General features: G+C 43.6%; 1 protein-coding gene across 1 annotated transcript; it reads left to right on the forward strand.

Annotated features, from left to right (window-relative positions):
* The first annotated feature begins 8,220 nt into the window (after positions 1–8,220).
* TMEM150B (transmembrane protein 150B) lies at positions 8,221–104,073 on the forward strand. Its single transcript, XM_073602802.1, has 7 exons — positions 8,221–8,351; positions 62,581–62,655; positions 64,098–64,157; positions 68,527–68,594; positions 80,347–80,474; positions 81,175–81,352; positions 100,684–104,073. The coding sequence occupies exons 2-7, from the start codon at positions 62,591–62,593 to the stop codon at positions 100,875–100,877; spliced, it is 693 nt and encodes a 230-aa protein (XP_073458903.1). The 5' UTR covers positions 8,221–8,351; positions 62,581–62,590; the 3' UTR covers positions 100,878–104,073.
* Positions 104,074–144,179: the final 40,106 nt, after the last annotated feature.

The raw sequence follows: 144,179 nt of genomic DNA on the forward strand, positions 1-144,179 counted from the left end.
TGAGGGGATAGCAAATTTACACTGTTTTATATGCTGTACACTCACTACTTTACATTGTAGCAAAGTGTTATTTCTTCAGTGTTGTCACATGAAAAGATATAATAAAATATTTACTAAAATGTGAGGGGTATACTCACTTTTGTGAGATACTGTATATATACAGTGGGGACGGAAAGTATCAGACCCCCTTAAATTTTTCACTCTTTGTTATATTGCAGCCATTTGCTGAAATCGTTTAAGTTAAATTTTTTTCCTCATTAATGTACACACAGCACCCCATATTGACAGAAAAACACAGAACTGTTGACATTTTTGCAGATTTATTAAAAAAAATATCACATGGTCCTAAGTATTCAGACCCTTTGCTCAGTATTTAGTAGAAGCACCCTTTTGATCTAATACAGCCATGAGTCATTTTGGGAAAGATGTACCAAGTTTTTCACACCTGGATTTGGGGAACCTCTGCCATTCCTCCTTGCAGAAGAAAAAATAGATAAATAACTGCGCATCAAAAGTAAATAATGTAAACCATCTATGCTGCAGAGTCCTATATGTGACACAAACACACAGAAATCAAGTGAAAAAAGAATTGACTCGCGCTCAAAAAAAACTAACATGTGTATGACTGAAGAGGAGTACTCAGCCTATATATATAAATAAATATAAATCTATGATAAATGTGACAAACTGAATACTAGGTTGGGAAATTGATCCCACTTCCCCTTAAAGGAATATATTCAATAACAAATCAAATTCATACATAAAACCGTGAAGGATTGCAGTATATAAAAAGAAATAATAACTTATCTAAGAGAAAAATTTAAAAAAGGGGAAAGTCCATATACAAAAAACACCCTACAAGTGCTGTGATAATGCAAAAAAAAAAAAAAAAAAAAAAAAAAAAAAGGTCCAATATAAATGAAATCCCAGATGTGTGGGTCCACCACCATAAATGAAGTGCCTGGCTGCTTACCAGAACCCCATGACCCCCCGTTACAGAGGGTCTAAATGGGCATTGTAGTCCTGCTGCTTCGGACAGCTCGGGAACCAGAATGGTGACCAGAGTGGGCTGAGTGGTGTCATCACGTCACCTTCCTCCATCGTTGCACTCCAGCAGGACGGGCGGCCTGTGAACATCCGGCCGGTGTCACAGACTACCTCTCATCAGAGGATTATTGCTTTTTACATGTGAGTGTTTACTATGTTTTTTTTAATAAATACCAATTGATTTCACACTATGGGAGCCTTCTTCTGTTTCCCCTATATGATGTCCACACTCCATTGAGGGCTGAGTTTTTGCCTTTCCCTGTGGATCCATCCGCAATACAGCCTTTACAGCATTACAGTTTCAGACGTTCCAATCTGGTCATTCTGGTTCCCGAGCTGTCCGAAGCAGCAGGACTACAATGCCCATTTAGACCCTCTGTAACGGGGGGGTCATGGGGTTCCGGTAAGCGGCCAGGCAGTTTATGGTGGTGGACCCACACATCTGGGATTTCATTTATATTGGACCTTTTTTTTTTTTTTTGCCCTTTTTTTGCCCTTTTTTTGCCCTTTTTTTGCATTATCACAGTACTTGTAGGGTGTTTTTTGTATATGGACTTTCCCCTTTTTTACATTTTTCTCTTAGATAAGTTATTATTTCTTTTTATATACTGCAATCCTTCACGGTTTTATGTATGAATTTGATTTGTTATTGAATATATTCCTTTAAGGGGAAGTGGGATCAATTTCCCAACCTAGTATTCAGTTTGTCACATTTATCATAGATTTATATTTATTTATATATATAGGCTGAGTACTCCTCTTCAGTCATACACATGTTAGTTTTTTTTGAGCGCGAGTCAATTCTTTTTTCACTACATTCCTCCTTGCAGATCCTCTCCAGTTCTGTCAGGTTGGATGGTAAACGTTGGTGGACAGCCATTTTTAGGTCTCTCCAGAGATGCTCAGTTGGGTCAAGTCAGGGCTCTGGCTGGGCCATTCAAGAACACTCACGGAGTTGTTGTGAGGCCACTACTTAGTAATTTTAGCAGTGTGCTTAGGGTCATTGTCTTGTTGGAAGGTAAACCTTCAGCCGAGTCTGAGGTCCTGAGCACTCTGGAGAAGGTTTTCATCCAGGATATCCCTGTACTTGGCCGCATTCATCTTTCCCTTGATTGCAACCAATCGTCCTGTCCCTGCAGCTGAAAAACACCCCCACAGCATGATGCTGCCACCCCCATGCTTCACTGTTGGGACTGTATTGGACAGGTGATGAGCAGTGCCTGTTTTTTTCCACACATACCGCTTAGAATTAAGGCCAAAAAGTTCTATCTTGGTCTCATCAGACCAGAGAATCTTATTTCTCACCATCTTGGAGTCCTTCAGGTGTTTTTTAGCAAACTCCATGCAGGCTTTCATGTGTCTTGCACTGAGGAGAGGCTTCCGTCGGGCCACTCTGCCATAAAGCCCCGACAGGTGGAGGGCTGCAGTGATGGTTGACTTTCTACAACTTTCTCCCATCTCCTGACTGCATCTCAGGAGCTCAGCCACAGTGATCTTTGGATTCTTCTTTACCTCTCTCACCAAGGCTCTTCTCCCCCGATAGCTCAGTTTGGCTGGACGGCCAGCTCTAGGAAGGGTTCTGGTCGTCCCAAACATCTTCCATTTAAGGATTATGGAGGCCACTGTGCTCTTAGGAACCTTAAGTGCAGCAGAAATTTTTTGTAACCTTGGCCAGATCTGTGCCTTGCCACAATTCTGTCTCTGAGCTCTTCAAGCAGTTCCTTTGACCTCATGATTCTCATTTGCTCTGACATTCACTGTGGGCTGTAAGGTCTTATATAGACAGGTGTGTGGCTTTCCTAATCAAGTCCAATCAGTATAATCAAACACAGCTGGACTCAAATGAAGGTGTAGAACCATCTCAAGTATGATCAGAATAAATGGACAGCACCTGAGTTAAATATATGAGTGTCACAGCAAAGAATCTGAATACTTAGGACCATGTGATATTTCAGTTTTTCTTTTTCAATAAATCTGCAAAAATGTCAATAATTCTGTGTTTTTCTGTCAATATGGGGTGCTGGGTGTACATTAATGAGGAAAAAAAATGAAGATAAATGATTTTAGCAAATGGCTGCAATATAACAAAGAGTGAAAAATTTAAGGGGGTCTGAATACTTTCCGTCCCCACTGTGTGTATATATATATATATATAGACACAGCGGGTACAATAGGAAAATCTATGGTAAGAACTAAAGATCAAAGATTATAGAAGAGGCTCACGAAACCTTCAAGAATGGGCCAAAATTACACCTGAGCAATACATGCGACTAGTTTCTCCATACAGGAGGCAACTTGAAGCTATCATTACCAACAAAGGATTTTGTACGAAGTAGTAAATAAATTTCAGTTAGCATGTTCAATGTTTTTTCCCTGTGTCATTCCATTTTATTGCATATAACTTAACTTAATTTCTGGACTTATTTGTTTTGGTTTCTTTGTATGTATGGATTACATGGGTCGTTACCAATGTGTGGTGAAAATTTCATGTCAATAGCACCTTTAGAAATATATTTACTTAGAAAAATGGTGACATGTTTAATGCTTATTTTACCCGCTGTGTATAAATAAATATATATATATATATATATATATATATATATATACATATATATATATCAAAATACTGGAAATTAAGTGAAGGGAAATCTCATCAACAGGGGCATAACAGTATAGCCCTGACTAAGGATTTACTTTGTACAAGGAATATTTTTTTTTTTTGGAACATATCTCATATCTTAATCATTAGATCACTTAAAGTGGTTCTAAAGGCAGAAGGTTTTTTACCTTAATACATTCTATGCATTAAGATAAAAAACCTTCTCTGTGCAGCAGCTCCCCTCAGCCCTCCTAAAACATACCTGAGACCCATCTCAATCCAGTGATATGCAATTGGCAAAACCACTGCACAGAGCAGGTAAATATGACATGTTTGTTGTTTGGGAAAAAAAAAATATAGCCTTCAATAATACCCCTTTAAGGTTAAATTTAAGGTAAATGAAAAAAAAAATCGATTCAACTCTGGATTTCTTACCAAAGTACCTAAATCAGCCACATGTACCTATCTGTACAGCAACACTAAGGGGTCTATTTTAAAAAAAAATTGCTTTGCAAATTTAACAAATAATACCTGTATGGTTTGTAATATGTGTGTGACAGACCTAACCAGGACAAGGGCTTTTGGAGAGGACTAGGAGCAAGCCTCTTACCCACTGACTATGGGCCCAGGCTTTTAAAGGAACACTACTCTTTGGGAGGTGTATGCCTGGGAGACCCTTGGAGTAATGTTACTTTGGATTCAAGTCCATGTCCCCCCAAGACACACAGACTCTGGGCAGCTAGGCCCTATTCTCTGCAGCCCAGAATGGACATCACTTGCCCTAGTATATAACAGCAACCTGGAAGGCTCCAATCCAGAGCTCCATCTGAATCTGCTGCCTGAGCTCCAGGTATTGATCCGCAGACACAGTCCTGGGGTATACTGAAAGGGCGATCCGCAGCATCCCCTCGTAACTCTAATGCCAGTTCCATTCATCAGCTCAAGCCACCTGTCTTTCACCTATTGTTAATTGTGTTAATTAAGACCTATTGTTTTTGTCTGTCTACTAGCAAACTATTGTTGGATGTGTTTATACATGTAATAATGTGTATTGTACAGTACTGTATATTCAGTATTGTAGGGGCCGAATAGTCTGGTCATCTAGGCTGGTTTAAGTGACTATTTAATTAGCTCATGTTTACTATATCACTATAAGTTATTAGTTGCTAGAGGGGAAGTAGCATAGTTTATGTTGGCTGTTGTTTAGCTATGGTAGTTATAGTCCTGTTTACAGTTTGTACTGTTAGGGTAATATGATCAGGAGGTGAATATCCTTCTGTGGGGTATAAAGTACGTGTCTGAGTTTCAATAAACAGTTATTCCTTTTGATTTTATCTCACCTCTTGTTTGTGTACGATATTTGGGGTAAAAAGGATTGGTGTTAGCTCTCGGTCTGCTCGGAACGGTTTGGGGGGCAGGAAGCACCTAATCAGGGTGCCAAGCGGTTCCATTACATTAGATGGCAGCGATGGGATAGTGCTTCCTTGCTGTGAATATGTCCAAACTACCAAAATCAGAATAGCAGATTTTGGTCGCCCCAGCGAAGCTATGGACCTGGCATTAGAGTTTGAAGGAATGCTGCGGATCGCCCTTTCAGTATACCCCAGGACTGTGTCTGCGGATCAATACCTGGAGCTCAGGCAGCGGATTCGGGTGGAGCTCTGGATTGGAGCCTTCCTCGTTGCTGGTATATACTAGGGCAAGTGATGTCCATTCTGGGCTGCAGAGAATAGGGCCTAGCTGCCCAGAGTCTGTATGTCTTGGGGAAACATGGACTTGAAAACAAAGTAAAATTACTCCAATTGTCCCCCAGGCATACACCTCCCAAAGAATAGTGTTCCCTTAAAAGCCAGGGCTCATAGTCAATGAGTAAGAGGCTTGCTCCTAGTCCTCTCTAAAAAAGCCCCTGTCCTGGTTATGTCTGTCACAATGTGTGTAATTGTTTCTTTGTTGCCTTTTGCTGAGCAGGTCTAACATTCCTAATGTTCAACCCTAAGAGAAAAACAGACTTAAGAACATTCAGCCATGAGAGTTATGATCACGTACCTGGTAGCAGAGCCTGATAGGATGAGGAAGGCCTCTCTTACGCCTCTGACTTGGGGACCCTGATAGTGTAGACAAGAGGCGCAGGAGTGCAGAGTGGCACAAGTGCCTATAAGTCTTGCTAGCAGCAGGGCAGGAGAAGTCGTCAGATGGCTCCAACAAGCAGGTGAGCAGGCGGGCAGACTGAAGCAGGCTGGTACTGGTGAAAGCAGGCAGGTGAGGCATGCACTGGTAGCAGACTGAAGAATAGCAGGCACAGCGGGATGTGTCCGGAAGCAGAGTCAGGCAAGCCGGGTCATACACTGGCAGCACAGATCAGGTACAGAAGAGCAGGCAATATCCTGGTCTGGGTACAAGCCAGGTCAGAAGCCAATAGAAGCCAATGGAGCAAACAGAAGTGGAGGTCAAAGACAAGTGGGGGTCGGTGCAGATGGAGTTCAGAGATTGGTCAGACAAGTCGGGTCAGTAACTGGAATCAGGATACAGGATAACAGGAACACAGGATATACAGGACACACAGGAGGCTGAAAGACAAAGCAGGACTGAACCTGAGCACTAGCTGAGTTTAAATAGCCTGGTTGGCACCAACATCTGTCACAGGTGCACGTGTGTGCCGTTGCACATGAGAATGCGCGATAGCTCATGTGCACGTGCATATGTATTAGCCAATGCCAAATTTTTGCGACCATGAGATGGAATCTGTTTTAGACTGTGCACAGAATGCCTTTCCTTACAGTTATTATTCACCAATAGAGAAAATAGCCTAACTCTATAGTCTAAGAACATTCAACCAGCTGGGAAATAGTATGAGGGTGATCTCAGGCACTATATACAATCCATGGAGAATCCTGTGTGAATGGCTGGACAAATGGGTGTTTGATCAGGCGAACCTACAGCTACAATTATTGCTCTCGCTCTGACATTTGCGACGATACAGCAAAAGTGTGGTGTGATCACCTTTACATATGCATACGGGACTTACGTATGTGTTTGCATTTGTGCATAAGAATGAGGAGACAGGGGCGCTGTAATTTTTTTATTATTGTTATTTATTTTCTCTAAAACTTTTTACAGTCTTTTTACTGTTATTTTTTTTTTTTTTTATTAACTTTCTTGCTATCACAAGGGATGAACAACATCACTTGTGACAGCATGGGCGGTGACAGATCCTTTTTACGGATGTTTTCTCTGGCCTCCAATGCAGCCAATCAGACACAGATTGCTTTGATCGGCTGCTTTCCTGGCCACTAACGGCCAGGTAAACAAAGAGCCGGTTTCTGGGGTCACAGAGAGGAACATATGGGAGAGCCCAGGAAAGGCGGCGGTGGTGGTGGGGTGTTCAGCCACTCAATCACTTCTACTTTACAGGGAGTTGCTGGTGGCAAATTTTGATACTGGAATGATTCCTGTAGCTGCAGGTATCATCCCGTTATAACCACTTCAACCCAAGGACGTTCTATTGTTGGGAAATGTTTAAAATGGTATTAGACCATTAGACTGAATTAAAAAAATAAAAATAAACATGTTATACTTACCTGCTCTGTGCAATTGTTTTACACAGAGTAGCCCTGCTCCTCTTCTTGGGTCCCCCTCTGGCACTCCTAGCTCCTCCTCTTCAGCCAGTGCCCCCAAAGAAAGCCCCTTTTTATGGGGGCACTCGTATGAGCTTGCTGCTGAGCTGCCCTGTCTGCATCTATTGACACAGACAGGGTGGCTCAGCCCCACCCCGTGCTCCCTCGCCACAGAGTTTGATTGACAATAGCTCCTGCTGCTATCAATCTGCCCAGTGAAGAGGCATAGGAACAGATGGCACAGATGTTTTTTTACCTAATACATACAATGCATTAGGGTAAAAAAAAAAAAAAAACTTCTGGCTTTACAACCACTTTAAAGTAACAGAAAGCAGCATGGTGACCTCATCGGGGTAATTTTGCTCCTTCATTGTCCAGTTACAGGCTAGGGCATGTTCTGTATTGCATTGCTCATCTGAATGTAGTCTGAAAAGACGTCAGAGTCAGATGACCTGGCTGTGAGTCTGGCAGGAGTACCTGTATCACAAGATTGGATAAAAAGAACTTACAAATCTCTTGGCAGCTAAAACTGTTAAAACACATGCAGTTCAACTATGTTTAGGCTGCTGCTTACTGTATTTTATTCTCAATATAAAATTCCTATGAAAACATTCAGTTTCTACCTTTGACATCAAGCTGCCCTAAATTTCTTTGGTGGGAAATCCTTCCATGCATCAATTCTTAAGACATAATAATAATAGCCTGTGGCCTAACTGCTGCTCAACAATTCTGATTAAATACTGCTTACTTCATAAAAATCTATAGTGCCATTAAATAATGAGGTGTTCATAACCTGGAATATTGGACTTCCTTTACTTGTACTGATTATAGAAGTGGTTGACGTTGAACATAGTCATGACCCTGTGTCACCTGTAATGACAACCTGCAGCAAGTTTGTAACTCTTGTGGACTTTTCACCTCCGTTTATGTCATCTGGTGGGTGTGACCCGACATTATAAGTCCTACAGCAACGGGAACACTCATTTAGACTCATTGTAATGAAGGTCAGTCATTGTGTGGATGACAGAAGAGACGCAAGGAACAAAAGGTGCGCTGTAGCTTCTCCAGGTATATAAACAGGAAAACAGAAGGTAAGCCAGATCAGCAAACTGAAGCAGAAATTATGTGATGTCTTTTCTCATGAAATGTCCTTATTCTTTCAGCGAAAGCACATCATTGTATACTACACTTGAAAAGGAGAATTTTAGGCAAAGCACAAAGTTTATTATAAATTAGCCCAAGAGAAGAGGAACTTACCTGAGCATGCATATTGTATTGGGATGCACCTTTTGACATGAAAAGCTCCAGCCGTCTAATAGATTCCAATGTGCCTGCATTCTGATTACAGGACAACAGACTATTTGTGGCTTTAGGACAGTGGTCTCCAAACTGCAAGCCTTTGCTTGTGTTTATCTGGCCCTTGGGACACTATTCCTCCCACTGACATCAAGGATGGGGCATTATTCCTCCCACTGACATCAAGGATGGGGCATTATTCCTCCCACTGACATCAAGGATGGGGCATTATTCCTCCCACTGACATCAAGGATGGGGCATTATTCCTCAAACTTACACCAGTGATGGGGCACTATTCCTCCCAGTGATGGAGCGCTATTCTTCCCACTAACACCACTGATGGAGCACTATTCTTCCCACTAACACCACTGATGGAGTGCTATTCTTCCCACTAACACCACTGATGGAGTGCTATTCTTCCCACTAACACCACTGATGGAGCGCTATTCTTCCCACTAACATCACTGATGGAGCGCTATTCTTCCCACTAATACCACTGATGGAGCGCTATTCTTCCCACTAACACCACTGATGGAGCGCTATTCTTCCCACTAACACCACTGATGGAGCGCTATTCTTCCCACTAACACCACTGATGGAGCGCTATTCTTCCCACTAACACCACTGATGGAGCGCTATTCTTCACACTAACACAACTGATGGAGCGCTATTCTTTCCACTAACACCACCGATGGAGCGCTATTCTTCCCACTAACACCACTGATGGAGCGCTATTCTTCCCACTAACACAACTGATGGAGCGCTATTCTTCCCACTAACACCACTGATGGAGCGCTATTCTTCCCACTAACACCACTGACGGAGCGCTCTTCTTCCCACTAACACCACTGACGGAGCGCTATTCTTCCCACTAACATCACTGATGGAGCGCTATTCTTCCCACTAACACCACTGATGGAGCGCTATTCTTCCCACTAACACCACTGATGGAGCGCTATTCTTCCCACTAACACCACTGATGGAGCGCTATTCTTCACACTAACACAACTGATGGAGCGCTATTCTTTCCACTAACACCACTGATGGAGCGCTATTCTTCCCACTAACACCACTGATGGAGCGCTATTCTTCCCACTAACACCACTGATGGAGCGCTATTCTTCCCACTAACACAACTGATGGAGCGCTATTCTTCCCACTAACACCACTGATGGAGCGCTATTTTTCCCACTAACACCACTGACGGAGCGCTCTTCTTCCCACTAACACCACTGACGGAGCGCTATTCTTCCCACTAACACCACTGACGGAGCGCTATTCTTCCCACTAACACCGCTGACGGAGCGCTATTCTTCCCACTAACACCGCTGACGGAGCGCTATTCTTCCCACTAACACCGCTGACGGAGCGCTATTCTTCCCACTAACACCACTGACGGAGCGCTATTCTTTCCACTAACACCACTGATGGAGCACTATTCTTCCCACTAACACCACTGATGGAGCGCTATTCTTCCCACTAACACCACTGATGGAGCGCTATTCTTCCCACTAACACCACTGATGGAGCGCTATTCTTCCCACTAACACCACTGATTGAGCGCTATTCTTCCCACTAACACCACTGATGGAGCGCTATTCTTCCCACTAACACCACTGATGGAGTGCTATTCTTCCCACTAACACAACTGATGGATCGCTATTCTTTCCACTAACACGACTGATTTAGCGCTATTCTTCCCACTAATACCACTGATTGAGCACTATTCATCCCGCTGACTCCAATGACGAGGGGCAATTCCCCCCCACTGATACCAACGATCATGCACTATTCTTCCCATGACACCAAAGACGGGGCTCTATTCTTCCCATGACACCAAAGACGGGGCTCTATTCCTTCTACTGACACCATTTTCTAATCCCACTGGTCACAGCCCAACCTTCCTAAAGTCTGAGGGGCAATAAACTGGCCCTGCATTATGAAAGTTTGGGGACCCCTGCTTTAGGACAATGCTAGCTGTTGCTGCTTTTCGAGCCATACGCAGGTACACCCACTTTCCATAATGTCACTCAGAACAGCTGCGGGATGCTGAGTTTCAAACTCAGTACAGGCACTTCTTGAGATCACATTTAGAAAATAAATAACACACGCGGTCATATGACGATGTTATGTAAGCTTTCAGGTGGCATGAAAGGAAATGTAGTACGAGAAATATGTGGATTGCTGCTGCTGCACTGACCTGTCCTTTTGGAAGTGCTAGCTTTTAGGGCTCATTGACAGACCACAGCCTGTCATTGATTGTACACGTGGCTGTATGCAAACACCTATACTCCTGGGCACAGAAATGTATGCTTCTAGGTGTATGGCACCCCCGAGGCTGTGTGAATGACCAAGAAGAGACATGCAGATCAGGAAATCTGACTTTACTGGTGGTATGCTTGTTCCAGATTGGTGATCAGAAAGTACTAAAGCCACGGGCTGCCAGGCAGCTAGAATTTTTAGTATTTCTCTCAGCCTACAGTTTTGCGTACAAGTTTTTTTTTGCGGTTGAAAGCTCAATTTGATTTAATTGTAACACTTTTACTGAAAGCCAGATGTCATATTTTACACATGTTCTATTTTTATAGCTCTTGATAAATGTTGCTAAACTTTCTTCACTGGGATTTAAGTGGAACTCTACACAGAAGTTTTCTTTCAGTTGTTGAAAGGGAAAGATAGTGAAGAGGAATCTCCTATGAAAAGATAATAGCAAAAAAAAGGGGATTTTTAAAGCACCAAAAAAAATCTGACATTCTTAAAACAAAAACATCTATTATGGTCTGTTTATTCACTTAAAGTAGAAGTTATGGGAAAGTTATAGGGAAGTAAGTAAGGAAAGTTATAACCCCTGTCAGATTTTTTTTTTTGCCGTCTGTGTCCCATTTAGGGTTGCCACCTGTTCGGGACTCACCAGGACAGTCCGGGTTTGACTCATGTGTCCAGGTTTCAGTCTGTCTGAATTCTGTACACAATATTCAGACAAGAATGTGGCTTAGAACAGGGCCTGACAGGAGGGTGAGGGGGAACTATGTGCACAGCATTACTATTCTCTTTGAAGTGCCAAAAGTGTCCCAGGTCTGTTACAATCCTATAGTGTATGCTAAAAAATAAATAAAATTGCTGCATGCCGCTAAAGTGTTTGGGTGGCAACCCTAGTCTCGATTGCAAAGATTTCCCTTCCTGTCCCATAGCCAAACAGGAAGTGAGAGGAAATCTCTACAAATTAAGGGAATTCTATGGGGACCCTCAGGTCACCAAAACTAGTATCCCCATTGGAAGATTTCCCCTCTATTACTTTTCTGGGGACGACCCAAAATTTGGGATTTTCTTTTAGTTTCACTTTCAATGATAATGCTAAACAGAACAAATAGAGAAGATGAATCTCCCTAATGGGAACACAGACAGTAATAAAACCTGACGGGTGTTTTAATCCCTCTCCACTCTATGCAAAACTAAAAAAAAGTTTTGCCTTTAGTTATATTTTAAGCTGTGGAAGATTTTACCCCCTTCATGACCAGGCTATTTTTTTCTATTCGGCACTGTGCTACTTTAACTGGTAATTGCACGGTCATGCAACGCTGTAACCAAACAACATTTCTATCATTTATTTTTCACACAAATAGAGCTTTTTTTGGGTGGTTTTTGATCGCCAGTGGTTTTTCTTTTTTTTTTGCGATATAAACAAAAAAAGGCAGACAATTTTGATCAGCGGCGATCAGCGACTTATAACAGGACTGCAATACTGCGGCGGGAAATCTAACTGACGCTGGGGGGACGACTGACTGTCTGCCACTGACATCACCAGTGAGAGTAATATAGAGATCAATGATAATACTTTAGACTGTCACTGTACTAATGACACTGGCTGGAAGGGGTAACATCTAGTGCGATAAAGGGGTTAAAAGTGTGATTAACAATGTGTAATGTGTGTAAAGTGTGCTGCTTTAACTAACTGATCTCTAAGTTTCACAGAGAAACACAGAGATTGTTCCCTGTGTAAAGAGCTCTGTGTTGAATGTCAACACAGAGCTCTGGGCTGTGACTGTGCACAGCCAATCAGAATGTCTTGGCCATGAATGAATCATTGGCTGAGACTTGACGGCAGGCTCCCCTTGTGTACAATCACAGCAGGAGCTGGGCAGGAGACGCGCATGCCAGTGCCCTAAACTTGGAAGAATTGCCTACAGTCGCTACAGTACATTGCGGGCGGGTGGGCAGCAAGTGGTTGCAAGAAACACTGTGCATATGAAAACATAGTAAGAACCTGGTCCATAAACTGATAGACGAACCACTATGAGATACATAAGCATAATCATGCATAATCAGTCAAGTTCCTCCACCCCAAACTCGCTCACCCATGTCTTTATGGACCTTGCTTTGTGCACTGGTCCAAATCATTTGGTGAAGGGGGATTATGGTGTGGGGTTGTTTTTCAGGGGTTGGGCTTGGCCCCTTAGTTCCAGTGAAGGGAACTCTTGATTGGATAGATTGATAGCAGCGCAGCCATTGGCTCCCGCTGCTGTCAAATAAATCCAATGACCCAGCCGCCGGGGGGCAGGGCCGAGTCCTGCATTTGGCGTCTATGGACACCGAATGCTGGACTCGGGAGCACGCCTCCAAGGTAACCCCCGTAAGAGTGCTATTCCCAGGAGGTTATCTGATGTGGGGAGGAGCCGAGAGAGCCGCAGAGGGACCCCACAAGAGCAGGTTCGGGGACACTCTGTGCAAAACAAGCTGCACAGTGGAGGTAAGCATGATATGTTTGTTATTTTTTTAAAAAAAAACATGAACCTTTAGTGTCACTTTAAGGGGTCAGCATACCAAGACATTTTGCACAATTTCATGCTCCCAATTTTGTGGGAACAGTTTGGGATGGAGGAACTTGAAGGGCCTGCACAGAGTCCTGACCTCAACCCGACTGAACACCTTTGGGATGAATTTTAGCAGAGACTGCGAGCCAGGCCTTGTCCATATCAGTGCCTGACCTCACAAATGCACTTCTGGAAGAATGGTCCAACATTCCCATAGACACACTCCTAAACCTTGTGGACCACCTTCCCAGAAGAGCTGAAGCTGTTATAGCTGTAAAGGGTGGGCCAACTCAATATTAAACCCTACAGACTAAGACTGGGATGCCATTAAAGTTCATGTGCGTGTAAAGGCAGGTGTCCCAATACTTTTGGCAATATAGTGCATGTGACATTGCCATACAGAGTGCATGTAGCTACTGAATATAATCAACCTTAATCTGTTCGCATGGCTTGAAAACAGAAAGAATCCTTACCGTCAAGTTTTTAATTGTTGGAGGAAAAATACAATTGTTGTTTACATGTTGATAAAAAAGTTGTCAAGTTATAGGTAAAGGCAAATTCTAATAGCGCCCCTTACACATTTTTTTCACCAATAAATAGGATTGATCTTCCTCACCCAGATTATTAAAGAAAAAATAATTATTGGTGTAAACCGTAATGCCAATTGGTGTACAATAATAATATTGATGTGCTTGCTCAATTACCATGACTCCTTACAGAAGTATGTTACTATGTACTTCATCTGTAAAATGTTTAAGGAGTATTAATGTACACAATATACTATTAAAGTGATTGATAACCCCAAAACAAACATTGCCATACATAAATTGTCAGATAACTAAAGATCCAGAGATGAAGCATTTCAGATCTTAACATGATGATCATTTCCATTTGTGATTAGAATTGCCTAATGCCGTGTACACACGGGCGGACTTTTCGGCGTCAAAGGTCCGACGGTCTTTCCGGCGGACTTTCGACGGACTCTTGACGGACTTCTGACGGACTTTCGAATGAACGGACTTGCCTACACACGATCACACCAAAGTCCGACGGATTCGTACATGATGACGTACGACCGGACTAAAATAAGGAAGTTGATAGCCAGTAGCCAATAGCTGCCCTAGCGTCGGTTTTCGTCCGTCAGTCCGTTACTGCCCCCCCCCCCACCACCACCACCACCACTATTGTGAACAAGCGGTTACAATGAGTCCTTTCTCCATCTAAGTTGTATATAATTCTTCAGTTGTGATGTACCAATCATGCAAAACATAAATATGTAAACGTAAATGCTCCATTCACACCTATTTATTTGTATGCCCTTCTCCTTCAGGAGTTGTGATCTAGTTTTGTGTGCTATATGTTTGATCAGGAAACTTGTTAGGCATTGAGAGCTCCAGCCATATTACCTGCTTGGGCTTGCATACCACAAGACATCATAAGGGATTGATTTTAGTTATAGTGGTTCCCTTTATTACAGAGGAGACGCAAGGAGGATGTATTAGAATGATTGTCAACTTATGTTATGTTCAGTATTACCACTTGACCTTTGGAAGATTTACCCCCCTTCATGACCAGACCAATTTTTGGGATACGGCACTGTGTTACTTTAACTGACAATTGCACGGTCATGCAACGCTGTACCCAAATAAAACTTTTCCCCCCACAAATAGAGCTTTCTTTTGGGGATATTTGATCACCTCTGAATTATTTTTTTGCACTATAAACAAAAAAAAGACCGATATTTTTGAAAAAAAAAAAACAATCATTTTTACTTTCTGCTATAAAACATATCCTCTAAAAAAATCTAATTTCTTCATCAGTTTAGGCCAATATGTATTCTGCTACATATTTTTGGTAAAAAAAAATCCCAATAAGTGTATATTGATTGGTTTGCGCAAAAGTTATAGAGTCTACAAACTATGGGATATATAATGGAATTTTTTTCATATTAGTAATGGCAACAATCAGCGGCTTATAGCGGGACTGCGATATTACAGCAGGCAGTCGGACACTAGCTGACACTTTTGAACTAGTGACACTAATACAGTGATCAGTGCTAAACATATGCACTGTCACTGTACTTATGACACTGGCTGGGAAGGGGTTAAACATCTAGGGCAATCAAAGGGTCAACTGTGTGCCCAGCCTGTGTTTTGTTTGTACTGTGTGTGGTGCTTTTATTATAGGAAGTGAAGGATTTTCTTCCCCTGATTTGCAGAGAAAGATAATCCATCACGTCCCCCCTGTCAGAATGGAGCTCTGCCTTGTTTACATACAGTGCCTTGAAAAAGTATTCATACCCCTTGAAATGTTCCACATTTTTTCATGTTACAACCAAAAACGTAAATATATTTTATTGGAGTTTTATGTGTTAGACCAACACAAAGTGGCACATAATTCGGAAGTGGAAGGAAAATGGCTTTCAACATTTTTTACAAATAAATTTGTATTCAGCCCCCTTTACTCTGTTACCCCTAACTAAAATCTAGTGGAACCAATTGCCTTCAGAAGTCACCTAATTAGTAAATAGAGTCCACCTGTGTGGAATTTAATCTCAATATAAATACAGCTGTTCTGTGAAACCCTCAGAGGTTTCTACGAGAACCTTAGTGAACAAACAGCATCATGAAGGCCAAGGAACACACCAGACAGGTCAGGGATAAAGTTGTGGAGAAGTTTAAAGCAGGGTTATGTTATAAATGAATATACCAAGCTTTGAACAATTCACAGAGCACTGTTCAATCCATCATCCCAAAATGAAAAGAGTATGGCGCAACTGCAAACCTACCACGACATGGCCGTCCACCTAAATTGACAGGCGGGGCAAGGAGAGCATTCATCAGAGAAGCAGCCAAGAGGCCCATGGTAACTCTGGAGGAGCTGCAGAGATCAACAGCTCAGGTGGGAGAATCTGTCCACAGGACAACTATTAGTTGTGCACTCCACAAATCTGGCCTTTATGGAAGAGTGGCAAGAAGAAAGCCATTGTTGAAAGAAAGTTATAAGTCCCATTTGCAGTTTGTGAGAAGCCATGTGGAGGACACAGCAAATATGTGGAAGAAGGTGCTCTGGTCAGATGAGACCAAAATTGAACTTTTTGGCATAAAAGCAAAATGCTATGTGTGGTGGAAATATACCACTCCACATCACCCTGAACACACCATCCCCATTGTGAAACATGGTGGTGGCAGCATCATGTTGTGTGGATGCTTTCTTTAGCAGGGACAGGGAAGCTGGTCAGAGTTGATGGGAAGATGGATGGATCCAAATACAGGGCAATCTTAGAGGAAAACCTGTTAGAGTCTGCAAAAAACTTGAGACTGGGGCGGAGGTTCAATTTCCAGCAGGATAATGACCCTAAACATACAGCCAGGGCTACAATGGAATGGTTTAGGTCAAAGCATATTCATGTGTTAGAATGGCCCAGTCAAAATCCAGACCTAAATCCAATTGAGAATCTGTGGCAAGACTTAAAAATTGATGTATACAGACGCTCTCCATCCAATCTGACAGAGGTTGAGCTATTTTGCAAAGAAGAAGAATGGGCAGAAATGTCACTCTCTAGATGTGCAAAGCTGGTAGAGACATCCCCAAAAAGACTTGCAGCTGTAATTGCAGTGAAAGGCGGTTCTACAAAGTATTGACTCCGGGGGGCTGAATACAAATGCACACCACACTTTTCACATATTTGTAAAAAAAAATTGAAAACCATTTATCATTTTCCTTCCACTTCACAATTATGTGCCACTTTGTGTTGTTCCATCACATAAAATCCCAATAAAATACATTTACGTTTTTGGTTGTAACATGACAAAATGTGGAAAATTTCAAGGGGTATGAAGATAGATAGATAGATAGATAGATAGATAGATAGATAGATAGATAGATAGATAGATAGATAGATAGATAGATAGATAGATACGATAGATACAATAGATACAATCTATTGTCACTGTAAAACAAATCACAATGAAATTACAAAAAAATTTGTAAAAAAAAAAAAAAAAAAAAAGTATGTGTCAAAAACTTTAAAGTGTTTGTAAACCCTAACATACTCAGTGAAGTGACTGGCCTCGGGTGATACACAGAGATTAAACAAATCATCCTACATAAGTTGTGCCTGCTGTGCTGAATTTATAAGCTTGTCAGAGTGTTCAGAGAAAAGGGGGCGGAGATCTGAAGTTACACTCTGCAGAGCTCAGTGAGGAGAGCTCTGAGAGCTGATTGGTGGAAAGAGACACACCCCCTCCACACAACACACAGGAACAGAGCTGAGGCTGTCAATCAGCTGAAGGTCCCTCCCCTGTCACCTTTTTTTCTCTTGGTGTCAGGAAAACTTGTCAGAAGTACGGTAATTCATGCTGATTGCATAGGAATGAAGCAGCAGACAGAAATGACACTTTGTGCTCTCAGTTGAGATAAGCACATGCTATAGAGGGATATGCTTTGTTCATACTTCATGTCTAAGGTTTAAAACCCCTTCAAAAAGTCAAGTTTGGCCCACCCTATTTTGTTTGCCAATTCACTGGTAATTTCGGCCACACAAGGCAATAGAGGATCAGTAGGAAGGCAGCCAAAGGTATCATATGCATATAGTCTTAATTGCTCAGGTTTATCACATAATATTTTAAAGCAGATTCAGTACATTAAGAGAAACTCTGACAGGTATTAATGGTTAATTGTATTGTGTTGAGGAAATGTTTCTATCAACTCTGTTGATAGGAATTCATTTTTGTTCCTGTTCTGACACTCGACATCTGGACAGGAAGTAAAAGGAAAGCTTCCTCATGGGGATACACTCCTAAACCTTCAGTCTATTATGCCCCGTACACACGGTCGGACTTTGTTCAGACATTCCGACAACAAAATCCATGGATTTTTTCCGAAGGATGTTGGCTCAAACTTGTCTTGCATACACACGGTCACACAAAGTTGTCGGAAAATCCGATCATTCTGAACGCGGTGACGTAAAACACGTACGTCGGGACTATAAACGGGGCAGTGGCCAATAGCTTTCATCTCTTTATTTATTCTGAGCATGCGTGGCACTTTGTCCATCGGATTTGTGTACACACGATCGGAATTTCCGACAACGGATTTTGTTGTCGGAAAATTTTATATCCTGCTCTCAAACTTTGTGTGTCGGAAAATCCGATGGAAAATGTGTGATGGAGCCTACACACGGTCGGAATTTCCGACAACAAGGTCCTATCACACATTTTCCGTCGGAAAATCCGACCGTGAGTACGGGGCATTAGAGTTTTTTATGCTGTATCCCCATAGGAAGGATTTCTGTTAATTACCTGTTCTGTCTGATAACCATCAAAAAAACAGTTTGGGGGCTTTTTTCTTCTTTCCTTTTCTGTCTGAGCAAGAATAAATCACTCAAAAAAGGCAGACAACAAAAAAAGATGATGGCGGTTTTAAAACTTCCTCATCCTATTCAAAGTTTAAAAAAAAAAAACACTTTTCTTTGGATTTCGTTAAGGCTTTGATTAAATAAAGGCAGGGAAGACACATGACACTGGACATTATTGCATGGAGTGCTGCACTAGAATGGAGGTGCTCCATTCTGTCCTTGTCTATGCTCGCTACAGTGCATTAGTAAATTTGATTTATCTTCATATGTAGTTTAAAGTGAATATCTGGTGTACACTATCACTCTGAAAATTAGGCACTCTTTACAGAGATCAGGGTTGGAAGTTTTATGTTGAAGTATAAAAAAAAATATATATTCTGTTCAGTTTTATAAGAGGATTATCTTTATTGAACAGTACAGGACACAGGAATAGACCATAATATGCTGTTCCGTACAGGTGATTGGTCACTGGCAAAAGCTTTTCACATAATCCTGCCCGTTCCTTGAGGATCCATTTTTTGCTAGTGTCCTCAGGTATTGTATGTCTTTACCCTTTGGATAAGTTTTTTTCTATAATTTTTTGACCAGATTTACCTACCTCATTTGACTAACAATTTTATCAAGGTCTGACTGCTTACTGCCTTAATGGTTCATTCTCCGTTTCTGGATCTGTGACCCCCCAAGCACATCTTGGTAACTGTCCCAGTCACGGGGCAGGCTTATGTTTTGCTTCAGCACTGGATCTTGTGTTTGCCTTGGCAAATGGTGCAACAAGTGTCATTAACTGCAGGGTGCCATACAGGTCCAGGACCGTATTCCATACCCATGGTACCTAGAGCCCAAAGACTGCTCTGAGGGTTTGTCCACCTGAAGGAGAAAAAACACCACTGTGATGAGCATTTTCATGTTATTGTTACAATGGGTGTTAGTTTTCTTTTTCTACACAGAAAAGGATTTCAGGGCTTACCAACTCCTGCATCGAAACTCCTGTCCTTATAGAAGGTTTATATATCCCATTACACAAGATGCACTGGTATGATCTTTTTTGATAGACAGGCTTCCACAAGGTGCCCCCTGACATGGGCATTCTTCTACTATAGTAAGGCTTGAAATATTTGTTCATTTGCATGCAAATTTCTAATGCCAGAGGTTTTCTTCCCTTCCGTAGAGAGCACTTTGAGGTAAATTTCATTCCCATCTGCTTAACATTGTAAACTTTGCCCATTCCTTGAGGATCCATTTTTTTGCTAGTGTCCTCAGGTGTTGTATGTCTTCTGCCTTTGGATAGGTTTTTTTCTTACTATTTTTTGACCAGATTTAACTACTTTTTTTGAGTAAGAATTCTATCAAGATCTGACTGCTTACCGCCTTCATGGTTAATTCACAGTTTCTGGATCGGTGACCCTCAAGCACATTTTGGTAACTGTCCCTGTACTATCCCAGTCACAGGGCTGGCTTATAATGTTTTGCTTCGGGCACTGGATCTTGTGTTTGGCGCTCACCTTCGTACATGGTGCAACAAGTGCCGTTCACCTCAGGGTGCCATACAGGTCCAGGACTGTAGTCCATGCCTATAGAACCTAGACCCCAAAGACTGCTCTGAGGGTGTGTCCACTGTGATGGGGACTGAACTGAACAGCTTAAGTAACCAGCAGGACTGACCAAGGGCATTTTCACATTATCGATGGGTGTTAGTTTCCTTTTTCTATTCAGGAACCGATTTCAGAGCTTACCAACTCCTGCATCGAAACACCTGTCCTTGAAGGTTTATACACCCCATTACACAAGATGCAATGGTATGATCTGTTTTGGTAGACAGGCTTCCACAAGGTGCTCCCTGACAAGGCTATTTGTTTAAACTATAGTAAGACTTGGAAGACTTATTCATTTGCATAAACATTTCTAATGCCAGAGATTTTCTCCCCTTCCACAGAGGGCATTTTGAGGTAAATTTCATTCCCATCTGCTTATCATTGTAAACCTTCTCTTACTAATGTGGATGATTACTTTCATTCACTATGTCTATGGGATGCTAGGTTATCAGGATTGTTTCTCAACCCCTGGGGTAACAATGGGATAACTTCACAGTTTGTGGCTATATGCCTCCAGATATCTGAATTCTGTCATCCAAAAAAATTTAGATTTTTTTCCTACGATATTATGGTCTAGGTACTGACATCACTTCAGGCACTCTTTTCAGCACAAAAAAACCTTGTCTTTTTCTGATCCATCAAAAAACTTTTTAGAGACCTTTTTTCATGCATATTGACCTTTATAAAACACCTTTTCCCCTATATGGATTCTCCTGACCACACCACAGGGGTAGTTCATTTCTCTTGGGTGACTAATTCCTAATCCCTACCACTCTAGGGGTTTATTATCATACCCTGAACCCCGACTACCTTGTTTCGCCATTATTATGGCCTCCTTGGCTTAACCGTCAGGCCTTGTCCTGTGCCCCAACACATCTACTGTATTCCCATTCCTTTCACAGGTGCAGTTTATCAATTGCCAGTTTCCGAAATAAGGCACTCGGTCTGCCCTACCCTGCCAAAGTCTAGACATCAGTATGGGGTACACTGTTGCCAAATTGTATTAAAAACGGTCTTAATCACCTTGTTCTCAGAATTCTAGGCTGGTTCCCCTTTTTCTGCACCTATGGTCCATAGCCTCTCAATAGACTGATCAGTGTCTGCAGCTCATTGGCTGCAGCTACTGATCGAAAAACATTTTCCAACATGGCCCTTCAACAGAAGTTGATCAAACGATTGACTTCTGTCAACCAGGCATGGCCACACACTAATCAAAATTTGGCTGGCCCCTGTTGGACTGGACACATTTTAATTACTGTATAGCCAGCTTAAGTGTGAACTAAAGCCTCGTACACACGATCAGATTTTCGGACGACTGTTCGCCCATTTTTTGTTGCATGCTAGTCTCATGTCGAAAGTGACTAGGGGTTGCGAGGTTACTCAACATACGAAAACAGACGACAGAATACAATGTAATATGTTGAATAGTTTTGTATGTATTCTTTCATTTCTGAGCATGCGTAGTCTTGCTCTTACAATTCTTTTCAGACGAAAACCCTATTGATTAAAGGAAAATCGGACACTGTGTTCACATCCGCCAAAAATTTTATAGGCTGCACATCCAGCTTTTGTCATACGAATAATCGGAATCGGCTGTCAAAGGCACCAAAATCCAAAAATCGGTCGTTCAACAAAATTTTACTTCCAATTTTCGTATCGTGTGTGCGGGCCTTTAGCCTAAGGAAACATTTTTAATAGCAGCAAAAGCTTTACCTGTAATTGTGGGAGGAGCCCAATATAAAATTGCCAATCTTCTTCTTTCACCTATTACATCTAGATAGCTATTACAAAAGCTTTTCTTTTGGTATTAGTTTCCTCACCTTCAGGCTGTGTGTATAAATTTAGTTTGTCTCCTTTTTTAATTTTTTCTTTTAGTTGCCAACAGTCCCGATTTTCCCGGGACAATCCCAATTTTTGGACCCTCGTCCTGATCGGAGGCCGCCCCGATTCGGGATTTTGCCTTTTTTGCCCAGGGAAATCGGGAATGTTTGCTTTTGCACTTTTGCAGCAGCTGGCTTCAACAAAATGGCCACCGGCGTCGCCGCTTGATCGTTCCCCTTGTGTTCAGTGGAGAGAGGAAGGGGGCTCGATCCGTGCAGCCAATGAATCGGCTTCTCTCTTCACACTGAAGCCAGGGTTAGCTGCATGGATCGACCCCTCCCCTCTCCACAGAACACACGGCACTGGCCGCTCGTGGAGTTCCTTCTGCTCTTGTCCCTGTCTCTCAGTGTAAAGCCCAGGCAGCAATTTAACTTTAATGTACAGGAGGAGGGTTCACTATATACAGGAGAGGGGTTAACTATATACAGGAGGGGGTTAACTATATACAGGAGGGGTGTTAACTATATACAGGAGGGGGGTTAACTATATACAGGAGGGGGGGTTAACTATATACAGGAGGGGGGGTTAACTATATACAGGAGGGGGTTAACTATATACAGGAGGGGGGTTAACTATATACAGGAGGGGGGTTAACTATTTACAGGAGGGGGTTAACTATTTACAGGAGGGGGTAACTATATACAAGAGGGGGGGTTAACTATATACAGAAGGGGGGGTTAACTATGTACAGGGGGGGTTAACTATGTACAGGAGGGGGTTAACTATGTACAGGAGGGGGGTTAACTATGTACAGGAGGGGGGTTAACTATGTACAGGAGGGGGTGTTAACTATGTACAGGGGGGTTACTATGTACAGGGGGGGACTATGTACAGGGGATAAAAATGCACAGGGAGGGGTTACTATGTACAGGGGGGGTAACTATGCACAAGGGGGAACTATGTACAGGAGGGGAACTAGGGGGAGAGGAGTAACTATGTACGGGGGGGGGTAACTATAGCTCTGCCTGGGACACTGATGTAAGGACTGAGGCTGGGAACACTGGTGCACTGACTCTGCTGGGGGTACCTGATGCAAGGACGGACTCTGCCGGGGGCACCTGATGCAAGGACGGACTCTGCTGGGGACACCTGTTGCAAGGACAGACTTTGCTGGTGGCAGGCGACGTGGCAGGTGACACGCTCAGGGATCCCACTGATTCTACATTATGGTGAGTTGAATGATTTCATTTTATATTACAATGTAATAATAGAAATAACGCACTTCAATCATCCTGACACCATAACAACCATGGTGCTGGGATGATTAAAGCGCTAACACCAGGTGTTTGGAGTATCTTTATCTTCTGATTGTTAAACTTTCTAGAATACACATATTTCTATTGTTGTGTAGGATCTGGGGCTGCTGTCCCTCCATCCCCCTCTCCCCCTTTCCCCCTTTCCCTCTCCATCCCTCATTCATCTCAGACTCTAACCACACCCCCTTTGAGCCACGCCCATTTAAGCCATGCACACTATTTCGCATAAACCACGCCCACTTTACGCTGCGGTGCGGTCCGCGCGCCGCATTTTTTGTTTTTCCCCTATGCCACGTCTGCAAACGCATGCCCCACCCCCTAATTATAATACGACTCCGCCTACAGCCAAAAAAGTGTCCCGGAAATTTTTTTTACAGTGTTGGCAACTACTAATGCCCTGTCTCATCCTACTCTTCACATACTCAGTTGCTCTCTATTCTCAGCACTGGGCCTAAAATCAGATCCAGTAGAGGCTGATTAGCTGACAGCTTTAACCACTCGCCACCCGAGGCAGTTCTGGCATTTCTCTCCTACATGTAAAAATGTAAAAATCCTAATTTTTTTTTACTCAGAACCCCCAAACATTATATATATATATATTTTAGCAGAGACTTTAGAGAATAAAATGGCAGTTGTTGCAATTTTTTTTATTGTTGCAATGTCACAGTGTTTGTGCAGCAATTTTTCAAATGCAATTATTTTGGAAAAAATGCACTTTAATAAATTTTATTTGCAAAAAAACAAAACAGATAACCCAATTGTTTAGTAAAATACAAACCATGATGTTATGGCGAGTAAATAGATACCAAACAAGTCACACTTTAAAATTACGTATACTCGTGGAATGGCGCCAAACTACAGTGCTTAAAAATGTCCAAAGGCAACGCTTTAAATTTTTTTACAGGTTACCAGTTTAGAGTTACAGAGAAGGTCTAATGCTAGATTCTGTCTAATTCTGTCACTCTAATGCCCCGTACACACGGTCGGATTTTTCGACGGAAAATGTGTGATAGGACCTTGTTGTCGGAAATTCCAACACATTTTCCATAGGATTTTCCGACACACAAAGTTTGAGAGCAGGATATAAAATTTTCCGACAACATAATCCGTTGTCGGAAATTCCGATCGTGTGTACACAAATCCGACGGACAAAGTGCCACGCATGCTCAGAATAAATAAAGAGATGAAAGCTATTGGCCACTGCCCCGTTTATAGTCCCAACGTACGTGTTTTACGTCACCGCGTTTAGAACGATCGGATTTTCTGACAACTTTGTGTGACCATGTGTATGCAAGACAAGTTTGAGCTAACATCCGTCGGGAAAAAATCCTAGGATTTTGTTGTCGGAATGTCCGAACAAAGTCCGACCGTGTGTACGGGGCATTACAATTGCAGAGATGCCTCACATGTGTGATTTGAATGCCGTTTACATATGCGGGTGCGACCTACGTATGCGTTCGGTTCTGTGTGAGAGCACGAGGGGATGGGGGGCACTTTAAATTTTTTTTTTTTTTTATTGTTTATTGTCCCCTCCCGCCACCTGTAAAAGCAATCAAGTGGCTAAACAGCCGCTAAGATTCATTTTACACTGTAGGGAATTGCCATCTGAAAAAAGAGATATAGTGGGGACGGAAAGTATTCAGACCCCCTTAAATTTTATTTTTCCTTGTCAAAAGAAGTTTATTGAGTATACAATGTTATAAAGATACATAAAGTAAGTTTACAAGGATCTATAAAGTAAGCTCATTGTTTTACAGTAAGGTTTATATAGGTAAATATCATGAAATTTCAAATATTAAACATTGGGTTCACGTAAACCTAAATTAAAGATATATATAATTTCCTTAGTTACTTTTGTAGGTATTTAAATGATTTATACCTACTATACATATTGTTTACAGGTAGAGTGTATATAGGTCAAATAAATTCTGATAATGAGCTTTAATCGTAAGGTGGAGAAAAGGAAAGAGAAAGAAGAAAAAGGGTTGAAAGGTAGAGGTATGGGGGGCAGGAGGCGGAGCCTAGCGGAGCAGACATGCATTGTTAGAGCTCCACACCACTGAGGAGAGAAGAGAAGGACAAAGCGGAGCCTGCAGGCTCAAAAGGTATCCATTTGAACCTTTTTGCCCCAGGGAACAAACTGTGAAAGTTTGGGCAGGAAATATGGTACTGGGAGGAAACCGTGGCAGAAATAATCATCTTCTCATCATCTTCACCTTCAGGCAGCACCCAGAAAATTTCAGAACAAAATGGGAATCATCATTCTCACAAAAGAGGCCGTTATGCCACATCATCCATGGACCAAGAAGATTCAATGGACTGACATCCTAATTCCTGATATCTCTTCATTTATTATACTAAGAGATGGTTCTCTATAAAAAACCTGTATTTATAACTGAATGTAACTGCATTCTGATAGTCACACACTGTGTGGGATCATGTTACATTCCAGTTATATTTCTTATTACTTCTGATTCATATAGCCTTAGAATATATAAGTGAAATAAGGAAATTCTTGTTCAGTTATATATTATCAGGTAATAATAATAGATTTATTACTTTTTAGGACAAATATGTTCAATAATCCAGAAGTAATGGAAGCTGTTTCTTTCTTTTCTTAAAACAAATATATTATTACCTAACTAGTTCCTAGAATTATGTTTTTGTTTATTCTAATCTGAAGCAATACAACCTCAATTTTATGAGTTAACATATCTAAACAGTTACATATGAATAAAATATGTAATTGTTTACTCTAAAAGGGTTAAAATCCCAAAATAATTCAAACTATCTTCATCAATACCAAAGTTATTAACAGTACCTTTCTAACTGAATTATTTAGCCTAGGGCAAGACTAACCATATACAACCACCCTGGAATAAATAATTTCAACAAAAACTATATTCTGCACTCCAATTAATGAAACATCATTTTGATGTCTTTTGACATAGCACTTCTCTCCTGTAAGCGGAAGATCCGTGTACCCCCATTAGCCCTACTCATTCTCCCAACCATATTATGTGGGAGTGTGACGAAGGCACTTATTCCCCTGAGAGAGATATTTATTCTCTTTCACGGGTAAATTGTGATTACTTGCAAAAAATAATTTATACAATGTATCATCTAATCTCATATGTTTTTTGTTTACTCTTTACTCTAGAATTCACTGGTTTCTTTTCTATCTATTCATCTCTTCAGTCCACACAGGTTGATCTGCGCAGTCAGCTCTGCATAACAAAAAGTAAGTCAAAACTATTTGATCTATTGCCATGGCACCACTGAATATACTTTCCCTGAATGTTCAGGGAATAAATGTCCCTCAAAAAAGGACCAAAGCCTTCCGTACTTTCCATAACAAGAAGGCTCACATAGTATGCCTCCAAGAAACACACTTCACCAAAGATTCTACTCCAAAATATATTTCTCCTTTTTATCAACAAATTTACACGGCTTCTGCCTGTACCAAGCAAAGGGGAACTCTAATTGCATTTCACCGATCCACACCATTCACCTTATCATCAGAAATGAAAGACCCAGAAGGTAGATACCTGATACTCATGGGTTATATAATGGATACAGCAATCACAGTGATTTCCTACTACGCTCCTAACAAACAACCTACACCATTCCTCTCACATATATTACAAGTGATTAATACACACAAAATAGGAACAGTGATAATGTGTGGGGATTCGAACCAGGTCCTCCTCCCATTTCTAGATAAATCACCTTTTACACCATCCAAAATAACCTCTAGATTACCTTTTTCTCAACTTCTTTCCAAATACAATCTGGTAGATTCATGGAGAGAAAGTAACCCAATGAAAAAGAAATTCACTTATTTCTCGCACCCTCATCAAACCTTCACCAGAATAGATCATATTTTTCTAACAATAGGAATGATACCAGAAATTATTGCATCAGATATAATTCCGATTCCGTGGTCTGACCATAATGCAGTATACACTACTATAGCCTCAGCCATACCAAAAGCGCATGACCCAACGTGGTACTTACCGGACATAATGCTCAAACACCCACTACATCAGATGGCCATTGAACAAGCTTTAAAGGAATACATATCAATTAATAATACAACAGACATCTCCCCAATAACTCTGTGGGAAGCTCATAAGCCTGTCTTGCGTGGTACAATACAAAGACAAATGGCACTATTTAAACGGGAACGCAAAAATCTAGCAAAAAAACTAGAACTCAATTTTAATGCAGCCTACATATCATTTCAAGATAATCCATCTCAGAGTACAAAATCTCATCTGGAAAAATCTAGATTGGAATACGATCTATTTCTCACTGAGTCAGTTGATAAATCCCTCAAACGCTCCAAACACAATTTCTACATGAATACAAACAAACCAGGTACATATTTGGCTCGGGCATTAAATTCAACTAACAAATCTTTCAAACCAATACGTTTGAAATTATCAAAAAATGTTTACACTTGTAATCCAGTTAAAATAGTCCATAAATTTCACTCACATCTCGCAACTTTATACAAGACAAACAATGAATTTAATCCTACAGAGGCTGAATCCTTCTTCTCAAAAATAACCTTACCTGAGTTATCTCAGAATCAGAAAAGCAGTTTGGATGAGCCTATAACTATAGATGAAGTTGCTAACGCCATAAAAGACCTAAAACTTAACAAAAGACCAGGCCCAGACGGCTACTCGGCTTTATACTATAAAACATTCTCAGAAATACTCTCTCCCATTCTCACTAAAACTTTTAACAAACTTCTAGATGGACATTCTTTTCGGCAAGAAACACTAATGGCAATTGTTTGTATGATCCCAAAACCCCTTTCTGATGATACTTCCTGTGTGAATTATCGGCCTATCTCTCTGTTAAACCTCGATATTAAATTATTAGCAAAAATAATAGCAAAACGCCTCAATAGCATTATAGGAAAATTAATACATAGAGATCAAGTAGGCTTCATGCCAAATAGACAGGCAGGCGATAATATACGCAGGGCAGTGTTATTGGCACATATTGCTAAAAAACGGAAAATCCCTTTATGTTTTCTATCTCTCGATATTAAGAGGGCATTTGACACAGTATCCTGGCAATATATGCAATATTCATTAGAAAAATGGGGTTTTGGACCCCACTTTTTAACATGGATCAAAGCATTATATAATAAACCCAAAGCCTATATAAAATATGCTGGATACAAATCTGAAGCCTTTAATATCGAAAGAGGTACCCGACAGGGTTGCCCATTATCTCCCTTATTATTTGCCCTTATACTCGAACCCATGGCCCAATACATCAGAACAAACCAAACTATAACTGGCATTGAAGTAGGAGGTATTACACACAAATTATGTATATTTGCAGACGATATATTACTTTTTCTATCATCACCACAGGTCTCTGGTCCTAACTTAATACCAGCTCTTGATGGATTTGCAGCCCTATCCGGCCTTATGATTAATCCTAAGAAATGCCTAGTGCTTAATATTTCACTCACAAACATGGAATTGATCCCGGCTAGGGCTGCACTCCCATTCACATGGGCAGAAAAATCAATCCCATATCTTGGAATTCATTTAACAGCATCTCATTCTGACTTATTCTCAACCAATTATCCTCCTGTATTAAGACAGATCACAAGTCTAATTAAACAATGGTCGCAACTTCCTTTATCCTGGATGGGGAAGATTAATGCAATCAAAATGACTATTCTACCCAAATTGCTTTATCTATTCAGAGTCCTCTCTATTCCAATTCCTTCCTATTTTTTGAGAATAGTACAAAAAAGAGCAACTTCGTTTATATGGGGCTCTTCTAAACCACGTATACCTATACACACACTACATCTTCCCAAAAATAAAGGAGGCCTGGGATACCCTAATTTTACTAACTACTACAGAGCAGCACATTTGGCCAGTCTGTCCAAATACCATGCAAAACAGGAAATCCCATTATGGGTATTTATAGAGGCTTCAGAAAATAACCCTCTATTAATATCAAATTTATTATGGCTTGTTCCTAAAGACCGCTTTAAAATTCATAATCCCATAACTAAACACTTCTTATCTCTCTGGGATAAACTAAAAACCAAATATCAGTTACAATCTCCACACAATCCTCTCCTTTCTTTTATCAGAAATCCGGCCTTTTATCCGGCATGGATCTACCCAAATTCTTTTAAAGCTTGGACAACATCAGGCATTCAGACACTAAATGACTTCATAGCATCTAAATCATTCCTTTCATTCCCATCGCTTAGAGAAAAATATGATCTACCAAACTCTGAGATATTTAGATATCTCCAAATCAAAAATTTCTATACACCATTCCTAAAGGGGGATACACCATTATCCCAATTATCCATTTTTGAATCAATCTGTACAAAAGATCCATTTGCTAAAGGTACAATTTCATCACTTTATAATCAATTATATGGAGTAGCAAATCTTAATAGACCCTCTTACGTTCAGAGGTGGGAGGAGGACCTGGGACGAACTTTAGAAGACACGGAGTGGTCTAACATATGGCTCACATCTAAGTCATCTTCACCCAACATCTTAGCACTGGAGACAAATTATAAAGTCCTAACTCGCTGGTACCTTGTACCCGCTAGAGTGGCAAAATATTCACCTAATACCTCAGCTCTTTGTTTTCGAGGATGCCCAGAAATAGGCACATATTTACACATATGGTGGACGTGCCCAGTAATCCAAACCTTCTGGAAGGAAGTCTTCGTGATTGCATCTAAAATATTTAAAAAAATAATACAACCAGATCCATATTTAACCTTACTTAATCTAAAACCGGAATGGTTAACACTCTCTCAATTTAAACTAATGATCCAACTAATAACGGCTGCAAAACAAACAGTGGCCAAGGCATGGAAATCTCCTACATTGGTACTAGCAGAAACAATTCACAGAATGAATAATACAATGTCCCATGCTAAGATGATAGCCATCGATCAAAATCAAATTCCAAAATTTTGGCATCCTTGGATAAAACAACAGTTCCTGTCAAACTTCAATGACTCTGTCCTGTTGCCATGGTAACAGATTAAATGACTTACAGAGACACCCATTCTAAGGCTTCAAAGAGAACTAAAAAGAATAATAAACTGACGAGCGGGACAACCTTGTGGACCATACCTCTACCTTTCAACCCTTTTTCTTCTTTCTCTTTCCTTTTCTCCACCTTACGATTAAAGCTCATTATCAGAATTTATTTGACCTATATACACTCTACTTGTAAACAATATGTATAGTAGGTATAAATCATTTAAATACCTACAAAAGTAACTAAGGAAATTATATATATCTTTAATTTAGGTTTACGTGAACCCAATGTTTAATATTTGAAATTTCATGATATTTACCTATATAAACCCTACTGTAAAACAATGAGCTTACTTTATAGATCCTTGTAAACTTACTTTATGTATCTTTATAACATTGTATACTCAATAAACTTCTTTTGACAAGGAAAGGTAGAGGTATGGTCCACAAGGTTGTCCCGCTCGTCAGTTTATTATTCTTTTTAGTTCTCTTTGAAGCCTTAGAATGGGTGTCTCTGTAAGTCATTTAATCTGTTACCATGGCAACAGGACAGAGTCATTGAAGTTTGACAGGAACTGTTGTTTTATCCAAGGATGCCAAAGTTTTTCAAATTTTGGAATTTGATTTTGATCGATGGCTACCATCTTAGCATGGGACATTGTATTATTCATTCTGTGAATTGTTTCTGCTAGTACCAATGTAGGAGATTTCCATGCCTTGGACACTGTTTGTTTTGCAGCCGTTATTAGTTGGATCATTAGTTTGAATTGAGAGAGTGTTAACCATTCCGGTTTTAGATTAAGTAAAGTTAAATATGGATCTGGTTGTATTATTTTTTTAAATATTTTAGATGCAATCACGAAGACTTCCTTCCAGAAGGTTTGGATTACTGGGCACGTCCACCATATGTGTAAATATGTGCCTATTTCTGGGCATCCTCGAAAACAAAGAGCTGAGGTATTAGGTGAATATTTTGCCACTCTAGCGGGTACAAGGTACCAGCGAGTTAGGACTTTATAATTTGTCTCCAGTGCTAAGATGTTGGGTGAAGATGACTTAGATGTGAGCCATATGTTAGACCAGTCCGTGTCTTCTAAAGTTCGTCCCAGGTCCTCCTCCCACCTCTGAACGTAAGAGGGTCTATTAAGATTTTCTACTCCATATAATTGATTATAAAGTGATGAAATTGTACCTGAAAATGGATCTTTTGTACAGATTGATTCAAAAATGGATACTTGGGATAATGGTGTATCCCCCTTTAGGAATGGTGTATAGAAATTTTTGATTTGGAGATATCTAAATATCTCAGAGTTTGGTAGATCATATTTTTCTCTAAGCGATGGGAATGAAAGGAATGATTTAGATGCTATGAAGTCATTTAGTGTCTGAATGCCTGATGTTGTCCAAGCTTTAAAAGAATTTGGGTAGATCCATGCCGGATAAAAGGCCGGATTTCTGATAAAAGAAAGGAGAGGATTGTGTGGAGATTGTAACTGATATTTGGTTTTTAGTTTATCCCAGAGAGATAAGAAATTTTTAGTTATGGGATTATGAATTTTAAAGCGGTCTTTAGGATCAACCCATAATAAATTTGATATTAATAGAGGGTCATTTTCTGAAGCCTCTATAAATACCCATAATGGGATTTCCTGTTTTGCATGGTATTTGGACAGACTGGCCAAATGTGCTGCTCTGTAGTAGTTAGTAAAATTAGGGTATCCCAGGCCTCCTTTATTTTTGGGAAGATGTAGTGTGTGTATAGGTATACGTGGTTTAGAAGAGCCCCATATAAACGAAGTTGCTCTTTTTTGTACTATTCTCAAAAAATAGGAAGGAATTGGAATAGGGAGGACTCTGAATAGATAAAGCAATTTGGGTAGAATAGTCATTTTGATTGCATTAATCTTCCCCATCCAGGATAAAGGAAGTTGCGACCATTGTTTTATTAGATTTGTGATCTGTCTTAATACAGGAGGATAATTGGTTGAGAATAAGTCAGAATGAGATGCTGTTAAATGAATTCCAAGATATGGGATTGATTTTTCTGCCCATGTGAATGGGAGTGCAGCCCTAGCCGGGATCAATTCCATGTTTGTGAGTGAAATATTAAGCACTAGGCATTTCTTAGGATTAATCATAAGGCCGGATAGGGCTGCAAATCCATCAAGAGCTGGTATTAAGTTAGGACCAGAGACCTGTGGTGATGATAGAAAAAGTAATATATCGTCTGCAAATATACATAATTTGTGTGTAATACCTCCTAATTCAATGCCAGTTATAGTTTGGTTTGTTCTGATGTATTGGGCCATGGGTTCAAGTATAAGGGCAAATAATAAGGGAGATAATGGGCAACCCTGTCGGGTACCTCTTTCGATATTAAAGGCTTCAGATTTGTATCCAGCATATTTTATATAGGCTTTGGGTTTATTATATAATGCTTTGATCCATGTTAAAAAGTGGGGTCCAAAACCCCATTTTTCTAATGAATGTTGCATATATTGCCAGGATACTGTGTCAAATGCCCTCTTAATATCGAGAGATAGAAAACATAAAGGGATTTTCCGTTTTTTAGCAATATGTGCCAATAACACTGCCCTGCGTATATTATCGCCTGCCTGTCTATTTGGCATGAAGCCTACTTGATCTCTATGTATTAATTTTCCTATAATGCTATTGAGGCGTTTTGCTATTATTTTTGCTAATAATTTAATATCGAGGTTTAACAGAGAGATAGGCCGATAATTCACACAGGAAGTATCATCAGAAAGGGGTTTTGGGATCATACAAACAATTGCCATTAGTGTTTCTTGCCGAAAAGAATGTCCATCTAGAAGTTTGTTAAAAGTTTTAGTGAGAATGGGAGAGAGTATTTCTGAGAATGTTTTATAGTATAAAGCCGAGTAGCCGTCTGGGCCTGGTCTTTTGTTAAGTTTTAGGTCTTTTATGGCGTTAGCAACTTCATCTATAGTTATAGGCTCATCCAAACTGCTTTTCTGATTCTGAGATAACTCAGGTAAGGTTATTTTTGAGAAGAAGGATTCAGCCTCTGTAGGATTAAATTCATTGTTTGTCTTGTATAAAGTTGCGAGATGTGAGTGAAATTTATGGACTATTTTAACTGGATTACAAGTGTAAACATTTTTTGATAATTTCAAACGTATTGGTTTGAAAGATTTGTTAGTTGAATTTAATGCCCGAGCCAAATATGTACCTGGTTTGTTTGTATTCATGTAGAAATTGTGTTTGGAGCGTTTGAGGGATTTATCAACTGACTCAGTGAGAAATAGATCGTATTCCAATCTAGATTTTTCCAGATGAGATTTTGTACTCTGAGATGGATTATCTTGAAATGATATGTAGGCTGCATTAAAATTGAGTTCTAGTTTTTTTGCTAGATTTTTGTGTTCCCGTTTAAATAGTGCCATTTGTCTTTGTATTGTACCACGCAAGACAGGCTTATGAGCTTCCCACAGTGTTATTGGGGAGATGTCTTTTGTATTATTAATTGATATGTATTCTTTTAAAACTTGTTCAATGGCCATCTGATGTAGTGGGTGTTTGAGCATTAAGTACCACGTTGGGTCATGCGCTTTTGGTATGGCTGAGGCTATAGTAGTGTATACTGCATTATGGTCAGACCACAGAATCTGAATTATATCTGATGCAATAATTTCTGGTATCATTCCTATTGTTAGAAAAATATGATCTATTCTGGTGAAGGTTTGATGAGGGTGCGAGAAATAAGTGAATTTCTTTTTCATTGGGTTACTTTCTCTCCATGAATCTACCAGATTGTATTTGGAAAGAAGTTGAGAAAAAGGTAATCTAGAGGTTATTTTGGATGGTGTAAAAGGTGATTTATCTAGAAATGGGAGGAGGACCTGGTTCGAATCCCCACACATTATCACTATTCCTATTTTGTGTGTATTAATCACTTGTAATATATGTGAGAGGAATGGTGTAGGTTGTTTGTTAGGAGCGTAGTAGGAAATCACTGTGATTGCTGTATCCATTATATAACCCATGAGTATCAGGTATCTACCTTCTGGGTCTTTCATTTCTGATGATAAGGTGAATGGTGTGGATCGGTGAAATGCAATTAGAGTTCCCCTTTGCTTGGTAAAGGCAGAAGCCGTGTAAATTTGTTGATAAAAAGGAGAAATATATTTTGGAGTAGAATCTTTGGTGAAGTGTGTTTCTTGGAGGCATACTATGTGTGCCTTCTTGTTATGGAAAGTACGGAAGGCTTTGGTCCTTTTTTGAGGGACATTTATTCCCTGAACATTCAGGGAAAGTATATTCAGTGGTGCCATGGCAATAGATCAAATAGTTTTGACTTACTTTTTGTTATGCAGAGCTGACTGCGCAGATCAACCTGTGTGGACTGAAGAGATGAATAGATAGAAAAGAAACCAGTGAATTCTGGAGTAAAGAGTAAACAAAAAACATATGAGATTAGATGATACATTGTATAAATTATTTTTTGCAAGTAATCACAATTTACCCGTGAAAGAGAATAAATATCTCTCTCAGGAGAATAAGTGCCTTGGTCACACTCCCACATAATATGGTTGGGAGAATGAGGAGGGCTAATGGGGGTACACGGATCTTCCGCTTACAGGAGAGAAGTGCTATGTCAAAAGACATCAAAATGATGTTTCATTAATTGGAGTGCAGAATATAGTTTTTGTTGAAATTATTTATTCCAGGGTGGTTGTATATGGTTAGTCTTGCCCTAGGCTAAATAATTCAGTTAGAAAGGTACTGTTAATAACTTTGGTATTGATGAAGATAGTTTGAATTATTTTGGGATTTTAACCCTTTTAGAGTAAACAATTACATATTTTATTCATATGTAACTGTTTAGATATGTTAACTCATAAAATTGAGGTTGTATTGCTTCAGATTAGAATAAACAAAAACATAATTCTAGGAACTAGTTAGGTAATAATATATTTGTTTTAAGAAAAGAAAGAAAAAGCTTCCATTACTTCTGGATTATTGAACATATTTGTCCTAAAAAGTAATAAATCTATTGTTATTACCTGATAATATATAACTGAACAAGAATTTCCTTATTTCACTTATATATTCTAAGGCTATATGAATCAGAAGTAATAAGAAATATAACTGGAATGTAACATGATCCCACACAGTGTGTGACTATCAGAATGCAGTTACATTCAGTTATAAATACAGGTTTTTTATAGAGAACCATCTCTTAGTATAATAAATGAAGAGATATCAGGAATTAGGATGTCAGTCCATTGAATCTTCTTGGTCCATGGATGATGTGGCATAACGACCTCTTTTGTGAGAATGATGATTCCCATTTTGTTCTGAAATTTTCTGGGTGCTGCCTGAAGGTGAAGATGATGCCATTCTTCTGCGTGTGGGAGTGTTGCTGCTTGTGGGTTCTGTCAGATTTAATTTTAAAAGGGTTTGTTGTAGTTCATCTGCTGATCTGCTTCTGTAAATTGTACCTTGGTAGTTAAATCTGACTGAAAAGGGGAAGCCCCATTGATACATAATGTTGTGGCGTTGCAGTTCCATTAGTTGGGGTTTCATGGATCGTCTTTTAGTAATAGTAAGTTGGGATAGGTCAGCAAAAATTTGATAATTGTGTCCTTGAAAATTAAGTTCCTTTTTTTCTCTTGCAGCAATTAGTATTTGTTCTTTCGTTCTGTAATAATGAAATTTTGTGATTATATCACGTGGGGGTCCATCTTTCTTTTTGGCTGTGAGGGCTCTGTGTACTCTGTCCAGTTCTAAACGTTCAATAGGGATATCTGGCTTTAGTTCTTGTAATAGAGCAGTAATAGTAGATTGCAGGTCTGTCACAGTTTCAGGTATTCCCCTTATGCGCAAGTTTGAACGTCTGGCTCTATTTTCGTAATCTTCGAGCTTAGTTTGAAGTATTAAATTCTCTTTTTTTAATTGTTCCAATTCTGTTATATTTTCTTGGGTTGTAATTTCAATTTCATCCATTTTTATTTCTAAGGCTGCGGTGCGGTTTCCCAGCTCTCTTATTTCTTTGGTTAGGCTTTTTGTTTTATATGGTCTGAGGTTTGTTTTAAAGCCTTATGAAGCATCTTTTCAAATTGTAATAATATTACTGGGGATACTGAGGAGGCTTGTGGAGAAGTTTGTGAGAGGATTTGTTCTGTATCTGACTCAAATGGAGAGTCTTGCTGTGACATTTTCTGTCTGTGAGAGCGCCCTGATGCTGTATCTTGTGAGGTGACTGGAGCTGCTTCAGCTGCAGTGAGTGCCTGTGAGCTCTTTGTGAGGTGATTTTTATTTCTGCCACGGTTTCCTCCCAGTACCATATTTCCTGCCCAAACTTTCACAGTTTGTTCCCAGGGGCAAAAAGGTTCAAATGGATACCTTTTGAGGCTGCAGGCTCCGCTTTGTCCTTCTCTTCTCTCCTCAGCGGTGTGGAGCTCTAACAATGCATGTCTGCTCCGCTAGGCTCCGCCTCCTGCCCCCTAAATTTTATTTTTCACTCTTTGTTATATTGCAGCCATTTGCTAAAATCATTTAACTTCATTTTTTCCTCATTGTTGACATTTTTGCAGATTTATTAAAAAAGAAAAACTGAAATATCACATGATCCTAAGTATTCAGACCCTTTGCTCAGTATTTAGTAGAAGCACTCTTTTGATCTAATACAGCCATGAGTTTTTTTGGGAAAGATACAACAAGTTTTTCACACCTGGATTTGGGGATCCTCTGCCATTCCTCCTTCCAGATCCTCTCCAGTTCTGTCAGGTTGGATGGTAAAAGTTGGTGGACAGCCATTTTTAGGTCTCTCCAGAGATTCTCAATTGGGTTTAAGTCAGGGCTCTGGCTGGGCCATTCAAGAACAGTCACGGAGTTGTGAAGCCACTCCTTAGTTATTTTAGCTGTGTGCTTAGGGTCATTGTCTTGTTGGAAGGTAAACCTTCGGCCCAGTCTAAGGTCCTGAGCACTCTGGAGAAGGTTTTCATCCAGGATATCCCTGTACTTGGCCGCATTCATATTTCCCTTGATTGCAACCAGTCGTCCTGTCCCTGCAACTGAAAAACACCCCCACAGCATGATGCTGCCACCACCATGCTTCACTGTTGGGACTGTATTGGACAGGTGATGAGCAGTGCCTGGTTTTCTCCACACATACTGCTTAGAATTAAGACCAAAAAGTTCTATCTTGGTCTCATCAGACCAGAGAATCTTATTTCTCACCATCTTGGAGTCCTTCAGGTGTTTTTTTAGCAAACTCCATGCAGGCTTTCATGTGTCTTGCACAGAGGAGAGGCTTCCGTCGGGCCACTCTGCCATAAAGCCCCAACTGGTGGAGGGCTGCAGTGATGGTTGACCTTCTACAACTTTCTCCCATCTCCCAACTGCATCTCTGGAGCTCAGGCACAGTGATCTTTGGGTTCTTCTTTACCTCTCTCACCAAGGCTCTTCTCCCCCGATAGCTCAGTTTGGCCGGATGGCCAGCTCTAGGAAGGGTTCTGGTCATCTCAAACGTCTTCCATTTAAGGATTATGGAGGCCACTGTGCTCTTAAGAACCTTAAGTGCAGCAGAATTTTTTTTTGTAACCCTGGCCAGATCTGTGCCTTGCCACAATTCTGTCTCTGAGCTCTTCAGGCAGTTCCTTTGACCTCATGATTCTCATTTGCTCTGACATGCACTGTGAGCTGTAAGGTCTTATATAGACAGGTGTGTGACTTTCCTAATCAAGTCCAATCAGTATAATCAAACACAGCTGGACTCAAATGAAGGTGTAGAACAGAGATATCCAATTAGCGGACCTCCAGCTGTTGCAGAACTACAAGTCCCATGAGGCATAGTAAGACTCTGACAGCCACAAGCTTGGCACCCAGAGGCAGAGCATGATGGGACTTGTAGTGTTGCAACAGCTGGAGGTCCGCTAATTGCATATCCCTGGTGTAGAACCATCTCAAGGATGATCAGAAGAAATGGACAGCACCTGAGTTAAATATATGAGTGTCACAGCAAAGGGTCTGAATACTTAGGATACTTAGGACCATGTGATATTTCAGTTTTTCTTTTTTAATAAATATGCAAAAATGTCAACAATTCTGTGTTTTTCTGTCAATATGGGGTGCTGTGTGTACATTAATGAGGAAAAAAATTAAGTTAAATGATTTTAGCAAATGGCTGCAATATAACAAAGAGTGAAAAATTTAAGGGGGTCTGAATACTTTCCGTCCCCACTGTATCTGGATGATGCATGCAGCCACAGGCGGCATAGAGGAAAGAATAGGACTGCCTTGAAGCAAGGAGGTGTGTGGGGAAAAGACTGAGCTAATGCTGCTGGCTGAATGGATCCTTGCCATAGCTGACCACAATCAGGTGAGAACTCAGAGAAGCAAAGAGTTTGAAAATCTTCTCCATGGGAAGATGTGAGGTGTTTTTTGGATGTGTGGTGAGATCAGACTGTACAAGAGCTCTCGCTACTTGTAAGGAAGGAAAAGAAGGACAGTCTCAGAAGTATTGAAGGAGCGACATCACAGCTACTCCTAGCCCTGTGTGGGGACTTGAACTGAATCAAAGTACATGTCTGGAGACCCAGAAGACAGCATCCTGGGTCTGGTAGGAGACTAACATCACACAAGTTAATCTGTTGTCTGCTGGGATCTGTTGTGCTTTCTTCTCGAACTTGGCCAGACAACTTGGCTCCAAGGGCTCCAACTTGGCCAGCCAACGTTTTCATCATTCACTGGCTAGTGGTAAAATAGGGGACTGTTATAGCAAGTTAGAAATGTCTTTATATACTGTTTATAGGTAAATGCAGTTCAGCTCTGTTAATTACTGTTAGTTAGGATACTACAGGTGTTGAACCATTATTGTCTTGCTGACTGTTTGTAAGAGTACACTGGCTAATCGTCTCTTCTTTTAGGCTATGTTTGGCCTAAAAGGTGTGTTGGTAAGTGCTGGTTGAGCGGGGTGTGTCATTTTCAGGTGTGAGGAGAAATCACAAAACAATTCTGCTGCTAATCTGTAGCACTACAAGGTAAATTATTTATTCAAGTAACAACTTAGTTATATTTATACTTTATGTTAAAGTGGTTCTAAAGCTGAAACATTTTTTTACCTTAATGTATTCCCTGAATTAGGGTAAAAAAAATGTTCCAGTACATGTATCAACTCCTCACTCCTCCCTATATTTACCTGATCCCTCACTCGATCTGGCACCGTGGTTGTTTGTAGCGGCTTTCCCCGCTCTCATGGGTTTTGCTGAGGCAGCAGAAGCCATTGGTTACCACTGCTGTCAGTCAAATCCTGTGGCAAGGGAGCAAGAGGTGGGGCTAAGCCACGCTGTCTGTGTCTATAGATGCAGCCAGCGCGGCTCAGGATCGAGCCCCCAGATGTGCCAAAATAGGAATAGACTTCCTGTGGTGGCACACCGAGAAGAGGAAGAGCCAGGAGCACCAATGGGGGACCCCAATAGAGAAGGATTGGGGCCACTCTTGCAATTCTATTGCACAGAGCAGGTAAGTGTAACATTTGTTATTTAAAAAGAATATACTTTACAATCATATTAACAGTTATGAAAGATGAAAGTACAAAGTCTATCATAAAAGGGAAGTATACATAAAAGAAATTGCTTTTATTATCACTAATTAACTAGTGTGACCTTGAGGTAGGGCATTGGAGTCATGATTTTTGAAAAAGGCTTTAAATATAACAAACATTTTGCTATAGCTGGTTATGTGCAGAAAACACCTGTTGATCTTGTCAGAAATTCACATTTGTCCCGTGCACACTTCCTGTGTCATCTCAAGGAGAGTAATTAGACCTATAAATAGTTAGCCACGCTACCAAGTAAAACAAAACCATCTGATAAAGTGATATAAATGACATAAGCAGAATCAATAATATTGTGACAAATATATAAATTCAAGGAAAAGTGCTAACAAGTCCAGTCGGCCATTTTAGCATGGAGAAAAGACCTGATTTGAGTCACACTTTAGGTGCTCACACAACCCCATTAAATGGAATGTATATTTAACACAGCATGTATCGTTCTTGTCCCCAAAGACATCAGTTACGACAAAACACGCAGGGCGACGCTAACACACTTGACGTTGCCACGCTGGTATGTTTGGTTTAGACTGTTCCTAACATTGCCGGGAATGAAAATGTGAGTAGGTTCATGTATCTTTTTGAGTCTTAATAAATTGTATACGGTTTAACGCTACATGGATTCTTAATTTCATGATCACTTTTGTGGAATATATGGAGGATGTTGACTAAATATATGCTGAAAAGCTGGAGATGGTGTGAAACCCTAACTGAGAAGTGTGTATTAAGGTCTCTGATGAGGAGATGCCAACTACAAGCTGACTTGACTGTAGTGGGGTCTTTTGCATCTGGTCCAACTTTTGTGTTGGTGGAGGTTCACCAGGGTGGTCTTGAGTCCTGGCTCAACAAATCAATTTTTGGTATCACAGCAGTGTTTCTTTAAACATTCAAATTCATACAACATCTACAATTATATTGGAGTTTCCACTTTTTGTCACTGAATATTTATTTTATTTTATTTTGTTTACTCTATGGACTTCACTGTCACTGGTTTTATATATATCTATATATAGTGTGTCTGACTGTTTTTTTTTTTATTGCCAGCAGCTTTGCTTTATAACCTGCCACTGTGTAAGCATGATTTTTAGTGTAATTTTTAAAGTAATTAGACCTCCATGTCTAATGATTGTGGAGTTGGGAGAGTCTGAGTAGTTTAGCAAAAGAAAACTGAACAGGGCTGACACCACTCCGTCCACAAAAAAGCTGCATGTTTTCAGCCAAATGGAGTGCAATTCTGTTAGGTCAACAGGTTTTTTTCTGTACTTGCAGGGTCTTTAAAGGAATACAACAATGGGAATTGTGCATATATTCCTGAAATGTACAAGATTTTTTTTTTCCGTGACATACAGTTCAAAGGAAAACTATGGCATACACATTCATTTACTAACATCAGCGTTGTAATAACAACACAAACAATAGTTATTTTTGACAATGCAATAAAAGCTTACTTGAGAAATTCCCTTTCATGTGGTGAGTGCTATTTCAACTAAAGTGGGTGCGCTGTCCTTTTAAAATTCAAAAGTGCTACTGTGCATACAATAAAGTTATATCATATATTATTACTCTACCATGAGAAGATACCAATAGTGTAAGCTTAGTGCATGCAATCTACATGAAAAATAAATAAATATAAACTGAAAAATAAAAAAATATTTAACAAAGATGCAATAGCGCCATTAACCACTTGCCGACCACCGCATGCCGATTTACATTGGCAGAATGGCATGGGCAGGCAAAAGAGCGTACCCATACATCCCTCTGAATTTGCCACCTAGCGCCACGGGAGCATGCCCGCGGGTCCTGCGAACTCGATGTTTGCAGGCGGCCCATGATCGCGGCGAGGGGAGGCAGAACGGGGAGATGCCTATGTAAACAAGGCATTTCCCTGTTCTGCCTAGCAACATGACAGAGATCTACTGCTCCCTGTCATCGGGAGCAGTGATCTCTGTCATGTTGTAGCGAGCCCATCCCCCCTACAGTTAGAACACATCCAGGGAACACACTTAACCCCTTGATCGCCCCCTAGTATTTAACCCCTTCCCTGCCAGTGTCATTTATACAGTAATCTGTGGCTATTTGTAGCTCTGATCGCTGTATAAATGTCAACGGTACCAAAATAATGTCAAAAGTGTCCGATGCGTCCGCCATAATGTCGCAGTTCCGATAAGAATCGCAGATTCCCTCTATTACTAGTAAAAAAAAAAAAAATTATAACAAAAATTCCATAAATCTACCCCCTATTTTGTAGACGCTATAACTTTTGCGCAAACCAATCAATATACACTTATTGCGATTTTTTTTACCAAAAATATTTAGAAGACTACATATCGGCCTAAACTGAGGAAGAAATTTCTTTTTTTACATATTTTTTGGGGATATTTATCATAGCAAAAAGTAAAAAATATTGCTTTTTTTTCATAATTGTCTTTTTTTTGTTTATAGCGCAAAAAATAAAAAAACACAGAGGTGATCAAATACCACCAAAAGAAAGCTCTATTTGTGGGAAAAAAAGGACGTCAATTTTGTTTGGGTACAATGTCGCACGACCGCGCAATTGTCAGCTAAAACAACGCAGTGCGAATCGCAAAAAATGCTCGGGTCAGAAAGGGGGTAAATCCTTCTGGGGCTGAAGTGGTTAAGTATTATTTTAGAAGCGCCAAAAGACACTCGTGTTCTAATATGATAATTCACCCTCCACCTAAAATAAAAATAAACATACAACGTGTATATATCAGCACAAATGGACAAATGTACATATGGACAATACAAATGTGAATAAACAAGCATATACTGTACAAACGTCTGTTATTTAGTGATAAAGAAAAGGATTATAAAAGTGAATAAAGCAAAAAAAAGACAAATACGTGTATCATGTCCGAACAGAAGGATAAATATCCTGGTGAACAGTCCAAAATCAAGATGAAAAATCCCAAAGGATATCATTCTTCAAAGTGTGAGGGGAGGAGCATTTAGTGCAGCAGGAATAAAGGATGCCAAGGAATCACACCACCCACATGTAAGGTAAATTCCTTACCAGAGACACCCATCCCACTTAGAGGTGCCTTGCCGTCCCACAAATGTTCAGACACACCACTCCATGTATGTATGATCCTGTGTTAATGTGCTCAGCACAAGGGGATTAAAACCAAGTAGGGACCACCATAGTGCAGTATTTTTAAAATCATGGACTTTTAATAAGGTAATGCACTTAAAATAAGAAGACAATCACATGTAACAAACAATAAGCACCGCCGGATTCCCGCCAGCGTGCATAAAGATGTCACGTGTTAGGCCCAACCCAAGCCATTTCCCTGCAAACAGCGTCTTCAGGGGATAGAGGCGCCTTTGTCTTTGTCTTTACTATGCTGTGAGTGCTGCCTGTTTGGCCATCTCTTTCCACAAGAAATTAAAAAAAAATAAAGAGTGAGTATGACACTGCTTATTTTTGGTGTGGGCACAGTGGTGTGTCCCCCTTTAAATGCACCTGCGATAAATATGTAAAAACAAGTCTTAGTGAATATATGATTGCAATACCTTATTAGTGAATAAATTCATAAATCACTCAAATCATCAAAATTGTACCCTATGCAAAACACATAATATACAATAAAGTGACTGTGATGTGCTTAGAATAATTCCTTCTCATCCATGAAAAAGTGACATGTGCTAAGATACAATATATAAGTCCATAAAGTGACATGTGTTATAAAGCAAAATTGTCCATATGGAGAAAAATGTCCATAATATATACTGAGCAAAATGCAACACTTTTGTGTTTGCCCCTATTTATCATGAGCTGAACTTAAAGATCTACGACGTTTTCTATGTACACAAAAAGTCTATTTATCTCAAATATTGTTCACAAATCTGTCTAAATCTGTGTTAGTGAGCACTTCTCCTTTGCCGAGATAATCCATCCACCTCACAGGTGTGGCATATCAAGATGCTGATTAGTATGATTATTGCACAGGTGTGCCCTAGGCCGGCCATAATAAAAGGCCACTCTAAAATGTGCAGTTTTATCAGACAGCACAATGCCACAGATGTCGCAAATTTTGAGGGAGCGTGCAATTGGCATGTTGCCCTTGAATTGAATGTTCATTTCTCTACCATAAGCCGTCTTTGAAGGCGTTTCAGAGAATTTGGCAGTGCATCCAACTGGCCTCACAACTGCAGACCACGTGTAACCACACCGGCCCAGGACCTCCACATCCAGCATCTTCACCTCCAAGATCGTCTGAGACCAGCCACCCGGACAGCTGCTGCAAAAATCGGTTTGCATAACCAAAGAATTTCTGCACAAACTGTCAGAAACCATCTCAGGGAAGCTCATCTGCATGCTCGTCGTCCTCCTCGGGGTCTCGATCTGACTGCAGTTCGTCATCGTAACCGATCTTGAGTGGGCAAATGCTCACATTCTATGGCGTCTGCCACTTTGGAGAGGTGTTCTCTTTATGGAGGAATCCCGTTTTTTTACTGTACAGGGCAGATGGCAGACAGTGGTTTGCTGATGTCAACATTGTGGATCAAGTGGCCCATGGTGACGGTGGGGTTATGGTATGGGCAGGCGTATGCTTTGGACAATGAACACAGGTGCATTTTATTGATGGCATTTTGAATTACACGGAGATACCGCGACGAGATCCTGAGGCCCATTGTTGTGCCATTCATCCACGACCATCACCTTATGTTCCAGCATGATCATGCCCCATGTTGCAAGGATCTGTACACATTCCTGGAAGCTGAAAACATCCCAGTTCTTGCATGGCCAGCATGTTCACCGGACATGTCACCCATTCAGCATATTTGGGATGCTCTGGATCGGTGTATATGACAGGAAGTTCCAGTTCCTGCCAATATCCAGCAACTTTGCACAGTTATTGAAGAGGAATGGACCAACATTCCACAGGCCAGAAGCAACAACCTGATAAACTCTATGTGAAGGAGATGTGCTGCACTGAGGCATATGGTGGTCACACCGGATACTGACTTGTTTTCGGACCCCCTACCCATCCCAATACAGTAAAACTGCACATTTTAGAGTGGCCTTTTATTGTGGCCAGCTGAAGGCACACCTATGCAATAATCATGCTGTGGGGAACCCGTATCCAATTTGCAATGGTGTGAACCCAGCCTTAGTCAAATTTTAAGGTTAAAACATTGATCTGCAGATAAAAAACAGGTCTATTTGCTGATCTAGCAGAGGAAGATAAAACAGATGAGAGCCTTTACTTTTAAATATGAAGATCAGATCTTCAACAGCAACTTGTGATTCACCTGCAAAGTTTCCAAATCTACAGATCTGCCAGTACTTCTAAAATACTTAATTTTTTGTTTTATTATAGAGTCTATGTACTTTTGTATGTACTAGTGTGCCATTTCTATTGAACTGCTATCCTACCAATAAACACAAATGGTATTTCGTAATTCAAACATTTATGGCTTTCACTAACTTAGATATCTATAAATAGAGCAAAATATTCCAGTTTCTCACTACTGAGCTAAAAATATAAACTCTGATCATTGAAAAGTAGATAATGTGCAGATAAGAAACTACACTTTGCCTCCTTCCTGTACAGGAATAGATTAAATACACTATATTACCAATAGTATTGGGACGCCTGCCTTTACACACACATGAACTTTAATGGCATCCCAGTCTTAGTCCGTAGAGGTCAATATTGAGTTGGCCCAACCATTGCAGCTATAACAGCTTCAACTCTTTTGGGAAGGCTGTCCACAAGGTTTAGGAGTGTGTCTATGGGAATGTTTGACCATTCTTCCAGAAGCGCATTTGTGAGGTCAGGCACTGATGTTGGACGAGAAGGCATGGGTCGCAGTCTCTGCTCTAATTCATCCCAAAGGTGTTCTATCAGGTTAAGGTCAGGAGTCAGGACTCTGTGCAGGCCAGTCAAGTTCCTCCACTCTAAACTCCCTCATCCATGTCTTTATGGACCTTGCTTTGTGCACTGGTGCACAGTCATGTAGGAACAGGAAGGGGCCATCCCCAAACTGTTCCCACAAAATTGGGAGCATGAAATTGTGCAAAATGTCTTGGTACGCTGACATCTTAAGAGTTCCCTTCACTAGAACCAAGGAGCCAAGCCCAACCCATGAAAAACAACCCCACACCATAATCCCCCCTCCACCAAATGATTTGGACCTCTCAAGTTCACTTTTAGCTTTTCCATTCTTCTACGTTGCAGATAAGTTAAACCAATGTGATATTTTAATCAGTAGTCTTTGTTGATTACATTTTACGTTATTTTTGGAATAATTACACAGTACAGTTACAATACAGTTTTTCTATTTTTTATTTTTTTTTATCATTTACTCCCAACCAAAACCAAGGAAATAACTTATATGTCTCCAAATTTTCTACCATATTAAAGCCTTATTGGACCTGAAAAAAACAATGTGTAATACATTAGAGTAGACTACTGCCATAAAAAATAATGTGTGCAACTGAGACATCGCCAAAATAAAAAAAAAATGCTTTGGATTTAGACAGAAAATCGCCTGGTGACCTGGAACCCAAATGATTAGAGTGGTTTCAGAATTATTTGTGTTCAGGTGAAACTGTATGAGATATTAAAATGATGAGTATGAGATGAGATAAAATAACTGGCAGAGAGTTCAGAGCAGTATGGTCAAAAGATCAGAAATGTGTTTATTAGGCAGCTCAAAGGTCATTGGAGTTTTGTAATTCAGGTATTTATCCAACTCACTTACCTGTTAACAATTATTTGACAATTTTTCAAATGTACAATGCCGTTTTCACCATGTAGTTAATAGTTGAGCAAGTGTGTGTGCATACATGCATGCATGTGTATAGAACTTACTTAACACAACAATTTGTGGAAGGTGCACTAACCAAAGTAACAAACTTTCATTTTATGGCTGGGCCAGCATATTTTTGTGACTGTATTGATCTTAGTACATGGAAGTGGTAAACTACAGAGCTTGCATAGATTAGTGAGATAAGGGACATGTTTTCAAAGAAAGAGTCCTGATAAAACAGACACAAATGTAATTTAAACCAGTAGAACAATGGACCTCTGTGAGGGCTGATTTGTATATGGTGTTATAAATAATGATAAAAAGAATATGTAGTGCTTTTGTATCAATTTTATTTCTTTATTATGATCAGGAATAACAAAACATAGTTTTAAAATATTCTTTTTAACCACTTGCCACCCGCTCGCCTGCCCACAATGTACAGGGGCCGTAAGCAAAGTGACATACCTGGATACCCTTTGATGAAGTCACGTGTTCAGTGACGCAACGCGTCAGAGAGGAGCCGGGTGCGGTCACTTCCGGTTGCGGCCGAGACCGGAAGTCCTATCGTTTGTCACGCTGTTTGCATCGTTTTTAAACTGTAAGTTACAATGTGTGTTTTACAATAAAGAGTTTTTGGATTACTGCACTATGGAGCTCACCTTCTCTCATTCCATGTAATACTTTATTTGATGAGCCACGTAAGTGATCCCTATCTAATAGCGGTCTGTGGATACCTGTGGAAGTCAACTGTCTGCTGGGGAATCAGTGTTCTATTTATACAAGAAGCTTGACTAGAACCGTGGGGGTCGCCGTATGAGGCTGGCGCAAACTATTGGTACACAACGAATGGTGACACTAGGATGAATTAGATGACTTCTATTCCTTTTTTGCACAAAGCACTTTTTATATATAATTTTATTCACTATCCCTGATTGGATACCTTTGAGCGGATGGTGAAAACACTCTTTTTGGAACTTTTCTCAACAGTTATATACAAGATTTGTTATGAATTTTTTCTGATCATTGCATGTTCGATTATTGCACTTTTGAACATTGCACTTTATAGTTATATATTATTGTTTATATTAAATATGCGCCATATTATTTTTCTTTATTTTATTTATGCAGTGTGAGAGCACTTTCTGATGTTGACAGCTATTTGCTAAGTGTAGATTTATCCGCCTTTTTTTACTGGGTTTGGGCATTGGTATTATTACATTGTTTATACCTGTATGAGGCTGGCGCAAACTATTGGTACACAACGAATGGTGACACTAGGATGAATTGGATGGCCTCTATACCTTTTTTGCACAAAGCACTTTTTATATATAATTTTATTCACTATCCCTGATTGGATACCTTTGAGCGGATGGTGAAAACACTCTGGATGAATTTGATGTTTCCTGTTTATCTGCACAAGCACTTTATATTTATTTTCTGAGAATTTACTTTTTCTTCACTCTTTGATTGGACATTTTGCTTGATGTACTTATTATTATTTTAATGCACCTTGCACTTTTTGGAACTTTTCTCAACAGTTATATACAAGATTTGTTATGAATTTTTTCTGATCATTGCATGTTCGATTATTGCACTTTTGAACATTGCACTTTATAGTTATATATTATTGTTTATATTGAATATGCGCCATATTATTTTTCTTTATTTTATTTATGCAGTGTGAGAGCACCTTCTGATGTTGGCAGCTATTCGCTTAGTGTAGATTTATCCGCCTTTTTTTACTGGGTTTGCGCATTGGTATTATTACATTGTTTATACCTGTATGTCGCAGCCTACTTCTGGGTTTGGGGCTCGCACCCCCTTCTGTCTGGCTCCCGCTGTGATTGTACACAGCGGGAGCCTTTCAACAAGTCCTGGCCAATGATTCACGGCTGGGACCTGCGGATGTGCAATCACAGCCCAGAGCTCTACGTTGATAAACAATACAGAGTTCTGAACAGAGGGAGCGATCTGTCGCAAAACTTTATTTGTGTGAAAAGAATGATAGAATTTAATTTGGGTACAGCGTTGCATGACTGCGCAATTACTAGTAAAAATAGCGCAGTGCCGAGCAGCAAAAAAATGACCTGGTCATGAATGGGGTAAAATCTTCCGGAACTCAAGTGGTTATGTTTCTCCTTAACTCATGTTTACAGAGCTCAGCAGCTTCAGTGGAAATTTACACTCACACAAGTGAATAAGTCAAGGCAGTGACACCTTTGGGATATTTCATAAATCCTTACTGACACTTTTATGGATTAAAAAATTCCTGCTGCCCATTTACCGACACATGTGGCAGATTTGGGTAGTTCTTAATAGTGTCACTTTTACAAAGTGGTGCTATTATTGCACCAAATTCAAAAATAGTAAGTTTGTAGTTAACAAAGCTGGAGGTAGTTAAGACCTACTCTATCACTCACTGTACGCCAATTTAGAGTGCTTGTCCTTGTACGCTATCCTTTCTCTGTCACTGGTTATTAAGCACTTGAACCCCGGACCATTATGCTGCCTAAGGACCAGAGGTCTTTTTCCAATTTGGCACTGCGTCGCTTTAACTGCTAATTGCGCGGTCATGCAATGCTGTACCCAAACGAAATTTGCGTCCTTTTCTTCCCACAAATAGAGCTTTCTTTTGATGGTATTTGATCACCTCTGTGGTTTTTATTTTTTGCGCTATAAACGGAAAAAGACCGAAAATTTTGAAAAAAAATGATATTTTCTACTTTTTGTTATAAAAAAAATCCAATAAACTAAATTTTAGTCATACATTTTGGCCAAAATGTATTCGGCCACATGTCTTTGGTAAAAAAAATGTCAATAAGCATATATTTATTGGTTTGCGCAAAAGTTATAGCGTCTACAAACTAGGGTACATTTTCTGTAATTTACACAGCTTTTAGTTTATGACTGCCTATGTCATTTCTTGAGGTGCTAAAATGGCAGGGCAGTACAAAACCCCCCCAAATGACCCCATTTTGGAAAGTAGACACCCCAAGGAAATTGCTGAGAGGCATGTTGAACCCATTGAATATTTATTTTTTTTGTCCCAAGTGATTGAATAATGACAAAAAAAAAAATATTTACAAAAAGTTGTCACTAAATGATATATTGCTCACACAGGCCATGGGCCTATGTGGAATTGCACCCCAAAATACATTCAGCTGCTTCTCCTGAGTATGGGGATACCACATGTGTGGGACTTTTTGGGAGCTTAGCCGCGTACGGGGCCCCGAAAACCAAGCACCGCCTTCAGGATTTCTAAGGGTGTAAATTTTTGATTTCACTCTTCACTGCCTATCACAGTTTCGGAGGCCATGGAATGCCCAGGTGGCACAAAACCCCCCTAAATGACCCCATTTTGGAAAGTAGACACCCCAAGCTATTTGCTGAGAGGCATATTGAGTCCATGGAATATTTTATATTTTGACACAAGTTGCGGGAAAGTGACACTTTTTTTTTTTTTTTTTTGCACAAAGTTGTCACTAAATGATATATTGCTCACACAGGCCATGGGCATATGTGGAATTGCACCCCAAAATACATTTAGCTGCTTCTCCTGAGTATGGGGATACCACATGTGTGGGACTTTTTGGGAGCCTAGCCGCGTACGGGGCCCCGAAAACCAAGCACCGCCTTCAGGATTTCTAAGGGTGAAAATTTTTGATTTCACTCTTCACTGCCTATCACAGTTTCGGAGGCCATGGAATGCCCAGGTGGCACAAAACCCCCCCAAATGACCCCATTTTGGAAAGTAGACACCCCAAGCTATTTGCTGAGAGGCATGGTGAGTATTTTGCAGCTCTCATTTGTTTTTGAAAATGAAGAAAGACAAGAAAAAACTTTTTTTTTTTTCTTTTTTCAATTTTCAAAACTTTGTGACAAAAAGTGAGGTCTGCAAAATACTCACTATACCTCTCAGCAAATAGCTTTGGGTGTCTACTTTCCAAAATAGGGTCATTTGGGGGGGTTTTGTGCCACCTGGGCTTTCCATGGCCTCCGAAACTGTGATAGGCAGTGAAGAGTGAAATCAAAAATTTACGCCCTTAGAAAGCCTGAAGGCGGTGCTTGGTTTTCGGGGTCCCGTACGCGGCTAGGCTCCCAAAAAGTCTCACACATGTGGTATCCCCGTACTCAGGAGAAGCAGCAGAATGTATTTTGGGGTGTAATTTCACATATTCCCATGGCATGTTTGAGCAATATATCATTTAGTGACAACTTTGTGCAAAAAAAAAAAAAAAAATTTGTCTCTTTCCCGCAACTTGTGTCGCAATATAAAATATTCCATGGACTCGACATGCCTCTCAGCAAATAGCTTGGGGTGTCTACTTTCCAAAATGGGGTCATTTGGGGGGGTTTTGAACTGTCCTGGCATTTTATGCACAACATTTAGAAGCTTATGTCACACATCACCAACTCTTCTAACCACTTGAAGACAAAGCCCTTTCTGACACTCATTGTTTACATGAAAAAGTTATTTTTTTTTGCAAAAAAATTACTTTGAACCCCCAAACATTATATATTTTTTTAAAGCAAATGCCCTACAGATTAAAATGGTGGGTGTTTCATTTTTTTTTTTCACACAGTATTTGCGCAGCGATTTTTCAAACGCATTTTTTGGGGAAAAAACACACTTTTTTAAATTTTAATGCACTAAAACACACTATATTGCCCAAATGTTTGATGAAATAAAAAAGATGATCTTAGGCCGAGTACATGGATACCAAACATGACATGCTTTAAAATTGCGCACAAACGTGCAGTGGCAACAAAATGAATACATTTTTAAAAGCCTTTAAAAGCCTTTACAGGTTACCACTTTAGATTTACAGAGGAGGTCTACTGCAAAAATTACTGCCCTCGATCTGACCTTTGCGGCGATACCTCACATGCATGGTGCAATTGCTGTTTACATTTGACGACAGACCGCCGCTTGCGTTCGCCTTAGCGCGAGAGCAGGGGGCGACAGGGGTGCTTTTTTTTTTTTTTCTTTATTATTTTTTTTGCTTTTTTATCTTATTTTTAAACTGTTCCTTTCATTTTTTTTTTTTTTAATCATTTTTATTGTTATCTCGGGGAATGTAAATATCCCCTATGATAGCAATAGGTAGTGACAGGTACTCTTTTTTGAAAAAATTGGGGTCTATTAGACCCTAGATCTCTCCTCTGCCCTCAAAGCATCTGATGACACCAAGATCGGTGTGATAAAATGCTTCCCCAATTTCCCAATGGCGCTTTTTACATCCGACGAAATCTAAGTCATGAAATGCTCGTAGCTTCCGGTTTCTTAGGCCATAGAGATGTTTGGAGCCACTCTGGTCTCTGATCAGCTCTATGGTCAGCTGGCTGAATCACCGGCTGCATTCTCAGGTTCCCTGTTGAGACAGGAGAGCCAGAGAAAAACACGGAAGACGGTGGGGGGGGGGGGCTTTCTCTCCCACGGCTTGTAAAAGCAGTCTAGAGGCTAATTAGCCACTAGGATTGCTTTTACATGAAAGCCGACCGCTGGCTGAAAAGAATGATACCAAGATGATACCTAAACCTGCAGGCATCATTCTGGTATAACCATTCAAAGTCGTGAATGGCGTACCTGAAGACAAAAAAATGGTTAACAATAAAGCACAGTAAACGGTAAAGTATAAAAAATTGCATACCTGAAAAGCAAACATGATAAAACATAATAACAATAAAACATTGCAGAATAGAATAAAAAAGAGCAGAACAAGAGAGAGAGAATAGAGAGAGAGAGAACAATAAAACGACAACTATTTTTTTTATTTTATATATTTTTTTTTTTTTTACACTTTTTTGTAACTAACTTTTATAACTGTAACCGGTTCCAGGTTCGGGTCTCTCAAAATGCGATGGCATCTTGGGAGACCCTGTGAAAGTGTGCCTAGTCTGTGCAATGCTGTACCCTACGCTAATACTCAACTAATGAATGGTAGCGTTCAAAACATTCACCAATGCAAAGACCAGGATTGTCAGGACAGGAGGGACAATAATAGAGGGTGTCACGCCTATATTCGCGCTTGCTGCAGACACGACATCTTTTTTGGGGGTTCGTTGGGTAGGGGTACTCGGGAGGACATAAAGAAAATGCCTCTCATGCAGCCGACTGCATTTGGTTGGGGATGTGAATGGGGGAAGTACGGGCGCTGCAGAAGTGGTGGGTTCCCAATTAGGATTGGCGAATGCAGCAGGAAGGGCACTATGGGCACGACGGGCCTGTGTTTATCTTCTTGGTGGCAGCGGGACACTACTTGTGCTTGCCACCTCACCAGCTTGAACTGCACTTATGGGACTCGCCACGTCACCAAGTGCTACTGCAGTGCTGGTTTGACTACGACCGGGGTGTACTAGGCCGCTGGCGCTTGCCAGTTCAATAAAAAGCTACCAAAAAAACTGTTAGCGATCGCAGGGATCAGGCCTGACTCTGCGAACGCTGCAGTTATGCGTTAAGTGTTTTGTAAGTGACAGTGATCGATCAATACTGCACTTGGGTGGGCTGGGCCGGGCGGAGGGGCAAAATGCAGGTGCTAGCAGGTATCTGGGCTGATCCCGCTAACACTGCGTTTTTGGGAACCCTAAACTGCTGGGGACGCCAGTATAGATCTGATCGGATCAGATATTGATCCGTTCAGATACTATACCACTAAGGGAGGTGTACGGTGCGTGCGTGGGTGTTAGCGGTACTGGCGCTAATCTGACGCTGCTTGGGGCTGGTGCTTGCCAGTTCACCAAAATACTACCAAAAAACTGTTAGCGATCGCAGGGATCAGGCCTGACTCTGCGAACGCTGCAGTTATGCATTTAGTGTTTTGTAAGTGTCAGTGATCGATCGATACTGCACTTGGGTGGGCTGGGCTGGGCTGGGCCGGGCAGAGGGGCAAAACGCAGGTGCTAGCAGGTATCTGGGCTGATCCTGCTAACACTGTGTTTTTGGGAACCCTAAACTGCTGGGGACGCCAGTATAGATCTGATCGGATCAGATATTGATCCGATCAGATACTATACCACTAAGGGAGCTGTACGGTGCGTGCGTGGGTGTTAGCGCTACTGGCGCTAACCTGACGCTACCTGGGGCTGGTGCTTGCCAGTTCACCAAAATGCTACCAAAAAAACTGTTAGCGATCGCAGGGATCAGGCCTGACTCTGCGAACGCTGCAGTTATGCGTTTAGTGTTTTGTAAGTGACAGTGATCGATCGATACTGCACTTGGGTGGGCTGGGCGGAGGGGCAAAACGCAGGTGCTAGCAGGTATCTGGGCTGATCCCGCTAACACTGCGTTTTTGGGAACCCTAAACTGCTGGGGACGCTAGTATAGATCTGATCGGATCAGATATTGATCCGTACAGATACTATACCACTAAGGGAGGTGTATGCTGCGTGCGTGGGTGTTAGCGGTACTGGCGCTAATCTGACGCTGCCTGGGGCGACGCATATCACCGCCGGGCGATCAGGGGGCTAAACCTTTATTCGGTAATAAACGGCGGGTGCCCTGACACTATAAAAAATAAACAAACTAACCAGCGTCACCCGTAACAGTTATACGGTGATCAGTGGTGAAAGGGTTAACTAGGGGGCAATCAAGGGGTTAAAACATTTATTCGGTAGTATATGGGGGTCCCTGTCGCTATAAAACGCTGACGGCGAACCTAAATATTTAGGTCCCTAACTATCGTCACCAGCGACACTAATACAGCGATCAGAAAAATGATCGCTTAGCGACACTGGTGACAGGGGGTGATCAAGGGGTTAAAACTTTATTAGGGGGGGTTAGGGGGGTATCCTAGACCTAAAGGGGGGTAATACTAACTGTCCCAACACTGTAACTGTCACAAACTGACACCAATGCAGTAATCAGAAAAAAAAACAAACAAAAAAACTGCTGGTGTCAGTTTGTGACGGGGGGGGGGGGGGGGGGGGGTGATCGGGGGGCGATCGGGGGGGGATCGGGGTGTTTAGTGTGCCTGGCATGTTCTACTGTGTGTGTGTGTGTGTTGTGCACTCACATACCTGTCTTCTCTCCTCGGGCCGGAACGGAAATTACCGAGCCGAGGAGAGATGACATCATTTCCTTTGCTGCTGTTTAGCATACAGCAGCAAAGGAATGATGTGATTGGCCGGCGGCGATCGCGAGGGGGGGGCCACGAACGGATGGCCTCCCCCTCACCTCTGATCGCCGCTGGACAAAAGACGACCGCCTCGGGCACCCCACCCGCGGAAGGCAAATCACGTATATGTACGTGATTTTGCCTGTCCGTGCCACCTTGCCGACGTAAATCGGCGTGAGGCGGTCGTCAAGTGGTTAAGGATGCTGTGGGATGTGGGCATGCACAGCTCAGCTTACATTCTGGCACACTGCTGGTGCATGCGGGCGAGTGGGGGGGGGCAGGGCATTGGTGACGTAACCCCGCACCTACCAATCAAAATGACCAAAGACTGGCACTCAGAAGAACCCATTGAGAAGATGCAGGCACTGGCAGAGGACCTTGCGGCCGTCAGACCATTGGAACTAAGGTAAGAATGTGTGCCTTTAGTTTAGTTTAGTTTGCCTACCTCTGACCACCCCCTACCCACCTACCAGTACTGCCCCTTTTAGAGAATACAGAACCAAGTAACATTTTGTGGTGCTAAATCATTTGTATGGAACACGTTGATGATAAAAAGAAAATCAGTAAAATAGATCCCCTGCAGCCAGCAACAATAGAATCCCAGCAATAGATCCCCACACAACAATAGACTCCCCCAGCAACAATGGACTCCACCCCAACAACAATAGATTCCCTGCAGCAACAGTGAACTACCCATAACAAAATATCACACCCAGTAACAAAATATCCACCCAAGCAACATTGAACCCCCCAGTAGCAACAACAGATCTCCCAGCAGCCAGCATCAATAGATCCTACAGAAGCCAGTAAAAATAGACCTCTCCCTCAACAGTAGATCCCTTCCAGCAACATAAGACCCCCCAGCAACAATAGATTCCCCATCAGCAACAATAGACCCTCACAAAAAAATCAGATCCCCACCAGTGGCAATAGATCCCCCAGCAGGCAATATCAATAGACCCTCCAGCACACCCCACACCCCATGCTATTACATACATTCAGTGCTGGAGGTGCCGGAACTGCGTTCCCCCACGTTCCTGCCAAAAAAAAGCCTGGCTTTAACAGTGAAGGGGTGCAATGTTCGGCTTTTATTAATTTATGTAGAACATTTATCCCAAAAGTGAAAAATGTTGCTGAAACTGCCTAAAAAGTGTTAGCTGGAGTTCAACTTGTTAGTCAAGTCCATCTAAATCTGCTAGTGGCTCCAACACTATCCTCTCCTTGGATTGACAATGCTGCTTTCCAAAGGTGTTTCTGTTGCACCTCCTTCCAAAGTAGAGACACCCTAAGACCCAAAATGTGTTCCTGGCCGGATAACCAGGTGAAAATAAAGGAAAAAAAAGCCTAAAAAATAAAACCAATACAGCCACCACATTTAAAGCGGTTGTAAACCCAGTCTAGCAAGTTTATTTAAAATTAATCAGTGCAGCCAATAGCACTGTGTGCTCTGTGTTTATGTCTTCTTATCAGCTTGCTTTCTGTGTAATCCGTAGTTTTCTTTTCAGTGATGTCACCGACGCATGCGCGTTTAGTCATATTTTTCAAGCTTTTCATGCCGGAAGAATGTCGTGTATATTCCGGGGCTGCGTCATTTCCTTTGGTTGACGTCAGCCACAAGATCCCGCGACACTCCTTCCTCATACTCCATTCAGATGCTGAGCCTTAACCCCATGTGACTTGCTACGTCACAGGGTTTGTGGAGACGAAGAGACGGAGAGACAGAGAGCAGAGCTGAAGACAGATGCGCATGCGCGGGATTATGGTCAAAGAGAAATAGTGAGGGCAGAAATACAATACTGTTGGGACGCAGAAGACAAGAGTTATAATGTCGGCGGTGAAATATTAGCTGGAGAGTTCAGAAAAAGTTTATTTGAACAAGTAAGAACACGTTATTTGCATAATGTATGCGGCGCAATGAATATAAAGGGCAACATGAAGTTGCATATTGCAGATTTGGAGTTAGGTTGTCTGATTTTACTACCACTTTAAGTATTGGAAATCTGTTAAAGAGTAACGCCACTTTTAATTAAAAAAAAAAAGCAACTCCCGTACATTGCAAATATTTTAACAAACTTCGTAGATTCCTACCTTTTGTTGCTCTGAAGTTTGCTCCATGTTTGTTTCATCATGTCCTCTGGATACTGATCCTGAATGGGAGGGTCTGGTTCAATATAATCAGCTGGTGCACTCTCAGTGCTCTAGTGAGAAAAGTTGCAGTGTCTGCAACCCTTTAGAAGTATTTAACCCTTGGGGAGTATCTCACCAAATCTTACATTTCTATTACAGGTGGTGCCTAACATGTGACTTGTAACATAGTTCAGTTGGACAATCACACAAGCAGGAAATGACATTTCTGGGGGTGTTCTGTACACCAACTGTGGAGAGAGGGGTGACAACAACTCCTCCTGCAAGAACTCATCCCATCTGTCACATGTACACTCTTCATGAAAGACTGCTTGAGAAACCTTCGTTACTCTTGGTAACCATTTGCATTACATCCCTTTAGTAACGTCAGATCAGGCAAGGAGAATGTTTCAAAAGCTTTACTTAAACTACTTGGCATGAGAGTCAAACAAAGGCAATAGTCCTTCCCTAAACAAATCCCTAACTCAGGCTTGTGGCTGGCCCCAGCATACCTACATAGGATAGAGCCCATAACTGGCTAAGTACATGATGGTAATATTCAGGATTGGCATCTTCAGGGCGGACTGCAGGTCCCAGCAATTCCCCTAGGCTGTATAAGGGTCTTGAAGCCAGATGTCCATCAACTGGCACTTCGGCATATTTCAGCAGGCTAGCAGGATGGACTCCCTGGGACTGGACCCCTGCCCCTTTTATAATACACAGAACCAGTAAGTCAGACCCAAAAAGCCCACCAAGAAAGAACCAAGAAACACAATTACCACTACCTGGGGTAGCATTAAACTATACCTGCCTACGTGCTACCTCCAAAGTTCTTAAGCTTAAAATTCCTGGCAGTTTTGCAGGCCTGGGGAGCCACAAATGGCTCATACAGTCTGCCATAGGCGTGCGCATGGGGTGTGCCGGGTGTGTCACCCTAATCACCCTGTGCACATTAGTGTAGCTGAAGGCCGACTAGTATTGTCTGTCTCCCTTGATCTCCCTCCTTCTCGCCACTGTGGGCAGTGAGGGACCCGGAGGAGAGGTGGCTGTGCTGTTGGCTGGCAAGGTCCATAAAGACATGGATGAGCGAGTTTGGGGTGGAGGAACTTGACTGGCCTGCATAGAGTCCTGACCTCAACCCAATAGGACACCTTTGGAATGAATTAGAGCAGAGACTGTGAGCCAGGCCTTCTTGTCCAACATCAGTGCCTGACCTCACAAATACGCTTCTGGAAGAATGGTCAGACATTCCCATAGACACACTCCTAAACCTTGTGGACAGCTTTCCCAGAAGAGTTGAAGCTGTTATAGCTGCAAAGTGTGGGCCAACTCAATATTGAATCCTACAGACTAAGACTGGGATGCCATTAAAGTTCATGTGCGTGTAAAGGCAGGTGTCCCAATACTTTTGGCGATATAGCGTACAGGAAGTCCCTGAGTTATGAACACAATAGGGACTGTAGTTTGTTCGTAAGTCCAAGTTGTTCATAAGTCACAACACTGCATTTGTAAGTGTAACTTCCTGTCGGAACACTGCATTCGTAAGTGTAACATCCGCCTGTGCATGGATGTGGGATGTTCTGGGCATGCAGTTATGTTATCTGGGGCTCTTCTGGCTATGCAGTACATGTAGTACTGCAGTATGGGATGTGTCCGGAGGTATCCAGGACCAGCGTGGAGCACAAGTGGCTGGCATTTGAGGCAGTTTGTAAGTAGGAGTAACTCGGGTGTTCGTAACTTGGGGACTGCCTGTATGTACGTATGTATGTATGTATATATACTATACACATACACACACGTGTGTGTTTGAGCTTTGGGGTGCACACCCTAATGCAATAGGCTGCGCACACCTATGCAGCCTGCCATGTAAGTGAATGGCTGTACGTGCCTTTACTATTGCACATGCTTGTACAGTATATTTCCTGAACTCACCAGTCCCACATTCGGGTAAAACTACTGTACACACATCCATGACTACAAGTGCATACAGCAATTCAGGAATTTTATACTTGAGAACTTTGGAGGCAATAAACTTCTGTGTGCATGAGCCTTCAACGATAAAAAGTACAGGACCAGAGGGTTTTACACGCATGTATACTCAAAGAGTTGAAATCAGTTATTTCTAAGCTAATGTTTCTACGCTGTTAAAGAAGAACTATGGTCAAAATGAGAAAATCAATATGTAATGTGACTTTGTTTTATGTTAAATATGTAATTTGTTGTTTAGCATATAGCTAGGATATTCAGAAATCTACCTTCCCTTGCAATTGTAAGCTCTCCTGTCCTCTTCCTGAAATTAGGAGACAACACTGCTTCCTCTGTCTCCAAATGCCTCTGTTGTCACCTTTTGTATAATGCCGCTCCTGATCAGACTACAGCCTGGTGTCAAGACATCATTTGAGGTGGTGGCCTATTGCATTTTACATTCCTTTGAAAGCCCTGGCATGTCAATCAAAATCAATGTCACACCAAGACTCCACCCACTCCCCCTTCACGATTGACCTGCTATTGAAATGTGGTATGTTTAAAAAGGGATCAGTGTTATCTCCCAGTAGGTACAGAGCTGCAAGTTTAACTTCTATTGTAGGGAAAATATGTGAGGGATTGGTAAAGGATCCCATATTGAAGTGTAAATAAATAAGCAATGTTTATTTATATGGCACCAACAATGCCCATACTTTCACATCAGTCCCAACCCTCCATGAGCTTACAATCTAGAGTTCCTATGCTACATGCATGCATATACATAGTAGGTCCAATTTAGACAGGAGACAATTAACCTACCGGCAAGTATTTAGAAAGTGGTAAGCAGAGGGGTAACTAGAACCTTCAAGCCCTTCAGAAACCATGAAGGGTCCTCTTGACTGCAGGGGCCCTTTCCATTGGTCCCAGGGCCCTTTGCTCTGGTCTGGAAGTTGCAAGCAAATCGCAAGGGAATTGAAAGCCTCATGACTTAGGGGTTACAGCATTGTCAACTGAGCCTTACAGTTCCTTAGCTGCCTTGGGGCCCCCCACAGTGGTGGAATGCCAGGGCAAGCCGCAAGTGTGACCTTTGCAACCCTATTGGTTCCACCACTGGTGGGAAAAAAGCCAGGCAAGCACAGGGAGAAGATGCGAACTCCCTGCAGAAAGTGCCCTGGTTTGGGATTCAAACTGATGCCATGCACACACGAGCGAAATGTCCAACAGAAAAAGTCAGACGGGAGCTTTTCATCGTATATTCCGATCGTGTGTATGCCCCATCAGATTTTTTATGTCGAAAATTCAAAATTTTTCCAACAGAACCAATTCCTATCGGGAAAACCGCTCGTCTGTATGCTGTTCCGATGTACCAAAAATGACGCATGCTCTGAAGCAAGTACGAGATGGAAGCTATTGGCTACTGGCTATTGAACCTCTGTTTTCTAGTCCCCTCGTACGTGTTGTACGTCACCGCGTTCTGGACGGTCGGAATTTGGTGTGATCGCGTGTATGCAAGACAGCTTGAGCGGAATTCCATCGGAACTCCGTCTGAAAAACCTTCAGAGTTTATTCCAACGGGAAAACCGGTCGTGTGCACAGGGCATGAGACATGCGTGCTGACCAATAAGACACCGTACTTCCCCGAATAGCCAGCATGGATTTATGTAAGACAAGAAGTTTCTAAACAAATCTATTTTTATTTGATAAAGAAGTAAGCAGAAGCTCCAAAGAGATAGCTGTAATCAATTTGCACTAAAGTGTTTGACATCATTCCATATGATAACGTGCAAGGTAATATTCATAGGCTTGGATAACGTAAATCAATACATGGATAGAAATGTATCATGTAGGCCATATTCAGAGAGTTGTGATTAATGATTCATACTCTAAATGATCAAGGTTCTAAGAGGCGTACCCCTAGGTTCACTTTTGGGATTACTTTCTGAAGATCTATAAGAATGTGGAATAATATTTCACAGTAGCTGGTTTTAACCAACTAAATAGATTGCAAAAGTACTGCATTTGTTTCTAAATGCAAGAAATAAAAATGGCTACTAATATTAATAAGAAATGACATGGTAGATTGTTGATCCAGGAAATAATTTGACTATTTTTGGGGTCAGGACAGAATTCTGTCTTTGCTTTAGCAAACTGAACTATGTTTTATAGGAGTTTTTGCCTTTTCACTATATTGTCAAAAGTATTGGGGCGCCTGCCTTTACATGCACATGAACTTTAATGGCATTCCAGTCTTATGCCCTGTACACACGGTCGGATTTTCCGACAGAAAATGTGTGATAGGACCTTGTCGGAAATTCTGACCTTGTGTAGGCTCCATCACACATTTTTCATCGGAATTTCCAACACACAAAGTTTGAGAGCAGGCTATAAAATTTTCCGACAACAAAATCCGATCGCGTGTACACAAATCCGATGCACAAAGTGCCACGCATGCTCAGAATAAATTAAGAGATGAAAGCTATTGGCTACTGCCCCGTTTATAGTGCCGATGTACGTGTTTTACGTCACCGCATTCAGAACGATCGGGTTTTCCAACAACTTTGTGTGACCGTGTGTGTGCAAAACAAGTTTGAGCCAACATCCGTCGGAAAAAATCCATGGATTTTGTTGTCGGAATGTCCTATCAGTGTCCGACCGCGTGTACAGGGCATTAGTCCGTAGGGTTCAATATTGAGTCGGCCCACCCTTTGCAGCTATAACAGCTTCAACTCTTCTGGGAAGGCTGTCCACAAGGTTTAGGAGTGTGTCTATGGGAATGTTTAACCATTCTTCCTGAAGCGCATTTGTGAGGTCAGGCACTGATGTGGACGAGAAGGCCTGGCTCGCAGTCTCTGCTCTAATTTATCCCAAAGGAGTTCTATCAAGTTGAGGTCAGGACTCTGTGCAGGCCAGTCAAGTTCCTCCACCACAAACTCGCTCATCCATGTTTTTATGGACCTTGCTGTGTGCACTGATCCAAATCATTTGGTGGAGGGGGGATTATGGTGTAGGGTTATTTTTCACTGGGGTTGACAATATAGTGTATCTGGACGATGGCTGGTTCACACCAGATGTGGTAGGGCTGTGTTGAGCAGCTATTCCAGCGCAGTCCTTTCGCATGGACAAGGCAAAATGCTTTGTCTGCTGCGTGCCCGGTTCACACCACTGCGTTGCGCTGAAAAATAGTACTATGTTTTTTTTTTAACAGCTGGTCTTGACAGATGAGTGTCTTTTTTCATGTCATACATTTTTCCAGGTAATTTTTCGCTTAGTGTTCGTATGAATAAAGCCAGGTGTATTTATCAGTGCTTGTCTGTAGGAATCAGCAAATGTTGAGTTAAAGTCAACTTTATCTAATATTTATTCAACGGGTAATACACCTTTTTATGAGTATGCCATGTCACCATATCTGTGTTTATAGCTAATATGGTGTATTTATTGTTGCATTCTTTATTGAGTTTATATCAGTAACTTGAATCACTTTATTTCTAGGTAGTAAATTATGTGGGCATGGGCTCTTCTGCCGATATCCCTGACGGTATGGGCAACAGCTGGAATATGGATAGTGTAAGTTACATCCTGCACAATAAATGTTACATTTTGAAATTTGCTGAGCTTAAAGTGTACTTTTTCAATGTAAAACTCCTACCTAAAAGCGTACGACTTAGGATGCCTGCTATTACCTTTAGCCAGAGAAGCATCTTCTGCACCATTCCCTGATTTAGTTTTACCTTGTTTCTGGGACCTTACTTGTTATGGTTTCATGGCTAAACACAGTCTCATTCTACATTGGAGTGGTGATTGCCAGGACTTAGCTATGAAGTAGAGGAAAGCCAGGACCCCCAACACAGCAAAACTAAATCAGAGAGGGATACAAAGGAACCTTTTTGGCCAGTAGATCTGGCCATCTGACAAGTTTTGTAAAAATGTAATGAAAAATTATTTTAAAAAGTTTTTTGTATTTGCAAGAAAGCAGGAGAGCCTTTGATTGACTTATGCTGAATATTAAGAGTAACCACACTCAGATCTCTGCCAATCAGCTGTATCAACTAAATTTGTGGTGGTAAAAATACTCCTCTCCTTGTCTATAATGCTGATTCATTGGTTTCACTACTTCCAAAGTCACTAATCCAAAAAAGTATGCATACCAGGAATTCTGTCATCCTTCAGACTTCATTTGCTGCATAATTGTTCTGGGTCAGTGACTTTGAAGTCACAGTAGCTGTCTTTAAAATTAAAGGATCAACATTAAAGCCAAACAACTAGAATTATCAAACCAGGGAAGCCTTTTGACAGCTTTAATACTACCTGTGGACCCTAGCCCCTAAAACCAGTAATATAATTGGGATTTTGGCCTTCATTGGTTTGGGCAGTTTGGAAACAGATGACCTTCTCATGGTCCTGCAGAAGCATCACAGATGCTAAGAAACCCCGCCTACCCAAAAATCCAGAAGAAATGTGACGGGTCAATAGGTGATGTCTAGAGCCAATCGATTTTTGAGGTTGGACGTCTAACCTGAACATGGCTGTTATGCAGATATTAGTGAACATCAACCAATCTGCCCAATTTGTATTTCTTTTTTTCTTTTAAACATGAATAAAAATATGTAATTGCTGTGGTTAGAGTTAAAACATTGCAATTATGAGGCTCCTTCTTGACTGAATAAAGTAATTAACACTGAGAGCATGAGAAGTAAACCATAGAAACCCTGCAAAATCCCGCAGTCTTGTTACTATTATGAACCTTTGCTGAGATTTATTCACATGGGTTTAAGCTGTTAACCTTTGATAGAGCTTAACAGTAAAGGAAACCTGGAAAACAGCATTTGGATTATTTTACTAAACATTCCTAATGAAGTGTGTATTGTAGGAGTGGAGGGTCATTTTCAAAAAGAGCTTGGCGTTAAAAAAATCTAAATTTAGAAACCTGTGGATTTTTGGGGCTAAATGAGGGAATTGCTCATCTGGCCACAGGTTATACTTATCATTATAATTTATTCTTTTTTCAGGTATGCAATGTCAGTGACTAATGGTTCAGTCAACATCACAGAAGGCTTTCCATATATCAGGTGGGATACATTGTACTATATATTATATATGGGGTTTTATTTAAAGAGAGTCTGTCTTTCCTGACAGACTCCATGGCAGACTACGTGTGGGTTAATCCCGCCTCCTCTCCAATACTATAGGACCCCACTCCCATAAATTTGAGCTCACCACTAGAGACTGCGTTCCTTTTTTGTCCTCCTCATTGGACCTACAAGCAATACACTTACGATTACCGATGTCCAAATTGATCGAGGTTGATGCCGGGCAGTATCAAGATAGCCCAGGGCCCAGCCATGGGCGGGTGTGTGGCTCCAGGCCCCTGTGTCCTGTGGTGGGAAACCCGCTAAGAGCCAGGCGTCCAGTGAACGAGAGCTGGCTAAACAATTTTGAGATTGGGCCCGCCCAGGCGGGTCGGGTGGGGGCACAACTGCTTCTCTTCCGACGCGTCTGGGTGGCCTCAATCTCAGACTACTGGACCATCAAGATGGTCTCCACAGGCCATACATGGTCCTTCACCAGTATTCCTCCCCCCCAGATTTATTTCCACCCTACTTCCACAGTCAGAAGAAAAGAAACAGGTGTTACTGTTCTACATGGAGTCACTGATAGTACAGGAGGCCGTGGTGTCGGTTTCGAAAGGTAAATAGTTCCAAGGGGTATACTCGCCTCTCTTCCTGGTGCAGAAGAAAAACGGTTCATGGCGCCCCATGTTAGATCTAACGTACTTAAACAAGTTTATAAAGTACAAGAGATTCAAAATGGAGACTCTGTCTACCGTCCAACAAGCCGTGCAGCCAGGCGATTGGCTAATCTCAATCGACTTAGGAGATGCTTATTTCCACGTGCCTGTGGCAGGGGAATTCCACAAATACCTCCATTTTCAAATGGGGAGAAAACATCTGCAGTTCACCTGCCTCCCTTTTGGGCTGACAACCTCCCCTCGAGTCTTCTCGAAAGTTCTTCTGGCCGTGGTGGCCCTCATCAGAACAAAAGGGATAAGCTTATACCATTATCTCAATGACCTCCTATTACTGTTTCAAGACAAGGAGCAGCTGTTAGTCCACAGGGAGCTGGTTATCTCCACACCGATTGGATTCGGGTGGCTCCTAAACCTGGAAAAAGGCCACCTGGAACCAGTCCAGCATCTGATATACTTAGGAGCCTAGTTCGACACGGTAAAAAGTACCATCTCTCTTCTAGTGGAAAAGATCCCAATCATTCGAGGAAGAATCTCACAAGCTCTGAACTCCTCACACCTAAAGGCCTCACAATGCTTAAAGATTATTGGCACAATGGTCTCTATGACCCCCAGGGGGTCATAGAGACCCCCTGGAGGTTATGCCCTTTTCAGACAGGGTTTCCTCAACAATGGAGTTCGGGGGACAACAATCAGTCCACTCACATAACTTCAGTGATGGGGAACAGCCTCTTCTGGTGGCTCCAGTGCAGAAATCTGCTCACCTGCCACTCCATCGCCCCGTCTCATGGGTCGCAGTCACGACCGATGTCAGCGGTGCTGGTTGGGGAGCCCTTTGCAGGTCACAATTGGCTCAAGGCAAGTGGGATGCCCGCCTTCACAACACGGGCTGGAACGTCCTGGAATTACGGGCAGCCTGGTGTGCCCTCCAATCTTTCACTCATCTCCTGAAAGCAGTCAGTTTTACTGAAGATGGACAACACCACAGTGGTCTCCTATGTGAAGAGACAAGGGGGCACTCAGAGCTCTACTTTGCTCCAAGAAGTCAAGCCCATCATGTCCTGGGCCCAGAAAAATCTGGCCAATATTTCAGAGGTCTTCGCCCCCGGTGTCCAGAACGTCCAAGCGGACGTCCTGTCTCGCACACAGATGGACAACAACGAGTGGTCACTTCATGTGCAGACGTTCGAGTAAATCCTATCCTTGTCCTTGTCCTGCATCCCCTTGCAACTTCAAAATCAGGAAGCATTACACTCGGGGCCATTGCAGCCAGGCCTTTGGAATAGATGCCCTGACAGATCAGTGGAGCTTCAACGGGGCGTACACCTTTCCCCCCTCCCGATCATCCTCAGGTTCTAACGCAGGCTTTAAGCGGAAGCAGTCGAGGTGGTGGTGATAGCGCCTTACTGGCCGAACAGGCCATGGTTTCCCCTCCTGACCCAGCTCAGCTTCTGGGACCTGGTACCTCTTCCTCTCAGACCGGACCTTCTTTCTCAGGGGGCAGTCCTGCACCCTTGTCCGGCATTACTGAGACTGATGGCCTAGTTCTTGAGAGGGAGAGGCTGGAATCTTCAGGAGTAATTTCCACCCTCATGGGCTCAAGAAGGGCGAGCACGAATAAAGTCTATGAAAGAATTTGGGCCAAGTTTGTTGAATTCTCATCCTCTAGGCCGGATTCTTTGATCCGGCCTAGATCTGTCTCGGTCTATCAGCGCTCTCAGGGTCCAGGTCTCTGCCTTGTCGGCCTTCTCTGGAATATCATGGGCTGTTCACCCTCTTATTCGGTTTTTCCATGGGGCAACAAGATTTAGGCCCCAAAGAAGACCAAGATTCCCCAAATGGGATCTTCCCCTTGTCCTCGACTCACTATCTGGACTAAGCACCGCGGGATCTGCCCCGATTTCTATTAAAGACCTTTCTGCTTTTCTAGTAGCCATCACTTCGGCTAAAAGAGTTTCTGAGATTGGGTCCTTGGGTCACGAAGAACCATTCCTGGCTTTCTTCCCGAACTGGGTGGTCCTCATTCCTATCCTCGGCTCAAACCCCAAAGTCTCTTCAGTGTTCCATGAGAACCAAGAAATTGTCCTACCTACTTTCAGGACCCCGGGGTCCACCGAAGTTCATCCTCTGGATGTAAGCAAAATGCTGAAGGAATACCTACGAGTTACTTCCTCCTTTAGACGCTCCGACTATCTCTTTGTTCTGCACTCAAGGGGAAGCGAGCCTGGACCAGAACGATTGCGACCTGGATTGTCCAGTCTATCCAGCAGGCTTATAGGGCTAAGGGCTTGGCTCCTCCAGAGGCGGTGACAGCACAATCTACCAAGGGTATGGCAGCTTCGTAGGCAGCAGTCCGGCATGTGGCTCCTGATGTCATTTGCACAGCGGTCTTGTGGGCCTCCATTAATACCTTTATGTCACACTATTGCATAGAACCTGCTTCTCTATCCTCTGTGAGCTTTGGTTTAAGAATCCTGTAGGTTGACGGGAAAAATTAAAATTCTTTTGTTCAGCATACCCAACCGTGTGGTTTGGCTAGTTATTTCCCACACGTAGACTGCCATGGAGTCTGTCAGGAAAACGGAAAATTTATTATCAAACACATACCGTAATTTTCCTTTCCTGATGGACTCAATGGAGTTCCCACCCATTGGTCAAGAGTTGGCTAATTATGGAAAGCAGTCTCTAGTGGTGAGCTCAAATTTATGGGAGTGGGGTCCTCTAGCATTGGAGAGGAGGTGGGGTTAACCCACACGTAGTCTGCCATGGAGTCCATCAGGAAAGGAAAATTACAGTAAGTATTTGATAATAAATTTTCCTTTATATCACTCACAAGCTGTATACACATTCCAGAGCAGTGAAGCTCATGTTCAAAATTTCTGTGGGTAAGATGATTGTCCTGGAACTTATTGTACAGCCTGGAAGTTGGGTAGTGGCAGCTTTAGTTAGACAAATACAACTTTTCGGCTCAGTGAGAGATTGTCTTTAATAATATAGAACATTTAAAAAACGAAACCTGCAGCAACCACTAAATATGGGATTTAAGAGGAATTAGAGACCGCTAAAGCAGAACTTGGTTCACCACCAAAAACAATATATTGCTTCTCCCCCTTGAAGCTTTTGCTCTTAAATTATGCTGCTAAATTTAAATATTCATAATACATGTTCAATATGCTACAGACAGACAATGAAGTACAAAAACATGTGTGGTGCCTTGAAAGCCAGATCAAATGATGATCACTGTCCCTGAAACATCTGGACAAGACCTAAAATGGTTCTCCTCTCTTTCTGCACTTGTCTCTACCATTAATACCAGTTTAAAATATTATTAAAAGTATTAAAAAATAGATAAATAAAAATAAATATGGTAAATAAAATATTAGGCAGACTTGATAGACCATTTGGTCTTTTTTATTGCCGTCACTCTTCTAAGTTTCTAATACAAGGACCAGCCACAGAAGTGGTTCAAGTGAGATATGTTATGTTAAGAGCAGTAACCACTTAGAATGTGAATTTCACTGGTTTTTTACAGACAGAGCAGTGAAAGAAGATTGGTTGCTCCGAGGTGCTGCATTTTGCACATTATTCTGTTTCTTATGAAATAGACTTGTGCAGGTTAGTTTTGACATGCAAGTGTTCAATATCTAGATGAAATGATTTGCAAGTATTGACAGTCATATTTTTTTGACCAGCACATGTGGCTCATACCCTCCCCAGAGTTGTATATTTGGACAAGTTCTTAACATAGGAGCCATGATAGGTAAGTAACCTCACCCTATGTTTTTCATATTTTCTATCAGTTATACATTTTTTAAGCAGATAGATTTTTTAATGAGATTTTGGCATGGTTTATAAGCAAAACAAGTAACTGATATTCACAATTCCTCTGCTATTTTTAGACTTCTTTCCTTATTTTTTTGTTCTTTTACTTTGCTGTACACTTATGACCCCTCCTGTTCTTCCACATTCTCTAGGAAGGAATCTTCTGTTTGCACAGCAGTGGCTATAGTAGAACCTACTGTCCTGCTATGCACAGTGGTAAACCTTGGCCCCATCCATATAATTCAGACTATGAGAACAAGATAAGAATATTATATGTAGCGGTACCCCCATGGGGCTACTGAATGTAGTAGTTCCACCTGTCACCCTGCCCAGCCTGGCATTCACTTCCGGTCACTCTCCAGACAATGAACAGTCCATCAGCTTTGTTTTTGTCATTTTTTGAGGGGTTAAACTTGGATGGGGTAAAGGGATTATGGGAAGCCCAGAATCAATAGTATTAAATGATGAAATGATTGATTGGAACCGCTATTCACATCCTCTAAATCTCCAGACCTCTCTAGCACAACGCCTATTTGTAGACTGTTACTTTCTCAACTGTGCAATACTTGGTTCCTGGCATAGCTAGCACATGGTTAGGCCCAACTCTGAATTAAGCCCAACTTTAGGGATTTGTCATTTGCTGGCAGGGTCCCTTTGATGTAGCAACCAATGGTGAAAGAAAGTCTTTTAGTGCTAGCTGTAATGACGTGGACTACTGATCCCAGTCAGTCCTGTGCGGACTCTGACAGCCCTTCGGGCTGCAGCCACCCACCTTCTTTGCCAGTAACATCTCAGTCTCTCCCGCTGGCTCTACATCCACTCCTGGCATGCCTCTCCCAGCTCTCCTGACTGTGCCTGTCACTCACTGACACCTGGTGGATCCCTCCTGAAGACTTGCTCAGCAGTGTTCCTGCTGTCCTCTCCTGCTCCTGTTCAGGACACCCCTTGGGTTGTGTGGGGTTCCTTCACAGCTCCGAGCCCCTGGCCCAAGGTCACCCTCCCAGACTGGGGGGCTCCCTCCAAGGTCCCGACAGCCTAACACTCCATCTCTCAGTTCTTCCACCCGAACAACTTCTCCCAGCTGGGCTGACCCAAGGTATTTAATGAGGCCTGCCCATTTCCATTCCTAGTTGGGGATTGGTCAGGGCTCCTTACCATACCCCAGACAGCTCCACCTCTCTTCCCTTCCTCTGCCTCTAGAATCTTCTAGAGGCCAGAGGAAGGTAACCAAAAGGTGATGCTATGAGTCACCAGCCTACACTAAACCACTCCCCAGCCCCCAGATCAAAACAAACAGGCCTGCTTAAATTTACCTGCACTGGCCAAAAAAACTAACTCTAGTACCTACCCAAGGTAGAGGGTGCTACACTCACCCCCACCACAAATCAGCTGGTCCCTCAGCTGAGTAAATTTGAAAAAATGGCACCTGGGCCCCCAGGAGCAAGAGCATCCCATAAATTAAGTTGGAAAGGGAAAGGGAAACAACTTGGATGAATAACTGTACAAATAAATTACGTACAAAAATAGCTGTATACACTTCTGATGAGTATTTACATATGTACAGGATGGATAAGGCACTCCTACAGTAACTACAGGTCCCTGCAGCTAACAACATATACACATTTTGAGCCAGAGCATCTTTCCCATGAAAAAGATACTCTGCTTGCCTGAATTCTTGTGTTTCCAGGAAGATGGAGATGGACAGCCGTCCCATCCCTGAGGATCCTAAAAGAAGACAAAAGAATAACACATCCTATACTTACACCTAACTGTACACGACCTCCGCTAAAAGGGGGTTTGCATCCTTTCAGCAGAGAATATTGAGCAACAAGAGCACACACATTTTCCTTGTTCTGTCAGAAGGGGGTTATAACCAAACAACAGATCAGTGTTCTTTTAGCCCCAGGCTGAGGCCTGGGGGCTGTATGTGAAGCAGCAGCTGAAGGTTAGGCCTAAGCCTGAGGCCTAGCCACGTGTGTAGAGGCTCAGCCCGAGGGGAGCTTGATCATTGCAGAGGTTCAGCCGGATGGTGAACCGAGTGTTGCCAGGGATGAAGGAGAAGCATTTGCCACATAGGAAGACCACTCCTGTTACCAGAGTCAAGTGAGAACCAGAGATCAAAGATAAAGGGGACACCATCAACAGTAAGGGACAACTACTCCTGTTATCAGAGCCCAGGTTTGTGAAGTCTGAAGAAGTACCAGAGCAGCCTTTTTCACTAGCCGGGGATGCTGAACACGTTGGGAAAGCTTCAGCGTTCAAGTCAGGGACCCAGCGGGTGAGTGTGGGTGGCACTTGAAGAGGATTCAGCGGGTTAGCTGAAAGCCAAGCCAGGGACCCAGCTCAGGGGATCCAAGCAAAAGTCCAAAGTACAAACACGCATGCTCGGAAGCAAGGACGAGCCAGAAGCGGTCAGTCTTGTAAACTAGCGTTCATAATGGAGAATTAACATTTGTGGCGTGGCAAATTATGAAACCTTGAAATGCAGCGCACAATTCTCTTCTTCTTTAACCATTTCCGGACCACCCACCGTCGTTATACGTTGGCTGTTTGAAGGAGGGTATCGTTGTTATGGCAGCATAACCCCGGTATCCTCTTCTTCAGTGAGCGGTCCGGTTTAAGATAAAAGTGGTCTCTGAGGTGGATTCGCCACAAGATCACTTTTATCGGCGGTGGGAGAGGGGCCCCCCTCCTGCCGCGATCCAGGTGGCCTCCACCGCTTACTGGAGCAGTCGGCAGAGGCGGAGGCAATCGGATCCTTCCTGTGGCCTGACATGGAGACGAGTAAGGGGAAGATGGCCCCCACCCGTCTCCATATCATTGCAGGGCGTAAGCAACGTCAAAACATCACTTTCGCCCATAGCTCTTAAAGGGCCTTTTTTTTTCATTTTTTTAAATAATTTTTTTTCTTTTATTGCATTTTAGTGTAAATATGAAATCTGAGGTCTTTTTGACCCCAGATCTCATATTTAAGAGGTCCTGTCATGCTTTTTTCTATTACAAGGGATGTTTACATTCCTTGTAATAGGAATAAAAGTGACACAATTTTTTTTTAAAACAGCGTAAAAATAAAAAATAAAAGGTAAAATAAATAAGAATTAAAAAAATGTAAACTTGCCCCGTCCCGACGAGCTCACATGCAGAAGCGAACGCATACGTGAGTAGCGCCTGCATATGAAAACGGTGTTCAAACCACACATGTGAGGTATCGCCACAATCGGTAGAGCGAGAGCAATAATTCTAGCCCTAGACCTCCTCTGTAAAACATGCAACCTGTAGAATTTTTTAAACATCGCCTATGGAGATTTTTTAAGGGTAAAAGTTTGTCGCCATTCCACGAGCGGGAGCAATTTTGAAGCGTGACATGTTGGGTATCAATTTACTCAGCGTAACATTATCTTTCACAATATAACAAAATTGGGCTAACTTTACTGATGTCTTATTTTTTAATTCAAAAAAGTGTATTTTTTCCAAAAAAAGTGTGCTTGTAAGACCGCTGCGCAAATACGATGTGACAAAAAGTATTGCAACGACCCCACTTTATTCTCTAGGGTGTTAGAAAAAAAGTATAATGTTTGGGGTAATTTTATAGCAAAAAAACCTGTTTTTAACTTGTAAACAACAAATCTCAGAAAGAGGCTTGGTCCTTAAGGTGGTTAACCACTTGAGCCCCGGACCATTATGCTGCCTAAGGACCAGAGGTCTTTTTCCAATTTGGCACTGCGTTGCTTTAACTGCTAATTGCGCGGTCATGCAATGCTGTACCCAAACAAAATTTGCTTCCTTTTCTTTCCACAAATAGAGCTTTCTTTTGATGGTATTTGATCACCTCTGCGGTTTTTATTTTTTGCGCTATAAACGGAAAAAGACCGAAAATTTTGAAAAAAAATGATATTTTCTAATTTTTGTTATAAAAAAAATCCAATAAACTCAATTTTAGTCATACATTTAGGCCAAAATGTATTCGGCCACATGTCTTTGGTAAAAAAAATGTCAATAAGCGTATATTTATTGGTTTGCGCAAAAGTTATAGCGTCTACAAACTAGGGTACATTTTCTGGAATTTACACAGCTTTTAGTTTATGACTGCCTATGTCATTTCTTGAGGTGCTAAAATGGCAGGGCAGTACAAAACCCCCCCAAATGACCCCATTTTGGAAAGTAGACACCCCAAGGAAATTGCTGATAGGCATGTTGAACCCATTGAATATTTATTTTTTTTGTCCCAAGTGATTGAATAATGACAAAAAAAAAAAAATATTTACAAAAAGTTGTCACTAAATGATATATTGCTCACACAGGCCATGGGCCTATGTGGAATTGCACCCCAAAATACATTCAGCTGCTTCTCCTGAGTACGGGGATACCACATGTGTGGGACTTTTTGGGAGCCTAGCCGCGTACGGGACCCCGAAAACCAATCACCACCTTCAGGATTTCTAAGGGTGTAAATTTTTGATTTCACTCTTCACTGCCTATCACAGTTTCGGAGGCCATGGAATGCCCAGGTGGCACAAACCCCCCCCAAATGACCCCATTTTGGAAAGTAGACACCCCAAGCTATTTGCTGAGAGGCATATTGAGTCCATGGAATATTTTATATTTTGACACAAGTTGCGGGAAAGTGACACTTTTTTTTTTTTTTTTTTTTTTTTTGCACAAAGTTGTCACTAAATGATATATTGCTCACACAGGCCATGGGCATATGTGGAATTGCACCCCAAAATACATTTAGCTGCTTCTCCTGAGTATGGGGATACCACATGTGTGGGACTTTTTGGGAGCCTAGCCGCGTACGGGACCCCGAAAACCAATCACCGCCTTCAGCGTTTTTAAGGGCGTGAATTTTTTATTTTACTCTTCACTGCCTATCACCGTTTCGGAGGCCATGGAATGCCCAGGTGGCACAAAACCCCCCCAAATGACCCCATTTTGGAAAGTAGACACCCCAAGCTATTTGCTGAGGGGCATATTGAGTCCATGGAATATTTTATATTTTGACACAAGTTGCGGGAAAGTGACACTTTTTTTTTTTTTTTTTCACAAAGTTGTCACTAAATGATATATTGCTCACACAGGCCATGGGCATATGTGGAATTGCACCCCAAAATACATTTAGCTGCTTCTCCTGAGTATGGGGATACCACATGTGTGGGACTTTTTGGGAGCCTAGCCGCGTACGGGACCCCGAAAACCAATCACCGCCTTCAGCGTTTTTAAGGGCGTGAATTTTTTATTTTACTCTTCACTGCCTATCACCGTTTCGGAGGCCATGGAATGCCCAGGTGGCACAAAACCCCCCCAAATGACCCCATTTTGGAAAGTAGACACCCCAAGCTATTTGCTGAGAGGCATGGTGAGTATTTTGCAGCTCTCATTTGTTTTTGAAAATGAAGAAAGACAAGAAAAAACATTTTTTTTTTTCTTTTTTCAAATTTCAAAACTTTGTGACAAAAAGTGAGGTCTGCAAAATACTCACTATACCTCTCAGCAAATAGCTTGGGGTGTCTACTTTCCAAAATGGGGTCATTTGGGGGGGGTTTTGTGCCACCTGGGCATTCCATGGCCTCCGAAACTGTGATAGGCAGTGAAGAGTGAAATCAAAAATTCACGCCCTTAGAAAGCCTGAAGGCGGTGCTTGGTTTTCGGGGTCCCGTACGCGGCTAGGCTCCCAAAAAATCTCACACATGTGGTATCCCCGTACTCAGGAGAAGCAGCAGAATGTATTTTGGGGTGTAATTTCACATATTCCCATGGCACGTTTGAGCAATATATCATTTAGTGACAACTTTGTGGAAAAAAAAAAAAAAAATTTGTCTCTTTCCCGCAACTTGTGTCGCAATATAAAATATTCCATGGACTCGACATGCCTCTCAGCAAATAGCTTGGGGTGTCTACTTTCCAAAATGGGGTCATTTGGGGGGGTTTTGAACTGTCCTGGCATTTTATGCACAACATTTAGAAGCTTATGTCACACATCACCCACTCTTCTAACCACTTGAAGACAAAGCCCTTTCTGACACTTATTGTTTACATGAAAAAGTTATTTTTTTTTGCAAGAAAATTACTTTGAACCCCCAAACATTATATATTTTTTTAAAGCAAATGCCCTACAGATTAAAATGGTGGGTGTTTCATTTTTTTTTTCACACAGTATTTGCGCAGCGATTTTTCAAACGCATTTTTTGGGGAAAAAACACACTTTTTTAAATTTTAATGCACTAAAACACACTATATTGCCCAAATGTTTGATGAAATAAAAAAGATGATCTTAGGCTGAGTACATGGATACCAAACATGACATGCTTTACAATTGCGCACAAACGTGCAGTGGCAACAAAATAAATACATTTTTAAAAGCCTTTAAAAGCCTTTACAGGTTACCACTTTAGATTTGCAGAGGAGGTCTACTGCTAAAATTACTGCCCTCGATCTGACCTTCGCGGTGATACCTCACATGCATGGTGCAATTGCTGTTTACATTTGACGACAGACCGCCGCTTGCGTTCGCCTTAGCGCAAGAGCAGGGGGCGACAGGGGTGCTTTTTTTTTTTTTTTTTTTTTCTTTATTATTTTTTTGCTTTTTTATCTTATTTTTAAACTGTTCCTTTCATTTTTTTTTTTTTTTTAATCATTTTTATTGTTATCTCGGGGAATGTAAATATCCCCTATGATAGCAATAGGTAGTGACAGGTACTCTTTTTTGAAAAAATTGGGGTCTATTAGACCCTAGATCTCTCCTCTGCCCTCAAAGCATCTGACCACACCAAGATCGGTGTGATAAAATGCTTCCCCAATTTCCCAATGGCGCTATTTACATCCGGCGAAATCTAAGTCATAAAATGCTCGTAGCTTCCGGTTTCTTAGGCCATAGAGATGTTTGGAGCCACTCTGGTCTCTGATCAGCTCTATGGTCAGCTGGCTGAATCACCGGCTGCATTCTCAGGTTCCCTGTTGAGACAGGAGAGCCAGAGAAAAACACGGAAGACGGTGGGGGGGGGGCATTCCCTCCCACGGCTTGTAAAGGCAGTCTAGAGGCTAATTAACCACTAGGATTGCTTTTACATGAAAGCCGACCGCTGGCTGAAAAGAATGATACCAAGATGATACCTAAACCTGCAGGCATCATTCTGGTATAACCACTCAAAGTCGTGAATGGCGTACCTGAAGACAAAAAAAATGGTTAACAATAAAGCACAGTAAACGGTAAAGTATAAAAAATTGCATACCTGAAAAACAAACATGATAAAACATAATAACAATAAAACATTGCAGAATAGAATACAGTAAAAAAGAGCAGAACAATAGAGAGAGAGAATAGAGAGAGAGAGAACAATAAAACGACAAACAATTTTTTTTATTTTATATATATATATATATTTTTTTTTACACTTTTTTTGTAACTAACTTTTATAACTGTAACCGGTTCCAGGTTCGGGTCTCTCAAAATGTGATCGCATCTTGGGAGACCCTGTGAAAGTGTGCCTAGTCTGTGCAGTGCTGTACCCTACGCTAATACTCAACTAGTGCATGGTAGCGTTCAAAACATTCACCAATGCAAAGACCAGGATTGTCAGGACAGGAGGGACAATAATAGCGGGTGTCACGCCTATATCCGCGCTTGCTGCAGACACGACATCTTTTTTTTGGTTGGGTTCGTTGGGTAGGGGTACTCGGGAGGACATAAAAATGCCTCTCATGCAGCCGACTGCATTTGGTTTGGGATGTGAATGGGGGAAGTATGGGCGCTGCAGAAGCGGTGGGTTCCCAATTAGGATTGGCGAATGCAGCAGGAAGGGCATTATGGGCATGATGGGCCTGTGTTTGTCTTCTTCTTGGTGGCAGCGGGACACTACTTGTGCTTGCCACCTCACCAGCTTGAACTGCACTTATGGGACTCGCCACGTCACCAAGTGTTACTGCAGTGCTGGTTTGACTACGACCGGTGTGTACTAGGCCGCTGGTGCTTGCCAGTTCAATAAAAAGCTTCCAAAAAAACTGTTAGCGATCACAGGGATCAGGCCTGACTCTGCGAACGCTGCAGTTATGCGTTTAGTGTTTTGTAAGTGACAGTGATCGATCAATACTGCACTTGGGTGGGCTGGGCTGGGCCGAGCGGAGGGGCAAAACGCAGGTGCTAGCAGGTATCTGGGCTGATCCCGCTAACACTGCGTTTTTGGGAACCCTAAACTGCTGGGGACGCTAGTATAGATCTGATCGGATCAGATATTGATCCGTTCAGATACTATACCACTAAGGGAGGTGTATGCTGCGTGTGTGGGTGTTAGCGGTACTGGCGCTAACCTGACGCTGCCTGGGGCTGGTGCTTGCTAGTTCACCAAAATGCTACCAAAAAAACTGTTAGCGATCGCAGGGATCAGGCCTGACTCTGCGAACGCTGCAGTTATGCGTTTAGTGCCTTGTAAGTGACAGTGATCGATCGATACTGCACTTGGGTGGGCTGGGCTGGGCCGGGCGGAGAGGCAAAACGCAGGTGCTAGCAGGTATCTGGGCTGATCCCGCTAACACTGCGTTTTTGGGAACCCTAAACTGCTGGGGACGCTAGTATAGATCTGATTGGACCAGATATTGATCCGTTCAGATACTATACCACTAAGGGAGGTGTACGGTACGTGCGTGGGTGTTAGCGGTACTGGCGCTAACCTGACACTGCCTGGGGCTGGTGCTTGCCAGTTCACCAAAATGCTACCAAAAAAACTGTTAGCGATCGCAGGGATCAGGCCTGACTCTGCGAACGCTGCAGTTATGCGTTTAGTGCCTTGTAAGTGACAGTGATCGATCGATACTGCACTTGGGCTGGGCCGGGCGGAGGGACAAAACGCAGGTGCCAGCAGGTATCTGGGCTGATCCCGCTAACACTGCGTTTTTGGGAACCCTAAACTGCTGGGGACGCTAGTATAGATCTGATCGGATCAGATATTGATCCGTTCAGATACTATACCACTAAGGGAGGCGTATGCCGCGTGCGTGGGTGTTAGCGGTACTGGCGCTAATCTGACGCTGCCTGGGGCGACGCATATCACCGCCGGGCGATCGGGGGGCTAAACCTTTATTCGGTAATAAACGGCGGGTTCCCTGACACTATAAAAAGTAAACGAACTAACCAGCGTCACCCGTGACGGTTATACGGTGATCAGTGGTGAAAGGGTTAACTAGGGGGCAATCAAGGGGTTAAAACATTTATTAGGTAGTATATGGGGGTCCCTGTCGCTATAAAACGCTGACGGCGAACCTAAATATTTACCTCACTAACTAGCGTCACCAGCGACACTAATACAGCGATCAGAAAAATGATCGCTTAGTGACACTGGCGACAGGGGTGATCAAGGGGTTAAAACTTTATTAGGGGGGGGTTAGGGGGGTATCCTAGACCTAAAGGGGGCTAATATTCACTGTCCCAACACTGTAACTGTCACAAACTGACACCAATCTAATCAGAAAAAAAAAAAAAAAAACTGCTGGTGTCAGTTTGTGACAGGGAGGGGGGGGGGATCGGGGGGCGATCGGGGGGGGGATCGGGGTGTTTTGTGTGCCTGGCATGTTCTACTGTGTGTGTGTAGTGTTGTGCACTCACAGTGAAGTCTTCTCTCCTCGGCGCTGCAACGGAATACCGAGCCGAGGAGAGATGACATCATTTCCTTTGCTGCTGTTTAGCATACAGCAGCAAAGGAAGTGATCTGATTGGCCGGCGGCGATCGCGAGGGGGGGGCCACGAACGGATGGCCTCCCCCTCACCTCCGATCGCCGGGGGACAAAACAGGACCGCCTCGGGCACCGGGGGGGGTCCGATCGGACCCCCCACCCGCGGGAGGCAAATCACGTACATGTACGTGATTTTGCCTGCCCGTGCCGCCTTGCCGATGTACATCGGCGTGAGGCGGTCCTTAAGTGGTTGATGGGATAATAATGAAGCTGCTTTGTTGGTGATACTGATGGAGTTATTGCAAACACATTTTCAAAGGCTTTTTTTTCTAGTGATATCAAGAATAATATTATTATGCTTTTTTAAATTTTTATTTGGGCAAGTTACCACAGCATCATTATCCCATAGTTTTTAAGATCAAATATACAACTATGTTGGTGTCCCTTGTCAATTTTACATTGTATTTTTTTAAATGTAACTGCCTATTCCCAAACTGTCATTTGAAGTAAAACACATAGCCAAGTATTATTCTCCACAATTTTTTTATTGTGTATTAAAAAAAGAAAACAAATAAAATTAGACATTCTATCTGCCAATAGAACTTAAAATGCATTCTATGCATCCAAAAATATAGAAAATATACCAAATCAAATCATTATTCAACCAAAAAAATAACGTCAAAGCAATAACTCCAAGGCCAATAATAAATAACACGTTATCTCCTCCGATTCCGCAACATGGCTGGTTGACGAACGGCCGTTCAGAAACGAACTGAAAAGTGCAAACTGAAATGCGTGAAATGAAAAGTGCAAAATGAAAAGCGCAAATCAACACTCACCAAACTTCTACTAACACGAAATTAGCAGAAGGAGCCCAAAGGGTGGCGCTAAAGAGCTGAAAAACAATGTAATACGTCACTACGTTCTCAATTGTTGGCCAACAATTGTGTGGCCGTGTGTATGCAAGATAAGTTTGGGCCAACGTCCTTTGGACAAAATTCCACTGTTTTGTTGGCAAACAATCTGATCGTGTGTTTGAAGCTTAAGGGTATCTAATCCAATTTTTAAAAAAAAAACTCAAAAAACAAGGACCTGGCCTTACTGAGTACTGAGTTACATAGTTAGTCATGTTGAAAAAAAGACACAATTTCATCTTGTCCAACCAATAGAAAAAAATAAATAAATAGAAAACCTCCATGTATATACAATCCTATACCCACATTTGATACAGAAGTAGGCAAAAAAAAACCTATAACACATGGTCCACTTTGTTCCAGTGGGGGGGGATCCTGATCCTCCAGTAGGCAATCTTATATTCCCTTGATCAACAATCTCTGGTGTCATTACCTATACATATTATTATAAATATTATTATCCAGTTATATTTTGTGCATTTAGGAATGCATGTAGCTCTTTTTTAAAACCATCTACTGAGCAGGCAAGAACTTACCACGCATTGTTCCATGCCTCCTCTGTGCACACCTTTGTGAAGGCAAGGTTTTGCTTCCTTATATCAGAGTCCTACCCCGCATGATGACTTATGATCTGATAACTTGTGGAGTAATGGTCAAGAAGCAGCAGAGGAGGTTGAGGAGGCACAGATCCTCAGCATAAATTAAGCGGAAGCAGGGAGTACTTGGCAGCTTCCCAGGTACAGCTTTCTCTCCAGCAAGCTGAACAGGGGTGATATTGCCAAATCTCATAAGATTAGCAGTCAGAGGGTCTCAGATGATTTTACACTGCAGAGATGCAGCTATTAAACAGAACAGGGGTGCCTAGGCACATTCACCATTCACAGGGCAGCAGATGCACTGACGTTTTTCAGGAGGAAATCAAGACAAAAGTTTTAGGGTACTGCCTAGGAAAAAGAGCTTTTCTAGATTTTTTTCCTATTTGATTCCTATGCATTAAACAAGCCCTGGGCACACCCCACTAATGCAATACAGGTACCTTTTCAGACATAATTGAAAAAAAAATGTAACAAAAAAAGAAGCAATGACCTAAACATGTTCTTATTGTTATCTTAGTGGTATGGACCGTTGTCATGCGCTTTCAGCAAATCAGGGACTATCACTGCGACTCTTCTGTAAATTCTGCCAGTCTTGCAATGGGATTGTTATGTGCTTTAGGAACATCTCTGGTCGGCAATTTCCAGGTTGGTCTACATTAAGCTTTTAAAAGTGCTACTTCTCTGTTTTAAAACAGAACATAATTACCCAATCTGATTATCAACACATGCATGCAAGTGAGTGAGTTTATATTTTTAAAATAAAAGTTAGCACAAAGAAAAGTGCCCAAAGCAGTCAGTCAGATAGCTAATACCAGATGGGTGGGCATGGTTAGAGGTATGTCTATCCACATTGCATAGCTCTCAAAGGCCCAAAGGTCCCTTATTTTGCAGAACTGTCCCTTTTTGGATCCAAATCCCTCTCTTCCTCTTTCTACCTCAGTTGTCCCTTTTTGACTCAATGTATCAAAAGGTTATTTTACTGAACTAAGCCTTATATCTAAACTTTAAATTTTTCTATTTGTCATTTTTAAAAGCCAAAAAAAAGGAAATGTGGTGATGAAAATAACAAATTTTGGGTTAAGACAATCATTTTATTTATTTATATATATATTAATCCTCATGGTCATTGTTAGTGGAAACATTGTAGGACTATGCCATGTGCCTACATAGTTTGTGTTGTAATTTGTCCCTCTTTTCCATCTCATATCGTTGGAAGGTATGCCATAGGAACATAGGATTTATTAGGAAAGAACAATACTCGTTCTGGGCAATGATTTGGGATTGTTGGCTAGTATACAGCAATGATAAAGCATTGATATGGATGGTATATGTATTTTCTCCACAGCAATCCAACCAAATTGAAACACATCTGGTCGGAGCTTTCTTGGCATTCATCATTGGTAACATTTATTTCTGGCTGCAAATAGTATTAACCTACAAGGTAAAGCCAAGACATGGCGGAAGCTGGATTGGTCCAGTTCGAGTCATCCTCTGTGCGGCCACCAGCATATTTCTTATAGCAAGTATCCTTTAAAGCATCAGGTTAATAAGTGTAAATGTAGAAAATCAATCACATTATTTTATCTTTTATGTTTCTTAGCATGTATAAGGAATGTAACAAATGTCCGTAAGACTTTGATGACAGAGTAATCCCCACATTCAAGATGCCTCCCACCCACTTCATACTTTCCTTGATCATCAAAGTTGCCCTTTCATTTTCCTTTACCTATCTGTCACTAATCATAATCAACCACAGACATCATCCAAGCAGAAAGCCAAAAGAAAAACCCTATAAGCAGACTGTTAGCTACAAAACTGAGCTACAGTGCCTTGAAAAAGTATTCACACCCCATGACATTTTCCACATTTTGTCATGTTACAACTGAAAGGCATAAATGTATTTTATTGGGATTTTATGTGATAGACCAACACAAAGTGGCACATAATTGTGAAGTGGAAGGAAAATGATAAATGGTTTTCAAAATGTTTAACTCTGGAGGAGCTGCAGAGATCCACAGCACAGGTCAACTATTAGTCATGCACTCCACAAAACTGGCCTTTATGGAGTGGCAAGAAGAAAGCCATTGTTGAAAGAAAGCCATAAGAAGTCCCACTTGCAGTTTGCGAGAAGCCATGTGGGGGACACAGCAAACACGTGGAAGAAGGTGCTCTGGTCAGATGAGACCAAAATTGAACTTTTTGGCCTAAAAGCAAAATGCTGTGTGGCGAAAAACTAACATTGCACATCACCCTGAACACACCATCCTCATCGTGAAACATGGTGGTGGCAGCATCATGTTGTAGGGATGCTTTTCTTCAGCAGGGACAAGGAAGCTGGTCAAAGTTGATGAGAAGATGGATGTAGCCAAATACAGGGAAATCTTAGAAGAAAACCTGTTATAGGGCGTACACACAGTCGGACTTTGTTCGGACATTCCGACAACAAAATCCTAGGATTTTTTCCGACGGATGTTGGCTCAAACTTGTTTTGTCTACACACGGTCGCACAAAGTTGTCGGAATTTCCGATCGCCAACCACGCGGTCACGTACACCACGTACGACGAGACTAGAAAAGGCCGGTTCAGAACCAAGCGCGGCACCCTTTCGGCTCCTTTTGCTAATCTTGTGTTAGTAAAAGTTTGGTGAGAGACGATTCGCGCTTTTTCAGACTCGTGGTTTCCAGATCGTTTTCTGCTGTTCAGTTTGTGCTTGTGGGTTTGTATCTGCTCTTCAGTGCGTGCAGTCAGTTCGTATTGGAGTTTTCTGTGCGATCTTGTCCGCTCGTTGCTGTTTTTCAGGTCGCTCTTCACAGGCCTTGCTGTTCTTCAGTGCGTTCTGTTACTTCGTTCTGAGCAGCCGACCGTTTTCTAGCCATGTTGCGTATGCATACTCCTCGTAGAGTTCGTGCTGTGCAGGGGCTTGGTGTTGGGGTCCTGACCTTGACACAAGTCCAGTCCATGAACAGGGTGGGGAGGAGTTCATGGACCAAGAATTGGTTGCTTCAGCGTGACCAGTTCTCTCATATGCCTTTGCTCCGTGAGATCCGTGAGAATAATCCTGATGATTTCAGGAACTTTCTCAGGATGACGGACCCTGTGTTTCACCGTCTGTTGGCTTTGCTGACCCCCTATATCAGCAGGCAGGATACCTGCATGAGGCAAGCCATCACTCCGGAGCAGAGGTTGGTCGCTACCCTGCCGTATTTGGCGACAGGGAGAAGTCTGCAGGACTTAAAGTTCTCGACAGGCATCTCCCCCCAGGCTCTGGGGATCATTATCCCAGAGACCTGTTCTGCCATCTTCCAGGTCCTGCAGAAGGAGTATATGAAGGTAAGATTTTTATCCTTTAATATCACATTTTATTGTATTGAATGTTTGCTAATATATTGTATTTCTTTCCTCATTCCCTAATTACCATGATTGTAATATGCTGTGAATGTCCCCTTTGTTCTCATGCATGCTGGATTTTTATGTAATTATTATTTTAGGTTCTTCATACATATTTGCCCTTCAATAACCTCCCCAGCATGGTGTCTCCTGGCCTATATTCACCTCATGTAGTCACTTAACAATGTATTTTTTCAGCTCCATAGTAGTGCTTTACCCCAAACACCCCCTAAAATGTTTGGAAATGTTATTTTTGCTTTAAATTCTGGCAGAGTGCCAGAGGCTTTTTTTTTTGTGGTGTCCCCAAATAATTTTTAGTAACCCTCCCTCCCCCAACTGCTAAGTCAGCTGATCCCAATTCTCTATCTATCCTCAATCATCTATCTGCTGACTTTGCCAAACCCATACACACTATACCCATCTCTTTTGTGGTCAGATTTATGGATGAATTCCCCAAAGCATGTAGTGCAAGGGCCTGCCTGTATACTTTCAAATGGTACTGTTTAAAGTTTTGGGATCCTATTATTATCTTGATAGGTAATAGCAGAATGTCCAAATGTCCTCAAATGTGTACAGTGTGTATTTCTATCTTTGTATTATGACACTTCTTACCTGTCCAGTGGGCTGCCAATAGTGTAACTAAGGAGGGGCTGTTCCAAGTAATACCCATTATTTAGGCATTCATCTCTCAATGAAGTGAAGAGGGTTACCTGTCCAAGATTTCCACACACCCCCTATAATGTTAGAAATGGCCCATGAGAGGGGGGGGGGAATATGATAGGTGTACCTTATACTTTGGCGTTGTTAAATTCCCCTTAATAAATGCTATCTGGAGGTTGCCCCATAATGTTTGTGTCTAATCTGCTTGCCATGTTTCTGAGTAAAAATAGTAATGTTTATTGTTTTTTCTTCAACAGTTTCCTTCCACGCCACAGGAATGGCAGACTGTGGCCTCCCACTTTGCCGAGCGGTGGGACTTTCCTAACTGCGGAGGGGCAATTGATGGGAAACACGTCCACATCATCCCACCACCCAACTCGGGGTCGTACTCTTATAATTACAAGGGGTTCAATAGTATAGTGATGTTGGCGGTGGTGTCGGCTAATTACGACTTCTTGTATGTGGACGTGGGGAAGAATGGCTGGATGTCCGATGGTGGAGTCATCGCCCAGACGGAGTTCCACAGGCATCTCCAGAATGGCAGCTTGGACTTGCCAGCTCCAGAGGACAATGTTGAAGGACTCCCATTTGTGTTCGTTGCTGATGAAGCGTTTGCGCTGGGGGACCACCTGATGCGGCCATTCCCAATGAGGACTCTCACCCCGGAACAGAGGGTTTTTAATTACCGGCTGGCCAGAGCCCGAAGAGTGGTGGAGAACACATTTGGAATCCTGGCCAGCCTGTTCCGCCTATTTATGACACCCATCCATATGGCGGAGTATAAACTGAACCATATTATACTTGCGTGCTGTGTTCTCCATAACTTTTTAAGGAAACATTCTGCCAACTATGCTGGCTCAGTTGGGCCTGAGGCCAGAATGATACATCAAACCACACTGACGGCGCTTGAAAGTGGCCGTCCTGGCTTGCCCTCCCTGAGTGCCCGTGATGTCCGGTTACGCTACCTGGAGTTCTTTGCGGGTAGGGGGGCTATCAATATGCCAGCAAATCTGTGAAGCCTTTTTATAATTAAAAAAAAAAGAAATTCTTTGTGGACATTTACTGCTTGTGTTTGTTTTAGCTGACCCTGACAGAAATGTGTTGAGTCCAGAAAATGTCGTGATTGTGTAACCTTATTATACAAAGCACTGTTGGCTGTTATTTACTAAATGCAAAAACACATTTCACTACAAGTGCACTTGCAACTGCACTGAACCTGCACTTGTAGTGCAAAGTGGATTTGCCCTTAGGAAATAACCCCCATTTTCGCAGAAAACAGCAATTACATCACCCCAAAAGTGTTGTAGTGTTGAGACAATAATCCACACATTCTCGAGTAACTAACTTTTTTATACCTGCACAATCACATGTGCATTTACCAAAGGTTTTGAAAACAAACCAACATGTTTGTTGTATAACAATTTTTGGAGTAGCATTATCAAAAATCGAAATGTCCATTTAAAATAAAACAGGCCTGTGTAAAACCAACAAGAAAGGCAAAAAACTTGAACTTACAAAGTTCACATTAGGTAAAACCTGAAGGCTATATCAGACATCAGTATTTAGGAACTGGGTTTGATATAGCGTTCAGATGGGGGGAAATCACCCCTGGAAAAGCCAAATTTGGAAGATGCACACCAATTTACGAATGTCAACATGTGCTATCTGCCATCACGGGGGATTAAGGGACGTGTTTTGGGGGAGCAAGCCCTTCCTCACTGCTACTTTATAATTGAGGAAGGGGTTGCACCCCCAAAACGCGTCCATTGATCTCCCGTGATGGCAGATAGCACATGTTGGCACACTGTGTGCATCCTCCAAATTTGGCTTTTCAAAACATTGCAAAAATATTTAAAAGATTGGACCACAATCCAAAAAGTGATTTTGTGGGGTTTTAAATTCGCCACAAAACATCAATGATGTTATTATTTTTTTTAATCACATCATTGATTTTTTGCTGTATGTTTTGCAATTCGACATTACACCCCATGATCTCCCCGATCAGGATCCGGGCACTTTCTGATGTGAAAGGATCTGGATCACGATCACCTAAAAAGAGAGAAACAAAACAAAAACAGGTATCAAAAATCTGCCACCATCCATCTCTTACCTGAGTCTGTGGTCGCAGACACTCACCTGTTGTGGTGCCAATTTCCACCACATCTTCTTCCTCCTCCTGCTCAGCTTGTGTTGGTGGTATTTCACCTTCTTCCATAGGTGGGGGGTCTGTGGTCTCCTCGGATGAGGGGTGTCCTCCGAGTCTTTTCTCCCCTATGTAAAACAAAAATGTTATAATTAGCACACAGATATTTGATGGCAGAACTAGAAATAGGAAACATTGCTTGGAAGTGGGGTACAATTGTCTATTTTAGCCGAGTTCCAAGATGTATTTTTTTTCTTGCCCTTTGTCAAGCTGCAATACTTTACCTGTTTGGTACAAGCTTCACAGATGGAGACCCCCCTATAGTGTACACTGGAGCACCTGTGTGGCCCTCTAATAAAAATGGTGTTCTTGTGTCCCACACTAGTGCTCCAGTGTCCAGATGTGAAAACAGCTGCTCAGTGTCCTCTCCTTACACACAATCTAGTTTGCATTTCATTCGAGTAACAAACCCATCTGCACAAACAAATATTTGGCATCCAAGTAGGCCTCAAAAAAATGTGGGAAAATGCATATGGCCTAAACAATGGTGTTTTAGAGGCCGAAAGAAAAATGTTTGATACGAACGAATAATGGGCCCATGAACATTAAAGTTGCCCTTTTAAACGTTACAATTAAGAAAAGCATACGGAGCAGCACGAACGGAATAAAGACAGAAAGAATAGGAACACAGCACAACTACTTACTTTTTTGCAGCACTCTCCGGATCTTTCGGTACTGCTCTGGCTCTCTTAATTTCAGGTCCGACCACCGCTTCCAGAGCTGATCTTTCGATCTTCGTACCCCGAAATTCTTGTGAATACTTTTGACCACTTTCGCCATGATCTTGGCCTTTCTGATATTGGGGTTGGGGTAAGGCCCATACTTTCCGTCATAGTCAGACTTCTTCATGATGTCGACCATCTCCAACATCTCCCCAAAGGACATATTTGTGGCCTTAAAATGTCTCCTTCTGGATCGGGACGTGTCCGGATCCGGGCTTTCCTCCTCCTCGTTCCTGCAATTATCACACACCTGCTGTGACTCCACCATGTGCTCTTCCCCCACTGCGCCGAACGAAAAGGGGCGGGGAATAGAATAGAAAGAACGTCAGGGGCCGGCGGAGTTACACGCATGCGCAGTGTATAGAAAGCGTAACACACGTGCGTATTACGTACGATCTGTGAGCGGAGGAAGGAGCATTGGACGTGCCGATCGTAAGAACAAAGGTAAGAGACAAACTTGTGCCTATACTGCTTCTACATTGAGGCCTATATTGTAACAAGATTAGGAGAGTTTTGTCTGACATTAGGCTTTGTCTTGTGTTGTGTCTTGCAGTGGACATGGATATGCTACTGAAAGACAATGACTTCATGTCAGTATTCGTAGATATGTTAAGGGAGCTGCCCTGTCTGTGGGAGATTAAACACCCCCATTTCAAGAACCAAGCAAAGAGGAAGGCAGCACTGGTGCAATTGTGTGAAATTGTGAAGCAGGTGATCCCCACGGCAGACATCACCTATTTAAAGATATTAATTGGTGGCCTGAGGAGCACATATCTAAGGGAGCGCAAGAAGGTCCTGGATTCACAGAGATCCGGAGCAGCAGATGACATCTATGTCCCCAGGATGTGGTACTATGACAGGCTGCATTTTCTGGCAGGCCAGACTGAACCCAGGCCATCCCTCTCCAGTCCTCCTTCCACGCTTCCTTCCCCCCCGGCTGAGGCTTCTGACGCCCAACCTGGGCCTTCCAGGCCACATGTGGAGGAGCCCAGATTGAGCCAGGTATAGCATTCCTCTAAATATTTCTGCTTGTCCAATCAATGATGTTAACTAGATGTTAGTTGGGAGTACTAATTTAGGATTGTGATTGATGATGCAAAACATTACAACCATGTCCCTTTTTCATACACAGGGAAGTCTCAGCCAGGAGGTGGCCGGGCCAAGCCGGCTGGCTGATCTGCAGGTCCCTCCACCCCCCCTGAAAAGAGAAAGTGGCAGTAGGAGGAGTGCCCTAGAGGAGGCTGCCAGAGGACTCTTTCGGAGGGCTACAGAGGTCCTGGGAGCATGACAGGCTGTGGAGGAGGGCATTGCTGCCGTCATTGCATATAAAATGCAGAGAATGGAGGAGGGCCAACAAGCCATGTGTGAGTCGCTCATATTGGAGGCTCTTAACAAAGGTATGAGGGGCCAAATTACAGCTCAGACACACCTTTGCGATGGTCCTCCTCCTCCTCCTGCAGGTCCTCCTCCTCATCCTCCCTCTCCTATAGGTCCTCCTCCAGGTCCTACTCCTCCTCCTGCCACATCTCCAACTGCACAGCCACAGCCTGGAAGGAAGCGTGGAAGGAAGACCAGAAAGTGAGGACCCTGGATCCAGTCTGGTCGGCCAAAAGATGCAGCCTCTTGTGGTACCACAGCCTGGGGACACACATGTCATCTGCTGCTATCCGGATCTCTGCGAATTCTGGACCAGACTGCTCTCCCTTACATATGGACTCCTCAGGCCACCAATTTTGATGTTCAAGAATTGATGTCTGCCGTGGGGGTCCCAGGCTTCGCTAATTTCTCCTGTTGATCCAGTGTTGCCTTCCTCTTTGTTTGGTTCTGATCCCTTAATAAAGGATTTTTGTTTTGAATTATACTCTCCTATGTGTTTTACTTCAAAAATGACAGTTTGTTTGTGAGGATTCAGGTACATTTCAAATATACAATGTGAAATGAACAAGGGACACCAACAACAAACAATCTCCTTGAGATTAAATAATAAAAGATATCAATGGTGTTGTGGTAACTTGACACACAAAACACACACAAAAATATTCTGGAGTAAAAATAAAAATAACATTGAACAAAGATCAGCCTTTGAAAAAATACAAACATTAAATAAAAAAAAAAAAAGCCTTAAAATCCCCAAAAAAAAAAAATAAAAAAAAAAATAATGTCAGATGTGACAACTAATAACAATATATTCAGGGAATACCAATAAAAAAACAAAAATAAAACTTTGTGAGAAGTGTGTGTGAATATGAGCAGCAAAACTACTTCATTCTTGTCACATTATAAAGAAGAAGAGAGTGCGCTGTATTAAACCATTTTTAACATTGCAGCGTAACGAAAGTGCTGTATCCATTGCGAACGCTAAGTTTACCAGAACGAGCTGTTCCGTCTTGGAATTTCTTCTGAGCATGCGTGGCACTTTGTGCGTCGGAACAGGCCACACACGGTCGGAATTGACGCGATCGGATTTTGTTGTCGGAAAATTTTTTCTCCTGCTCTCCAACTTTGTGTGTCGGAAAATCCGATGGAAAATGTCCGATGGAGCCCACACACGGTCAGAATTTCCGACAACACGCTCCGATCGGACATTTTCCATCGGAAAATCTGACCGCGTGTACGGGGCATTAGAGTCTGCAAAAGACTTGAGACTGGGGTGGAGGTTCAACTTCCAGCAGGACAACGACCCTAAACATACAGCCATTTCTACAATGGAATGGTTTAGATCAAAGCATATTAATGTGTTTGAATAGCCCAGTCAAAGTCCAGACCTAAATCCATTGAGAATCTGTGGCAAGAGTTGAAAATTGCTGTTCACAGATGCTCTCCATCCAATTTGATAGAGCTTGAGCTATTTTGTAAAGAAGAATGGGCAAAAATTTCACTCTCTAGATGTGCAAAGCTGGTAGAGACATACCCAAAAAGACTTGTAGCTGTAATTGCAGTGAAAGGTGGTTCTACAAAGTATTGACTCAGGGGGGCTGAATACAAATGCACACCACACTTTTCAGATATTTATTTGTAAAAAATTGTGAAAACCATTTATCATTCTCCTTCCACTTCACAATTATGTGCCACTTTGCATTGGTCTATCACATAAAATCCCAATAAAACACATTTCCTGACAGACTCCATGGCAGCATACGTATGGGGGTTAATCCCGCCTCTCATACCTCATAGGACCCCTCTCCCATAAATCTTTGCTCCTAGCCAGAGGCCGTGTTCCTTTTTTGTCCTCCTCCTAGGACCAAGGTGTATCTTACCTTATGGATTTATCTATGGTCCGGTCCTGGCGTGCACGATTGTCCTGATGGCGGTTCTGGAGTCCAGCATTCCCGGCTATTAGCAGGGTGGAGACGGGCTATACATGCGATGCCATGAAGAGCTTCTATCCTCGCCATTGGCAGGCAAGCGGCATTGGGCCAAACGTCCTTGCTATTAGCAGGAGGCCCCCCCTTACTGAAAGCCCGGTCGTGCAATGGATGGTCGTTCCCAACCAGGATGGACCAGGATCGTGCTGAGTGGTATCGTATACAGCCTTTGCCTTGCATATTTTTATGGCAGCAGTGTCTGTGTGTGTTTTGTTTGTCTTCCTTCCTGTGTTCTCCTGTTATGGCGGCTGGAGCGCATCTGCGTCTCAGTCCGCCGGGTACTTCCGGGTTCTGTGCAGCGGCCAGCCTCGTCTGAAAACGAGGCTTGGTTCGCGCACGCGCAGTTCCGGGGATAGAACGGCGATCGCGCATGCGCGTGAGTTCCGCTGGATGACGCTGGGGGGCGTGGTGACGTCATCATCGGCGCCAAGTTTAAATAGCTGTCAAAATACAGCTATTACTTGGGATGATCTGCAGATGATACGGCGGCCTCCCGGTGCAGTGATTTGTATCTGCCAAGGTAGGAAGCTATGCTGCTGGCTGTCCAGCTCTCCTGTGTCCTCTGTTAGTGTTTCCTAGGCTGACTATGGATTTTCACTACAGTTATAGGTTTCTACTATGGACGTGTCACCGCCCCCCAGTGGCCAACCCTTGCGCTGCAGGTAGGAGATTTACCTTTCCTTCTGCCTGTATTTTTTCTTTTGGGTTGCCTTTCTATGGATTCTATTTTTCTTTCCTTTTCTTGCTCAACCCCTCTAGGTCTGAACATAGGTCCTCAGCACGCGAAGATACGGATCGTTCCAGATCACATCACCAACAATCTTCATCTAGTTCCAGACGCCCTAGTTCAGCTTCTAGGCGTCATAGCGAAGAGCCCAAGTCCACGTCCGGGCGTCATTCCTACCGCCATTCCAGTCGCTCTGAGAAGAGAGCTTGCTGGGGATGTAAAGCTCAGGTCCCAGAGGGTAAATCCCTCTGTGAGCTATGTTTTTCCCGAGCTGCAAAAGAAAGGGGAGCAGAAGACCAGCAGGTAGAGGCCCTGGTCCGGAAAGTGGTTCAGGAATCTCTGATCAGAACGGATCCCATCCGCACAACTATTGCTCCCTCTGCTCCTACATTGGCTCCCGGCAGGGACGACCTTGGGGCTCCTGGTCCCTCCAGACGTAGTCCCTCTTTGAGTGAATCCTCGGAGAGTGAGGTTGAGACGGACGATCCTGGAGTGGGTTTTGATTTTTCCCTGGTACCACGGTTGGTCAAGGCTGTGAAGGATGCATTGAAATGGGAAGATCCAGTAGAAGCACCCTCTAAACAGAGGAAATACTTCAAACATCTTAAAAAGGATCGCCCAAATTTTCCCTTCCTGGGGGAACTCGGAGAAATCATTTCTGAGGAATGGGTTAAAGTCGAGAGGAAAAACTCGTTGATTTCAAAAGTGGCTAAAATGTATCCATTCAGGAGTGAAGAGGTTAAGCACCTAGAATCGGCTCCGCTCATTGATGCTGCTTTGATGAGGTTGGTGAGACATGTCACTCTCCCTCTCGAGGATACCGTCTCATTCAAGGATGGTCTAGAGAGGAAAATCGATACGGATCTTAAACGTATCTACATCACGGCAGGTATGGCTTGTAAACCAGCCTTAACCCTTGCAGCTTTGTCTAAAGCCATGGAATCCTGGTCGGATGATGTGGGTGCAGCTTTGGCAAGTGTCTCTGAAGATTTGGTTAAAAACTCACCGATTCATGAGCTGAAACTGGCGTCAGTCTTCTTGGGTGAAGCATCCCTTGACATTATTCGCCTAGTGGCACGTGTCATGCTCTCTTCAGTCACAGCTAAGCGCGCCTTGTGGCTACGCCCATGGGTGGCGGATCCTGCCTCTAAACAGGCCTGGTGCAGAATTCCCTTTGAGGGTTCTTCCCTCTTCGGAATAAGCTGGACTCCGCCATCACCCGTGCTACAGGGGGTAAGTCAGGGTTCTTACCCCAGGACCGTCGCCTCTTGGGTCAGAGAAGACCTCAACCCAGGCAAGATCAAGAGCGTTCTAGAGATGCCCGCCGCTACAAGCCCGGTCGTGAGTTCAGAAAGAACTGGAGGAGAAATCAACCTTCTGGTCAGAAGTCCTCAAAGACAACCTCTTCTGGTGGACGGGAGGCTTCCAAGTCCTTTTGATATAAAGCCTGTCCAGGCGGAGCAAGTTGGGGCTCGGTTACTCCTTTTTCAGCACGTCTGGGCAGCTTCGATCAGGGATTACTGGACAATCAAGACAGTCTCATCAGGTCATTCGTGGGTGTTCAGCAGCCCACCCTTACACCAGTTTGTCTCCACAGTCCTTCCTCACCTGGAGGAGAAGAAACAAATTCTTCTATCATACACGGACTCACTGATAGCTCAAGGTGCGGCCATCCCGGTACCCTCGGAAGAGAGATTTCAAGGGGTGTATTCCCCCCTTTTTATGGTCCTCAAAAAGAATGGCTCCTGGAGGCCAGTCATCGACCTAACACACCTGAACTCCTTCATCAAGAAGGAAAAGTTCAAGATGGAATCACTACTAACAATTCGCCAAACAATTCAACCAGGCGATTGGATGGTCTCCATAGACCTGAAAGATGCCTACTTTCACGTACCGATTGCAAAGGACTTCCAGAAATATCTTCGCTTTGCAGTAGATCAGAGGCATCTCCAATTTACATGTCTCCCATTCGGGCTTACAACATCGCCTCAAGTGTTTTCGAAGCTCTTACTGGCTGTCGTGGCTTTAATCAGGGTCAAGGGTATCCGATTACACCACTATCTAGACGATCTACTCCTGCTTTCACAGGACAGAGAACATCTGTTATCGCACCGAGATCAGGTCATTTCTACTCTGACGGAGTTCGGTTGGCTGTTAAACAGGGAGAAAAGTCATCTAGACCCGACTCAGTCTTTGATATTCCTCGGAGCCCAGTTCGACACGATAGAGAGCACCATCTCTCTGCCTCTGGAGAAAATTCCGTTAATTCGGGACAGAATTCATCGTGCAATGTCATCGCCCTTACTCAGAGCTTCTCAGTGTCTCAGGATAATCGGCACCATGGTAGCAACAGCCCCCATGGTGAAATGGGCACAGTGGAAGATGCGCCCCTTCCAGAAGGGTTTTCTCCAGCAGTGGGATCCAGGATCTTGAGACCATCTGGTCCGGATAACCCCGTCCATGCGGGAGAGTCTCCCTTGGTGGCTACAGCGGAAGAACCTCCCCAACTGTCATTCCATAGCACCCGTTTCCTGGATCACAGTGACAACGGATGCCAGCAGCAGAGGCTGGGGCGCTCTCTGTCTAGCAGAGGTAGCCCAAGGCAAGTGGGACTTTCCATCCCGAGGTATAGTCTCCAATGTTCTGGAACTTCGAGCTGCCTTCTGTGCTCTACGAGCCTTTCTCCACTTAACTTCAGGAGCCTCAGTCCTCCTAAGGCTGGACAACACGACAGCGGTGTCCTATATCAAGAGACAAGGGGGCACACGCAGTCTCTCCTTACTGAGGGAAGTGGGTCCAATCATGTCCTGGGCTCAGACGAACCTGACAAATCTGATGGCTGTCTATCTTCCCGGAGCTCAAAATGTCCAGGCTGACTTTCTCTCAAGGTTTGCTCTGGACAACAACGAGTGGTCTCTCCACGCAGAAGTCTTCAGTTGGATTCTATCCCTGGGAGTGACACCGGAAGTAGACCTGTTTGCATCCCCTTGCAACTACAAAATAGGGAAATACTATACGAGGTGTCGTTGTCCCCAGGCCTTCGGAGTGGATGCCCTGACGGACCAGTGGAGATTCCACAGGGCTTATGCCTTTCCTCCAGTTCCGGTCATTCTACGTTTTCTGTCAAGGCTCAGGTGGGAAGAAGTCGAGATAGTGGCAGTTGTTCCATATTGGCCCAACAGGCCGTGGTTCCCCCTCTTATTACAGCTCAGCTACCGGAATCCAATTCCTCTCCCATCCAGGTCAGATCTCCTATCACAAGGGGCATCTCTTCACCCATGCCCATCCCAGCTCCATCTGATGGCTTGGTTCTTGAGAGGGAAAGGTTGGAAGCCCTAGGATGCCCAAGTGCAGCTATTTCAACTCTACTAAATGCCAGAAGACCAGGTACCAATAGAGTTTATCAGAGAATTTGGTCAAAATTCGCAGATTATGTTGCCACCACTGACGGTTCCTGTATTGACCCAAGGATTCAGGATATTCTGGGTTTCTTACAAAAAGGTCTGGATCTATCCTTATCAGTAAGTTCTCTACGGGTTCAGGTTTCCGCAATCTCTGCCTTCACAGGTATATCCTGGGCCAGACATCCCCTTACAAGGCAATTTTTCAGAGGAGCAATAAGGATCAGGCCTCAAAGAAAGCCGAGGTTTTCCAAGTGGGATCTTCCTCTTGTCCTGGATTTCTTTTCTGAAAAGGAAATACGACTTGTGGATCAAGCAGCTATTAAAGATCTCTCTCTAAAAGCTGTATTCCTAGTGGCTATAACATCAGCCAAGAGGGTCTCCGAAATCAGTTCTCTAGGATGTAAAGAACCATTCCTTACCTTCTTCCCTGACCGGGTGGTCCTGATTCCTATGCTAGGAGCAAATCCTAAGGTAACATCGGTATTCCATGAGAATCAGGAGATTGTTCTGCCAATTTTCCGGACAACTGAGGACTCTAGCATTCACCCTTTGGATGTGGGAGAAGTTTTAAGGCAATACCTTGAAGTCACTGCCTCTTTCCGAAGATCCGATTATTTGTTTGTTTATTTTCAAGGAAAGAACAAGGGTTTGCGTGCTTCCTCCAGAGTCATTGCAGCTTGGATCGTTCAGGCTATACAAGGGGCTTATGCAGCCAAGGGTCTGGTTCCTCCAGAAGCGGTGACCGCTCATTCTACCAGGAGCGTTTCTACGTCATGGGCAGCTTCCCGTCATGTATCTCCGGAAGTGATCTGCAAAGCGGCCTCTTGGTCATCGATCAACACGTTTATGACGCATTATTGTGTAGAACCGGCTTCCTTGTCTTCGGTTAATTTTGGTTTGCATGTCTTGTCTGTTGACGGTGCCAAATAAACCTTTTTTTCTTTAAACCAGCAATTTCCCACCCGGGAGTGTATGGCTAGTCATTTCCCATACGTATGCTGCCATGGAGTCTGTCAGGAAAACGGAAAATTTATATCAAATACTTACCGTAATTTTCCTTTCCTGATGGACTCCATGGCAGCAGGAGTTCCCTCCCATTTGCTGGAGTAGGCTAAGTTACGGAACACGGCCTCTGGCTAGGAGCAAAGATTTATGGGAGAGGGGTCCTATGAGGTATGAGAGGCGGGATTAACCCCCATACGTATGCTGCCATGGAGTCCATCAGGAAAGGAAAATTACGGTAAGTATTTGATATAAATTTTCCGTTTTACCTTATGGTTGTAACATGACAAAATGTGGAAAATTTTAAGGGGTGTGAATACTTTTTCAAGGCACTGTAGTGTGTGGTTTAACAAATTGGTTCTTTCTATTAGTACAAATCATTATGCGTGTTAAGAATGATCAGGACTCAATTACCTTTTATGCCCCATACACACGATCAGAAATTCCGTCAGAAAAAACTTGGATGGTTTTTCCAACGGAATTCCGCTCAAGCTTGCCTTGCATACACACGGTCACACAAAAGTTCTCGGAACTTTCGACCATCAAGAACGCGGTGACGTACAACACTACGACGAGCTGAGAAAATGAAGTTCGATGCTTCCGAGCATGCGTCAAATTGTTTCTGAGAATGCGTGATTTTTTGCGTTTCCGAATTGCATACAGATGAATGCATTTTCGGAAAGCAACTTTTTCCGACCAAAAAATAGAGAACCTGCTCTCAATCTTTTGCTGGCTGGAATTCTGCCAGCAAAAGTCCCATGGAGCATACACACGTTCGGAATTTCTGACCAAAAGCTCACATCCGACTTTTGCTGGTAGAATTTCTGATTGTGTGTATGGGGCATAAGAAGATCTTTACTAGCCAGTCAGTCAGCTGCCCCTTGTTTCCCAGCATAGAAAAAAAAACACCTTCTGCTTAACAGGATCTGCGTTATGACAGGGGTTGGACAGATGTGTGGCAAGGATAGAATTAAATTTTGAAGTGTAGAATACTGGAAGGTATATTTTGCAGCATCAAACTGGTAATCTGCCATAGATGTGGTTACTGTGAAGTTAGATAAAGAGCTGGATTAATCCACTTATTACCATTTTTATACATTACGGACTTACGTTATTCTTTTTTTCTAATTTGTTTTACAAATATATAAAAATGGTAATAAGTGGATTTGAAGGCATTTTCAACATTTTCAAAAAAATAAAAATAAATGCATCTATATTGCAAAAAATAAATAAAAACTATTAAATAATATTTTGCACTAAAGCAATTAGTGATTGCAGGTTTAATGCATTGGCTCCTGCAAATTGTAATTCCAACTCTAGGTCTGTACTGTATGAAAACAGGGGCTGTGGAACGACACCATGTTTCATGTTACACCCTAAATATGGGTGGAACATAAACAGGGTAATTTAAGCGGAGTTCTACCCGTTTTTTTTTTAAATCCAATTATTGTCATGCCCATCCTGAATGCTATAATAATTTTTTTTTTCTTTGTAAATTCCTTTTTTTCACTTATCTTCTGCAACATATAAGGCTGCGGCCACCTAGGCAATTTCAACACAAGGCGATTTCCATGGACTCCTGGGAGATTGTCGTCATCTATCCCAGGGGTCCATGGAAATCACCTAGTGACGAAATCTCACATTATTTCCTTCGGGGATGTCCTTTTCTTGACAGGTTGCTATAGCAAAGGGGCGGGAACTTCCACCGGCGCCGCCATTGCTATGGCAACCTGCCAGGAAGACCGAGTGCCGTGCAGTGGCATTACTGCAGAGGTGAGAGATCGAGAGGTGCATGCTGGGTAGACAGCTGCGCTGAATCCCAGAAATGAAGACAAGAGAGCTTCAGATGCCCACAGCAGAGATGTGGTCTCTTCTGAGATCTGGTCAGTTTTAAATGATTTAAACATAAACTAAAACAATGAGATTAATGACAGTATCTAAATGTTTCACTGGAACTGATCACAATTACGGTGGTGTATTTAAAAAAATAATAATTGGGGGACTCCGCTTTAAGGCAGAGAGCTTCTAAGTCACCTGTCAAGCTGCCCCCAGCATTGGTGAACAGTGGCAGGCAGAGATAATAACCCCCAGCATTGGTGAACAGTGGCAGGCTGTGATAATAACCCCCTGCATCGGTGGACAGTGGCAGGCAGTGATAATAGCCCCCCAGCATTTTTGGACAGTGACAAGCAGTGATAATAACCCCTTGCATTGGTGGACAGTGGCAGGCAGTGATAATAACCCCCAGCATTAATGGACAGTGACAGGCAGTGATAATGACCCCCCCCCCCCCCGCATTGGTGGACAGTGATAGGCAGTAATAATGACCCCCCCTGCATTGGTGGACAGTGACAGGCAGTAATAATATCTACCAGCATTGGTAGACAGTGGCAGGCAGTGATAATAACCCTCAGCATTTTTGAACAGTGACAAGCAGTGATAATGACCCCCCTGCATTGGTGGACAGTGGCAGACAGTGATAATAACCCCCCAGCATTGCTGGTTAGTGGCAGGCAGTGATAATAACCCACTGCATATTTGGACAGTGACAAGCAGTTATAATAACCTCCTGCATTGGTGGACAGTGGCAAGCAGTGATAATAACCCCCAGTACTTGTGGACAGTGACAGGCAGTTATAATAACCCCTCTGCATCAGTGGGCAGTGACGGGCAGTGGTAATAACCCCCTGTGCATTGGTGGACAGTGACAGGCAGTGATAATAACCCCCAGCATTTCTTGGAGAGTAGCAGGCAGTGATAATAACCACCAGCATTGGTGGACAGTGGCAGGCAGTGATAATAACCCCCAGCATTTTTGAACAGTGACAAGCAGTGATAATGACCCCCCTGCATTGGTGGACAGTGGCAGGCAGTGATAGTAACCCCCAGCATTGCTGGTCAGTGGCAGGCAGTGATAATAACCCCCTGCATCGGTGGACAGTGGCAGGCAGTGATAATAACCCCCAGCATTTTTGGACAGTGACAAGCAGCGATAACCCCCTGCATTGGTGGACAGTGGCAGGCAGTGACAATAACCCCCCTGCATCACTGGGCAGTGACAGGCAGTGGTAATAACCCCCCGTGCATTGGTGGACAGCAGGCCCGGACTGGGACAAAAAAATAGGCCCGGGCATTTTGGATTGCACAGCCCATGACATGTTAACTGGCCCCTTCCCCACTCTCCACCCTAACAGATCCTGAGAGAGGGGAGGGGGGAACCCAGCAGAGGTGTGGGGGGGGGGGGTGAGGTAGGACCAGGAAAGAGCATGGGGGGATGGAGAGCACAGGGAAGAACCTTGAGATCATGGGGTAGGGCAAGAGCACAGGGGAGAGGCAGAGAACACAAGGAAGAAGAGGAGAGCACAGGGGGGCAGTGGAGAGCATGGGGGGGAGGTGGAGAGCATGGGGGGGCAGCGGAGAGCATGGGGGGAGGTGGAGAGCATGGGGGGGCAGAGGAGAGCATGGGGGGAGGTGGAGAGCACAGGGAGGGTGGCAGGGAGCTTGGGGGGAGGTGGAGAGCACAGGGAGGGCGGCGGAGAGCATGGGGGGAAGTGGAGAGCACAGGAAGGGAGGCAGAGAGCATAGGGGAGGTGGAGAGCACGGGGGTAGCGGAGAGCATGGGGGGATGTGGAGAGCACGGGGATGGCAGAGAGCATGGGGGGAGGTGGAGAGCATGGGGGGGAGGTGGATAGCACAGGGGGGCGGCAGAGAGCATGGGGAGGTGGAGAGCACGGGGGGTGGCAGAGAGCATGGGGGGAGGTGGAGAGCACAGGGAGGGCAGCGGAGAGCATGGGGGGGTGGAGAGCGGGGGGCAGCGGAGAGCATGGGGGGGCAGTGGAGAGCATGGGGGGAGGTTGAGAGCGCAGGGAGGGTGGCAGGGAGCTTGGAGGGAGGTGGAGAGCACAGGGAGGGCGGGGGAGAGCATGGGCGGAGGTGGAGAGCACAGGGAGGGCGGCGGAGAGCATGCGGGGAGGTGGAGAGCATGGGGGGAGGTGGAGAGCACACGGGGGTGGCGGAGAGTATGGGGGGAGGTGGAGAGCATGGGGGCAGCAGAGAGCATGGGGGGAGGCAGAGAGCACAGGGAGGGCGGCGGAGAGCATGGGGAGAGGTGGAGAGCACAGGGAGGGTGGCGGAGAGCATGGGGGAGGTGGGGAGCACAGAGAGGGTGGTGGAGAGCACGGGGGAGGAAGCGGAGAGCGTGGGGGTGATGTGGAGAACACATGGGGTGGCAGAGAGCATGGGGGGAGGTGGAGAGCATGGGGGGGAGGTGGAGATCACAAAGGGGCGGCAGAGAGCATGGGGGGAGGTGGAGAGCACGAGGAGGCAAAGAGTATGGGTGGGGTGGAGAGCTCAGAGGGGGCAGCAGAAAGAAGCAGGATAGGAGGAATAGTGGGGGCGGCTGCATATAGAACAATCATTCTCTCCATTTTCCTCCTGCAGTCTTGGAATGTCTGCTTCTCCTCTACCTCTTGCAGGCATTCCGATACTGCAGGAGGAAGATGAAGAGAATGATTGTTCTATATGCAGCCGCCCCCCACTTCTCCTCCAATCCAGGTTACAGGGGGGGGCGCACTCACGTTTTATGTTATCTGGCCCCAAGGTGTCTGCTCTGGCTCCTCTCCCCTTTGCAGTCATACCCCCCCCGGCACCGACAGCCGACCTATACGGGTACCGTGTGGCCGCGGAGTTCATCTAGCTCCTCCCCCCGGCACCAATGGCTGAGCTTAACTGGCAGCCGCGGAGAGGTTCAAAGAGCAGCCCAGCTGCCTTGGGCCCCGCTAGGACTTGCAGCCTGGCGGCCCCGGCCACAGGACAAGTGCCCGGTTTTCCCTATGGCCAATCCGGGCCTGGTGGACAGTGACAGGCAGTGATAATAACCCCCAGCATTGGTGGACAGTGGCAGGCAGTGATAATAACCCCCCTGCATTAGTGGATAGTGATAGGCACTGATAATAACCCCCCAGCATTGGTGGTCAGTGGGAGGCTCTAAAAACAAACCCCCCCCATGAGGCACAAGCTGTAACAATATTCTTGCTCCTTCTCCTTTTGAGCCTGTCAGATTGTGTTTATTGTCCGTGTCCTGTGAGGGCAGTTTCCCTTTACCAAGGATTTCCCTTGTCCAATAGACAGAACAGGAAGTAAGATCAGATCTCCCCAAACTTAGGGATTTCCCCTCTTGAACAGTTATTACTGGAACAGGTTGTTGGTTGTGTTCTTCCGCCACAGCCCTCCCTAGTTCGATGACCAGTCCACCACATGTAGTCTGTACAATCAAGTGGTTTTAGCACAGTTTACAAAATGAATACACATGTCCACATACATAAAATCTCAAAATGTGTGCATTTCCATTATCAGGGGTATGATTCCTTAACAAGGACTAACAGTGATTGTGTGTGCTGCATTCAAAATGCCATCGATAGCTGCTATATGTGAATGGGTTGTGGCCATGTCTTTATTTGTATTGTTTGGACTGTTCGCTGTTGAATTTTGGCACATTGATGGACTCTTCTTCCACGTTAAGAAAAGGACAGCCATTCCTAATGAAATGCAAATGTCCACTATCACGCTGACTACGTAAGGATTTGGATGGACCTGCTGTAGAACTAAAGTGCCTCTCCGTCTTGTATTTGGAGAAATCCAGGGACATTCATCTACTGGGATTTACCAGGATTATCATTCCATTTGGATATCAGCCAAAGCATGCCTCAATTACAGCCACAGGCTCTACAAATTTCAGTATTTTACTGTGATTTTTCCGTGTCCCATACATTTCAATCCAAGACTATTTTTTTTTTTTAACAAAAATGTGTTGTAAAAAAAAGTGCATAAAATGATATGGCTTTTTGACTGTTTAATTTGTATCTCCCTCCCAATTTAAGACAAACTTTGTCCATATACTTTGTGAATCCACAAAAAAATATCTAAGTCTTTTATAGTGCTTCTGACATCAGATTTTAGCAACTTGGAATAACCAAATAATTATTTATTATTTTGATTGCTTTGTTAACAACTGTGATTTGCTCTCTGATCTATTAAAGGTAAACTTCAGGCAAATAGATAACTACACGGTTGAAATACATATATGTGAATGGTTTCTTCTGCCTAAAAATGTATAATTCAGTTCAGTCCAGTGATCTAGGCACATCTGCCAGACAATACAACAAGGTCTGGACCCTCACTCTGCCCTTCTGCAGTTAAGCAGAACAGTTTAGTCAAGTACCCAGCCTTTCTGCTTATTGCACAATGCAGGAGCAGTAGTAGGATTAGTAGGGAGGCTGACAGCCCCGAGACAGTATATTTTTGTTGTTTCTGAAGAGGGGTAGGTTTAGTGTTAAGTTTTAATTTAGGAGTAGATTAGGTTAGTGTTAGGGTCAAGAAATAAAGTAGCAGTTTAGTTTGTATTCCAGAACCAAGGATAGGGCTAGGTTTAGGGAGGAGGCTAATTGCTGAGCATTAGAGGGTAAAGAGACCTTTTCTATCAGTATGTAGGCCAAAGTAAAAGGGTAATTTAACTCCCCTCTCCATTAGAACCATTCCACTGCTATGGCTGGGGAAAAAAAGCCCTGTGTATGATTCAAACTCACTTGTCAGAACTTGCACATGGCAATTGACTCCTTGCCACATGTGACAGCGCTGGATCAATCACCTAGTGCTGTCCAATGCTCATCCATACATATGCATACATTTTTTGCCAGGTAAATATGAAATATTGCATATGAATATATTATATTTCCATTGAAAGTGTGGATCTATAGGCCCCTTTTCAGTTTCTTACCAGGCTAATCTTAAGTGCTTTGCTGTAAAATAAGCCTATTGTTTACAGAGTAGTGGTAGGGGAGATTCCTGCGCTCGCTGCATACCAATTTTCCTGATCAGTCCATTTATTGAGTTTTGCAGGCATATACAGATAAGCATCGTGAACATGATATGATATGGAGGTAGACAGAGTAACATGACTGTCAGAAATAACAGAGCAATAGAACAAGATACAAAAATCCACATCAACCCCTTGGCAATGAGCATACGCAAATATGCAGCCCCACTGGATTGGGCTTTTTTCTGTGTGGCTGCATATTTGCTTATCTTTAATTGTGCTGGGAATGCGCTGCGTGGCGCACTCCCAGCACAGAGACCAGGGTCTCACTGAGAGCCCCGGGCCACATACTAAGGATCAGGACCCAGAGCTCCCGATTCCGGGTCACCTGATCGCTGTGATAGCCACCGATTGGTTATCATAGTGATTAATCACTGTGAAGCCCACCCCCATGTTTTCTCTATTTGAATGGAAAAGAAAGATACATCGTATCTTTCCCTCTCTCCTTGCAGAGCAAAAGAAACCTGTATGTAAAAAAAACAAAATAATAATAATAATAGTATTAAAAAAATAAAATAAAATAAATCTAGATCAAGGTTTGATCTAGGTCAGTGACAGGGTTAGTGTTTGTTTTTCAAGGTCAGGCTCAAAGGTCAAAGTGAGGGTCAAAGGTCAGGGCTCAGGGCCAGTATTTTTTAGGGCAGGATTTTTTTTAAATTGGTATCAGTGTCAGGGTCAGAGTGTTATAGGTAGGATAAAAGAAAACAAAATGCGCACTATTGTTTCTGGGCTGTACAAACAACTAACATACACATAGATGGTATAGCTGAGATTGCCAGGAGCAGGAACATTTATTTTGGGATTTTCGGTTGTTCTTTGGTGGAAGGCTATGATAGTAGCAAGAAATATACAGCTACATTTTAAAAAAATAGTTTTTTATTTTGGGACAGTTTTCCTTTGATAATAGAAAAGAAGAATCAGGAGATATCCATTACCTTCTACCACTAAATGAAAGCTCAATTTGTCCTGAAAAAAACATGGTATAATCCACATGGATGCACAAAGTAGTTGTGATGATATGTACAGTTTTACTAACACATATCAAAGTTGCAAAATTGTGCTTAGGCATTACCATTTGGTTTACCCTTAGGCGCAACGGGGTTAATCAAGCAAATCAAATTAAGTGCATTGAACCAATGAGGGTGACAGTCGAGATGGAAGGGTTGGGAAAGTAGGGATTGGCAACAAGATGTGAGTGGAAAAGAAAAGGTAGAAAAGAAAGAAAAACAATAGATAAATAAATATAGTGGACATCAGCTCACAATTTTAACGAATCAGGGATAGCGAGACATCCATAGCCGCCAGATGATCTGGAACTCGTGCTGAAAATTTTGTACAACATAACAAAGTGAAATAATGTTCAGCGGGGTTGGTTTACTAAAGGCAAATAGACTGTGCACTTTGCAAGTGCAGTTGCTCCAGGGCCTTAGGAAAATGAGGGGAAGTTCTGCTGACTTCCATCATCCAATCATGTGCAAGCAAAAGTGCTGCTGTTTTTTTTCTTCCACATGTGATTAGGCATTCTTTGCAAAGTGAAGCTTCATCTCATTTACTAAGCTCTGGAGCAATTGCGTTTGCAGAGTACACAATTTATTTGCCTTTATTTAAATCAATTCCAGTATATCTTAGCAAATGAAACCAAGTGGTTTACAGAGCTCAATAACCCAACAACAAGCACAACTGAATGAGCCAGGTAAGGGGCATATCGCCCCCCCCCCCCCCCCCGTTTCTTCCTACAACTCTATACAGATTTTCGATTAGAACAGGACAAAATTAAAGTAAACAGCTTTTACTGTGCTCTCTGTTTAGGAAGCCAATTTATGACATCAATATTTTAAGTACAGACTGTGTTAAATGTTTGTAAAAAAATATATATATATTTTCTATAAATATTAACAGTAGCAAAACAATTTAAACCTCATGTTAAAAATCAAGATACTTATAAATGTTACAATAAAAAAAAACTAAAATATGATAGTTTTACTTTATTTTTAGGCTGAAAGTTAGGCTGACAGTTAAATGTTGGATCCCATTAGGTATTATGCCCCGTACACACGATCGGACTTTGTTCGGACATTCCGACAACAAAATCCTAGGATTTTTTCCGACGGATGTTGGCTCAAACTTGTCTTGCATACACACGGTCACACAAAGTTGTCGGAAAATGCGATCGTTTTAAACGCGGTGACGTAAAACACGTACGTCGGGACTATAAACGGGGCAGTGGCCAATAGCTTTCATCTCTTTATTTATTCTGAGCATGCGTGGCACTTTGTCTGTCGGATTTGTGTACACACGATCGGAATTTCCGACAACGGATTTTGTTGTCGGAAAATTTTATATCCTGCTCTCAAACTCTGTGTGTCGGAAAATCCGATGGAAAATGTATGATGGAGCCCACACACGGTCGGAATTTCCGACAACAAGGTCCTATCACACATTTTCCGTCGGAAAATCCGACCGTGTGTACGGGGCACTAGGTGTTAAATCGACCTTGTTACTAGGATGAAAATGAACAAAGTGCCCCCTGCAAAAAAAGAGAATTCATATTTACCTTTCGTTCTGCAGCTGCAAAGATACAGCTGCCTGAAGAATGTTCAGAATCTGACACTTCCAGGTGCTCTGCATTTTTCTTCTGCCAGTCCCTACATCACTAGAAGACACCCCACTGAAGCACAGAGCACAGCTGAAGACCAGGCATCTGACATAACTAGTGTGCTTGATCTTTTATATTCTTCAAGCAGATTTCTCTCTGCAACACACTGCAGATGCGGGCGCTTATGGCAGGAACAGAGTCTCATTAAACTGGTAGTAAACTCCACAGTGAATGAAAAATGTACTTGATCCCCTGTTGATTTTGTATGTTTGCCCACTGACAAAGAAATGATCAGTCTATAACAGAGGTAGGCAACCTCGGCATTACAGCTGTGATGAAAATCATGCCTCTGCCTCTAGGAGTCATGTCTGTGATTGTCAGGGTCTTGCAATGTCTCATGGGACTTGTATTTTCACCAAAGCTAGAGGGCTGAGGTTGCCTACCCCTGCTCTATAATTTTAATGGTAGGTTTATTTTAACGGTGTAAGACAGAATAACAACAAAAATATTTAGAAAAATGCCTTTCGAAAAAGTTATAAATTTATTTGCATTTTAATGAGTGAAATAAGTATTTGATCCCCTATCAATCAGCAAGATTTCTGGCTCCCAGGTGTCTTCTATACAGGTAATGAGCTGAGATTAGGAGCACTCTCCTAAAGGGAGTGCTCCTAATCTCAGCTTGTTAACTGTTTAAAAGACAATGTGTCCACAGAAGCAATCAATCAGATTCCAATCTCACCACCATAGCCAAGACCAAAGAGCTGTCCAAGAATTGTAGACCTACACAAGGCTGGAATGGGCTACAAGACTATTGACAAGCAGCTTGGTGAGAGGGTGGCAACAATTGGTGCGATTATTCGCAAATGGAAGAAACACCATAATAACTGTCAACCTCCCTCGATCTGGGGCTCCATGCAAGATCTCACCTCATGGCGTTTCAATAATTATGAGAACAGTGAGGAATCAGCCCAGAACTACACAGGAGAATCTTGTCAATGATCTCAAGGCAGATTGGTAACATACTGCGCCGTGAAGGACTGAAATCCTTCAGCGCCCGCAAGGTCCCCCTACTCAAGAAAGCACATGTATAGGCCGTCTGAAGTTTGCTAATGAACATATGAATAATTCAGAGGAGAGTTGGTTGAAAGTGTTATGGTCAAATGAGACCAAAATCGAGCTATTTGGCATCAACTCAACTCGCTGTGTTTGGAGGAGAAGGAATGCTGCCTATGACCCCAAGAACACCATCCCCACCATCAAACATGGAGGTGGAAACATTATGCTTTGGGGGTGTTTTTCTGCTAAGGGGACAGGACAACTTTACCGCATCAAAGGGACAATGGACGGGGCCATGCACCGTCAAATCTTGGGTGAGAACCTCCTTCCTTCAGCCAGGGCATTGAAAATGGGTCGTGGATGGATATTCCAGCATGACAATGACCCAAAACACATGGCCAAGGCAACAAAGGAGTGGATCAAGAAGAAACACGTTAAGGTCCTGGAGTGGCCTAGCCAGTCTCCAGACCTTAATCCCATAGAAAATATGTGGAGGGAGCTGAAGGTTCAAGTTACCAAACCTCAGCCTTGAAACCAAAATGACTTGGAGAGGATCTGCAAAGAGGAGTGGGACAAAATCCCTCCTGAGGGGTATGCAACCCTGGTGGCCAACTACAAGAAACGTCTGACCTCTGTGATTGCCAACAAGGGTTTTGCCATCAAGTACTAAGATATGTTTTGCGAAGGGGTCAAATACTTATTTCACTCATTAAAATGCAAATAAATGTATAACTTGATTGAAATGCGTTTTTCTGGATTTTTTTGTTGTTGTTCTGTCTCTCACTGTAAATAAACCTACCATTAAAATTATAGATTGATCATTTCTTTGTCAGTGGGCAAACGTACAAAACCAGCAGGGGATCCAATACTTTTTCTCTCACTGTATCTCTTTACTCATCTGCATTTAAAATCTAGCCAGTGCACCACCCTTTGGGCTCCTTCTGCTAATCTCGTGTTTATCTCGTGTTAGTAGAAGTTTTCGTTCTTCTCAAGTCCTTTCTGATTTTCAGTGCATTCTGTTAGTTCGTTCTGACCAGTTTTCTAGCCATGTTGCGGTTACGTTTTCATCGGAGAGCTTGTGCCGTTGTTGGCCTTGGTGTTGGAGTTCTTGCTTTGACCCAAGTCCAGTCCATGAACAGGGCGAGGAAAAGTAATGGACCAAGAATTGGTGCTCCAGCGTAACCAATTCTCTCACATGCCTTTGCTGCGGGAGATCCAGGAGAATAATCCTGACAATTTCAGGAATTATCTCCAGATGACAGACCCCATTTTTCACCGTCTGTTGGCTTTGCTTACCCCTTATATTATGAAGCAGGACACCTGCATGCGGCAAGCCATCACTCTCGAGCAGAGGCTCGTCGCCACCTTGCGGTTCTTGGCGTTGGGGAGAAGTCGCCAAGATATTAAGTTCACGACTGGGATCTCCCCCCAGGCTCTGGGAATCATTATTCCAGAGACCTGTTCTGCCATAATTCAGGTCCTGCAGAAGGACTATATTAAGGTAAGTTTTATCCTTTAACATCACATTCAGAAACGTCTGACCTCTGTGATTGCCAACAAGGGTTTTGCCATCAAGTACTAAGATATGTTTTGCAAAGGGGTCAAATACTTATTTCACTCATTAAAATTCAAATAAATGTATAACTTGATTGAAATGCGTTTTTCTGGATTTTTTTGTTGTTGTTCTGTCTCTCACTGTAAATAAACCTACCATTAAAATTATAGATTGATCATTTCTTTGTCAGTGGGCAAACGTACAAAACCAGCAGGGGATCCAATACTTTTTCTCTCACTGTATCTCTTTACTCATCTGCATTTAAAATCTAGCCAGTACACCACCCTTTGGGCTCCTTCTGCTAATCTCGTGTTTATCTCGTGTTAGTAGAAGTTTGGTGAGAGACGGTTTGCGCTTTTCAGCCTCGTGCTTTTCAGTTAATTTTTGCTTTTCAGTTTGTGCTTGTGGGTTCGTATCTGTTCTTCAGTGCGGGTTGTCAGTTCGTTCCTGTCTTTCAGTGCGTTTTATTTATAGTTCGCTTCTGTTTTTCAGTGCGTTCTTGTCTGCTCATTTCTGATTTTCAGTTCGTTCTTCTCAAGTCCTTTCTGATTTTCAGTGCATTCTGTTAGTTCGTTCTGACCAGTTTTCTAGCCATGTTGCGGTTACGTTTTCATCGGAGAGCTTGTGCCGTTGTTGGCCTTGGTGTTGGAGTTCTTGCTTTGACCCAAGTCCAGTCCATGAACAGGGTGAGGAAAGTAATGGACCAAGAATTGGTGCTCCAGCGTAACCAATTCTCTCACATGCCTTTGCTGCGGGAGATCCAGGAGAATAATCCTGACAATTTCAGGAATTATCTCCAGATGACAGACCCCGTTTTTCACCGTCTGTTTTCATCGGAGAGCTTGTGCCGTTGTTGGCCTTGGTGTTGGAGTTCTTGCTTTGACCCAAGTCCAGTCCATGAACAGGGCGAGGAAAAGTAATGGACCAAGAATTGGTGCTCCAGCGTAACCAATTCTCTCACATGCCTTTGCTGCGGGAGATCCAGGAGAATAATCCTGACAATTTCAGGAATTATCTCCAGATGACAGACCCCATTTTTCACCGTCTGTTGGCTTTGCTTACCCCTTATATTATGAAGCAGGACACCTGCATGCGGCAAGCCATCACTCTCGAGCAGAGGCTCGTCGCCACCTTGCGGTTCTTGGCGTTGGGGAGAAGTCGCCAAGATATTAAGTTCACGACTGGGATCTCCCCCCAGGCTCTGGGAATCATTATTCCAGAGACCTGTTCTGCCATAATTCAGGTCCTGCAGAAGGACTATATTAAGGTAAGTTTTATCCTTTAACATCACATTCAGAAACGTCTGACCTCTGTGATTGCCAACAAGGGTTTTGCCATCAAGTACTAAGATATGTTTTGCAAAGGGGTCAAATACTTATTTCACTCATTAAAATTCAAATAAATGTATAACTTGATTGAAATGCGTTTTTCTGGATTTTTTTGTTGTTGTTCTGTCTCTCACTGTAAATAAACCTACCATTAAAATTATAGATTGATCATTTCTTTGTCAGTGGGCAAACGTACAAAACCAGCAGGGGATCCAATACTTTTTCTCTCACTGTATCTCTTTACTCATCTGCATTTAAAATCTAGCCAGTACACCACCCTTTGGGCTCCTTCTGCTAATCTCGTGTTTATCTCGTGTTAGTAGAAGTTTGGTGAGAGACGGTTTGCGCTTTTCAGCCTCGTGCTTTTCAGTTAATTTTTGCTTTTCAGTTTGTGCTTGTGGGTTCGTATCTGTTCTTCAGTGCGGGTTGTCAGTTCGTTCCTGTCTTTCAGTGCGTTTTATTTATAGTTCGCTTCTGTTTTTCAGTGCGTTCTTGTCTGCTCATTTCTGATTTTCAGTTCGTTCTTCTCAAGTCCTTTCTGATTTTCAGTGCATTCTGTTAGTTCGTTCTGACCAGTTTTCTAGCCATGTTGCGGTTACGTTTTCATCGGAGAGCTTGTGCCGTTGTTGGCCTTGGTGTTGGAGTTCTTGCTTTGACCCAAGTCCAGTCCATGAACAGGGTGAGGAAAGTAATGGACCAAGAATTGGTGCTCCAGCGTAACCAATTCTCTCACATGCCTTTGCTGCGGGAGATCCAGGAGAATAATCCTGACAATTTCAGGAATTATCTCCAGATGACAGACCCCGTTTTTCACCGTCTGTTGGCTTTGCTTACCCCTTATATTATGAAGCAGGACACCTGCATGCGGCAAGCCATCACTCTCGAGCAGAGGCTCGTCACCACCTTGTGGTTCTTGGCGATGGGGAGAAGTCGCCAAGATATTAAGTTCACGACTGGGATGTCCCCCCAGGCTCTGGGAATCATTATTCCAGAGACCTGTTCTGCCATAATTCAGGTCCTGCAGAAGGACTATATTAAGGTAAGCTTTATCCTTTAACATCACATTCTATGTATTTAATGTTTGCTAATGTATTGTATTTATTTCATCATTCCATAATTACCATGATTGTAATATGCTGTGAATGTCCTTTTTTTCCTCATGTATTCTGTAAGCTTTTAATGCTCCTTTTTTTGTCCTTCATGCATATTTGCCTTCACTAACCTCCCCAGCATGCTATCCTGGGCCCATACACACCTAGCCTAGTCACTTAACAATGTATTTTGTCAGCTCCATTGTAGAGATTACCCTAAACACCCCCTAAAATGTGTCCAAATGTTATTTTTGTACTTAACCCCCCTGGCGGTATGATTATTTCAGATTTTTGATGCTAAAAGCGGTACAATTATTTTGCATGGAAATTTTGTGTTTTATATTGTAGGCCTGTAACTCTTAGGAATAACTCACTTAAATCTGTCCAAACAAGAGTCTAGTAGACATCCCGGGTATGATAAAGTTTGAAAAACGAAATCATAAATTATAATATAATAAATAACTATAAATAATTATAACAAATAATAATAATAAAAATTATTCAATAATGTAATCAAATCTAAAACACTGAAATTTGCTCAGTTGCATAATTGTCACTGTCATTACTTTCAGTGTTTGATAACAGATTTCTCCACAAAATACTATCGCTCAATTCTGCAAGTGATTCTAATTTATTATCGCTGTTTTGTAGCTGGTATAAAAGCACTGTTGACGTAAACAGACATTTTTTGGTTGCTATGGACAATGTCCAGTTTCCTGGCAGAAAGAATAGCATTTATAATATAAAACTGCATGCAGGACACTGGACAAACCACTAGGGACAAAGGGGATGTGTAATTATTTGATACAGTACTGTAATCTGTAAGATTACAGTATACTGTATCTATACTGTGGTTTTTTACTTTTTGGATTTGGCGCTGAACTCCGTCCCCGTGCGTCACAATGCTCGCAGGGAACGGAGCTCGGCACTGTGAATCGAGCGAGACGCGGCGGCTCACAGATTACAGTGTGGAGACATTGCAGGATGCAGGGGACAAGGTAAGAAACCTCTAAATGGATCCTGCGTTGCGATCCCGAGTCTGGCTCGGGGTTACCGCTTTTGGTTCTGAAATTCCACCCCGAGCCAGACTCGGGAATACCGCCAGGGAGGTTAAATTCAGGCAGAGTGCAAGAGGCTTTTTTTGGGGGGGTAAAACTCAAAACTAAGTCAACCAATAACAATACTCTATCTGCTGACTGCCCAACCCATACACACTATACCTACCTCTATTGTGGTCATATTTATGGATGAATTCACCAAAGCATGTAGTGCAAGGGCCTGCCTGAATACTTTCAAATGGTACTGTTTAAAGTTTTGTTCTCCAATTATCTTGATAGGTAATTGCAGAATGTAAAAATGTGCTTCAATTAGTACAGTGTGCATTCATATTTTTGGATTATGACACTTCTTACCTGTCCAGTGGGCTGCCAATAGTGTAAGTAAGGAGGGGCTGGCCAAAGTAACACACATTATTTATGCATTCAGCTCTCAACGAAGTGGAGAGGGTTACCTGTCCAAAACATCCCCCCCACCATAACATTTTTACAATGGGCCATCAGAGGGGGTGAGGAATATGATAAGTGGATACTTTTGTCTATAAATACTCATTTCAATAAATGTTATACTTATGTTGGCCAAGAATGTTTGTGTCTAATCTGCTTGCAATATTATGTGCAAAAGTACTTTTTTTTTCTTGTTTGACTCCACAGTTTCCTTCCAACCCACAGGAATGGCAGACTGTGGCCTCCCAATTTGCCCAGCAGTGTCCACATCATTCCACCCCCCAACTCAGGGTCATACTATTATAACTATAAGGGGTATAATAGTATTGTGGTGTCGGCGACTTATGAATTCCTCTATGTGGACGTGGGGAAGAATGGCTGGATGTTGGATGGTGGAGTCATCGCCCAGACGGAGTTCTACAGACGGCTCCAGAATGGCAGCTTGGACTTGCCACCTCCAGAGGACAACATGGCAGGCCTCCCATTCGTGTTTGTAGCAGATGAAGCATTTGCGCTGTGAGACCATCTTATGCGGCCATTCCCTATGAGGACCCTCGCCCCAGACCAGAGAGTTTTTAATTACTGGCTGGCCTGTCAAGTCCCACACTTACCAGACAGGTGAGTCCGCTTGGGCAGAGGGTAGGCTCCCTTACGTATCCGATTCGGGACCCCTGATAGAGTAAACAGGAGGCCCGCGAATGCGGAGTGGTATGAGGGCCTGATGTAAGAGTCCTGGAGTAGGGTGGCTTTACAGGCAACCGGTAGAGCTTCAGGAAGGCTGGAACTGATGCTGAGCAGGAGCTTGTCAGGCTGGTCACACACAGGCAGAGGTCGGCAACAGGCTGGCAGCAACGGTACAAGTGGAGCAGGCAGTAACAAGGTCAAACAAGCCGGGGTCGGGTTCAGGCAGCAATCAAGGGAGGTCCAAAGGCAAGCCGGGTCACAACGGGTCAAACTTCAAGGATACAGGAACACAGAGAGGATCACAGAACGAGACACAGAGCTGTTGATCAGGCAGCACCGAACAGGGACAGAGGCAGACTTAAATAGGCTGATTGGCGCCAAAACGGCGCGCTCGTGCGTACGCCGATTCGCCAAAGCGCCCCGCGCCCCCGCACGCGCCCGGGCGCCCCCGACGCCGACGTGCACGCCAACACCACCGGGCACGCCCGCGGTAACGCCCATAGGCGAACGCGCGCTAGCGCGAACGCGCGTACGCATGCACGCCCGGACGCCACCCTGCACGCCACGGCTGGTCAGACCAGACACGCCAGTGCCCCCAGGAACATGCGCCCTAGCACGCACGGAGACACGAGCACCAACGCGCCCCGGCACGCACCGGCGCCCAACCAGGTAACCTCTCTGACAGTGCCCCCTCCTCAAGGGCAGACTCCGGATGCCCAGCTGGGCCATCTTCGAGGCATGAGAAGTTTTAAAAGACTGAAGAAGTTCTCTGGCATGCAAGTTACTTTCTGGCTCCCACGAATTGTCTTCGGGTCCATAGCCCCTCCATTTTACCAGATACTGAACCTGATTGCGTCTTCTTCTGCAATCTAAAATTGCCTCCACCTCGAACTCCTCCTCGCCATTAACCAAGATAGGCTTGGGTGGGCCAATACTACGGCCAGAAAAAGAGTTGGGGGTAACCGGCTTCAAGAGGGACACATGGAAGACTGGGTGTATCCTCAGGGTGTTAGGAAGGTAAAGTTCATATGCCACAATGTTGATTTTTCTTTTAATCGAGAAGGGACCCAAGTATTTAGGACCCAGTTTTTTGGACGGACAGGCCAACTTAAGGTTAGCGGTAGATAACCAGACAGAATTGCCCGGTTCCAGAACAAGTTCTCCCCGTCTCTTCCTGTCAAAAATTCTCTTGTAATCTTCTTGAGCTTTAGTCATGGTATCCCGCAGCAATTTGTTATTGTTTGAGAAAAAGTCCAAAGTTTCGGATACTGCAGGGACAGGGCACTCGGGAATAGATCCAAGCAAGAAGGATGGGTGGAAACCATAGTTGGCATAAAACGGTGACTGATTGGTAGCTGAGTGTAGTGAGTTGTTGTAAGAGAACTCCGCGATGGGAAGCAAGGAAGCCCAGTCATCCTGAGAGAATGCAGAGAAACAGCGGAGGTACTGCTCTAAGGTTTGATTCGTCCTCTCGGTTTGTCCATTTGACTGGGGATGATAGGCCGAAGAAAATGATAATTCGATTTCCAGGGCGCCACAAAGGGCTTTCCAGAATCTGGAGGTAAACTGGACGCCTCTGTCAGAAACTATATTGGTTGGTACTCCATGCAGTCTGACGATCTCCTTAATAAAGATGGTAGCAGTCTCCATAGCCGAAGGGGTGCCCTTCATGGGGAGGAAATGGGCCATTTTAGACAGCCTGTCTACCACAACAAAAATGGAAGAAAAACCTTCTGATGGAGGGAGTTCGACAATAAAGTCCATTGAAATCATGGCCCATGGTCTCTCTGGGACTGGTAATGGTCTCAACAGACCCCATGCTCTTGCCCGGCTACTCTTGCTTCTGGCGCAAGTATTACAGGACTCAACGTATTCCTTGCAGTCCTTAGTAAGGTGGGGCCACCAAAAGGTGCGTTGGACAAGATCAATTGTCTTCCTTGTGCCGAAGTGACCGGCCAGTTTGTGATCATGGCATAAGCTTAATACCCGTACCTTTAGCTCCTCAGGAACCACAATTTTATTTTTATACCAGAACAGCCCATCTTTGGTACAAGCTCCAGCAGGTGATGACTTTCCCATAGAGGATCGTCTGATCTGAGAGATTAGATCTTCCTGTAAGATCAGGAAATTCCCAGAGGGGAGAATGGTGTCTGGAGACAGGGTCTTCTCTGAATCAAGAAACATTCGGGAAAGGGCGTCGGATTTGACATTCTTGGATCCGGGTCTGTAGGTAATATGAAAAATAAATCGGGAAAAAAAAGTGCCCATCTGGCCTGCCGGGGTTTCAATCTCTTAGCTGTCCTTAGGTATTCTAGATTTTTATGGTCCGTGTAGACCAAAATGGGGTGAGCTGCACCTTCCAGGAGATAGCGCCATTCCTCCACAGCTGCTTTAATTGCTAGAAGTTCCCGATCTCCCACATCATAATTCCTCTCGGAAGGGGAGAGTTTACGTGAGAAAAACCCCACAGGGTACAGGAGTGCTTTGGCACCTTGTCTTTGTGAAAGCACGGCTCCAACCGCGACTTCGGAAGCATCCACTTCTAAGACGAAAGGTAAGGCAGGGTTGGGATGTTTGAGGATAGTGGCTGACGTAAACAGAGCTTTGATTCTTTCAAAGGCCACTTGCGCCTTGGGGGTCCAGCAGAACCGGGTTCCCTGTTTGATGAGTTCTGTAATGGGAGTTATGATTGAAGAGAATCCTTTAATGAATTTCCTATAGAAATTATCAAAGCCAATAAAACGCTGTACTCCCTTCTTGTCTATAGGTGCAGGCCAATCCAAGATAGTGGATACTTTTTGCGGATCCATTTTGATACCGTCAGGGGAAATTACCAAGCCTAGGAACTGGATGGATTGGCGCTCGAACTCGCATTTTTCGAGTTTGGCATAAAGCCCATGTTGTCTAAGCCGGGAAAGTACATTTCGCACGTGTTTGCGGTGGTCAGTCAGGGAAGCAGAAAAAAACAGGATATCATCCAGATAAACGATGACATATAGGTCCAGAAAGTCATGAAAGACATCGTTGACGAAGTGCTGGAATGTGGCTGGCGCGTTGCACAGACCAAAGGGCATGACGAGGTACTCGTCATGCCCAAACCGAGTACGAAAGGCCGTCTTCCATTCGTCCCCCTCTCTTATGCGGATCAAATTATAGGCTCCACGGAGGTCCAGCTTGGTGAAGACGGTAGCAGATCCTAATCTCTGAAATAATTCGGGAACCAGAGGTAGTGGGTATCTGTTTTTTACAGTAATTTTATTGAGCTCCCGGTAATCGATGCAGGGACGTAAGGAGTGATCCTTCTTCTCTACGAAAAAGATGCCTGCACCTGCTGGAGAAGCGGAGGGACGAATGAATCCTTTCTTCAGGTTTTCGTCTATATAGACTTTCAAGGTGCCCAGCTCCTGCTCAGTTAAGGGAAAAATCCTCCCGAAAGGAACTTCAGTTCCTGGTAAGAGTTCTATCGGGCAATCGTAGGGTCTATGTACTGGAAGAGTTTCTGCCCCCTTTTTGCTGAACACATCCAGGAAATCCCGGTAAGGTTCGGGAAGATTTTGGTAAGACTTGGTTTCTGAATCTAGGTACAGGCATTGAGAGGATGCCATAGGGGTTCCTTGTAAACAGTGTTGCTTGCAATATTCAGATGAAAACTGGATTTTGCCCGTGGACCAGTTGATACTAGGATTGTGAGCCTGTAGCCAAGGCATTCCTAAGATAATTGGGAAGAGGGGAGAGGAGATGACATCCAAGCGTAAAAGTTCCTGGTGTTCAGGGCCAATGGTGGCCAGTAGAGGAACAGTTTCCTGGGTAACAGGGCCGGAGCTGAGAGTGGAGCCATCCGCTAAGAAAACTGCTAATCCCTGAGCTTTGGTTTGAGTAGGAATATGATGGTCTTCAATGAAGGTCCGGTCAATGAATCCGCTACATGCTCCCGAATCAATGATGACCGGTACTGGGATGTTCCTTCCAGGTAACTGTAATACAACGGACAGTGTTAAGTGGTTACCGGATCTAGGTAAAACAGGTGCACACAACGAAGAGGACGGCAGGCACTTACGTCTCTTATTGGGGCATGCTCTTGCAAAGTGTCCAGACTCTCCACAGTACAGGCACAGGTTGAGTGTGCGTCTGCGTGTCTTCTCTTCTGGGGTCACAGAGGGACGGAGCAGTCCCAGCTGCATGGGCTCAGGAGCCTCCTGGGTTGGAACAGACGAGCAGGTGGAGCTTGGTTCGGGGCACTAGGAGCCCTGGGTAACATCCAAGTGAGGCGTGGATGGCCAACGGACCTCTCAGAACTTCTTTCTCTGAGGCGGCGGTCAATTTGGATTGACAAGTTGATGAGCTCCTCTAGTGTCTGAGGTATCCCTACCCGTGCCAATTCGTCTTTTAGAGGGTCCGACAACCCCAGCCGGTATTGGTGACGCAAAGCCGCGTCATTCCACTCCGTATCAGAGCTCCAACGCCTAAACTCTACAGCGTAATCTTCGGCCGCTCTGCGGCCTTGTTGAAGGGAGTGCAAGGCGGCTTCTGCCGTGGCTGTTAACTGGGGGTCCTCGTACAACTGAGACATTGCTATGAAAAAGTCATTCAAGGAATCCAAAGATCTGGCCTTTTGCTCAAGCAGGTGGTGGGCCCAGGTCTGAGGCTTGCCGGACAGCAGAGATATGATGAACCCCACTTTGGTGGCCTCCAAGGAAAACGTACGTGGTTGTAGGGCAAAATAAAGTTTGCATGCGTTGCAGAACGCCCGGAACTTGCAACGATCTCCGGAGAATTTTTCGGGTGTAGGCACCCTGGGCTCTGGTGGTAGCATTACCACAGAGGGCGCTGAGGCAGGATTAGCAGGTGCTGTTCCCGAAGGGGAGGCTGAGAGGGCCTGGACCTGTCCTTCCAGTCTAGTATAGCCCTCCTGTAGACTTTGGACGGCTTGGGTGAGGCCCGCTAGGTGCCTGCAAAGTTCATCCATGGGGGAGGCCCCCTGCCCGGACTCAGTCATGGCTGCCTGATACTGTCAGGTCCCACACTTACCAGACAGGTGAGTCCGCTTGGGCAGAGGGTAGGCTCCCTTACGTATCCGATTCGGGACCCCTGATAGAGTAAACAGGAGGCCCGCGAATGCGGAGTGGTATGAGGGCCTGATGTAAGAGTCCTGGAGTAGGGTGGCTTTACAGGCAACCGGTAGAGCTTCAGGAAGGCTGGAACTGATGCTGAGCAGGAGCTTGTCAGGCTGGTCACACACAGGCAGAGGTCGGCAACGGGCTGGCAGCAACGGTACAAGTGGAGCAGGCAGTAACAAGGTCAAACAAGCCGGAGTCGGGTTCAGGCAGCAATCAAGGGAGGTCCAAAGGCAAGCCGGGTCACAACGGGTCAAACTTCAAGGATACAGGAACACAGAGAGGATCACAGAACGAGACACAGAGCTGTTGATCAGGCAGCAACGAACAGGGACAGAGGCAGACTTAAATAGGCTGATTGGCGCCAAAACGCCGCGCTCGTGCGTACGCCGATTTGCAAAAGCGCCCCGCGCCCTCGCACACGCCCGAGCGCGCCCCCGACGCCGACGTGCACGCCAACACCACCGGGCACGCCCGCGGTAACGCCCATAGGCGAACGCGCGCTAGCACGTACGCGCATTAGCGCGAACGTGTGTATGCACGCACGCCCGGACGCCACCCTGCACGCCACGGCTGGTCAGACCAGACATGCCAGTGCCCCCAGGAACACGCGCCCTAGCACGCACGGAGACACGAGCACCAACGCGCCTCGGCGCGCACCGGCGCCCAACCAGGTAACCTCTCTGACATGGCCAGAGCCAGAAGAGTGGTTGAAAATGCCTTTGGCATAATGGCCAGCCAGTTCCTTATTGTAATAAATATGGAGGAATATAAACTAAACCACATTATTCTTTTCTGCTGCATTTTGCATAATTTTTTAAGAAAAAAGGCAGCCAACTATCTGGCCTCAGTTGCGACTGAAGCCGGCTCACTGGACCAAAACACGATGGCACTTGAACCTGGCCGTCCTGGCTTGCCCCCCCAAAGCGCCCGCGAAGTACGGCAAAGCTATATGGAGTACTTCACGGGTAGGGGGGCAATTGATATGCCAGACACTGTTTAAAAATTATGGAAAATAAATTTGTTGTTAAAAACTGAACTCATATTTCATTTGATTTACTGCTTGTGTTTCTTTTATCTGTCTCCTAGGTTCTCCAATGGCCTTTTTTTTTTGGTGCATTTTCTTCAATAGTGCAAACGTAACTTATTTGATACATTAGTAGAAGCATTAATGATAAAAAAAATCATCCTTTTCAACTCCATGAATTAATTGCTTGGAGTCGTTAAAATGTCCTGATTGGAGCAAATTTTAGAGCACTGTGGGGGTTATTTACTAAAGGCAAATCCACGTTCCACTGCAAGTGCACTTGTATTGCAAAGTGGGTTTGCCTTTAGTAAATACCCCCCATTGTCACTGTAACTACACCAACTTACTCCAAAAAATGGTATTGAGCATTGAAAGAAGAAGCCACACATTGTTGAGTATAAAGCATTTTACATCAAGCACATTCACATGTGCGCTATAAAGGGGTTTTTTAACAAACCAACATCTTTGGTGTATAACATATATGTGTGACAGTATATAGCCTATTTTGTGGCTAAACAGGCATGTTTAAAACCATAAAACATACACATCCACAACTCAGGAACTTACAAAGAACCACTTTGATAAAGTGAAGGCAATATGAGACATTATTATGTCAAAACTGTGTTGATTTTGCCTTCATCAGATGGGGTGATGTCACCCCTGTAAAAGCCAAATTTTGAAGATGCACACAATTTGTGGGATTTAAAAATGTGGATTTCCATCATGATCCCATGCCTAAAATGTGTGTCTTTTCACTACATCTATTTTTCTAAAGCCACAAAACACACAGTGGGGGTTATTTATGAAAAGCAAATCCACTTTGCACTACAAGTGCACTTGGAAGTGCAGTAGCTGTAGATCCGAGGGGGACATGCAAGGAAAATAAAAAACAGCACTTTAGCTTGCACATGATTGCATTATAAAATAAGCAGAGCTTCCCCTCATTTAAGATCTACCCCTCAGATTTACAGTGACTGCACTTCCAAGTGCACTTGTGCAAAGTGGTTTTGCCTTTTGTAAATGACCCCCAGTGTGTCAACATGTGCTAGATACCATCATGGGGGATCAATGAACGTGTTTAGGGGGTGCAACCCCTTCCTCTCACTTACTTTAGTTGCAAGGAAGGGGTTGCACCCACAAAACGCGTACATTGATATCCTATGATGGCTGATAGCACATGTTGACACACTGTGAACATCTTCAAAATTTGGCTTTCAAATTACTTTAAAATTTATATAAAAACATAAAAAATAACGACAACATTAACATTTTTGTTTTTTGTTAGATTTTGGCTAAAACATCAATGATGTTGAGTCTTTTTTCAACATCATTGATGTTCCTTGACCTTCTCTAATTCACGATTGCACACCATTATTTCGCTGATCAGGATTTGTGCACTTGCACTGTTAAAGTGAGTTTCTTCTTCCACAACATCCACATCACCTAAAAAAAAAATACACACCATGTATTATAAATATGCAGGCATACATCTATTACCTGAAGCTGTGGTCTCAGTCACTGACCTGTTGTGGTCACCATTTCGCCCACTTCCTGAACCTTCTTCAGGAGCTGTGGGGTTCCTGGTGTCCTCAAATGTCCCGATTCTTTTCTCCCCTATGTTAATACAAAAAAGGTATAGTTAGCACACAGATTATTGAGGCAAGAAATAGTAATATGAAACATTGCTTTGAAGTGTCCTCAAATTGTCTGTTTTGGAAGAGTTCCAAGCTGAAGACATGAGTTTTTCCATTTCAAAAGCTGGAATACTTACCTGTTTTGTTAAAGTTTCACACATGGAGAGACCCCTAGTATCCACTGGAGCACCTGCGTGGGACACCATAAAGAGGTTGTTCTGGTGTCCCACACTAGTGCTCCTGCGCAGGGGCGTAACTACCACCATAGCGACCCATGCGGGCGCTATGGGGCCCGCAGCCGAGTGGGGCCCAGTGAGGATAAGAGCACCGCCGGCACAGTCTCCCAGCCAGGGGAAGAGAGAGGAAAGGAAGAAGCGAGCTGTCCGTATCAGCAGAGAGCTGAATTGCCCGATGTAATAGCCTTCATTAGAACTTCCAGTGTTCCCGGGGCTCACGTTACATAGCTCCACCCATAGGCGTGCCCACGGGGTGTGCCGGGTGTGCCTGGGCACACCCTAATCCCCCAAGCAGTGTTTAGCCCCATGCCATCTGTATCTGATGTGCAATGTGTACCCTGCACTGCCTGTGAGTCAGTATAACATTGTGCCGATATTGGGGCTTGAAAGAACCGCTCAGTGTGACACCGTCCTGTATGGTAACTGCATGCAGAGAGAGAGAGGAGCTGTCAGATTTCATGTATGATGTCGGGGTGGGCAGGACCAAGCAGGTATCTGAACACCAGCCAATGGGATGGGTCTGCTACGTGTATGTAGCCCCGCCCCCTTTCCCAAGCTGCTCAATTATTGGCTGATGTTCAACAGCTGCTCGGACCTGCTAGGATATTACACAGGCACAGGGAGCAGAGTGAAGCCGCCTCCCCCTCCAATATTTGTGTGTACACAGGGGGAGGGGCCCTGCTGTGCCTGTGCCACGCTGATCTGAGGTACTGAATGGGATGGGGGGATCTGTCTGTGCTGAATGGGGGGGATCTGTCTGTGCTGAAGAGGAGGGTCCATCTGTGCTGAATGGGGGGGATCTGTCTGTGCTGAAGAGGAGGGTCCATCTGTGCTGAATGGGGGGGATCTGTCTGTGCTGAAGAGGAGGGTCCATCTGTGCTGAATGGGGGGGATCTGTCTGTGCTGAAGAGGAGGGTCCATCTGTGCTGAAGAGGAGGGTCCATCTGTGCTGAAGAGGAGGGTCCATCTGTGCTGAAGGGGATGGTCCATCTGTGCTCAAGGGGGGGGATCTGTGCTGAGGGGGGGTATGTGCTGAAGAGGGGGGTCCATCTGTGCTGAAGGGGTGGTCTGTGTTGAATGAGGGGTCTGTGCTGAAGGGGGGGTCTGTGCTGAGGGGGCTGTGTAATGTAAAGGGGTGCAGTGATACAGGGTCCTGTGTAATGTAAAGGGGTCCAGTGGTGCAGGGTGCTGTTTAATGTAAAGGGGTCCAGTGGTGCAGGGTTATGTGTGTTGTAAAGGGGTCCAGAGGTGCAGTTGTGGAGAGGGTGCCCGGGTGCCAAATGCTCTAGGTACGCCCCTGGAAACCCCCCCCTCTCCTCTGTCAGTGCTTCCATCTAATGCCACCTGTCTGTGCCAATCAGTGCCCCCTGTCCGTGCCAGTGCCGCCTGTCAGTTTGTCAGTGTCAACTAGTGCTTCCAATCAGTGCCACCTATCAGTGCTTCCAAACAGTGCCACCTGACAGTGCCAATCAGTGCCAGTGCCAATTAGTGCTTCAAATCAGTGCCAATGAGTCCCAATCAGTGCTTCTAATCAGTGCCACCTGTCATTCCAAATCAGTGCCAGTGCCGCCTGTCAGTGCCAATTAGTGCTTCCAGTCAGTGCAACCTGTTAGTGCTAATGAGTGCCAAGTGCTTCCAATCAGTGTCACCTGTCATTGCCAATGAGTGCCACCTATCAGTGCTTCCAATCAGCGCCACCTGTCAGTGCCAATCAATGCCAGTGCCACCTCGTGCTTCCAATCATTATCAGTGCCAATCAGTGCTTCCAATCAGTGCCACTGAGTGCCAATCAGTGCCACCTGTCCATGCCAGTGTTTCCAATCAGTGCCATTTGGCAGTGCCAATCAGTACTTCCAATCAGTGTTACCTGTCAGTGCCAATCAGTGCCAGTGCCACCTGTCAGTGCTTTCAATCAGTGCCACCTGTCAGTGCCAGTCAGTTCCACACCAGTACAAATAAGTGCCACCTGTCAGTGCCAATCAGTGCTGCCAATCAGTGCTGTTAATCAGTGCCCATCAGTGCACTGAGTGCAGGGATCGGGGTGATGAACTCACCCGCCAGGCACATTGTCCAAGGGGGTGCCAGCCTGGTGGGGCACAACTGAAATTGTTTATTAATGCCGCATCCCGATTTTAGTATAACAGGTAATCACCACACCACTATTTACAATAAACTACTGGAGGTAAAATAAAAAAGTGTAATTGAAAGGCCGGCCACTAAGCGCTGTTATGTGTTCCCACACCACACAAAAAAAAAAAAGAAAAGTGCAGCGCTAACTTACTTGTCAATAACTTAACAACAATCGTTAAATCCTCTAATATATGGAAATCTCAATAAACTTCAATATTATCACAATACCGATCTCTGTGATATGCAACTTCACATAATACACATCAAGCTGAAAATAAGACATACTGTATAAAAATAAGCTTAGCAGGGATGGTGGAAACCTCTCCTATAGATATTTACCATACAGATAAATCTCAAGTGAAACAACCTTTTAGTTGGTTTAGTTACTATTATAATGTGAATTTTTGCACTTGAAGGTAATTTTCCACCACCCATGTCTTTATGGACCTTGCTTTGTGCACTGGTGCGTAGTCATGATGGAACAGGAAGGAGCCGTCCCCAAACTGTTCCCACAAAGTTGGGAGCATGAAATTGTCCAAAATGTCATTGTATGCTGACACCTTAATGCCCCGTACACACGGTCGGACATTGATCGGACATTCCAACAACAAAATCCATGGATTTTTTCCGACGGATGTTGGCTCAAACTTGTCTTGCATACACACGGTCACACAAAGTTGTCGGAAAATCCGATCATTCTGAACGCAAACGTAAAACACGTACGTCGGGACTATAAACGGGGCAGTAGCCAATAGCTTTCATCTCTTTATTTATTCTGAGCATGCGTGGCACTTTGTCCGTCGGATTTGTGTACACACGATTGGAAATTCCGACAACGGATTTTGTTGTCGGAAAATTTTATATCCTGCTCTCCAACTTTGTGTGTTGGAAAATCTGATGGAAAATGTGTGATGGAGCCTACACACAGTTGGAATTTCCGACAACAAGGTCCTATCACACATTTTCCATCGGAAAACCCGACCATGTGTACGGGGCATAAGAGTTCCCTTCACTGGAACTAAGGGACCAAGCCCAACCCCTGAAAAACAACCCCACACCATAATCCCCCCCCCCCCCACACACCATAATTCCCCCACCACCAAATGATTTGGACCAGTGCACAAAGCAAGGTCCATAAAGACATGGATGAGCGAGTTTGGGGTGGAGGAACTTGACTGTCCTGCTCAGAGTCCTGACCTCAACCTGATAGAATACCTTTGGGATGAATTAGAGCGGAGACGGTGAGCCAGGCCTTCTCATCCAACATCAGTGCCTGGCCTCACAAATGCTCTTCTGGAAGAATGGTCAAACATTCCCATAGACACACTCCTAAACCTTGTGGACAGCCTTCCCAGAAGAGTTGAAGCTGTTATAGCTGCAAAGGGAGGGCCAACTCAATACTGAACCCTACAGACTAAGACTGGGATGCTATTAAAGTTCCTGTGTGTGTAAAGGCAGGTGTCCCAATACTTTTGTCTGTTTGAGCTTTGGGGTGCACACCCTAATGCAATAGGCTGCGCACACCTGTGGCTCCACCTTTTGGCCCGGTGCCTTTGATAGACAGAATGCCGATCCAATGCGGGACATGTGACGTCATCAAAGGCATTGGGCCAAGAGGTGGGGCTATGTGACGATGAGCCCCGGGAAGAAGGGAAATTCAAATGAAAGCTATTACAGCGGGCAATCCCGCTCTCTGCTGATCCGGATGGCTTGCCTCTTCCTCTGCATAAGTGGGGCTGTATGGGGCACAGGTCATGCTGTATTGGGCACAGGTCACGCTGCATTGGGCACAGGTCACGCTGTATGTGGCACAGGTCACGCTGCATTGACACTAGGGCAGCTGTGGGGGGGGCTGTTTGCAGGGGGGCCCCATACAACATTTTGCTATGGGGCCCTGCTATTTCTAGTTACGCCCCTGCTCCTGCGTCCAGATGTGTAAACAGCTGCTGAGTGTCCTCTCCTTACACTTAATCAAGTTTGCATTTCATTATAGTTACAAACACATCTAGACAACAATGTACTAAACTTCTTTTCATACAAATAGGCATGAACAAATGTAGTTAACCTGCATCTGCCAAAAACGTTGTATTAGTGGTTGAATGAACGATGTTTACTACAAACGATTACTGTGCCCACAAACCTCAAACTTGCCATTTTAAACTGTACAACAGTAAAGAAAAGCACATGGAGCTGCACTAAAGTAATAATAATAATAGGAACACAGGACAAATACTTACTTTTTAGAAGCACTTCCCTGATCTTTCTATACTGATCGTGCTCCCTCAATTTCAGGTCTGACCAGCGTTTCCTCAATTGCTCCTTGGATCGTCGTACCCCAAAATTCCTGTGCAGACTTCTCGTAACTTTAGTCATGATCTTGGCCTTTCTCACATTTGGGTTTGGGTAAAGTCCATACTTCCCATCATAGTCTGCCCTCTTCAAGATGTCCACCATCTCTACAAATTACATATTCGAGGCCTTATATCTCATCCTGGATCTGGAACTGCCTTGCTCCGGGCTTTCGTCATTGCTGCTCTCTGCACGCACCTGCTGTGTCTCCGCCATGTGCTCTCCCACTGCGCCGAAAGAGAAGAGGCGGGGAATACACTAGAAAGAAGGACAGGAGCGGAGTTTCACACATGCGCAGTGTATATAAAGCATAACACGCGTGCGTCGTACACGCAGGGTACGTACAGGGGCCAGGACAGGTCAATATAAAGTCACTTGTTTTTACTGGATCTTTTTGTTCTAGGAATTAGACAAAATCTACCCTTGCAATGGCCAACCCCCCCACCAAAAATACATGCGTTACATGTTCTTTGGGTCTGGCTAGGCTGAAGAAGCTGTGATAGTTAGTATATCACTGCTCCAGCGAGCTCTGGCGCTCTCCATCTATACCTCTGGTACTCCAGTCTTTGGGTGGTTTCTGTGTCATAGCGTGAAATGTAGGGTAGCACTGGATCAGTCACACAGATAGAGAGCAGCCAGAGTGGAGAATAGGGAAGGTATTACTACTTATTCTGACACACCTAGACATAACTAATAACCCTTACGAGGGTTGTAGGCACTGCCAGGGTGCATTTTGTCTAATTCCTAGAGCCAGGCTTTAAAGTGGAACTTCACTCGCTCAATTGACATTGACTATTTTTAATCCTTATACTGCTAGCATTGGTAAATAGATAGGAAACTATATTAGATGACGTACAGTAACACAAATATGAACATGACACAGTCCCAGGAAGCATACCCAGGCAGGGGCATCATGGAGGCACTGGGGTACAATGAAATAATCAAGACAACCTGAGGGACTGTAACTGTGAAAATGGCTAACTAGTAAGGCTTGTGTTTAGTTGGTTGGTAATGGCGTGTCAACCCACGTTCCCAATGTGACCCCAATACAGCCTAGAGTCTAACAGGAGAAATATCAGGGGATTCTGTCTGAAACATAGACATCCGTTGCATTAGAAGGTTCTGCTAACCATTGTGCCCAAACTTTGTCATATTTTTTTGGGCAACGTCTGAAGATACGTGTTCTTGTAGAGGGGCAGCACATTATTAACCTGCTGTTTCCAGAGGGAAAGGGAGGGTGGAGACTGTCTCTTCCAGCTTAGGGTGATGGCCTTCCTAGCATAAAATAAGAGGAAACCAATCAGGTTTTTTTTTGCCACCCTAGGTACTAGATCCTCAGCCAGACCCAGCAGAAACACTCTAGGTGATGGAATTATGGAAGTGCCTGCGAGCGAGTTCACCACAGGGAGCATCTGTGCTCAGTACATGCTGATTAAAGGGCAGGAACAAAATATATGGATAAAATTGCCAGGGGGATGGCCACAGCGTCAACATTCAAGGGAAGGCCTCATTTTATTCAGCCAATAAGGAATGAGATATGTCCTATGGACAATCTTAAACTGTATGAGACAGTCTCGTAGGGGGACTAGAATTTTAAACAGGAAATCCCACATGTCTTCCTAATCCTTCAGTGTTCAGCTCAGGAGCATTACAAGACCAGCTCTGGGAAAGCACTGATAGCTCACGGTAAGACACACGGAGGAGATGTGCATAAAGAATTGAGGTAGGTTTTTCCAGACATTCATAGCCCAGTACCATCTCCAGATCAGGCTGTACTAGTTGGATCACACCAGGGGGGAAGTGACTTCTGAAAGCATGGGACAACTGCAAATATCTAAAAAGATGTGAAGAGTGGACATGAGATGAGACATACAATAGTCCAGAGAGTGTAGTGAAAGGTGTAGTGAAAGGTCTGACATGATATCAGATACTAATTTAATAATAAATATGATCCAGACTTTAGGTTCAGGGAGCTTAAAAAAGTGCGGCAAGGAGAGGTTATTCCATAAGGGGGCATTTGGACAGACCGCAGCCCGTGGATAACCCTCGCAATCAAGGCACACTCTCCAACCCCAGAGGGTTGTACACAAAGAGGGGGTTAGGTCATAAAGAGCTCTAGGCATTTAATGGCCTCCACAAAACGCACCACAGCAGCCTCCAGTACTGTAGCTGAATTGGACATATCCGGATTTAGCCACCAAGCGGCAGTACCCAATTGAGTGGCAATGAAGTATTTGTGGCAATCTGGAAACGCTAAACCTCCCTGCGGGGTGGGTCGCATAAGGGTAGATAATTTGTACCGAAGGGGGTGTGGGCCCCAAAGAAGGGAGGAGAAAATTCTATGTAACTGAAAAAAAAAATAGGAAACCATTGTGGAGAGTTGCGAAACAAATAATTAAATTTGAGGAGAATCTTCATTTTAATAAGGTTAATGTGGCCCAGGAGGGCCAGGGAGAGGTTCTCCAATGCTTTCAACTTAGGCCTAGTACGGCAGTGTCAGGAGTATACTCCTTAAGGCCCCTTTCACACTGAGGCGGTTTGCAGGCGGTATTGCGCTAAAAATACCGCCTGCAAACCGCCCCTAAACAGTCTCCGCTGTTTGTTCAGTGTGAAAGCCCGAGGGCTTTCACACTGAAGCGGTGCGCTGGCAGGACGATGAAAAAAGTCCTGCAAACCGCTTCTTTGGAGCGGTGAAGGAGCGGTGTATTCACCACTCCTAAACCGCTCCTGCCCATTGAAATCAATGGGACAGCGTGGCTATACCGCGGCAATACCCATTGAGATTTGTGAAAAGTCTACATAGGTTAATATCTGTAGATTTGTGGGCCATAAAACCGGTCTGGTCTGAATCAATTATGGTGGGCAACAAAGGATTGAATCTGAAGTTTGGTCAGTATTTTGACGTCATTATTAAGCGCAATAGGCCTATAGGAGGCGAATAGTTTAGGATCTTTAGGATGTTTGTGAATAAGAATGACATTCACTTCTGACATGGAGGGAGGAAGGGTACCTATCTTTAGACAATGTGTGTATAGTGAGGTCAATAATGGGGCCAACATGTCACCAAGCTCCTTATAGAACTCTATTGGAAAGCCATCAGGGCCTGAATCCTTGCCCCTGGCTAGGGACTAGATTACTTTAGGAACCCCCTCTGAGGTAATTTGGTAAACTAAGTGGGACCTCTCAGTATCCAAGAGCTAGACTAGGGCTATTTGATCTAGGAGAGACGCTAATAGTTCAGGGCTCAGACCAGAGGGTAATGTAGCTGTGTACAGGTTTTGATAATAGCTCTGAAATTCTTTTAAATGTCCTCTGAAGAGAAGACAGCCTCGCCCGTGGAACAGATAAGTTCGGGGATCAAGGTGAGAGGGGTGTCATGTTGCGACATTATCGCCAGTAGTCTGCCATTCATATTCCCCTGTTCAAAGAACCGTTGTTTGGAATTGTATCATTCTAATCCTGTAACCTTCGCTAAGCGAGGATGTAAGTTACTCTTGGAAGCCAGCAAGAGGTCAAAGTTGGATTACAAAAGGTAATCAACCTTTCAAACAAATCAATGTAATATAAAATGGATTAAAAACATGATGATTTTTTTTTTTTTTGTAGCCTTTATATGCTTCTCTTCTAATACGCCTGTAAAAGCCTAGGTATGCATGGCCACATAGGATAACACTGAGGAGCTTTTACAGGCTGAAAAAAAAAAGAAAGAGCCCAGCACTATGTATTTGTAGCAATGTGGACTACAATTGCACAGCATAGCGATCCCAGTCATTTCTATGTACTGTATTGTCCAGCTAGTGCCCAGCATCACTCACTGACATCATATCTGTAAGCCGATCCAAAGGGATTGTGAGATTAGTAGTTCCTCAGAATGGCAGAAGCTGAGGGTAAAGGTGATGGACTGGCCAAGCATGTCTCCAGACCTAAACTCTATTGAGCATCTGTGGGGCATCCTCAAACAGGAGGTGGAGGAGCGCAAGGTCTCTAAAATCCACCAGCTTTGTGATGTCGTCATGGAGGAGTGGCAGATGACTCCAGTGGCAACCTGTGAAACTCTGGTGAACTCCATGCCCAAGAGGGTTAAGGCAGTGCTGGAAAATAATGGTGGCCACACACAATCTTGACACTTTGGGCCCAATTTGGACATTTTCACTTAGGGGTGTACTCACTTTTGTTGCCGGCGGTTTAGATATTAATGGCTGTGTTGAGTTATTTTGAGGGGACAGCAAATTTACACTGTTATACAAGCTGTACACTGACTATTTTACATTGTAGCAAAGTGTAATTTCTTCAGTGTTGCAACATGAAAAGATATAATAAAATATTTACAAAAATGTGAGGGGTGTACTCACTTTTGTGAGATACTGTATATACCAACAAGGACATGGCATTGATGCCATAACGTAAGCACAAGTATAACATTTTCCTTGGGGATCCCTGTGGACTGCCTCAACTACACAGGGAAGAGACTTGTTTATCAACACATAAAACCCCTCTAGCATAAGTATAGTTATGCCCTGTACACACGGGCGGACTTTTCGGCATCAAAGGTCTGGCGGTCTTTCCGACGGACTTTCGACGGAGTTACGACGGACTTTAGACGGACTTTCTGACAAACGGACTTGTCTACACACGATCACACCAAAGTCCAACGTATTCGTACATAATGACATACGACCGGACTAAAATAAGGAAGTTCATAGCCAGTAGCCAATAGCTGCCCTAGCGTCAGTTTTCGTCCATCGGACTAGCATAAAGAAGAGCGGATTTCTCGATAGGAACTGGGTCCGGCGGAGTTCCGGCAGAAAGATTTGAAACATGTTCCAAATCTAAAGTCTGTCTGATTTTTGACAGAAAAAGTCAGCTGAAGGTCCGATGAAGCCCACACATGGTCGAATTGTCTGACGGATTTGTTCCGTCGGACCAGTCCGGTCGAAAAGTCCGCCCGTGTGTACATGGTATAAGAAGCATGGAAAGCTTTCTGAAACCATGATTTTTTAAGAGCCATCAGGTTACTGGCCATCAGGTGCATCTCTTTCAGTATTAAAATGTGGGGATTATGAGATTTGACATACTGGAATAAGAGTGCCCTCTTGAATTTAGAGTTAAAACCCCATGCATTCCAGGAGAGGACGGATATTGTCTCACGATCATGTAAAGCCATGATCAATCTGGTACAGTATAATAGGCGGGCCTTAGGGAAAATAGCACCGAATGGGCAGCAAAGGAGTATGAGCCAATACGAAAATAAATAAATAGAGAACAAAACATCCCAAGCACATGGTGCTTATCCTGCCGGTACCTGACACCCCCAGAAAAAACATGGGGAGGGGTCTATACCCAAAAACAAAAACCACAAAAACTAAACCAGAGAACACAATGTAGCTGTGTTTAGTAGCAAGGTTCAGTTCCACAATGTGTAAGATCAGTGTTCAGGTGATTTTCTGGGATGAGAGGTATAGAGAAGAGGTCTAATCGATTTTTGTAGTGGGAGTGTTTTTGCATGCCCGGATGGCCTCCAGGATGTCCACAGATGGGTGGTCAGGCCGCCTCCTTAGGCCCCAAGACCGTCTATGTGCCGGCAGACATGGTGGAAGCTGGCTGCCTCATGTCCAAGATGGCTGCCTCTGAGGAGGAGAGGCGAGGAGTACTTGTGGGAGTTCAGGAGGAGCACAGCTTTCACGGCGGGGTGCTGTGCTTCCACCTGGAGCCCAGGGTGTCATTTGGAGAGTGCCGGGTGGAAGGAGCCAGAAGTGTGAGCTCAGATGCCGCACGTCAGCTCACATCCCGCCCACGCCTCAAGTATATTATATTTAGTTGTTTATAACTTTTTTATCCATTTCTTCAATTACTTCCTGGTTACTATGATGAGGCAAACAATGTTATACAGTAGATCCCAGGAGTCTTCAGGAGGGGAGAAGGGATTTTCTCAGCTAAGCACACCATTCTGTCTGCATGCCAGGGATGGATTCCAGGAAGTAAATGCTACGTGAATCATCTGCCCTTACTCAAGATGGCCACGGCCAGAAATGCTAAGGAGTGTTTTCCAAAGTGATTTCCCAGCAAAATAAAGCATGGAGACATGGATGGATGGGGGAGTTTGCTTTGAGTGCTAAAAGTTATTTAAATCATGTTTTTGTTTTGAGGTGTTCAGATACAGTGTAGATCCACTTTAAGCTTGTTTAGATTGCATTGTATAAAGCAATCCAGCCTTGACTGGCTCAGAGTGCAGGCTTTCGCTTTCCCATTGCTGAGAAAGCGAATATAAAGACACATTACATTAAAGATACATCTAACCAACAGTGGAGAGCACAAAGATGAATTAAATTGTTTTTCATATATAGCAAACCCCTGTAGGGCTGCTGATGAACTTGGGTCACCCACTCCGGAACAGCCAGGCACACCAAATTTTCACAAGCACCTCAGAGTCAGAAAACAGTCCGTGATTTTGTTTTAGTTATTTATTGAGGGTTAATAACTTGGATACGGATGGGAGGTTATGGGATGCCCACTTGACAAAAACAACTTCAGGGACATCTTTCTATATTGGGAAAACACACAATGATTGTTGCACTTTCCAGCAGGCAAAGCTGTGTTGTCTGGGGTGGTCAGGGAATGGCTAAAAAGTCAGGATCCTGAACATATAGTCCAAAGTTCTGAAAAAATGAGCAGCAGAGAGTCAATAAATAAAAATGATGTTAGGAATGACTCCTGATAGAGGTGCAGGGTTTTTAAGGAAAGTCCATAGCCTGGTTGATTACCACAGTGAGTATAGCTGGCACAGGGAAGGCAGCAGGCTGGAAAGTAGTAGAACCTCTGGGGTGAATACAAGAAATACAGACAAGCAGCGCCAATCTAAGTGCAGCAATATTGTAACATATTTAATTAAGTAGTAATACACTCGCTCGAAAACGGATAAAAGCAGGCACATCATGGTAAATGTCAGATGGACAGCAGGCTTCCAGAACTATCATTCAGGCATCGCTGTGGTGTCTTGCTCAGCGACGCCAGTGGCTTCCGGTGTCCTGGGCTAGAACGTACAGGGCGCAGGAGGTAGCCGTCACTTAGGAAGTCCCTGGTCTCAGTGGGGGGAAGCTATGACATGCACACGTTCGGAGCATGCGTGCTCCTTGATCAGGCATCTGATGTGCCTGCTTTTATCCGTTTTCGATTGAGTGCATTACTACTTAATTAAATATGTTACAATATTGCTGCACTGAGATTGGCGCTGCTTGTCCGTTTTTCTCACATCTTCCTATATACAGTCTCCTTCACATTCCTCCTGCACACACTTGCTGGCTCCAGCTGAATCACTGTAGAATAATCTGACAGGCTCCTAGGCAGATCGTAGCAATAGCCCTTTACAGGCAGGAACTCATAGTCCCTTGTGGTGTAGCAAAAATGCAGTAAAACAGCTTGTCACTTCTCCTCTGTAGCTACTGCTCACAGCACCACCTCCTCAGGCACTGCCAACCCACCTGGCTGCAGCTGCCCCTTTCACTAGCCCTTCAGGGTAACTCTCACGCCAGTCCTCCCGACTGACTCTCTCACCAGCCCACCCGACTGACTCTCAGGAGACCTGTCAGGGATGGAATGAGGACTTAAAATGTTATTAAACCCACAACTGTAAAATCAGTCTGTATATGCAGTAAAGCATGCTTGTTATACTCACTGTGGAACCTAAGGAGTTAATCCTCTGCATTGTGTAAAAAGGCTGTTTGATCTTGTAAGCACAGATCCTCCTTTTCTTCCACTGACTTCAAGACATTTCCTGATAAGTGCCTTTGGAGTCAGGCAGCACATGCTCAGTTTGGTGTGTATTGCTAGAGAGGTTTTTTTTCCTCGGAAGGGTGCATGTAATCAGCATAGGGCCAATCAGCACTGTCCAGACATACAGGGCCAGATTAAGAGCATCATGGGCCTGGTGCTGAGAATTTCGGTGGGCCTTTTTATGGAAACAAAATGAAAATGCAAACAATTTTTCGCTAAAACGAATTAAATATACTCTCACCAGTAATACCAGCCGTGCAGCCTCTGAGCAGCAGCAACACCACCAATACCACCTGCTATGCGGTCTCTCACCAGCAGCAACATAGGGAGACCACATTTCCAAACTGTCATTTAGGGACATCCCCCTTTTCCCAAAAAAAAGATGAGGGTGGAGGATGTAGTCTCGGGGTTGGCAGGGAAATCGGCAGTGGAGGTGATTTGTCAGGCAAATGGCTGGTGTTAGTACTTAAAATCAATCATCCTGACACCATGCTTGATATGGTGTCAGGATGATCAAATTCCATTATTTCAGTTACTACATTGTAATATATAGTGAAATAGTTCAACTCACCATCGTGCAGAATTAGTGGGACCTGAGCTTGTCACTTGCCACCAGATGCAGCATGTCACTTGCCACCCATAGCCTGCCACCAGATGTAGCGTATCACTTTCCACAGTTGCCTGCCGCTAGATGCAGCATGTCACTTGCCACCAGCAGCCTGCCACCAGATACAGTGTGCCACTTGCCACCAGATACAGTGTGCCACTTGCAACCAGATACAGTGTGCCACTTGCTACCCACAGCCTGCCACCAGATACAATGTGCCAATTGCCACCAGCAGCCTGCCACCAGATACAGTGTGCCACTTGCCACTAGCAGCCAGCCACCAGATACAGTGTGCCACTTGCCAACCACAGCCTGTCACCAGATACAGTGTACCACTTGCTACCGACAGCCTGTCACCAGATACAGTGTGCCACTTGCCACCAGCAGCCTGCCACTAGATACAGTGTGTCACTTGCCACCAGATACATTGTGCCACTTGCCACCAGATACAGTGTGCCACTTGCCACCAGCAGCCTGCCACCAGATACAGTGTGTCACTTGCCACCAGCAGTCTGTCACCAGATACATTGTGCCACTTGCCACCAGATACATTGTGCCAATTGCCACCAGATACAGTGTGCCACTTGCCACCAGCAGCCTGCCACCAGATACAGTGTGTCACTTGCCACCAGCAGCCTGTCACCAGATACATTGTGCCACTTGCCACCAGATACAGTGTACCACTTGCCACCAGCAGCCTGCCACCAGATACATTGTGCCACTTGCCACCAGCTACAGTGTGCCACTTGCCACCAGCTCCCTGCCACCAGATACAGTGTGCCACTTGCCACCAGCACCCTTCCATCAGATACAGTGTGCCACTTGCCAACCACAGCCTACCACCAGATACAGTGTGTCACTTACCACCAGCAGCCTTCCACCAGATAGTGTGCCACTTGCCACCAGCAGCCTGCCATCAGATACAGTGTGGCACTTGCCACCAGCAGCCTACCACCAGATACATTGTGCCACTTGCCAACCACAGCCTACCACCAGATACAGTGTGCCACTTGCCACCGGCAGCCTGCCACCAGATACAGTGTGCCACTTGCCACCAGATACAGTGTGCCACTTGCAACCAGATACAGTGTGCCACTTGCTACCCACAGCCTGCCACCAGATACAATGTGCCAATTGCCACCAGCAGCTTGCCACCAGATACAGTGTGCCACTTGCCACTAGCAGCCAGCCACCAGATACAGTGTGCCACTTGCCAACCACAGCCTGTCACCAGATACAGTGTACCACTTGCTACCGACAGCCTGTCACCAGATACAGTGTGCCACTTGCCACCAGCAGCCTGCCACTAGATACAGTGTGTCACTTGCCACCAGATACATTGTGCCACTTGCCACCAGATACAGTGTGCCACTTGCCACCAGCAGCCTGCCACCAGATACAGTGTGTCACTTGCCACCAGCAGCCTGTCACCAGATACATTGTGCCACTTGCCACCAGATACATTGTGCCAATTGCCACCAGATACAGTGTGCCACTTGCCACCAGCAGCCTGCCACCAGATACAGTGTGTCACTTGCCACCAGCAGCCTGTCACCAGATACATTGTGCCACTTGCCACCAGATACAGTGTACCACTTGCCACCAGCAGCCTGCCACCAGATACATTGTGCCACTTGCCACCAGATACAGTGTGCCACTTGCCACCAGCTCCCTGCCACCAGATACAGTGTGCCACTTGCCACCAGCACCCTTCCATCAGATACAGTGTGCCACTTGCCAACCACAGCCTACCACCAGATACAGTGTGTCACTTACCACCAGCAGCCTTCCACCAGATAGTGTGCCACTTGCCACCAGCAGCCTGCCATCAGATACAGTGTGGCACTTGCCACCAGCAGCCTACCACCAGATACATTGTGCCACTTGCCAACCACAGCCTACCACCAGATACAGTGTGCCACTTGCCACCGGCAGCCTGCCACCAGATACAGTGTGCCACTTGCCACCGGCAGCCTGCCACCAGATACAGTGTGCCACTTGCCAACCACAGCCTACCACCAGATACAGTGTGTCACTTACCACCAGCAGCCTTCCACCAGATAGTGTGCCACTTGCCACCAGCAGCCTGCCACCAGATACAGTGTGCCACTTGCCACCAGATACAGTGTGCTACTTGCCACCAGCAGCCTGCCACCAGATAGTGTGCCACTTGCCAACCACAGCCTACCACCAGATACAGTGTGCCACTTGCCACCAGCAGCCTGCCACCAGATACAGTGTGCCACTTGCCACTAGAAGCCTGCCACCAGATACAGTGTGCCACTTGCCACCAGCAGCCTGCCACCAGATACAGTGTGCCACTTGCCAAACACAGCCTACCACCAGATACAGTGTGCCACTTGCCACCAGCAGCCTGCCACCAGATACAGTGTGCCACTTGCCAACCACAGCCTACCACCAGATACAGTGTGTCACTTACCACCAGCAGCCTTCCACCAGATAGTGTGCCACTTGCCACCAGCAGCCTGCCACCAGATACAGTGTGCCACTTGCCACCGGATACAGTGTGCCACTTGCCACCAGCAGCCTTTCACCAGATACAGTGTGCCACTTGCCACCAGATATAGTGTGCCACTTGCCACCAGATACAGTGTGCCACTTGCCACCAGATACAGTGTGCCACTTGCCACCAGCAGCCTTTCACCAGATACAGTGTGCCACTTGCCACCAGATATAGTGTGCCACTTGCCACCAGCAGCCTGCCACTTCCTCCAGGACTCTTCCAGGATGGGTAGAAGGGACAGGGTCTGCATAGTCAAACAAATCCCTGAAGCCCCCACCCCTCCTGATCTGGGATGGTATGGTTGTGTGTAAAATGAATGCCAGCAGTATTGATCAGACCAAGTTCTATAGAGGGTTGTGTGTACAGCCTTTGGGCTCACACTGGTTTGCTGCAGTTTGGGTGCACTGCTTGTGTATCTGCAGTTTTAGCTTGCAGTCCTATTGATTTTGGTGCGCTTTCAGAAAAAACATGCAACCTAATAGAAATCAATAGGACTGTGGGTAAAACGCAGGAAAACTGTGGATACACCAAGCAAAGCAGTGTGAACCCACCTAAAAGCACAAGGAGCCGAGTCTACATATTGGCTGCAGTTATAAGAGCCATTGCTGAAGATAAAGGTAAAAGAGGGGGAGAGAAGGGAGATAAGAGTCCAGTCACTGAGCTCACACTTGGATGGGAAGCTTATCACTCACATATCTGTTCACCTTCTATCTGCCGGCTGCTCTGTTCATAATTTCCCAGCCCACACGGCTCCTTCACTGCACACAGAGAGAGAAGAGAGAGGGGAGGGGGAAGGCAGAGCCATTTGTGTAGGGGGGAACTGTGCACTTTGACACTGTAATAACCACAGTGAGCCAACACAGATGCAGCCAGACACCCCTACATTTACACACAGCTTCTCCTGTCCCATAGACGTTTATGGACAGGAGAAATCAGGCTTATACAGCTGACTGGGAGGGCCGATTTTAAGGCAGGGGCCTGGAGCTGCAGCTCCATCAGCCCCTATGTTAATCCGGCCCTGCAGACATAGGGTCAGGGGTCCTGGATCCTGATAGGACAGCTCAGTGCAGTATGGAAACTCCTCTTACAAGCTTTACCAGGAACCAATAGAAGCCACAAGATTGCTAAATACTGCTGATGAAAAAAGGTATTTAGCAGTTTATTTTTACTAAACTAATTGCATCTCCATGTTTCATGGCTCAGACTTAACTCTTAGCCGAACTCTTTTACCTACTCTAAATCCTAACTTACCCTGTACTAACTTCTAGCACACAGTAGAGGGTGCTACACATATATTCCTGGAGTTCACCTTTAAATAGGTTTCTTTGAGTAAGCCAACTATTAGTCATTGTGGGATATTATGATATACTGTACATACAAATCCCCTGACCATATGCCCCTGGTCTAGGCTGTGAAAAATGTTATTGACTTAGCCCCCTTTCACACATACCTTCAGTTTGTTTCATCAGTTCAGTCACATTTTTTCAAAGAAAAAACGGATCAGTTTACATCAGTTTTTCATCAGTTTTTACATCAGTTCAATACATCCACTTAACCACTTGAGTCAAATTTTTGGTTTACATTAGAGCTGCACGATTCTGGATAAAATGAGAATCACAATTTTTTTGCTTAGAAAAAAGATCACGATTCTCTCACAATTTTTGCAGTGTAACATCATCTTTCACATTATACAAAAAAATTGAGCTTACTTTACTGTTTAGTTTCTTTTAATTCATTGAAGTGTAATTTTTTCCCAAAAAAATTGTGTTTGAAAGACTGCTGTGTGACAGTGTGACAGTGTGACATAAAATATTGCAATGATCGACATTTTATTCTCTAGGGTCTCTGCTAAAATTATATATATATATATATATATATATATATATATATATATATATATATGTATATATAATGTTTGGGAGTTGTAAGTAATTTTCTAGCAAAAATACTGTTTTTAACTTGTAAGCAACAAGTGTCAGAAAAAGGCTTGGTATTTAAGTGGTTAAACTGCCCTCATTTACAGACCGAAGTTTATCCCTTTGATCTAAAAGAACCGAGAGATACTTTGTATCTCTTCTCTATCCCTCTGTGCTGAGGAATGTCTTTTTTTTTTTTTACAACTCTGGCTCTGCACTATTTACATAGAATTGGGGAAATGGCAGTTAAGATCGAGAGGGGGGTTGAGTCAAGATCTTTTCTTAACAATTAATCATGCAGCTCTAGTATGCCTGTGTATTTGGGGGTGGGGAGGCAATGCAGGAGGCAATTTATAGCACACACTCATTTTGGTAGCATAGTTATTATTGTGAATTCTATGTTCCTCGCTAAAGAACATTATTTTTTTTATCAAGTCGTTATGGGTAAAGTTCTGCTTTAAGATCCTCTTTGCACCTCCCCAGTGTGCTTTGGTGCAGTTAACATTTTGAATTCTACAAGGTGTGTCTAAAAAGTTTGGTGAATGGTATCAGAAAACAAACAAAACAGAAGATACAAACAAATTACCTTTATTGGCCTTCAAAATAATCGCCATCCTTCACAATACATTTTTGGCAACATTCATAAAGCTTCTGGAAACTGCCAGCAAAGTCCTCTTTAGGAATCGGTTGAAGAACCGCTGTCGCACATTCTTGGATTGCTGCCACATCTCCAAAACGTGCGCCTTTCATATTGCTCTTCAGGCGGGGAAACAGAAAGAAGTTTGCAGGTGCTAGATCAGGGGAGTATGGTGGATGATCGAGAACATGTACGGCGCACTGAGCCAAGAACTGATGCACACGGAGCGCACAGTGTGCAGGTGAAGCATGGATCCTGGTCACACATAGTAATGAAATCTCCGGAGGTTTCCATCCATTTTGCTTTCTGTTCGTCTGTCAGTCTGTGCTGCATAGACCAGGAACAGATCTTCCGCTCACCCAAATCTTCACAGACAATGGTGCGCACTGTGTCTTTGCTAAAGCCCAATTCCTCCGCTATCAATCATAGAGTCAGTCGCTGATCTCATACCAGCATTTGTCGCACTCACACGATCATGTCTGGGGTTCTTCTTTATCGACGGCTGACCAGAACGTGGCTCATCCTCAATTGTTTCCTTCCCATTGCGAAAGCGTTTCAACCAGTCATAAATACATTTTCTGCTCGTGGCTTCCATCCCGTACACTTGTGCCAACATTTCATGTGTCACCGCCGCCATTTTCCCCAATTTGTAGCAGGACCTTGATATTCACTCATTGCTCCATTGCATTGTGATTCTACCTCTCACACTGACAATGTTCAACTACCCTGATGGTCACGTGTACTCCATGCTAGGTGGTGCTTCTCGATGTGTCTCTGGATAGTCATGTGCATGGTTTTGGTTAAGGGAGATCTGCTATGGGTTACTGCACTTTGTACTTCTACTCTGTTCTTTGCATTGTCTCACTGAAAAAAGTCAGTATGTTTTCATTTCTGTGTATTTTAACTGTTTTCCGACTTTATAAAAAAAAACAGTATTTATTATTTTATCTTGTCTTCTACTTTTTTGTAAATGTATTTGTTTGCTAAAGGAGATACTTCATATATCAATAAATTGAGTTTGGAAGCACAAAGTGATTCAAGGTGTTCAGAAGACCTACAAAAAACACCTACATCTTTGCCCCTTCTATTAGGCTTGCTGCAATTAAGAGGATGTATTAAAGGAACACAAAAATGCAACTGAAATCATGAAGTGCCTACTTGTCACAAAATACAATACATACTAAAATAAATTGCAATTCTAATTGGCACAGTAATTAAAGATAATGAAATTTACATAAACAAGGTCCATACAATTTGGATCCTACCCAAAGTGTTTCATCCATCAGGGGTATCAAGCTGGATGAATTGCACTGGGTGGAGCCTGTAATACCAGATTCTAGACTGGAGTCTTTTTGGAATGTTACTTGTTACTGTTATAATATGAGTTGTAAATCTGTGCTTTATAAATAAAACCTGTTTGTCAAATGTAGTGTGCTATTTAGCTTATATTACTTAGAGGCTGTGTATTGACTGGAATCATGTCCTGGCTGATAAAGCAGTATTAACCCCAAAAGCAAACAATTATTATATTGCAGCTGAACAATTCTTAGATGTGATGGCTGCATTCGTTTCCTTTTTTAAGCTTTCTTTTTTCTATTTTTATCTGGTGATCTGTCAGTAAGTCTGGTTGTTTTTCACAAACTCAAGCTCTCCAGAAGAATGTATTAATTTACATGGATGAGACAAACTACTTAACACTGGCAGAAGTGATTAAAGTGATCAGCTTTTATTTATTCATGGAAAACCTTTTTCCTGACTCATCTCACTTTAACCTTTTTACTGACTCATCTCACATTAACACACAATGGGTTAACTCCTCCTCTGGAACCCACAGGACGAGTTCTTCTTAGCTCAATAAAAGACAACCCCTCCCCAACTGAAGTGTTCTTTTTATTTTTGGTCATGACAGCTGAATGTAAACAGTATTGCTGGCAAATAAAAATGCAGAAAAAAAAACAGTGTGGGGTCCCACCCAATCCATACCCTTCGGGTCTAGTATGGATTTTAAGGGGAACCCCATGGCAGCATTTTTTAAAAATGGTGTTGAGTCCTCCCCACAATCCATACCGCACCCTTATCCAAGCATGCAGCCCAGCAGGCCAGGAAAGGGGGGAGGGGTGAGCAAGCGACCCAGCTCTCTTGAACCATACCAGGTCACATACCCTCAACATGGGGGATTGCTTTGATAGGGACAAGGGCCTCTTTCCCACAACCATGGCCCAGTGGTTTAGGGGGTGCGGGGGGTGACTTATCAGAATCTAGAAGCCACCTATAACAAGGGGGACTCCAGATCCTGCCATGTGAATGAGTAAAGGGTAGGTAGTACCCCTACTCATTCACCAAAAAAAAAAGTAAAAATTAATAAAAATACAGCACCGGTATTTGACAAGTCCTTTATTAATAAAGTGCTTTGACACAAAGTCACAATAATTGGCTGGAGGCCTTGCGTTAAATTACTGAGGGGCATAAACAGAAATATAACATCAAACTCCCTTCAAGAAATGACCACCAACCACACCTTGTTGTAATGGTGGAAACTGGCAAAGCTAACAACTCACTCTGGGATTGTTGCTGACTGTTCATGATGGCTGCCATTCTTTTTTTGAGGTAATAGTGACCCAAAGCAAAACCGACAGGTTTGTTGACTGTTGAAGATAGCTGTTGTCCTCTCCCTGAGTAAATGTGACTGCAGCAGGATAGGAAAATCCATCAGGCTCTGTGCCCAGAGATCCCTGTGCCCTTCCTCTTCTCTGGTCTGACCGAAAGTTCAACTTGCTCCTAGCTACATAAAGAGCCTAGAAACAGCACATCCCTGGTTAGATGTGGCACAGCCTAGCTACTGTATATCCCAGAGCTCCCTTAGATGTGTCCGAGGCTTGAAAACAGCACATATCTAGGGCTCCGTTACATGTAAAATAGTCTAGGAGTAGCGTGTCCTCGGTGCTCCTTTAAATGTGACAAAACTTAGATTTATTCTTTCCCCCACTAAACCTCTTTGGTCCACCAAAGCTTGGGATAACCTATATGATGATCACTTATCACGTAGATTCTGTATGTTAATATAACAGTAACAAATATAATTTAATTAAACAGAAAAATACGAGTAGTTTTAGTATCATTTTATTGCCAACAGAGGAACCCCTCGGGAAGCTAATGTGAGGTGATTCCACCTGTGAGCTATTAGTCTTGGTACAACCTCATAAGGTGTTTCAGAGGGTTGGCATATACCACCTACTTTTAGTTCAACTGATAGGGAGGTTGGTTTAAAATCATATCACGGTCAGTTACTAACAATACATTGCCCTGCCCACTTGAATCAGGCTCCAGACACAGGAAGTCAATGCACAGCAACTCCATAGGCCCTTGGCTCTGTAAATGTCCCATAGGAGTGGCCTTATTCAGCAAAGTCTTCCTCTGGATGCAGCTTAAACACAAATTACAGTATCCTTCCACTTCTATTCTCATGCAAGGTCAATAAAATTGATCAATGCCTCGCTGATACTGAGCCTGAGCCTTGTGATTTTATTGGCAATTTGGCTTCATTTGTGGATCCCTGTCAGGGCTCCCCTTCAGGCCATTTGGCAATTAGGCCTGAGACAGACGTCTTTCCTCATTGTCCCTGTGATTTTTCTCTTCAGGTTGGCCTGTTCCTGATGGTAAACAGAGTATTGGTAACTGTAAGTGCAAACACACAAGTCCATATATAACAGGAGATATAAAGGGCTGAGCAACTTAGTCCATAGGGGACAGGCTGGAAGTTGAAGGGTTAAGTGGTAACCGGTAATGTAATGGTTAAAGTAGGCTGGTAGGCTAGGCGGCTGCTGTCCTCAGAGACAGCAGCCGATGGATGAGAGAGGGGTAGAGAAGGAAGCGCCACCTGAGTGTAGTATTAACAAATGATGTTTAATGACACCAGGTAAAAACACACTTACAGGATAAAAACATATAAAAGGCTCATCTGTATAGGTATGTGGTCCTCGGTGTTCCCTCTGATCCTGTGGTGGTGACGCTGCAGGGATGCTGGGCTGCAGAAGGTGGATTACCAGCCGGGAGCTCCTTCTGCGGCCATCAGGAAGAGACCGGTGTGGAGCGCACGTGGAGCGTGCGTGACGTCACAGGTCGTCAGTCCACTTCAAGAGGCCTATTGAAGGAGCAGTGGCTCGAGCACGTAGCCTTCTCTCAACCTCCCTGCAAGCCCTCCTCCCTGGATGATCCGTCCCCTGGATACCGAACCCGGAAGCGGACAGGCGACCTGTGACGTCACGCACGCTCCACGTGCGCTTCACGCCGGTCTCTTTCTGATGGCCACAGAAGGAGCTCCCGGCTGGTAATCCACCTTCTGCAGCCCAGCATCCCTGCAGCATCACCACCACAGGATCAGAGGGAACACCAAGGACCACATACCTATACAGATGAGCCTTTTATATGTTTTTATCCTGTAAGTGTGTTTTTACCTGGTGTCATTAAACATCATTTGTTAATACTACACTCAGGTGGCGCTTCCTTCTCTACCCCTCTCTGTTCCTGATAGTAGCAGCTCTGCTGCTCATAAGTACACTTGGCATAGTTTCTCCTGGCTTCCTATGACTCAGCCACCTTCTCTGCCTGATCATCAATATTAACTGGCATCTTTTCAATTTTACAGCTGGTCTTCTTCCCAGTGGCAGTGCATGGAGCCTAATTGCACTCTTCTTTTGATGACATCTCTCTGGCTACCTGACAGTCCAATCATTTTAGGAGGAAGAGGTAGCCTTCTCCCCATCACCAGGGAGATCAGATTCCAGGAGAAGACACACTAAAAAAGTGTCTCCTAGGCAATCCAGGGCACTGTCCTCCCAGTCAGATTCAGCACCTGTCAATGCCCAGCTCACAGTCACTGATTTGCTGCCTGTGCATCTTTCCATCCCATCAGAGGAGCCTTCTACGATAACTAATGTGCATTTGTATGGAAACTCCCCTGGCCTATTTCCACTCTGACAACTGCAGGATTGGTTCCTGTTCCTGGCTCCTTTCCTGCTTTGGCTGGTGAGTAGTTTCAACCATGCCTTGCTCTTGATACGTTTTCAAGAATTGCTAATGGCATTTCTGCCCCTTCAACTCTTCTTTCTTTACATTCTCCCTCTTCTGTATGGTCCCCTCTTGTTACCAGTGCAGACTAATCTGTTCTTTCTTTGTATCATATCAGTCTTTTTTCAATAATTGTGGTTATATTTCATCCATTGTTACATCTGTGCCTGCTGTTATTTTTAATTTGTCTTCATTACAGTGTCAAGTTATACCTGCAACTTCTGTATAGGTCTTGCATTAAGACCTTTCTCCACTTGATTCTCACCTTCCATCTTTTTTGTTGTCACTGTTTCTTCCGTCAAAATATTTTTTTCCAAGTCTAATAAAATGATTAAGGATTGTTTAGATCAGGGGTAGGCAACCTTGGCACTCCAACTGTGGTGAAACTACAAATCCCATCAGGCCTCTGCCTCTAGGAGTCATGCCTGTGATTGTCAGGGTTTTACAATGTCTCATGAGACTTGTAGTTTCACCAAAGCTGGAGGGCTGAAGTTGCCTACCCCTGGTTTAGATGATGACAGATGTAGACCAGTGCATTTTTTCCTTGTCAAAAGAAGTTTATTGAGTATACAATATTATAAAGATACATAAAGTAAGTTTACAAGGATCTATAAAGTAAGCTCATTGTTTTACAGTAGGGTTTATATAGGTAAACATCGTGAAATTTCAAATATTAAACATTGGGTTCACGTAAACCTAAATTAAAGATATATATCATTTCCTTAGTTACTTTTGTAGGTATTTAAATAATTTATACCTACTATACATATTGTTTACAAGTAGAGTGTATATAGGTCAAATAAATTCTGATAATGAGGTTTAATCGTAAGGTGGAGAAAAGGAAAGAGAAAGAAGAAAAGGGTTGAAAGGTAGAGGTATGGTCCACAAGGTTGTCCCGCTCGTCAGTTTATTATTCTTTTTAGTTCTCTTTGAAGCCTTAGAAAGGGTGTGTCTGTAAGTCATTTAATCTGTTACCATGGCAACAGGACAGAGTCATTGAAGTTTGACAGGAACTGTTGTTTTATCCAAGGATGCCAAAGTTTTTCAAATTTTGGAATTTGATTTTGATCGATGGCTACCATCTTAGCATGGGACATTGCATTATTCATTCTGTGAATTGTTTCTGCTAGTACCAATGTAGGAGATTTCCATGCCTTGGCCACTGTTTGTTTTGCAGCCGTTA

Source organism: Aquarana catesbeiana, linkage group LG10 (assembly GCF_042186555.1).
Source record: "Aquarana catesbeiana isolate 2022-GZ linkage group LG10, ASM4218655v1, whole genome shotgun sequence".
Classification (NCBI taxonomy): domain Eukaryota; kingdom Metazoa; phylum Chordata; class Amphibia; order Anura; family Ranidae; genus Aquarana; species Aquarana catesbeiana.

Coding starts and splice junctions, on each gene's coding strand:
- TMEM150B (XM_073602802.1), top strand. CDS start 62,591: ATGTGGGCATGGGCTCTTCTGCCGATATCCCTGACGGTATGGGCAACA. Junction 64,158..68,526: donor GAAGGCTTTCCATATATCAG/GTGGGATACATT, acceptor TTTTTTGACCAG/CACATGTGGCTCATACCCTC. Junction 81,353..100,683: donor CAGCATATTTCTTATAGCAA/GTATCCTTTAAA, acceptor AAGGACTAACAG/TGATTGTGTGTGCTGCATTC.